The sequence below is a fragment of the Simochromis diagramma genome, unplaced genomic scaffold (genome assembly GCF_900408965.1).
Source record: "Simochromis diagramma unplaced genomic scaffold, fSimDia1.1 OVJJ01000683.1, whole genome shotgun sequence".
NCBI lineage: Eukaryota > Metazoa > Chordata > Actinopteri > Cichliformes > Cichlidae > Simochromis > Simochromis diagramma.
Genome location: NW_024387158.1, coordinates 2,081,808 through 2,198,799, shown reverse-complemented (window position 1 = coordinate 2,198,799; position 116,992 = coordinate 2,081,808). Strand labels below are relative to the sequence as shown.

Here is a 116,992-nt window from a genome sequence, read left to right as displayed (position 1 = left end):
GTAGGGGTGCTGTGGTGTCTGATTTCAGCTCATGACACACTGTAGCGTGCAAGTGTGCATGAAGGAAAAAGCATTTTTGATTATTTCTTATGTTCATGCAGATAACTGAAGAAACTTAGCAATGCAGTTAATGACACAATTGTAACTGTATATCTCTGTTTCCAAATATGCCAAATATGCTTCCAAACCAACTTCCTTCCAAGCCAAAGACTAGAAAATATGACGACGCATATCTTGCCTTTGGCTTCACCTGCACAATGGTGGTGTGAAGGTAGGTATCCCCGACAGCACGCGCTGGGCTGTCCAAATCATGGAAAAACAGTATCCCACATTATTGATTTTTAGTTCACAAACGCTTCTTATAATGAAATTTTAAACAAAGGGGGGCCAAGCAAAAAAAGTTTGGGAACCACTGCCCTAGGGAGACAGGTCTGGAGGCCCCCTTGCCCCTTGGCCGGATCAGGACGGGGCGTTGGTGCAGGGACCTCTGGCTGAAGCAGAGAGGAGACCACAAGGTCACAAACTTATCTCTGGGTAGGCCGCGGGCAGAGTCTCAGTCTCTGAGAGAATTTAGTTAGCAGCACAGCAAACAGTCTCAAAATACACAGTTTCAGGTTTAGAAAGCTTTGGAACACAGCAGTTTTTGAAAGCACAGGGACACAATTCTCAGTCTCAGGGAGAGTTGACAAGGCAGCATATCAGCTCAGAATGAGCAGGAGATACACAGAGATTGCAACATTAGAAATAGTCTCTGAATGAGTTAGATGGGGAACAGAAAGCACAGCTTCTCAGATCACAGTTCAGCTTTCTTGGGGGCCAGCTCACAAAACTCAAGTTCAAACCTGACAGTTGTGATGGCTAAATGAAGCTTTCTGAAGCATTGAAGCTTGCATTGAAAAACTGTTCATTACTCGAAGCTTTTCAACACAGTCATCTTTGATGACATCTGGTGGCCAGAAATATGAAGAGCAACTTAAAACTACAGCTTATAATGAACTGCTTCACTATGATTGCCCGCTTTGCAGAGCTGAATTAACAACTTCTGTTTGATATCATGTGACATTTCTGTCTGATATTGGTCTGACATGCTGCTTTGAACATGTGTCTTTTGGGAGGGGTTGAAAAAATTATGTTATGTCTATTTTAATAATAAATCACACAGCTGGAACCAATACAGACCAACAGGGCAGGGTCCAGAAACGCTAGGTCCAAGACCCAGAACCATGCTTTTTATGGCTGAGATGATTTTTTTAATGTTTCTTTAATTGTGAAATTGTAATAGTGGTAGAACATTTTCCCTGCAACATTTAGAGGACGAGTTGGGGACATTATTGGGGAAAACGCAATATAGAATGAACAGAGCACTTCTTAAAGAGGTGCAGTTAAAAGGTAACAGCAGAGTTATTTTTCTGTCTGGAATTGTTGAATATACAAAACAAGACTGATGATTTTGTCTTGACAATACCCCACACATTCTCCATTAGGTTCAGTCAGACAAGGTTGCTGGCCACTCAATCACAGTAAGAACATAATCAGCAAACTACTTGGCAATAGTTTTGGCACTGTGTGCAGTCCTCCTGGAAAAGCAAATCTGCATCTCCAAAAATCTTGTTAGCACACACAGTCGGAAAGGATGAAGTACTTTAAAATCTTCCAGTGAACAGCTGTGATAACTTTGTGCTTAAAACACAGTGGAAAAAACACTGGCATGGCAATATTCTCCCAGTCTGAGGACGTTTATTTGTAAATAAAATGAAAAATGTACTGACATACAAAAAGAGAACACTGGACCAATGAGCAACAGTAGGCCCCCAAGGGACTGTTATATGTTAAGGGATGTAGTAACCTGTAAGAGCTATTTGCACTATTAATGATTAGCATCCAGATTTCTAACTTCACTATTTCACAAAAGGTTAAAAAGTGAATGTCCACAATTCAGACTTTAATTGCAGGATATTAAAAAAAAAAAATCAATTTAGCCGGAGCAAAGCAAAAGCAAAATTAAATAGTAATAATCACAAAACGATAAACAATTCACCTGAATCATTTACTAATTAACTTACTCTGAGCTAATGCTTATTTTTCTTTCGAGGAGAGACGGGCACATACAGGCCTGAAGATGTGTTTCTCAGTGTTCTGTGTTAATGGAAACAATCCAACATGGCAATGATGGTGATGATGAGCAGAGAAAGAGCCAAATCCAAGTTTAATTTGTAAGTCCACCATCTGGACAGTGGTGGTTGATCCCTCTGGTGTCACTGCGGGAATTTTCAATGGCGAACTTCTGGGATCCAATCTTCTGAACTGCTCATCTCGCAGGACTGCCGGAAACAGACCCAAAACATCTCTGGGTGCTCCAATTTATGCCCTTTCAAGTGCTGACTCCATCTCTCCTCCCTAGACATCCAATCACTCTGTTTAAATAGGATCCACCAATATCTAAACTTAAACATAATTATGTTTACCTGATAATATTCTGGTATTCAGTATTAAACTTGGATTTGATTTATGTTTTGGAATAAGAATAAAGATAATCTATTATTAGCCTATATGGAAAATAATCAATGAAAATGGCTCGGTTGTAGCCCTCTGGTCATCTTTAACACATAAGCCTGGATGTTAAGCCCTTTACCCCCCCACCCCGCCCTAACTGTGATGACAGGGGTGGCCGGGGGGACTTCAGTCTCTCTTGATCTCATGTCACTCAACAACCTAGAGCTGCTAACAGTGAAGTTTTGTTTTTATGTTAATTAATATGGCTACACCTCTTTGTTTTGCATCGTAACAGACTGAGAATGTGTGAGGGAACTGTGGAGAAGTGAGTGTGTGTGCAGATGTTTTGGACATGTGAGTCTCCTGCAGAAAGACATGTCTTTCTTCAATGTCTGCCAAGTAAGTCATTAAACTAATTAGTAATATTAAGCCTCTTTTCCCTGGAACCAACTTCATGTATATTCCACGTAACAAACCTTAGTGTGGTCATGTGTAAACTAACTGTTGGAGTTGCTAAATGTTCACTAAAGGTGTGTGTGTGTGCCATTTTTAATCACACCACCAGATGGCAGCTCTTAGGTACCATTGTGAGTTCAGGGAATGTTGGGGAACAGTAGAGACAATGCATTAACTAATCATGATGTTTCAGAAAAATCTAATTGTTTTTCACCACTCGGCGACACACCCGCTAGGGTTTCTTCCATTCCAGCTTTTTCATTAACCAAACACCTAGACAGAGCTTCAGTTCGTTTGAAACCTGATGCTTAGCCTTGTCCACCCTAGTGGACAAAATCCTGTTTATTTGTGCTGTATGTTTGTTTTTTCTTACAGGAGCAGCAGTTGGGATTGCGCATTTCTATTTGCACTCTGTAATTTCAATATATTTCTACTTATCACAGTGCATTTAGATCACAATTCTGATTGCATAGGCTGCCAGACAGGAAAGGATTAAAGAAAACAAAAACAAAACAAAAAAACATTATACATGCTTATCGTAGGTACTCTTCTGTGGAACCAGCTTCCAGTTTGGAGACAGACACCCTCTCTATATTTAAAATTAGGCTCAAAACTTTCCTTTTTCATAAAGCATATAGTTAGGGTTGGATCAGATGACCCTCAATCCTCCCATAGTTACATGCAATAGCACTAGGCTGCTGGGGGATATCCACAGCATGTCTTTGTCCTGTCTTCATCCATTCACCCTCAACTGGTCCTAGCACATGGTTGCCCCTACCTTAGACTGGTTCGGCTGGAAGTTTTTTCCTGCTAAACGGGAGTTTTTCCTTCCGACTGTCACCAAAACACTTACTCATGGGGGGGGGGGGGGGGGGTGTCATATGATTGTTGGGGTTTTCTCCGTTTTCTTTATGTTATTGTACTTCAAACAAAAAGCTTGAAATAGCTTACTTTAAAACAATTGAGAAAAAAAAGAAAGATTTCAGCATTAAAGTCTCAAATCAAAAAAAGTGGCAGGTTTATGTAGAAAATTTGTTGTGAGAAAATAGCTTTTTTTCGGTCAAGGAAACTCATTACTGTGCATATTGAGATTGCCATGCACTATTCCAACAATGGAGGACCTAATTGAATCATACTTTTCAATTGGATTTAGCAACAAGGAAATACTTTTGATTTTGGCTCAGAATCACCACGTTATCATAAGCATCCGGACTTTGTCATGAACTGGATTTATTCAGAAGAAAAGAACACACTGATTTGGATGAGTTGATAGCCTTTGTGTATCAAGAACTACAGCACAATGGAGAGATGCAAGGATATCGCTGGTTACATATTTGAGTTATTCAAATGGGATTTGTGGTACAGCAGGACACAATCCCACAGATTATTGAAGTAATCGATCCTCATGGTTTGGAGCACAGCATCTTAGGCATCAGCAGTACTGCACTAAAGGGCCAAATGCTATTTGGCACATGAACTCTTATGATAAATCAGTGCCCTTTGGTATAGGAATTAATGGATGCACTAATTGTTTCAGTTGTTTTATTGTTTGGATGGAGGCATCCATGAGAAATAACGACTCAGAGGTCATGCTAACTATTATAATCAAAGAGTTACGCGGTTGGGTGGTTGTCCAGAGAGGATTTGTGCCGATAATGGCACAGAATACAGACAAGTCTCCAGCAGGCGAATGTTTCTTGGGAGAAACCACAAGGACACTTTTGCCAGAAATAGGAGTTTTATTTGTGGATGCAGTATGGGCAGTGCATTAAATCCTGGTGGGGAATACCAGGAAAACAGTTTTTGGATGAACACATTCAAAGCCCTCAAAGAGAATGAACACTTTTCTGGAGCTTTTCTGGATAAAAATCTAATCCAGTTCTGCTTTCTTGACCTCATTCAAGTGACAGAAAGACTAAGATGTGGATATATTAACATTGATACCAATTTTACACAAAAACAGGAAGTCAAACAAATGCTTCTAAACTGTACCACCTGCTCTCATTTTCTCTATCAGCAATGAACTCTCTCACTTAATAGTAAATATACAGTTGTCTCAAGCTGCTGGTGGTGTTGTGGTTAAAAATGCTTTATAAATGTTTTATCCATGGTTTCTAACCACACGCAAGTGACCAGCACTGCTTCCGAGCATAGGAGAATGGCACAGACGCCGGGGCAGGAGTGCTGGAGGTGTGGGCGGTGCTGGAAACAGGGTGGGTGGAGGTGAAGTGTGTGTATAGTGATATTCACTGAGACCACTTCTCTGGTGAGCCTGGTGAAGGAAAGAGATGAGTTTGGGCCGAAGGTGCCAACTTCCACCATTCCCGTCTCCCTCCAATTGATAACCATCTCACACAGGCTCAAAGAGTTGTCGCATTGCAACAGCATTTTGCATATGTGTTCTCTCCCCTGCCCAGCCGTACGACTCTCATTGAGCACCATTTTGAAACGCAGTTTGTCGACTATCGCAAGGTGAACGAAGTGTCATGGTTCGATGTCTACCCCGACAAGCTCCTGGACAGGTTAGGTACAACCCAATTTTTCACGACACTGGATTTAACCATGGGCTACTGGCAGATTCCCTTATCTACAGAGTCCAAGGAAAAAACAGCTTTCTCCACTCTGTACGGTTTGTACCAATTTGTCACACTTCCATTTGGCTTGTTTGGAGCCCCTGCCACCTTTCAGTGCATGGAGGGAAGTGCAGTTTTTGGTGTACTGTTTGGTGAGGGGGCAGGTGCGCCCACAGTGGAGGAGACAGCAGCGAACACATCCTGCCCGTGCCCTAAGACCAGTGTTGGGTAAGTTACTTTAAATTAGTAACTTAGTTACATTACTAGTTACTTCCATCAAAAGTAACTCAGTTACTTCAAGTTACTCGTTACTTTCAGAGTAACTAGTTACTAGGGAAAGTAACTTTGGTTTTACTCAGAATTCTCTTGTTAATGTGTTGCTTCTGTAACTGGATACCCAGCAAGATTGCCAGTCTTCTAGCTTGCTTACTTGCCACAAGTGCACTGTGCCACCTACCAATAGAAAGGAAAAAATAATGTGCACATTTCCACGAGAGAAATCCCACACCTGATTCTATCCTAGCCTGCTTTTTACATCCAACACAAAAACTGCAGTCGTGGTGCTTTCGATTGTACTCAGAACTCGGAAATTCTGCCTTCCGAATAGGAAGATGTAGTTAACACCAGACTGAAGATGAGCTGCATACAGGGCTGGACTGGGACAAAAAAAATCGTCCCGGGCATTTTGACTAGAGACCGGCCCACCATTATAGGAAAAATCATAAAGCCTTTGAATGAAAATAAACACTGTTGTGACAGTGATGTACACTGTTCTGATGGTATATATGTATCAATCTATCAATTGTTTGTTGCAAGACTCAGATAAATTTTTTTTTTAAAGTGAGACATTTTAAATGAGAATAAGAAAGTATTTCCTTGTGCCCCCCTTTCCCTTTTAATGCTCTACATGGACCCCTGGCAACACTTTGCTAGACCCGCCCCTGCACAGTTACCAGCTGTCAGCTACTTAGAAAAGGATCCTGGTGTTATTTTTCTCTCAGAAACAGTTCATAACTTCCCTTCAACTCATTCATGTCTCCTAAAAGGTAAACCCGTTTCTCCATCACAGCTCTGACGATTCAGTAAGGACATCTCCTGGTTTCATCTTCATGTTTCCCTCTCATCACATAACCAAACCGATATCATGACCAGCAGCTTTACAGCTGTGGCTCCAGCCAACATCAGCTGATACTAGAAATTAATATTAAATAAATTCTAACAACAGCTGATCAAGCTTAAAAGTGCTGCTCTTGTTTACATCCGCTGGTTTCCTCTTTCTGGCGCAAAGTGGGCGATAAATAAACAAGAGAGAAAAGCCGATCAGCTGATCATTGATCAGTTTCATGATTGAAGTAGAAACAGAAGAGGGAGGGTGAGAGGATGAGAGAAGAAGAGGTAGCTGTGCAGCGTAAACACAGAATAACTCCAGCTTTGTGTCTTTTTCATTGTAGCTGAAGTCCGGGACAAACTGTTCCTTTTCACCTCAATAAGAAACCCGTAATATTTTCTCTGAATACGAGACGATCCGTTTTTTACGGGACGGTTGGCAACTCTAATAATTAACCTTATGAACAAAATAAAGTTCAACATCAGTAACATAGCACCCACCCAGCTGTATAGAAACTCCGTCATGCTAGCTAGCACGCAGTACGAAAAAGTCAGCATAACGAAAATAAACTCCACCTAAACTTGGTTCATATCTGACCCAGATGGACTGCAGGTTATAACTTCTTACCTGAAGTTCAGTTCACCTGACACTCTCGGACCAGCGGCCGCTTCGGGTCTCTCCTCTTGCCTCCCTTTTCCTTCATCCACCTGCTGGCCTCCACCACTTGCTAATGTTATTGAATCTGTGGAAGCTCCGCGATAGCCACCACACGAAGTAACGAATAACGAGCCTATCTAAATCCCAGTAACGAGTAACGCGCTCCTGATTTTGGCATAATAACTAGTTACCATGCTCGTTACCACAATAATAACGTAGTTACTGTAACGCGTTACTTAATAACGCGCAAGTAACGCGTTACAGTTATGAACTGTTTCTGAGAGATAAATAACACCAGGATCCTTTTCTAAGTAGCTGACAGCTGGTAACTGTGCAGGGGCGGATCTAGCAAAGTGTTGCCAGGGGGCCAGGTAGGGCATTAATGGGGAAAGGGGGGCACAAAGAAATACTTTCTTATTCTCATTTAAAATGTCTAGCTTTTAATAAATAATTATCTGAGTCTTACAACAAACGATTGATTGATTGATACATATATACCATCAAGACAGTGTACATCACTGTCACAACAGTGTTTGTTTTCATTCAAAGGCTTTATGGCTTTTGCTATAATGGTGGGCCGGTCTCTAGTCAAAATGCCTGGGCTGATTTTTTTGTCCCAGTCCAGCCCTGTATGCAGCTCATCTGCAGTCTGGTGTTGCCTACATCTTCCTATTCAGAAGGCAGAATTTCCGAGTCCTGAGTACAATCGAAAGCACCACGACTGCAGTTTTTGTGTTGGATGTAAAAAGCGCACATGACGCTGTAACGTAGGCTAGAATCATGGCGGCGGTCAACGACGGTCCAGGCGTGGGATTTCTCTCGTGGAAATATGCACATTAGTTTTTCCTTTGGTAGGTGGCACAGTGCACTTGTGGCAAGTAAGCAAGCTAGAAGACTGGCACTCTTGCTGGGTATCCAGTTAGCAACACATTAACAAGAGAATTCTGAGTAAAACCAAAGTTACTTTCCCTAGTAACTAGTTAGTTTGAAAGTAACGAGTAACTTGAAGTAACTGAGTTACTTTTGATGGAAGTAACTAGTAATGTAACTAAGTTACTAATTTAAAGTAACTTACCCAACACTGGTCCCAACACTGCCTAAGACCAATAAGGAGGTGAGACGGTTCCTGGGTCTGGCTGGCTACTATCGCCTGTTCGTGTCCAGATTTGCGGACCTGACCAGCTCTTTGACCAATCTCACCCGTAAGGGTGCTCCAGATCTGGTCTGGTGGATGGGGCACTGCCAGGTGGCGTTTGTGCAAGTCAAATGTGCTCTCTGTGGGGAGCCACTGTTACCCACGCCTAACTTATTCCTCCCTTTTATCCTCCAGGTTAAATGGGAGGTTCGACTGGATGTGGCCCGGGCCTCAGTAGGGCTGTGGGTTTGTGTGGCAGGGGTGTGGTCTCTGGTCTGCTGCAGTGGAGGGGTGGTGCAATGAGCTCTCGGGGCGGTGTCGGCGCAGCAGAGGGAACAGGTGTGTGTGCTGTGACTAATGACTTTGTCCCTGTATATAGTGACGGTGGAGACTGACAGGGAGTGTGTGTGCAGTGGAGGAGCTGCGAAATGAGCTGACTCATGGCTCAAATTTGCCATACACTGAGCGAACCCCTAAGCAAAAAGAATAAAAGCAAACAAAAACACATCAAGTGCACTGTGTGGGTCCGATCTTTGTCACAGTGGCCTATCATCATAGGCCATGATAGGCCCATATCATCACCATCATCATCATATACCCCCCCCCCCCCCCCCCCCCCGCCACCACCACCATCACCAAACCCCAAAACATATATGTGCCTATTAGAACATATATAAAGAATCAATATATATTTATATTTACTAACTGGATAGTGTAGTGGTAACACTACTCGTCTTTGGAGTCAGGCATTCGATTCTGGATTAACAAGGTCCATGTCAGGTGTCTAGGAATCAGGATACACTGATGATACTACTGGAACAAGAAGGCATACATGGGGAAGGGATGAGTACAGGGCGCTGTTAGAATTCTACTATGCAAGTAACCCCAGCGGAAAGCATTACATGAAGAGAATGTGGGACCTATGGAATCTTTGATACCCAACATCCAGGCTGATGGCGAAACAACTAGTAAACAACTAGTACTCAGTGTTCCAATATTCGGAAGAAGCAACTGCTACCACAATTGAAGATCAATGAGGTACAAAACAAAAATGGCAAGGGGGGCGATAGCATCACCTTCACCCATGATTGGGTAGGAAGCCCCAAGTATGACTGAAGGTGCGATGAGTCTTAGACAGTGTTGGGGAGTAACGGAATACATGTACCGCCGTTACGTATTTAAAATACAAAATATGAGTAACTGTATTCCGTTACAGTTACCGTTTAAAAAGGTGGTATTTAGAATACAGTTACTTTGTTGAAATAAATAGATTTCACAGCGGTACTTTCCTGTTTCATATTGTCGCGGGTCAGGACTGTTTGGGTTTTGTTTGACAGCTACCTGTCGTTCCAGGCGGCAGCGTTGCGGTTGCCATGGTTACAGGGTGATGCTCTCGCTCTGCCTGTTTCCTGGGTGAGAGAGCGCCTTTTTGTTGTTGCTGTTGTGCTAAGCTAACAGGCAGAATGCAGAATGTAGCATCATGGGCAGTGTAGTCCGTGCTGCAGGGAGAATGGACTGCCATACTCGTTATGTGTCTGTGAGCGCGAGGAGGGAGAAAAAGGAGAGTTGAAAAGTACGAGTTGTCATCGAGCAGAAACGGGAGCTGGAAGCATGTAAATATAATAATAACCACTGCAGCCAAGAAGAGTGCCTGATGAGCCCAGTTGTAAGTAAGCTATTAAAACTCGACTGTACGCTTTGTTCATGTTTTCCTCCGAAACAATAAGTTCCGTTGGAGCAGCCTTTCAACCTCTCTCTGTCTCTCGCAAGCAGAGTTGACCCAGACAACAAAGTAAAGCTATTTTTCGGCTACGAGCCCGACACGAACCAACGTATTAGCCAGAGGTCCCTTTACTATGGTTCGGAGCCGCGGACCTTCAGTAATAGTAATAAATCACACAGCAATAGTACATTCATGTAGTTGTAAAATGCATGATAATATGTTAAGTAATCCAAAGTATTCAGAATACGTTACTCTCATTGAGTAATGTAACGGAATACGTTACAGAATACATTTTAGGGCATGTATTCTGTATTCTGTAATGGAATACATTTTAAAAGTAACCTTCCCAACACTGGTCTTAGAACAGCTGACCTGAGAGGTAGGATCATGGCTAAGCTGGAAACCTGGATCCTCTGTGGCTGATTACCAAGTCTATGTGAAGTATCCTCTGCAGGTCTACTAGAAGATGTGAATGCAGCATTACCGACAATCCCTACTGCGACGTTCACTGAAACCAACCAGTTGATGTACACCATGGCACAAGTGATACTTGAGGTGCATGGGTAGAAGGTGAACAGAGCAGTACCCTTCATGGAGAAGGGATGGAGACTAGAGGCCATGATCAAGGCAATGCGGAGAAAAGTTAGCCAACTACTGTATGAAAGCTGAAGAAAGGTGTGATGAAGAAAGGGATGCCTAACAAGTACAGCAATCTGTCTATACCTGAAGCCTTGGAAACTGCCAAGCAATGACTCACAGCATTGGTCAGCTGCTTGAAGGGATATACCAGAGAGATAGAATTCAGGGGAATAAATCAGCTCTACTCAGTGGCAAGGGAACAATATGAGAACAGCCTCACTAAGACTGGAGCTGGAGCAATACTGAAAGAGCATATGGGAGAAGGACACAACCCATAACAACAATGCTCAGCGGCAAGTAGATCTAACTGCAACTTTCCCAAACAGGTCCCAGTGACCGTCTCAGTGGCAGGCATCTAAGAAAGAGACTTTCGCATGATGAGCTGGACAGCACCAGGCCCTGACATGATTCATGCCTATTGGCTAAAGAAGCTCACTGCACTCCATTAGCGTGAGGTCAGCACAAAAGAACCAGTTGCTTAATAACAAGTATGATTCAATGCAGAGAGGTCTATTAACCCATAGTGAGTGAGAAAGGTGACTGAAAAAGAAATACTCAGTGCATCACGGGAATCCCCCAGCAGCCTACATCTATTGCAGCATAACTAAAGGAGGATCACCTGGTCACCTGATCCAGCCCTGACTATATGCTTTAGCAAAAAGTTTTAAGCCTAATTTTAAAAGTAGAGAGAGTGCCTGTCTCCCACATCCAAACTGGAAGCTGGTTCCATAGAAGAGGGGCCTGAAAACCGAAGGCTTTTCCTTCCATTCTACTTTTAAATACTCTAGGAAGAACAAGTAAGCCTGTAATACGAGAGTGGTAAATGGTAAATGGACTGGTTCTTATATAGCGCTTTTCTACTCATCTGAGCACTCAAAGCGCTTTACACAACTTGTGCATTCACCCATTCACACACATTCGCACAAGCACATCTTTCTAAGTGCTTCATAGCTAACATTCACACACATTCATACTCATTCATACACACATTAGCCAATGAAGAGAAGATATATATATAATATATATATACATTTTATGTGTGAACCTGCTTTCATCTGTAAAGAATATATAATTCCCCGCTCGCCCCTGCGGGCGGTCAGTCCTTCAAGAACGGGTCCTCTACCAGAGGCCTGGGAGCTTGAGGGTTGTGGTGGGGCGTGGTCTGCGGTGCCGTGCAGGGGGGGCGGACGCACCTGCACGGCATCCTTAATCACGCCCGCCTAGTTAAAAACACGGGGACTCAGGGGTTTGGGTTTGTTGTGGTGAGATGTAAATAAAGATGGCTCTGAACGTTGCTCCGTGGTCCCGCCGTGCCTTATTCTCGCCACATTGGTGCCGAAACCCAGGAGGCAGCACGGCGGGTCCGTATCGGAGCCAGGGAATGGAGGAGCTGGCCCAGAGGGTGGCCGAAATGGCAGCCGCCCAGCGGGAGCAGGCGGCGGAGGTGCGTCGCCGGCAGGAAGAGCTGCAGGACCAGTCCGAGCGCCACCTGGAAAGGATTAGGGAGCTGGCGGCGCTGCTCTGGGCCTGGGCGCCACCCCCACAGGTGTGTCCCGAGGACAGTGAAGCGGTGGAGGAGCCGCGTGAGGCACCTCAGCATCCAGAGGTGGCAGACGAGGCGCGCGGGGATCTGCGCCTGCCGGAGGAGGGGGAACAGCCAGGTGAAGGGCTGCTCCTGCCGGGAGCGGTGGATGAGCCTCTCCAACCGGAGGCAGCAGAAGAGGCGCGCGAGGGTCTGCGCCGGCTGGAGGAAGAGGAGCCGCGCGAGGGGCTGCTCGAGCCGCAAGCAGCAGCAGCAGCAGCAGCAGCAGCAGCAGCAGCAGCAGCAGCGGCGGAGGAGGAGAAGCTGGGCGAGGGGCTGCTCGAGCCGGGAGTGGCGGCGGAGGGAGTAGTAGTGACGGAGGAGTCGCGTTATGGGCTGCTCCAGCGGGGAGCGACGGCGGTGACGGAGGGGCCACGCAAGGAGCTGGAGGTCCCCGTGCCAGGGGAGCCTGCTCGAATGGAACTGGCGAGCGAGGCTTGCGCCACGCTTGAGATCGCCGTGCTCGCCAGACGGGCCTCACCACCACCAGAGGCCAGTACACTCCACACCTCTGCCCAGCCACCTGTGAGCTGGGGCTCACGCCTGTGCCGGCCGCGCCGGGTGCACCTGCCACGCGTCCGACTTCCGAACCAGATTGGCCTGCGCCGCTGGATTCGCGGGCGGCCACCTGAACTCGCACCTCCCCGTTGCTTGGCCGGGGCCTGGGGGCGCCAGCTGTCCGGGCTGATTCCCTCTCCCACTGGCGGTGGGGGAGTAGGTTCGGCCGGATGGCTCCCCGGCCTCAATCGGGCGATGGGGGTATGTGGTGGGGCGTGGTCTGCGGTGCCGTGCAGGGAGGGCGGACGCACCTGCACGGCATCCTTAATCACGCCCGCCTAGTTAAAAACACGGGGACTCAGGGGTTTGGGTTTGTTGTGGTGAGATGTAAATAAAGATGGCTCTGAACATTGCTCCGTGGTCCCGCCGTGCCTTATTCTCGCCACAAGGGTCCTTAGCTGTTCCTAGGACTGCGCTCTTCTGGACAGAGATCTCAGATGTTGTTCCTGGGATCTGCTTGAGACACCTGCCTAGTTTGGGAGTCACTGCACCTAGTGCTCCGATTATCACGGGGACCACCGTTACCTTCACCTTCCACATTTTCTCGAGCTCTTCTCTGAGCCCTTGGTATTTCTCGAGCTTCTCGTGTTCCTTCTTTCTGATGTTGCTGTCATTGGGAACCGCTACATCTATCACTGTGGCCGTCTTCTTCTGTTTGTCTACCACCACTAATTCCAGTTGGTTAGCCACCACCATTTTGTCCGTCTGTATCTGGAAGTCCCACAGGATCTTAGCTCGGTCATTCTCCACCACCCTAGGGGGCGTCTCCCATTTTGACCTTGGGACTTCCAGGCCGTATTTGGCACAGATGTTCCTGTATACTACTGGCCACTTGGTTATGGTGTTCCATGTATGCCCTGCCTGCTAGCATCTTACACCCTGCTGTTATGTGCTGGATTGTCTCAGGGGCATCTTTACACAGCCTGCACCTGGGGTCTTGTCTAGTGTGATAGACCCCAGCCTCTATTGATCTTGTGCTCAGAGCTTATTCCTGTGCTGCCACGATTAGTGCCTCTGTGCTGTCTTTCAGTCCGGCATTGTTCAGCCACTGGTAGGATTTCTGGATGTCAGCCACCTCTGCTATCTGCCGGTGGTACATACCGTGCAGGGGCCTGTCCTTCCATGATGGTGCCTCCTCTTCCTCCTCATTCTTGGGTTTCTGCTGCCTGAGGTATTCACTGAGCACACGGTCAGTTGGGGCAGTCTTACTGATGTATTCGTGGATGTTCGCTGCCTCATCCTGGACTGTGGTGCTGACACTCACCAGTCCCCGGCCTCCTTCCTTCCACTTAGCATACAGCCTCAGGGTGCTGGATTTGGAGCGAAACCCTCCATACATGGTCAGGAGCTTCCTGGTCTTGATGTCAGTGGCTTCTATCTCCTCCTTTGGCCAACTTATTATCCCAGCAGGGTACCTGATCACGGGCAGGGCGTAGGTGTTGATAGCCCGGATCTTGTTCTTACCGTTCAGCTGACTTCTCAGTACTTGCTTGACCCTCTGGAGGTACTTGGTGGTTGCAGCTTTTCTAGCAGCCTCTTCATGGTTCCCATATACCTGTGGGATCCCAAGGTACTTATAGCTGTCCTCTATGTCTACAACTACCTTCTGGTAGTTTGATCCCTTCAGTTCTGACTACCTTCCTTCTCTTTGTTATCATCCGACTACATTTCCCTTCCCTTCTGGGGGTCCTTGAGGATCAGGACTGTGCAGCGTTCGGTTAGCCATTCTGGGTGTCTCTCGTCAACTAGCAGCTGGTTCATTTGTGCTGCCAGGTGCTCGTGGAGTGCAGTCAGCTTCTTCAGCCAGTAGGCGTGAACCATGTCGGGGCCTGGTGCTGTCCAACTCTTCATACTGGAGACCCTTTCTTGGATGTCTGCCACTGTGATGGTTACTGGACCCTGTTCGGGGAGGTTGCTGTGGTCTGCCCTCAGATCCATTAGCTGCTGAGCATTGCCGTTATGGGTTGCATCCTTCTCCCATATGCTCTTCCAGTATTGCTCCGTCTCCAGCTTTGGTGGTGCTGTTCTAATATTGTTCCCCTGCCACTGAGAGTACACCTTGGCTGGTTCTGTGGAGAACAGCTGGTTTATTCTCCTGCCTTCGACCTTTCAATGTCAGAGGCTGAACTCAATGTTCTATCCATTTAGCATCACCTCCCTAATTGTCTGAACCTCTGGAGGGCAGCACGGTGGTTAGCACTGTTGCCTCACAGCAAGGAGGTCCTGAGTTTAATTTGACCATCAGACCAGGGTCCCTCTGTGTGGAGTTTGCATGTTCTCCCTGTCTTTGCGTTGGTTCTCCCTGGGTACTCCGGCTTCCTCCCACAGTCCAAAGACATGCAGTTGGTGGGGATAGGTTAATTGATCAATCTAAATTGCCCATAGGTATGAATGCGGGAGTGAGTGTGAATGCTGGTCCGTCTCTGTGTGTTAGCCCTGCGACAGACTGGCGACCTGTCCAGGGTATACCCCACCTCTCGCCCTATGACAGCTGGGATAGGCTCCAGCGCCCCCTGCGCCCCTGAAAAGGACAAGTGGAAGCAAATGGATCAGTGTATCCTATACTAAAGGAGGTTACAAACGAAGTACTTAAGGATTTATTTTTTTAAAATATTATTAAAAAAAACGTAACCAGCTGTCATTATGGCTACCATGCAGATAATTCCAAGTCACTTATCTCAGTTAGCAACCTTCCTAAGGATATTTAACTATTTTTCTGCACCTCTAGCCTTGCTGAGCACTCAGAGTGCTTTTACACTACTTTTATGACTTTGACAATATAGCTTAAAATGTGTTTAAATAAAAAGGGCATTAGTTGTTTCTCAAGGAATAAAAACATAAGTAGATAAGAATTCAAGGATATTAATTTTTTATTTTAAGTACCAACACTTAGTAAAGCAGCAAATTTAAAATGCATCCCTGATCATTTCTAGCTGACCCCACTGGAAAAAAATAAATAGCAAAGTCACACTAAACACAGAATATGAACAATGTATATAGTATGATAAATAGATTAAAACAGGATGATATTGTATTTTTTAAATAGAACCTTCTTTATTTATTGTATGTGCATACTGGTGAGAAATAAATAACTTAGTCCATTCTAACATGCAAAAATGCATGTTCTTCAAGAATAGTATATATAGATGGAATACTATATACCTTCAACAATGGGTATCAATCAGCTGGCTCATATAATACTTCACATAACAAAAATATGATATTTGCTTAACTTCTCCTTTAGAACAACTTACAGTATTATTCGGGTATCTTTACTGAGCAGCACATAGAGAAACACAAAGCTCTGTGCTTCTGAGACACTGTTTGAAGTACTTCAATAAATCTTTAAGTTGAACTAGTTCAGAACAGACAAACTGCAAAATGTTTACAATATTAGTACAGAGCATTATTATTCTTGTCCAATAAATATACACTGCTTAAAAAAATAATAAAGGAACGTGCTGAAAATATATTTTACCTCAATGGGGAAAAAATCATGTTGGGTATCCATAGTAATATGGACTATCAAGCTACAGAGGGCTGAAGTCAAAATCACTGTGAAAATTGTAGTTAACAAATGATGGCAGGCTAGTCCATTTTGTTGAAATTCCATTGCGATAACTGAGAATGATACTCATTAGTTTGTATGCCATGACAAAATCAGGGCATGCTTTTACAGTAAGTAATGAGATGATAAATCATGCCCAGTGGGATCTCCTCCCAGCTCTGAAACAGCACATCACTGAGTTCATGGACAGTCTGAGGTGCAACCTGTCAGTGTTAGATGGATAGAAACATAATATCCAAGAGGATGGATTTAAAAAGGTGAGTGTTGGGACCACCATAACAATTCCTTCATCCTCCAGGAACTGCCTGCATACTCTTGCCACATGAGGCCGAGCATTGTCACACACCAGGAGGAACCCAGGACCCATTGTACTAATGTAGGGGCTGACAGTGGGTCTTAGGATTTCATCCTGATAACTAATAGTGGCATTGCTTAGCCAATAGAGGTGTGATAACATGAATATGCCTTCCTGGACCATCACTGACCCACCAGTAAACTAGTCATTCTCAGCCAGTCATCTCATTTCAGCCAGCTAGTAAAATTACACATACACGGCTATGAACTAACACTTTCAATACTATTACATTTTGCTGTGAAACAGGGCTCAACAAGTTCTTATCCTAATTAACCGCCTGTCCACCAAAAGGAAAATAGCTTAAAAGGCAATCCCACTGCAACAAAACAACTTTTGTGAAACAAAGGAGTCCAGTATCTGCTTTAGGTGTGCCTTTCCTTGGATAGAGGTTAGTCTGGTGTATTTGGTTGGCCTTGGTCATATTTAGTTGCTTGCTGTTTTGTGTCTTATGGCCAAGTAGACTCTGTGCCTTTTGTCTGCACTATTGTGGGCTCACCGTCCACAGCCTGGTAGGAGGTATGGTGGGGCTGAGAAGGACTGAAACTGATGATGTGTCTTAAGAAGTATGAGCTTTGCATGGAGTAAAGACAGTCAATGGTGTTCCCCACCCTTTCATGTAAAGAGGCTTCATCTGGAGTGGCCATGAAGCAATCATTTAGACTTGTCAGAGAGGTCTCACTGTCAATGTCATGGATGAAGTCAATACCTGTCAAAATCAGAGAAGAAGAAGATATAAACAAGTTTAAAAAAGGACCGTGTAGAGAGAGTTTAATGATCTTTTATTACAAATTATACATAACCTGAGCCGCTGCTAACAAAGTTCTGTTATTATCAATGTTCTATGTAAAATATAGGTTGGAAAAAGTGCAGGGAATTATTTAACTTATTTAGAAAGACAGACAAAAGAAACCAGAAGTAAGAGATTAACTGAACATCTTATCAAACCTTTATCTTGTAAATGTCCATTTTATTTCTTTAAGTTACCAGTTGGTTATATTCACCTCCTACCTCCTTAGTTACTACTACTACCTCAGTTAACACCAAATTTTTTTTGCTGTTCTTTGACTACTTATTTAGACTTGTATTTATCTTCAGAAATTAGTATATCACTGTGTCAGCTCAGGTTGAGCAGTCTGGAGAGAAAGAGGCACAGCTGAGATGGTTTGGGTTTGTGAAAAGGATAGTGGATATATTGTGCAAAGGATGCTGAATATAGAAGTGCCAGACATATCGAAAAGACATGTAAATATTGTAAATCGTATAGAGGTAAATACAAAAATAAAATTGTCAGTTTAGATCTGACATTTTATCCCGATATTATACAACACAATGACAGTATTGTCTGTTTCATTCATTTTCCTTTTCTATTTTATTGACCTATTCTCCTGCAGGACTTAAGCAGCACACCAATGTTAAAATGTTCTTGTACAACAACGTGTCTTACATAGAAACAAATAAATCATCATTATCATTGGCTGTTTGATCTTAAAGATGTCTCACCTAACATTTCATTTGCTAATCTCACCTTCAAACAACCGGCTGCTTGCTGCTGGGTTGCTTAGTTCGTTTGGTTAACAGCAGCGGCTTCGACTCTAATAAACCCTGTTGCCATGCCAATATTGACATGCTGGAAGTCCCTGAACAGACAGAAGCAGTGCTTGCCAAACCAGTGAGACACTTATCTAAACTGTCTGTTCATATCCACTGTGAGACCACAGTGGCAATAAGCCCACTAGCCATGTGGAACTATATTGCAGAGAGAATCTCAGCTCCCGCTTTATAGCTCTGCTGTTGAAAAATCCATATTTACCAGCAGAGATGAAATTCTGGTTTCACAATATGGGGCGTGCTAAAAACTACAAAACTGGGAGTGTTTGCTGAGTGACTTTACTCTTTTTATTGTTCCAATAAAAAAATTAAATATTTCAAGCTGTCTCTCCAAATTATTGATAAATCACCTAGCTTTCTGGAATCGCTGTTATTAGAATTCTAAAGGACAGATTGTAATAACAGTTACATTTCTAATGTCCTTCTGCCCCACTGACGCAGAAGGACGTCAGTGGTGGTGCGTTTCATTTTGCTACATTAGAGAAAAGTAGCAAAAAAAAGGAACTGGAAATGCAAACAAAGATAAATCCTTACCTTGGCCTAGCCTTTGGCTGTTGTGTTGCTCCTGCTGTTGCTGTTGTCTGCGGGCTAACTTCTTCATCTGCAAATAAATAAATAGTAAACAGTTTGATACATGACTGACAGGCAAACAAGCAGACACACACACACACACAACCAAAAACACACATGCAATACTGTGCAAAGTCTTGTGCTGTTTCTTTATATTGTGGTTTTAAGGACCAGTAATTTTTCTAAGCAATGTTCTTAAGGTCTTTCAAAGATATTTTTTGGACATAGTTAGCACTTTAGGTACTTTGTTACTTGCAGCTCATAACTGGAACAAATAATTAGTTCCCACTTATCACAAGTGTTTTCAGGAAAAGGTTTGTATTGTATTGTATTGCCAAATGGATTGAGCAGTTGCCCGGGTATGAGTGTGGGGCAGCATTACAGCATACAGTAAAGAGGACTGTGTCATGTGAAGCAGGGCCACATAGGAGCTTGATTTCTGTTTTGAAGCTTTATTTTCATGTATGCACATGTTTCAATAAATCACGGCTCCTATTTATCATTTTCTAGCAAAATGTAAAGAAATCAGAGGTAGTTTAAGACTTTTACACAATATTGTACCAATGTATCGGTTAATATGTACAAATAGATTAAATACAAATAGGAATAAATAAGTGGAGACGGCAAAAAATTGAAGTGTTAAATAGATTTGTGTGCAAAAGAGCTATGAGCTCATGAGATGACCTGATGTGCAAAAATTATTATTACTAGTTAAAATAGGTCAGCTGTTCAAGAGTCTAATAGCAGTGGGGAAGAAGGAGTTGTTGAGCTGGGATCTTCTAGAGTTCACACTTCTAAACCTTTGTCCCGAGGGCAGAAGTGTGAACAGTCCGTGTTGGGGGTGTGTGGGGTCTTTGAGGATGGAGGCAGCTCTCTTCTGGACTCTACGATGGTAGATGCTCTGCAGAAAGGGCAGCGGAATCCTGGTGATCTTCTCTGCAGCTGCTATCACTCTCTGCAGGTCCATAGCAGTAGTGCTGCCGTACCATGCAGTGATGCAGCTGGTCAGGGTGCTCTCCACAATGCAGCTGTAGAACCTGCCAAGGATCTTGGCCAACATACCAAATTTCCTCAGCCTCCTCAGGAAATACAGCCACTGCTGAGCCTTCTTGACCAGCTTTGTGGTGTTCAGTGTCCAGGTGAGGTCCTCAGTGATGTAGACGCCCAGGTATCTAAAGCTGCTCACCCTCTCCACTTCCACACACAAAGTGAGTGACAGTGACAGTATTGAAGGCGGAGCTGTAATCAACAAAAAGTACCGTGATGTATGAGCCTTTGTTGCTGTAGGCTTTATCCAGTGTATTTTTCCACCTTGTTGCACAATCAAATACTGTTCAAACCTGAGGAAATCTGGCCAGGATTTCTGTTGACTGCTTACAGCTCATCCATGGTTGAGTTAGCATTAGCATCGGGTGGTACATACACGGCCATTACCATGATGACAGTAAACTCATAAGGTATGTAGATAGGTCTGCATTTAACAGTCAGATATTCCAAATCAGAACAGTGGCTGTCTACAGTCTTTTGTCTCTTTAGACCAGCTGTCATTGATCTAGATGCATAAACCCCCAATGTTGGTGAAGCAAATACTCGGGAGCAGTGGCTTAAATGTTTTTTTCTTTAACCATGCTACTGGGCCCACCCTGCAGCCTCGCTTTTGCCTCCTTTGTTTACACTTCCTTTTGGGCTTGCTGCAGGCCTGGAGTTCTTATTATGTTCTCCGGAATCCTGTGGAAGTGGTGATAGTCTGACATAGTGTTCCTTGCACAGTGTAATCCCAAACTCAGAAGGTCCTGAGTAGATACTACTCACCATACAGTAGTAAAAAACACATACATCCACACATATACATGTAGAAAATCTAGAAAAGCAAGCACCGAATGTGGAGAGCAGTAAGCCACTGTGTCTATGTGTGCATCGATGTCTTGTGGAAGGAGGGAACCTAACATGCATGTCTGTGGAAAGCCGGAGTACCTCGAGAGAACCCACAAGGGCACAAGGAGAAGATGCACACTAATTCATATGCTACAGAAGAAAGCTTTGAAAATTTTAAAAGCTTCTAGGTTATTGGGAACCAGATGACAGACTATTCATCATGCTAGAATTTTTAAAACACTATGTTGTTTTTTTTAATTTACAAAGAAGAAATTAGTAGACATGCAAGAGCAATGAATGGCTGTTAAATTAAACGGCATGATTATGATATATTTTAGACTTGAGCAAGTATTGCATCAGACCGATGATGGACAATAGTAAAATCCCTGTGGCTAGTGAGACTATGATGAGTTTATTCTCTCAAATGCCACCAAGCCAGACAAATTAGATTAGAAACTCTCAGTACACTGAAGCTTGACTGATGAAAAACTGATTACATAACTAAGGACTTTTGGGAATAAACAGTAAGGGCCCATTTTCAGAGGATGCAATGTGAGGGGCCATCAGTGACTAAGACTTCTGTGAAACACCTAAAGGCTCATTTTAACTATCTTTGCTTAGAAGAAGCAATTTAAAAATTGTAACTGTAGTCCAACAATGTGAATGCTTAGAAGTTACAACCATAAAATTATGAAACTAGGTTATAAATGTATAAATGCTTATAGCTTTGGGGATGTGTTCCTTACCTTTGCTCTCTGGTTCTGGAACCAGACTTGGACCACACGAACACTAAGTCCAGTCTCTGCAGCCAGGGTCTCTCTTACCTGTAAATCACAGCACAATTACATTTTATTATTATTGTTGTTGTTGTTGTTGTTGTTGTTGTTGTTGTTGTTGTTGTTGTCATTGTTATTATTTTATTATTATTAATAAAAAATTATATTAATAAAATAATTAACACTATTAGTATTCTTACTTTTTTATTATAACAAATACATAAAAAAACCCAACATGCTTCCATTAAACAAACTCTTCTGGCCTGTAACTGTGTAATGCATTAACCAGTTTTCTGGCAGTGCAGGCATTTGCTAGTTTTTATTAGCTTTAAATTCTACTACCCTCAGTGTGACCCTTGATAGAGGACAACTGTAGACACACCAGCTCAGAAGTATAAATACAACACACACATATATACAACAACATAATCTATTACAATGTAGGCTCTACAGGGTCTCAACCCTCAAGTGTCGATGCAGGATTGACAAAACCCTAATTTTTAAAAAAAAATTAAAAGAAAATGACAAAATGTTGCTTGGAAATAAGATAATTTTCATGGCAACATAAGTAAGGTTTTGTGCTTAAACATATTAATTTTCTTTGCATATATGTGTTAATAAGTTTAATGAAGTCTCAACTGTTAATTCATTCAACTCCTCATTTTAAATTTGGGTTGTTAAAGCTAGAGGAACTAATTTTTAAATTTCAGTGTTAAAATAATTTTAAATATTTGCTTGGCTGGTTGTCTTGGGGCCTTTTCCTTCATATTCAAACTACTACTTTTATTAAGAACATAATACTGTTTTTCTACTATGACTAAGAAATAGACTTGAGGTGACTGCTGTTAAGCATTGATGCTATATAAACGAAATGATACTGAATTCAAATGTAATGTAAGAAATGAAATGCAATGTAATTGTAGTACTTGATACGTACTTTTTCACTCAAATATACCAGTATACAATTATAATATACTCTATACCTCTACTCACCTTTCTGCAGGGTTTGGAAGAAACCTCAAAAGAGGCCTTAAAGGCTCTCTGCTGCGGGGTGGTCAGGATGGTGCGTGGGCGTTTGGGCCTTAGGGGTCCTTTGCTGTCACTGCTGCATTTCCTGATTGATAGGGTTTTTTCTGATTTCACATCCTCATCCTCATCCTCACTCTTATCTGTCACCAGACACAAATAATTCCATTAATCCCTTTGTTTAATTGTTGCTGCAGATTTGACTTGAGTTCAGTTTTTTGCATTGCATGGGAATTTTCCATTTCTAGATAAAGTCATCAATTAGGTACGTTCCTTTTGATTCAGTTCTTTTCTTTAATAATCTGTTATAAAATAGTACCTGAGTCTGTGATGTCTGGACTGAGTGTACTGAGCAGGGCCCTCTCTCTCTCATAGTCAGTCTTGCACAGCAGCTGACCTTCTTTCAGTACAAACTCATCTCCTTTACACAGCTGGCGCTGGCAGACACAGCAGCAGAAGCAGCTGAGATGGTAAACACTGTCCAGAGCTCGCATAACAAACTCTGTGGGCGCTATCTTTCCAAGACAGTTGCTACACTCCACAGCAAACAACCTGAGCACAAGGGGAAGGAAGAACAGTGTTATTGATGCAGCATTTTTAGGGAAAATTGTGTTTGACATATTTTTCCTTGCAATTGAATCATTTAGCAGTTATGTTTCTCCTCCAACAGAGTGCAGAGGAGGAGCAATGAGATTGCTGCTGTTAATCCACCTATCAGTCACATAACACAAAAGCTACCAAGCTAAATCTAATAAAAGTTGTTTTGCCTTCTGACCATAATTCAACACATTTTGCTGCTCAAATTGAAATTTGGGTGAAAAATTATTTGTCACGCTGAAAAACCTGCCAATTTCACCGATTATTTTCATTTGAATGGGTTTACAAACTGACGTACTCAAACAACAGTTTTCAACAGTATTTAAACACAAGAGGCTTCTCTTTAAAATGTCTTCTTTCTACAGTTTTCTCACCATCCCATTACCACTGAAGTGTAAAGTTATTTATCAATTTACAGGATCTCTGTGGCTTTTAAATCACAAAACACTAAGTTTGGTGGATAATTTTCCATAAATTGTTACTTTAATTAAGGTACCAAAGTAACACCTAGGTTAAAAAAACTGAATCTAGTTTTGGTGTTACTTTTCTGTTACTTTTAGCCACAGCTAACTTTTGTCACAGGAAGCGTTGCTTACCTTTGATTCCACTGAATCACAACCATGTCTAAATTTCATGGGTGTGTTCATGTCCTGTCCAACAATAACTGGAGCTTGCCAATCTTAGAGGCCAGTAGTTTTTTTTTCTTTTGGTTGTTTCTCTATGAGCCTCTGGTCTAATGGAAAACTGATTAGACCAGAGGAGACTAGTGTGCTATACAAGTTGCTGCTGGATCTGGTATCACTGCTCTGAGAGACGGTTTTTGTACAATGACAATAAAGGGCTAGTCTGTTCTAGTTACCATTGGTATCTTTGTGGTAACAGCACATGAGCTTCTGGACTGGTTCTTATACAACTTGCCTCATTCACCCGTGTCTGTGTGTGTGTGTCTGTGTGTGTGTGTGTGTGTGTGGGGGGGGGCATGCAAGAACTAAATCTTGGAAAAGAGTTGAAGAGTGGGAGAGGAGGAAAGAGGTAGCATTAGGCAGGTACACAAGAGTTTGGACAGCTGCACTGTTCCTTTCTAATGACACTATCCTTCTCTGTTCAATAGTTTCTTCTCCCATTCCCCATATCTCATTGATCTTCTCTTTCAACCTTTGTCTTACCATCTGTCAATTCAGAAAGTGAGAAGAACATTTGTCCCTCAAGGCTCTTTAAAAATAAAAAAAAGATGGACAGAGTATATAAAGTATAAGACATTGCCTAGTAAAATTAACAAATAAAAATACACCACAATCTGGTTCAAATCACTGTAATTGCAATGATATGCTCATAATAGAGTTGTGTAACAGAACCACGACAGGCCCGATGACGAGTTCATGGTTTTCAGCATTTCTTTATTTAACACTTTTATTCTCCTGGTCGCTGTACAACAACAGTCGGCTGCAGCTCCGCCTCTCACAGCCCGACACATATCAACAACAACAACATAACAGACAGCACAGCTTTTTATGCCGGCAGAGGCGTGATTGCAGATGCCATGCAATTGCATCCATCTCCCCTGCAACAACACCTCAGACCACGCACTGCCGAAGTTGATACACTCCTCATTAAATGGATATAAGCACTAACCCCATGGTGTGAAGGGATAACTAAGAGGGATAGAAAGAGTTGAGTGAAGGTAAATTGCTACATGCTTACAGAACACACTATCAGACAAGAAGGGCTGCTTGCCCTTGGGTGTATAATAACAGGGTGCTCATTTTCATGCATGAAAATAAAACATCCCTGGTAACACCTGTAAGGTAGGGAGGGTTTTTTTCATACAGGACAAGATCCCTGACTGGAGGTTAATGACTGCTGTCATGTGGAAGGACCCCGAGGAGAACAAATCAAGTCTAAACCATGGCACCTCCCCATCAATAGCCAATCAAAATTATTTCCGGTTGTCATGTGTCTAATACAGGGGTGGGCAATCTCAGTCCACGAAGGCAGGTGTCCCTGCAGGTTTTAGATCTCACCTGCAAGGTGACACCAGCCCTCGTGGACTGAGATTGCCCACCCCTGGTCTAATATATGCTTTGAATTATGAACTGTGCTTCACTTCTCCACGTGCAGACTGCCTGACATTGAGAAGTCCACAGCTGTGCAAGCCAAATCTTTAACTGCCTGATAATAGCTAGATTGTCTCCTGAACTACTCTCAGCAAAAAAACGAACACAACACCTTGATTCACTGAGTTATCAATAGTGTGTGCAGTTACACAACTCACCAAGAATGTTTGCAATGCTGTTAACAGATAAATTTGCATAAGTAAAGGAAATTAAAATTCAATTGAGTTCAATTTTATTTATATAGCGCCAAATCACAACAACAGTCGCCTCAAGGCGCTTTATATTATAAGGGAGACCCTACAATAATACATACAGAGAAAAAACACCAACAATCATATGACCCCCTATGAGCAAGCACTTTGTGACAGTGGGGAAATAAAAAATCCCCTTCAACAGGAAGAAACTTCTGGCAGAACCAGGCTCAGTTAGGGGCGGCCATCTGCTGCAACTGGTTGGGGTGAGAGACCACAGCTTCTCTGCAACTTTAAAAAAAACAAAACTTTTCAAGCTTGCATAGACTGCAACAGTTTAAATCCTTGTTTATACCTAAAAGTGTAATTTTCACAACCTTTTGTTTTTCAGTTGTTGTGGGCTTTCATATATGCTATAAACAAAGTGTACTAACGTAAAATAAAAGCCTGGAAAGAAATGTGTGGAAAATACAGTGTAAGAAGAGTTGGTTAGACTAGTCTACACCCCTAATAATTGTGAATGAAGGGGAAATATTATTTATTCTTTCCTCTGAAATACCCCAAAGATACTCATTACATTTAAAAAAAACTTACATTATATACTGTTTCGCCTTGCCAAGTATCATCAGGAATCAGTAAGTATGTTTAGGCACTCGAAAAATAAGTCCCATGCTGTATTAAACAGTGCAATGTGTCATCTTTGAAAGGGTTCATTTTTTTTTATTTCAAAACACTTTGAGTCTGTGTCATATATGGAATATAAAAATTATTTTTAAGATCCATATTGTGAGAATCACACATTTACTTTTGTTTAATATTATACAGAAATGACAAAAGGGTTTTTCCACTACTCCTATTCCCTTTTTTCACCGATAGCTCTACTGATAGCTGAGATCATTACCATGCTAAAAACATGTTGAAGTGAGTTTCTAGAGAATCTCTAGGCTTTACTATGAATTTTTGAGCTTTCGCTGAACAAACAGCAAATCCATTCTCTGAATACTGATTTTATTTTCCCTGCCTCCTTCATAGACATCTTTTGATTACTCTGGCTAATTAAAAGTCCATCAAGCTGCCACCCAAAGCCACCACCCACTCATCCACCCAACCTCCTCTTTTAGGTCACCCAGCTCCATGAAGAGGGAGAACAAACAAGACAATAGTGAAGGAACACACACAGTCTGTTTTTACTGCTTCATTCTTTTTCCTCTCCTCTTATCCTCTTTAATCCTGTACCTCTTTATGCTTATTAAGCTGCTGGAAGCATAGGGCACAGGTCCAATGGGTTAAAGCTCCACCAAAGAGTTGACTCTAGCACTGAAAGGCCAAAAAGAACTGAAGAGGACTTTGCGTGATTGCACTGTTGAAAAATCTAATGGTAGTTTTCTATGTTTATAATTCCATCTATCTATCTATCTATCTATCTATCTATCTATCTATCTATCTATCTATCAGGTTTGAATGTCCAGTCATCCTTTTTCTTTAAACCTGTCCAGCAGAATCGTAGTCTGAATGCCTTCTTGTGCGAAAGAAGAGAAGCGCTGTAGACTTTCTATAGGCTCCTCCTATTAGTCTTTTTACTTGTTTTTATTTCATTTTATTATTCACATTATTATCTGATTCAGTATTATGCCAGAGCTGACAGTGGGTTAGGGCCAGGTTGGTGAAAGATGGAAGGAAGAAGAATAGAAAAAGAAATGGAACAGAACCCTAAACTGACTCTGGTAGATGTCCCCACCCCAGACAGAGTGTAAAAAGCAGTGGTGTAAGACCCGCCTCATCCCTTCCGTACTTGACAGTGTTCAAGGTCAACTGTTTTGTGCATGTGTTGTATGTGAGTGTATGAGGTGTAAATGAGTATGACTGTGTGAAAACTAGAGTGGTAATAAAATTGAGGGGACAGATGCAACATGAGAATATGATTGCTGGCCTCTCCCTGAAAACCCTCAATGTCTAAGGTGCAGGTAAAATAGCAATGAAGAGGCGACTGGAACTACGTCATCAACCTCACCCACCAACCTCTGGATAACACAACTGCCCCCAAGCCCTAAAAAATAAAGTCATTATAGCTCATGTGTCATGTGCTGTAATTACTTTATTATTTATTATTTGTTTCATTAATATAAAAGTAACTAGAACTTAAAACAATCTCCAACCTGAAGTCACATCCCTTCCCAGGAAAACTAAAGGAAGAGGAGAAAGGGAAGTAAAATCTGAAATGAAACTGTAACGTCTACAACCGACTCCGTGATATAACACACTATTTAGACACCATCTCCAACGGAAGTAACACGATATCATCCTCTCAAATCCACACACGGTGTGCACACTGCTTTGAAAGGCCCAACAGCTTTGTTTGCTCTCCTCCTTTTCCCCTTTATACGCTGTGCCCACGACTATGAGGAGAAACACCTGCTGTCAGAGGGAGGACAAATCCAACAGAGAAAGGGGAGCGAGAGAAAACCACACACATACAGCACCATTGCTGTAACAGTTGTCAGAGGGATGCGGGGGGGAGGTAGACAACTGTACGCGGAAGGAGAGATTTCTTACACCCCACTGCAAGGTAAGGAAAAGCAAACCCGGAACCAACACCAGCAGCAACCGCCGTCCCCAGTCTGGCTCAACAAGTTCCAACAAGCCCCATCTAAATGTCTGGTCATCTTGATGTTACACTGTCACACAAAGATTTTTCTGCTTTAACAGCGTGGCTTGTCATTAATAAAACAGCTGTAGCAGTAAGAAGACAAAGAGGTAATTTCATGACACAAATCAGTACATATTTAAAACACACTTTACCTGAAACACTGCTTTTTGTGTTGTATGTCTGTCTTTTGTCTCTTTCTAATGTGACAGCGCTGACTGGGCTGTTACAGTTTTTCTCCATTGATTTGGCTCATTTCTTGAAACAGAAATTACATTCTCAAAATAACATGGACAAACCTCCAAACCTCTTGGCAAATGTTCACAACAGAATGGCATTTCTCATTCATTTTATCAAGTGGCAAATGCCTAAGTACATGTCTCAATTGTCTCAGTGCATCTTTGCAAATGATTAAGTACAAGTAGCCTACAGTTATACAGTTAGCCCACATTTAGCACATTTTCCAAATGAATAGATCTTGTAGATCTAAACTGATTAGTTGATTCTCAGTCTAATGATCATTCTCTCCAAAACATGTCAGCATGATTTCATTGTATAAGTACTCACATGCACAACTGTCTGTTCAATTGTCAAAATTGGTCAAGAACATAATACCACGAATACCATATATGAATTTCTTTGAATATTTGATAAATTGATGACAGTCATTGACAGTCAGGTGAAACTAGACTAACGAAGGGGGAGTGTGACACACAGGTGTGTTCCATGATTGTGTGCTGCCAAACACAGATATATAGAGCTTGACCAGAGCCAGTCCGATCTCTGAACATGGATTCATGCTTGAGTGTATGGAAGGGCCGAAGACGTGGCCGTAATGTTATTGGCCACCTGGCCACAGTGGATGTCCCAGGTCAGCGAGGGGGCAATATAACTATGTGTGCTGCCATTTCTGAGAATGGTGTGGCCACTCACATCCCCAGTCTTGGCCCATACAACACACACAAGCTCCTCGTCTTCTTGGATCGCCTTTATACCGATTTTATCCCTGAAAATGAGAGAGGTCTCATAGGGCCTCACCTACCCATTCATGTAATTGTGTGGGACAATGTCAATTTCCACCATAGCCCACTCATTAGGGGCTGGTTTGCAACGCATCCAAGGATGGTCATGGTCATTCCTACCACCTTACTCTCCTTTCCTCAATCCGATAGAGGAGTTTTTCTCTGCTTGGAGGTGGAGAGTGTATGAGAATCATGCTCAGGATCAGCCGTCCCTGCTCCATGCTATGGACGCAGCGTGTGACGACATTACAGGAGATCAATGCAGGGGACCAGACGGACAACAGCGTGTAAATAATCAGGAGGGTGAAGACAGTGGACAAGAGCGGGAGAATGAGTACAGCGACCACTGAATAAGTCCTTGTTTTTTGATTTTGTGTTCATACAATTTACTAGTGTAATGTACATTTTCTTTTTACATATGTATAAAACTTTCTTTGCGTGTGAATAACAAATGGTTATAATTTCCTTGGTAGTGTGAGTGCAATCTGTGATGTCAAACCTTGGAGGCTACTCTTTTCTGTTGTATATTGTTGGTCCTCTGCCATAGTGACAAAACATCTAAACATTTTGTATGGCAGTACTCACATAATGCCAAAGGGACGATGCATTTTGGGGGCACTGACTATTCAGATTAGAAAGAAATGTAGTTTTGACACATGACTGAACTGTTTTAGGGGAGATATGAGCTTTTGCAGGTGGACCATGTTGTTGTGATCAACCATCCAGGTTTATTTTGACAAAAGCACCAAGAATGTCCGATCTGTGTCGAGAAATGAGCCAAAGCTATTGAGAAGGATCTTTGCCATTTTGGAGACACTGACTGTTTAAATGAGAAAAGGATTTAGATTGAAGCCCGAGTGGACAGTTTTGGAAGAGATATGAGCTTTTGCAGGTGAACTATAGTGTTGTGCTAAACTGTAAGAGTGTTTTGCCAAATGATCTTAGAGTTTTGAGAATGTAATTTCTGTTTCAAGAAATGAGCCAAACCAATAGAGAAAAACTGTAAATGGGCACAAGCTGTATTAAAAACTAACTCATCTCTCTTGTGAGGAGTTTCTTGCTAAGTTCTGCAGTGTTTTTGACAAGGGTTCAAACCTCAATGCCTCTGCTTTTTCCCCTGAGGCCATTTGTCTATTGATCTTTGGATTCTGGCAGAAGACATGGGATTGGAGTAAAAGGCCCCTCATGGAGCTTTCCTATGCACTTTAAATGATGAACTAAAATCATATCCTCGCTTGAATCCCCGCCCTATAAGTGTTTCCAAGTCACTGCTCTCAATGGAAAAAGACTACTCAACATAACTCACAAAACCCAGCTGGCAACTCCCACTGTCTAAGGCAACCACACAGAACAAATATGCTTCTATCTATTTGTTGCACCACTCGCTCCTCTCGTCCTCGGTCATTCATGGCTAAGAGAGAATAATCTCAACACTAAATAGAGAAAAAAAACATTTATTTCTGGTTGGAGCACTCACTGTCATCAATTCTGTTTGAAAAATACTATCCATCATTCTGGTCAAAGGAGCTTGCAAAGAAAAGCGTCTGGACTTCTTTAAGTTGCTTGAAGACGTTTCACCTCTCATCCGAGAAGCTTCTTCAGTTCTAAGGTCAAATGGTGGAGAGTCCCAGATATAAACCTAGTGGGAGTATCCCCCCACAGAGGGACAAAAGGACCCCCTGATGATCCTCTAATCACCTGAGCCAAGGTGTGAAATTGGGTGTGGGACCCAATCAGCCAGAGTTTCGGGTGTGTTCATTGTGAAACCTGGCCCCACCTTGTCATGCGAATTCCTGAGGTCAGATGGCCCAGGATGTGAGTGGGCGTTAAGGCGTCTGGGAAGGGATCTCAAAACTGGATTATAGATGGCAGAGAGTTGGTGTCGTAAACCACCGCCTCTGTTCAAAGATGGTCGCTCACAGTGGACATAGATGGCTTCTTTCACTCCTCTTTCAAACCATCTGTCCTCTCTGTCCAAAATGTGAACATTGGCATCCTCGAAAGAGTGTCCTTTATCCTTAAGATGCATCTTAAGGATAAAGGACACTCTTTCGAGGATGCCAATGTTCACATTTTGGACAGAGAGGACAGATGGTTTGAAAGAGGAGTGAAAGAAGCCATCTATGTCCACTGTGAGCGACCATCTTTGAACAGAGGCGGGGGTTTTACGACACCAACTCTCTGCCATCTATAATCCAGTTTTGAGATCCCTTCCCAGACGCCTTAACGCCCACTCACATCCTGGGCCATCTGACCTCAGGAATTCGCATGACAAGGTGGGGCCAGGTTTCACAATGAACACACCCGAAACTCTGGCTGATTGGGTCCCACACCCAATTTCACACCTTGGCTCAGGTGATTAGAGGATCATCAGGGGGTCCTTTTGTCCCTCTGTGGGGGGATACTCCCACTAGGTTTATATCTGGGACTCTCCACCATTTGACCTTAGAACTGAAGAAGCTTCTCGGATGAGAGGTGAAACGTCTTCAAGCAACTTAAAGAAGTCCAGACGCTTTTCTTTGCAAGCTCCTTTGACTACGATGACCTGGATGACTGAGAACCTTCACAGACATATCCATCATTCTCCTCTTAGCCTCCCCCATCTCCACCTGATCTAAATGGTAAATAGCCTGCATTTATATAGCGCTTTACTAGTCCCGAAGGACCCCAAAGCGCTTTACACATCCAGTCATTCACCCATTCACACACACATTCACACACTGGTGATGGCAAGCTACGTTGTAGCCACAGCCACCCTGGGGCGCACTGACAGAGGCGAGGCCACCGGTCCCTCTGACCACCACCAGTAGGCAACGGGTGAAGTGTCTTGCCCGATCTAGCTTGAGTACCCCGTGTATCTTGTTTAGATGAAGTATTTTAAAAAAAGCAATGTCTCTCTTTCTCTTCCTCCTCACAGAATTTACTATCAAGTATCAATTTGCTATCAACCTTTATCCTAGTGGACCTTTGCCCACTAGCAGTTTATATAGTTTATCCAAACTGGAAAAAGAAGACATGGAGAAATACATAACAAACTCACTGACTAACATTCTTTCTGTCTTCCAGGCACTTGCCAATGACGCCATTCGGGATATCATCAATCACCTTGTTTTTGCCTACTTGAATTACATCACACAATTCCTTACATGACATTGTCGCTGTGGCTCAGGTGGTAGAGCAGATCAGCTACTGACTGGAAGGTTGGTGGTTTGATCCTTGGCTTCCCCCAGTCTGTATGCCAAATATCCTTGGGAAAGATACTAACCCCAAGTTAGCTCCATCGGAGCATGAATGAATGTGCGTGAATGCTGCTTAGACTGCACTTGTGTATAGAAGAAAGTGCTTGGGTGAATGAGGCATGTTGTATACAGTGCTTGGAGTACTCCAGGAGAGAAGAAAAGCGCTATCAGTCCATTTACCTTGTGTTCGTTTGTCTTATACTCAAGTATCTCAGTCATCACTGATGCCGAGTTGTAGATCACCTGCTTGGTTTCGGTGATGATCGCAGTAGAGATTGTTTATAGTGCTGTAGTCACATCTTGTAGAAGACCTTCAGATGATATGGTGACCTTCAGAGTGGACAATGGTGCTTTAAGAGGAGCAGACAGGCCCAAAGAAAATCCCATATAGAGATAATGTGACAGTAAGTCAGCCCGCTATCAGTGTGCTGCTCCTGTCTGGAAGACGCCTCAATACAACAGGCAAGACCACCAAGCTGCAGGATTCCCCCTCCAGCAACACAACAAATAGTGGGAGTAACACACACATTTAATGAAAGCTCTTAAAACATGTGGTTATCCCAATTGGGCTTTCATCAAATCAACAAAGATGAATAGAAAAGAAGGTCAGACACCAACTAGCGAGAAACAGAAAGCCAAACAGAACAACATTGCCATGCCTTGCTTAGCAGATAAACTCAGGAGAATTTTCTTAAAGCATGACATCCCTGTGCACTTCCCACCCAGTGACAGCCTCAGACAAAAACTGGTTCATCCCAAGGACAAAACTCCCAAACACAAGCTAAACAACATAGTGTCTGCGTTGAAGTGCAGCAAGTAGCGCTCAGACCTCTATATTGCAAAAACCAATGAGCCACACTATAAATACATGGCACAGCATAAAAGAGCCACCTCGACAGGACATGACTCAACTGTCCATCTGCATTTAAACAATAAAACTTAATTTTTCAAGGATGCCAATGTTCAGATTTTGGACAGAAAAGACAAATGGTTTGAAAGAGGAGTAAAGTAAGCCATTTATGTCCAGTGTGAATTCCCATTTTTGAACAGAGGGCTTACGACAACAACTGTCTGTCACTACAATGCGATTTTGAGATCTTTTCCCAGCCACCCTAATGTCCACTCACATCTTGCGTTAGGTGATCTCAAGGGCATATGATAGGGTGAGGCAAGGCAGTGGTTTCACCTGAAACCTCTGCTGATAATGACCCACACCCCTTTTCACACCTATCTGCATGTGATGAGGCACATGATCAATAGTGGGTCAACGATCCTCTCAAGGGACAGTCCCCACTTGGGTTTATTATAATGCTCTATTGAAACTCTTACAGTCAGTGCGATTACTGGCTCTTGTATGTTCAGTAAAAAAATCCTGAAAATAGTTTTGTGATACATGCCACCAACAGGTTTCCAACAACATTCAGCTCTTTTACCCATTTTGAGTGGCTTTAACAAAAATACATTATTTTCACTATGAAAACGAACAATGGTTGTGCAACTAATTATTAATTATTTATCAAATGTGTAGCCTATATGCTGTCCTTAAAGTATTAAAAAAAATAAAACAAAGGAAAAAATGGTATCAATTAAAATGTGTTTCATAGCCTGCATCTGTCAACTGATGCCTTATAGGCACCTGATTAAACTGTGTTATCTTCCTTTAAGGCAGCTCCATACAGATGTTTCAAGATGAAAGTTTCTAAATAATGAATCTTTTGATAACAAAGATTACAGACCCCTATGATAACACGCATCAGTTTCTTCTTCTATTTTCTATCTTCCAAATAACGTAATAACTAAACTTTAATTTCTAACTCCTTAAAAGAACGTTTACATCAATGCACCACAGTGAATACTTAGAACTGTATTAAAGAGATTTCTGCGATGCCAGTAGCTCCATTTAAAATAAAATTACTGGAAGCATTACAATGAATTATGGAATTGTTAAATTTTAATATTTATTATTTTATGAATCAAGAATAAACGCCTTTCAAAAACAAATAAATAAGACATCTTTTAGGAGTCAAGGTGCATATGGAAAAATGTAACCCGTAAAAAATAAACAGAAAGGCACTTCCTTCTTTTCACGCACTAACCAATGTGCTAGGACTAAACAACAACAAAAAAGCCAGATTATAAAACGTGCTCAAGGTTAAATTTGCATAAAAAGCGCCTTCAAATAAACAAAAACAACCCAGTTTATACTCTTTTCTTTTACTTTGAGCCACTGGCTGACTGGGCCCACAGAGGCCAAGTCCATGGATACAGAGAAGCGTTCTTACTGTTGGTAGTCGCTCTTGCAGTACGGCTTTGTGTCTCTGAAGTAGCAGGTGTCGGTGAGCGGTTGCTGGCACACAGCGCACTGAAGGCACTTCTGGTGCCAGGACGCGCCATTGACCCTCATCAGGAAACGGTCTGAAATGATCTGCGCGCAGCCCTCACACACGGCCTGCTGTCGAAAGTCAGCGCCTGATTGACAACAGAACAGACATGAGCCGCATGAACGAGAAGGCTACAGCTGATGTTAAAGGGGAGAATGCTCCCAAAACTGCGACTGTGATTTGCACATAGCCCTGTAACTCGGGAATATGAATTATTTGTTAACTGTCCAAGTCATCCAAATAAAGCGCTACCCAGACGAACCTGCATGTCACAAAGCTCTTGCTGGAATATAGAGGTCATCGTGTAAGCACACAAAAAATATATGTCCATTCTACTGGAAAAAATCTGCAAACCTGGTAACAAAAAAATAAATTCACTTTTTTTGCGAATACAGAAAAAAATGAATTTCTTCTCTTGTTTATTTATACGTTTTCCCTAGAATGGTTCATTTCAGGAAATCAAGAGAATCGCCTGAGTGAATAAAGAGGACAGAACCTGCTGGGGTTGTATATTCGTATTAAACACTACTTATATTTTTATAAAGACTAAAGAATTCTCTTAGAGGTTTATTGAGAAAACTAGTGGGAGAGTTTCAGTGTTGTAGGCTACGCCATAAATGAACACAAGGATTATTCATATCTCTTTAAACCGAAACATAATTTTAAAAACAACAACATAAAACATAACTAAATAAAATAAACAACAAGACTACACAAAACTGCCCCAGAAGCATGAAATATAACAACGTAATTTGAAAGAGTTTTTATGTTAGAAATTATGCGTCGTAGCAGCACACATATAAAACATGTTTCATAAAATCAAGTGGGGAACATGTAGCCATAATAATATCATAAAAATATAAAACTGAAAACACAGTCTCGGATCTGGACAGACCCAGAAACAAAGGCGTTGCAAAATTAGCTTACACTCTTCCAAACCTGTCAGGAGATGGGAAAGCCGACCATCCCGTTGTGAAAGCAAAAAAGAAACTCACCGATCTTACCATCCAAAGAACTGGTATCGCTCCGCAGTTGATCCTTCATTTTAAAGTCATTCAACATCTTTAAAAACGTAGTGGAGTTAGCCTTGCTGTTCGAGTCGCGCTTCTCCATATAATAGCTACACTTGTTGCAATTTCCATAAGCCGTGAGGTCCAGGCCTGTGGCTCGTTTTTCACATCTACAGTCTCTGCTGCCTGAGAGTAAAATATGGGCAAAATCAAGAGCACAATGGTCGCAAAGATGAAACCTTCAACAAGTTTCCACCTCTTGTAAGTCAAGAGGTCTGCACTGAAACTCTCAAGCACCCCTGAACTTGATATCTCAGCCGTGATCTCTCTATACAGGGCAACAGCAGAGATATGAAGCCTACCCTTGCTCTCGGGCACAGCATTTTCTTGGCACTGCTGTGGATAGATCCTCCTGCACACAATGGAAGGAAAGAACAATCCTTTCCAAACTGAGTTGTTTATATGCGACAACTGTATCAGTCGGCAGACACCCCACATATGGTGGTGGCCACAAAAAATGAATTAGTTTGCGTTAATTGTTTACAAACGAATTAAACTCAAAATACAAATAATAGACGGGGCATCGTGACACTCATTTACAATATGTGCAGTTTGACACAAGCATATATCTCTCTTTCTCTCGCTCTTGCTTACAATCAAGCTTTCAAAGTAAATACGAGTAACTACATACATGCAACAATAAATATAATAATATATTTATATTATAAATATAATATAAAAATAATATAAATAAAAATACTCCTAGCTGGTGTTATCAACTTGCAAAATAAAAACAGAAACAATATCAAAAATATTTTGCAATACTAAAATTGAATGAAAATGCTAATTTGACAAAATTGAGTCTACACCCCGAGTAACATAACGACTACAATTTCTATCTGAAACTATTTCTTATCCATATTATTAAATATGCAAAACTGGCGTTTAGTGCCCTGTCACGTGACAGCTCTAAACGTCTCCATGCCTAATGGTAATCTATTCACGTGAAAGACAGGTTTGGAGCAGATTGTCAGGATGAATTCTCATTAAATCTGTGTAGCCTGATGCCCCATAAACCCACAGCCTGCTCTCAAAAACACGCTCACATTCACTTTTGTTTGGCATATGAAATACATCTCACCAATCGTCATATAACGTCGCATATTGTCATACATTCAAACCATGTGAGGCGCAGTAAAGAACGATTTGTGTCAGCTGTGTGCGATTTTGTTCGCACAGCCCTCACTGTCACATGTGGAAAGCGTCAGGATATTTGAAGAGCAGGAGGAAGCTTTCACTATCGGGGAAAAATCATTTTGACAAATGAAGAATGTGAGCAGGTCAGGCTTGATACTGAGCCTCAGCACGGCGGAGGATTAATTAAAATAGACAATTTTAGTAAAATATTACTGAAATAAACAAGCACCGACCAAATAAAACTTTCCGAGGCAGAGGTGCCACCAGGAATTTGGGTCCCCGTGAAAAAAAATACAACACTGGGCTCCACCACTTAATATTGTCATGCCAATCTTAAAAATGTTGTTGTTCAGCTGTGCAGACATGGATCAACATTCTGTACAGATAAATAGATTTTTTTTAATTCATGCAAAATTCACGAGATATGTATGTGCAACTAATTTCTTACATTATCTATCTATCTATCTATCTATCTATATATATATATATATATATATATATATATATTCACAGGCTCACTGGAGCTTATCCTGGCTACCAAAGGGCGAGCGGCGGGGTACACAGGTCACCAGTCTGATGCAGGACTATCACATAGAGACAGCTATGGACAATTTAGAACAACCAAATAATCTAACCCCATTAATTAATTGTGGGATGAAGCTGAAGATGGTGAAGTCAGAATCTTCTTGCTGTGAGGCAACAGGGCTAACCGTGCCACCCTACTGCCTGCAAATAAAATATATATGTTTTTTTTTTTGGTTTAAAGAAAAGTTAAGATAAGTAAATAAGTATTTGTACTACTTAAACATTTTTGTTTATAATATTTGCGTATTGGCAAATATGACTTAAATGATCCTGGCTGTAGCTCAGGTAGTAGAGCAGGTCACCTACTAATTGGAAAGCTGGTGGTTTGATCCCTATCTACTCCAGTTTGCATGCCAAATATCCTTAGGCAAGATACTATGATACTATAGGAAATGCTATCTGATGCATCCATCGGAGTATGAATGTGTGTGAATGTTTGATAGAAACTACTAGGTAGAAAGAGCATGGAAAAAGTGCTGGGGTGAATGAGGCAAGTTATGTAAAGCGCTTTGAGTGCTCAGAGTAGAAAAGTGCTATATAAGAAGCAGTCCATTTACCATTCCTCAGGATAGCACTTTTCAAAGTATAGACAACTCTATCCTGAGACCTAGCGGAACTCAAATAGGTTTTAATCTCATTTAGCTTACTGAAAGCTTTCACCACCTGCACAGTATATATAGTGTGTAAAATATATCCAAAATAATACAGTTTTCCAAAAATGCTCTGTGTATGTGGGGTATAATGATAATGTATTATTTTACTAAATAAATAGTGCATAGAAAAATAAGTACATTTCCCAAGGGGCTTCATGGAACTACAGAAATTGTTTTGACAAAATAACCCACCTACTTTTTCAGATATCAGTGGGGATGGTTCAGTGTCAGGAGTGTATGTATGGAGAGATGAGAGTGGGACAGCTAGGCCTGAGCCAGGGGTTTGATCTGTTTGGCCTGCCAGCTGATTGGCAGCTGATTGGGAAATAAGTGATTTAGTATAGATATGTACATTGGATCTGCCAGTACCATTTACATGTTGACTAAAATAACACAAACACATTATTCTTTGTTAAAAATAAAGGAATAAGAGGAAAGTCTGTCAGTTTATTTCATATGAAATTCGCTATGAGTTTAATTTCCACCCCTGTCTCTCTTTTCTTTTGTTATTTAAAACCCTGACTTAATAGTGCCATCCTACGATCCTACCGCTCCAGCTCTGCGTCAGTTAGGAGTGCTGGCACCTGGACCAAACCAAATCCTGAAATAAGGTGGGTGAAGGCGGAGTCAGAGGCTGAGTGGAGATTATTGTTCAAACAGAATTTTAAGGTCTCCTGAAAGGCAAAATATATAGCCCCCCACCATTGAGTGATCAATCCTGACACCATGTGGTTAAAAATTGCATGTGGAAAAAAAGTGTGACAAAGAGTGACAAGTTATATGAAGTAAAGTTTAAAAAATATATTTCAAATGTTTTTATTGTACACTACATTTTTTGGACTTTGAGCCAACTTGTCAGGGAGGGAACACACGGGCAGACAGAGTAACAAGTTTTACAAATTACTCTAATTTGTTACAGCTAAATGAGTTTTACTCAGACAACAATTCTGATTTGATTGAAACTAAAATATGCACTTAAAATAAGCCAAAACTATTTCACAAATGTACATTGAAGCAAATAAAAAAGATAATTTATTCCAAAAACCTTAAAGCTCCCCCTCCCCCCCCCCCCCCCCCCCACTTTAGCACAACTCAGTTTTTCACTTAGTATTAGTAATCACCATCAAAACAAAAGCTTTTTAAAATATATGCAAAGTCTTGCCACTAAGTTTGAATTATTCTATTGAAAAAATGCATTGCAATTTTTGAGGTAAATTTATGGGTAGTTAACAGGGATGCACAGAACATGACAAGATGTTAAAGAACCACCTAGTTTTATTCAGGTGTGTTACAGAAGGGAAAAAATCTAATATCTGTTGGACAATGGAATCCAAGAACCAGAGGTGGTGATCTCTACCAAATTAAAATTCCCACACCCTCTCCATCAACAAACACACATCACATACTAAATAAATAACCTGACATATAAAGAAAAATGTTTAGCATCAAAATTGATAGTGCCTTTCCATTGATTTTTCATTTAATTGCTAACCTGGTAAGTAGCGATGGTGTGATGAAGCCCCATCTCGAATATTTCCGGCCAACTGCTTTGCCAAAAGGCAGGTCACACAACATCTGACACCAGCTGGTCGTTCGATGTACATCAGCCCGATTTACAGCACGGTATATTACCGCATATGGCAATTTAAGATTAATAACAATCTGAAATGCTGGAAAAATCTTCCCATCACATTATTAGGGTGAATAGCTACCATTAAAATTAAAGCCTTACCCCAAATTATTATTTTTCTCAATTATCCCATTCAAACCACATCCATATGGTTTTAGACTTAAACATTATTAAGTTTTACTGGAAAAACAAAAGAGCCCAAATCAGTCTTTTCACTCTTCATAAAAACAAATGTACAATACAGTAAAATATATTATAAGATAATTCGCTTGGATAGAATTAGATAGATTATAATAATATTAAACTTTCAGACCTCCCCTTTATTACCGTTTCAATTAAACGTCATAACTGTTTCCAAGCTGGTAAATCTCCACTACCAGGTGATCTCCTGGCAATAATGTCACTGGTCCCCCAAACTTGCTATCCCCTACTCCACCTGCTTTCCTTTTTAATGCAAATCACTAATCCTTCTTTTCACTGGCTTGGAGGTGTCATGGTGAAGGGGGGGGGTCCTTATATCTCACACTGTTCTGCTCTTCTCTCTCTCTCTTCAGCCCAGTTCACTTGGGGCCTGCTCCTGTGTGATTCTTGGGGGAGGGGACTGGCCTCTCCTGGTGGATCCATGGGGGATGGCATGTGCTGGATGGCTGCATGGCTGCATGGGGGCTAAAGGGCATTTCACAGGTGATCTCCTCATACTTTAAAGGGATAGATGAGGTGCAAGAGATTGGGGGTTGTGTGGCAGGAAAAAGGTGGGGGTTGGTAGATCCTGTCAACTCTCTTCTTCCCTGTACTGCTAATTACCTATGAAGTATGAGGTAATCTTTAATTAAGCCTTCAGGACTTATCTGTTGCCCCTCAAACACTTGTCTTCTGTGCTTTCAGAAAACATGGATGTGTTATTCTTTTTCAGATGAGAAGCTTCAGCATAGTGACAAAAATTCCAGACAAGAATTCCCCAAAAATTGAGAAAAAAAGATGAAAAGAAAAACAAGTTGAAAATGAAAATTTCCATAGTTTCAGTTTCAGAAAACTCAGATACATTTGAAAAGTCTTGAAATTAGTTTTACAAAAACATATACAATGGAGTTTGTGACTGACTGAGAAAAAATTTTATACATCTTAAACATATACACAATATTGCTAAAAATATTCACTTTTAGTGATATCCCATTCTTAATCTGCAGAGCTTAACATGACTTCTATCCACTCTCTACAAGTATAATAGCCCCAACTCTTCTGTGAAAACTTTCCACAAGGTTTAGGAATTTATGGGAATTTTTGACCATTCTTCCAGAACCGCATTGCTGAGGTCACCCACTGGTGTTAGATGAAAGGTCCCGGCTCACAGTCTCTGCTCTAATTAAACTCAAAAGTGTTCTGTTGGGTTGAGGTGAAGACTCTGTGCAGGCCAGTCAAGTTCTTCCACACCAGACTCACTCATCCATGTCTTTATGGACCTTGATTCATTTGTGCACTGGTGTGCAGTCATGTTGGAGCAAGAAGGGGCCATCACCAAACCCTTCCTACAAATTTAGTAGCATGAAATTGTGCTTTTCTCTGTAAATGATAAAGGTTGCACAGACAGAAATGTTGTAACTGAATAAAAACAGTGGTAAGCAGCAGTTATGTTATTATATTATGTTTTTCTACATTTTCTTTCTCTAAGCACTTGTCGTTTGATTCAGGTGTGCAGAGGTTTTCCTAAAATTAGCATGAAATTGTGCAAAATGTCTTCTATGAGTTCTAAGAGTTCCTTTCACTGTAACTAAAGGACTATGCCAAACTCCTGAAAAAAGCAACAAAAAAACTCCACACCATAACCCCTGACCACCACCCAACTTTACACTTGGCACAATGTAGTCAGACTGTTCTTGTATTTTTCTCGTACTACTAAGAGTACATCTTGGAGGGGTGAGTGGAGAACAGCTTGTTTATTCTCATTTATCAACGCACATCACCATTTTTCTGATCCTGCACTCTCAGTATAACCAGGGCCATGCAACTCCTGCCCCCAAAAGTTGATTCTGTTCATCTGGACGTAGCGTTTTCAGTGGGAGAAATGTTTCATCACTCATCTAAATGACTTTTTCATTCTCAGTGACTGAAACTAGCACTACTGAAGGAACAATGGGCTGGGAGGTCAGTTCCTTGATCATTAATATGCAAATTGTCATGACCATTGATCAACAATGACAGATCAAAGCTCATTGATCAAAGACCACTAATCAATGGCCATTCACAGAGAGTAGGGGAATGGCTGCAATCACAGCATTGTAAGATGGCGAAAGATGTACCCTTAGGCCCCCTCCACGATTCAGAGATGGTCTTTCCTTTTTCACGTAAATGGCCTCCTTGACTCCCTGCTCAAACCAGGCGATGAGCATGAATCAAGATGTCTTTGCATCCTGCTTACCACCTATTTCAGGTCAATCACGTCCCATACCTCCAGACTTACAACCGGCTTCCTCCTCTGGGCCATTTGGACTGTTAGTATCAGGTGTCCATTTCCTGACTGAGTTTAGTTGGAGGCTGCACACAGGATTTGTAACAAGTCTGCAAAAACCAAGATGTGGTCCAATCTACCATGTGTTGGTGAGGCAGTAGCTCTATAAGCTTCTTTGACAATGAAGATGAAGATCAAGGGCTTCATTTGATCTCGTAGGACAGTCAAGATGTGTGAATCCAGTCAGGTAGGACGAGAGAATTTTATGTCAATAGCACCTTTAGAATTATACTTGCGTATGCAGGAATGTATGTATGTGTGTGTATATATACACACACACACATACATACACACACACGTCAGAATCACTGTCCAGGATGAGGCAACGAACATCCACGAGTACATCAGGAAGATGGACACAACTTACCGCGTTCTTATGGAAGGACAGGCCCCCTGCACAGTGTGTAACACCAGCAGACAGAGGAAGTGGCTCACATCCACTAATCATGGCAGCATAGGAAGAAGCTTTTATATTTAGAGGTAGGGGTGTACCACAGCAGTTAAGACCCCAGGTGCAGGCTGCTCTAGCAGCAGGGTGCAAGATGGTAGCAGGAAGGGCATACATAGCACGCCATATCCAAGTGACTGACGTAGTATACAGAACCATCTGTGCCTGGAAATCAAAACTTCAAAATGGATGGTCGAGAATGACAGCTAGGATCCTGTGGGACTTCCAGATACAGACGTACAAACTGGTGATGGCTAACCAACCGGACATAGTAATGGCAGACAGGTAGAGGAAGACGGCCACAGTGATAGATGTAGCTATACCGAATGACGATGATAATCAGGAATAAGGAACACAAGAAGCTGATGAAGTACCAAGGCCTGAGAGCAGAACTTGAGAAGATGTGGAGGGTGAAGTTAAGGACCCCCCAAGGGTTAACAGTGGTGCCAGTGGTAATCACAGAACTCTTTGTAGTGACCCCCAAGCTAGGCGAGTGGCTCCAGTAGATTGCAGGAACAACATCCAAGATTTCTATCCAGAAGAACGCAGTCCTAGGAACAGCAAAGATGTAGAGCAGTGGTCCCTTTTTTGCGCCACGGACCGGTTTATGTCTGACAATATTTTCACGGACTGACCTTTAAGGTGTCGTGGATAAATACAACAAAATAAAACCAGTACCAGAAAACCCAAAATTTATTCACAACACACGGGAATAAAACCCAGGGAAAACGAGTTAACGATTAAAAAAACCCCAAAACAAAACAAACAAACAAACAAAAAAAAAAAACGATAAAAAGCAAGCACCCTGAAAACCATAAATATCACACCCGAGCCTCAAGTCTTGTGGCCCGGAACCAAACCCGGGGGTTGGGGACCGCTGCTGTAGAGGATACTGGTAGAGGACCTGACCTTGAAGGACAGATCACCCTGAGGGGTGAGGGGAATTTTTATAAGGACTTCAGTTCATCACACTTTATTAAAAGTTAATCAAACACAAATTAAGCTAATGTTGTTTTGTTCAAAGCTTACTAAATGAAACGATTTTGAGACAAATTGATCACTAAAAATATTAACATTAACTGCAATACTGAAACCACTGAACCCAACATGTCACCATGCATACTATTAATACATTAAAGAGATTATTTGTAGTTAATAGTTACATTACTTAGCAAATGAATACTGCAGCCCACCTGGCTGGAAGTAAACAAAGTTGAGAAATATACATGTGTAGCTTATCACACAGCAGGCAGTTACGCACAGCTGAAATACAGAGCTTCACATAGCCATTTGTCTAACCCTATTAATTTCAGCAGTATAATTAAGTTTTATAGGACACATTGGAAAAAAGAATTTACTTAAGACCAAGTAGGTGCTATACTGAAATACAGACAAAGTAAACAAACAGAGCAAAAGGAGTTACTCTATTTAATGACTTGATATATTGCAGAACATTTTTTCTTGTCACATATGACCTGTGGAAAAAAATAAAAATCAGCAAAACTAAAACTGATTTAATTTTCTTTACATAATCGGTGATGCTACAGCATGTGTTTTAAGAAGATGGTGGACAGACTGACCTTCACAGACACCTGTTCAGGCTGAACATAAGGTCAATAATAAGAGCCCAACTTATACTGGCCTATCACATGTTTCTATTAGTGTACATTTTGTTCGATATGAGGAAACATGAAACTTTTTCTATTACAGGACAGACATGGAGATAATTAAGCTTAATTAACATGAGATAAATTATCACACAATTAGTTTCAACTCCATTTTGTTCACATCAAAGTTGAGAATTAAGTGAACCACTTATTTTCCCTTTTAAAAAAAAAAAAAAAAAAAGCCTTTTTAGTGTATTACAGATTCAAAGTATCAAACAGCAATAGTCTACAAATAAAAGTTTCCAATATGACCTTTTTGTAGCAGTTCATAAGAATACAATACGCCAGAGAATACCTCCTCATCTACATGACACATATCCTATTTATTCTCCTGCTTTTCTCTAAACATCTCAAAGGCTCAATGTATAATGTAGGTAGTAAAGAAAAACAAACAAAGTAACTAACTGATACTTATTTTATCTGGTGGTTTTAATAATAGTGGTTAGTGCTATAGACAATTAAAAAATAAAAATAGTTATTTGCATATAACCAGTGGTGACTCTAATCAGGGTCAAAATTCCATAAAGTCACATGGTTCTGAGTTGGTCTTTATTGTCATCACATGTGAAATAGGTGATTTTAATATTAATGGTCCAAAGTTTTGGAACACCCCAATTATTTCAGTTATTTATTGGAATTCAAGTTGCTTAAGTCCAATGAATAACTTGAAATGGAACAAAGGTAAATGGTGAACCGCCAGAGGTTTACAAAAACAACACCAACACCACCCCTACCCCAAACTGAAAAATAATGTACATTTCAGAGTTATACAAGAGGCCTTTTTTCAGGAAAACAAAAATGTGTTAACAATTTAAAGCTGTTCTGCAGCAATGGTGGTTTATCAAGCCTTGAAAGCTGGTGCTACTAATTCCTACAGGTGTTCCAACTTTTCTGGATTACTTCCAACCCCCTCTGTCTGCATAAAAGCAGTGTTGGAACACATTGTGTTACCATATTCTCGTGAGCATCAGTTGAAAAAGGCATCGCAATGAAAGAGAGACTGACCATCAAAATGTACGTCTTCCTACAGAGAAACTGCAAAGAAAGGCGTCAATGAGTAGAGTTTTCTCCACCATCAAAAGTCACTCAGAAACTGGGGTAAACTCTGACATGAAGAGGTCTGGCAGACCCAAAGCCACAAATGAATCAGAGGACAAGTTTCTGAGAGTTAACAAGCTTGCATGATAGACGGCTCACAGTACAACCCAACCCTTTCAAGCACAGCTTAATAGTGATCGTAGCAGGCAAGTCTCAGTTTCAACTGAAGACTTCAGGCTGCAGGTTTGACAGGACGAGTTGCAGCAAGAAAGACATTGCTAAGACGTCAGAATAAGAGGCTTGCCTGGGCCGCGCTACACAGCATTCTGTAGTGTCATGCAATAGCCTCTGGTATGTGCCTAGTTGGTCAGGGGTTAGCACAATCTCCAGACGTAAACCCCATCGAGCTGGTTTGGGTACCACACATTTATGGGAACTTATTTAACAGATATGGGAAGAACTTTCTGAAGAATATTTGATTTCTAATGTAGAAAGAAAGCCATGGGTATGTTCAGCTGTTATATCTGCCAAAGGTTTCTACTTTGATGAGTGAAAAATTTAGAATACATTTTGGTCTATGAACTGATCCCACGATTATTTTTTTTAAAAGTCCTTAGTTGTACTAGGCTTTCATTTCAGAGTGCAATGAGACATTAAACTGCAAAATTTTCAACAAAAACTGGAAAAATTGGGGTGTTCTAAAACTTTTGACCAGGAGAGTAGAATTCTGTACACACGTTCCATAACCAATGTACTAAAATAAAACTCTTTGCAATATTATACTTTTACTGGAGCATCCATTTCTGATATAACACCAATGAAGATGAAGGAAACAATGAATATAGCTATGATACTGTTAAGATATAAGGACTAACTATCAGTGCTTTTTAGCTAAAATGTGTGAGGTTTGCTCAATGTTACTCATTCAGTGAAAAGATGTATCAATAAAACATCTATATGCATGCAAAGTAAGGTATTAGAGTATGGTATAAATAGAAAATCTTGATGTGAATACTCCACACAGTGAATATTAGCTGTAGTCATGGTTCTGTCGGGCAAGCTGCTACCTCACAGAAAGAGAAGAAGTGGTTTACAGAATATCTACAGCAATTAGGAAGCACAATAACAACCTCAAACACAAAAGTGCACTCACAGTCACACCAGTAAATGGCAATACATCTGGAAAACAATGAGAAGCATTTCCCCATCAAGAAGACAAGCTCAACAACAAAACTTAAAGTCACAGTTTTCTTTTAAATTTCTGACACACTAAGGTGCCTTTATGGTGCGCTTTGATTCAGAACAGTCCATGTCATAAACAAAAAAGGCAACATGACTGGTGTGAGATCCAACAGAAGTCCTCCACGAAAAAAGTACCGTGTGATCCTTTTATCTTATTTCTAACAAGATCTTTTGATGGGACAGGGTTATTTTTTTTCCACCACAATACGACACTTGACCATTTTTCACTTAACAAAAATGTATTTTTGAAGTCATTCGAGTGAGATACTGAAGTATCTCGATGAGCATAAAATGTGTTTTCTTGTCCCAGCTCTGCCGTGTAGTAGTTCGAGTCTGACTGAATTCCATTGTTTTCCATTTCAACAGCACACAGAGGGCCTACAACATGTCCCAGAAGTTAGAAAATCCACAATTTTAGTTGGGAATTTTTCTTTTCATTTACAGATTGAATATCCCCGTTGTAGGTATGTTCTCAGTAGTTGTGTGCACTTCTCTCCGGCTGCTGTCTATAGTGTGGAGATGACTGTTGTTCATATAAGAGATGCTTAGGCCTCAGAACTCAGAGAGGTCCGTGTTGGACTTGGAGGGAGGCGAGCCGCTGCACTATGCTCTGTGCGGAAACTGTAATCATACTTACATAGGGAGAGTTGCATATTATTATTAATTAGTATGGTCTAACAGAAATTTTCTTATTGTTCACTAAAATCATAATTTCATTTACCCATCTGCAAAATACAGTGTTGATTAACAATCATATACAGTAATTTATTAATCCTCTAGTGGACAATCTGTACTTAAGCAAATACTACTTCATTATTCATCTCTGGAGACCATAAATTATACTATGAGAAATGTAACAAAGTCTTATGTCTACTCACCTCCTTTTCAATCTCAGCCAGTGATTTAATTGTAATACCCATCAGATCCACCTGCTGCAGCTGTACATGGAGAACAGGAATGCTGAGATGTGTGAACAAGCTCAACTTCAAGCATGTTGCAATTGTGTGAGAGTAGTGTTGGGAGACTTGTATTACTACAACGTGACTTATTTGAAGGGTTAAGTCGAATAAAAGTTTGCCATTTTTCTAGGTGCAGTCTGAACATTGTGATAGAGGCTCAACAAATTTATCAGCTCATCACCCAATAAAAGGTTTATGCCACAGCTGCCTTCAATGAACAGAATTGGTAATTTAGAGCAATACTGGTAACACTGCTATTAGCAAAATCCGTTTTTATGTTTCTGTAATAATTGATCTACCAGTATGCCGAAGGTCTTTAAAATATTTTGAATGCTAAAATATATATTTATTGCTACTATCCAGTCATTTTCAAATTTACCATTTCATAAATAAGCATTAAATATATTAAAGCATGTTACATACTAAGAAAAATTAAATTACTTTTAATTTGAATACCATCTGCCATTATGGAAAATGTTACTTAATACTAATCTCTTCCAACAAGATGCAAGAGTTAATTTGTGCTAGCTAAGCAATAGTGGTATTGACAGTGTACCCTTTAGTGCTTCACTGAGATTTGGCTGAGTGAACTTTGAAGAGGCTCACTCATCACTCTGGATGGCTTGCAACGGCCACAGGATATCACCAGAGAGTGATGAATGAGAAAGGGAGGAGGAATAGCGATGTTTGTGAATGAGAAGTGAAATAACACTGGACAACACTTCCTGAGTGCTGATTGAATGAGGAAGAAACTACAAAAAAAAAAAAAAAGAAAAAAAGCTCAAGACCAGAAAAGCTCCCCACTGCTCAGGGACTGTGCAGACCAGCTCTGTGATCATGCGCATGTTTATCCGTGGGAGACATCCTGTGTTGTTCCAGTACTGTCTAACCATTTCACACTTGTAATCTTAACTTCCCATCTGATGAAGACAATTAGGGAGGATCGTCCTCAACCACCTCGAAACTCTAGTAAGCATGCTGCTGCCAGACCCCTGCAGTTCACTTTACGTCCTGGAATTGAGGTGGATGATGCAAGCATCTACCTCCATACATTACTGTCATGCGTAAGAATACTGGAAGCACTGTGAGGGTCATGTTTTTTGACTTCTCTAGCACTTTCAATACAATTCAACAGGCACTGCTAAGGTGAAAAGCTGAAAAGGAGCAGGAGTCGACCATAACCTTACTTTATGGCTATCGGGCAATTTTTTTAAAAGCGGTTGTCTGATGGGGAGGTGGCAGCACAGAGTGGGACGAGAAACAGATTAACAGTCTGAAAACGAGGGCCAGCTCTTGCCTGGCCAGTCCCCTTGACCGCATAGAAGAGGTGGGTGAGAAAAGGATCTAATGGGCATTATGAACAACATCTCTGACCCCCTAAATAAGATTATAGAGGTCCCTGAGCAGCTCCTTCAGCAGTAGAGCGTTTCAGCCACAATGTAGGGCGGAGCTCTATTGTAGGTCTTTCATCCTAACAACAGTCAGACTGTAACTACACAGGATAAATACAGCTTAAAAACAAATGTGTATTATTACCACTCTCACCGCACTTTAAGTACATATAAAAATCTTGATGTATTTTACTGTATATAGTAACCATCTATAAATAGTATGGTATTTTTGCTTTTTTGTACACTACTCTTATTTTTTCCATATTTTTATTTTTCTACCGTATCTCTAATTTTCTTTTTATTACTTGTGCTGCTGTAACAAGTTATTTCCCAAGAGTTTGGGATTAAATAAAGTTTATGCCTATTTTTACTGTTATTCAGTTGCATTCCTGAACAGAAAAAAAATTGTTTTTTTGGTTTGTTGTTATGCTTGATTAATTTCTGACTTCTCAGTGTCCTGGCTTAAGTTTGGGAATAAAAATATGAATTCATTTAAGTTTAATTCTGTACTTTTTAGTTTTAAACAAGCTTTTCACAGATTTCTAAATTGTGTGTGTTTTCTTGCTTTTATGACATGTGGGTCTAATAAATTTGTTAAGCACTGTATCCCTTTCTTGCAGGGTACAGCAATCTCAACTAAGAAATGTATGTAATCTGACATTCACGTACCAAATACACATCAGACAATGTAATGAAGCTTAGTGTATGAATGTAAGGCTACTCTCTTTTTACAGCTTTTGGGCATATACTGTGGTTGTCGTACTCTTTTTGAGCAGAGATGTTAAAGCACAACACTGGAAATTGATACAGGAGGACATGTTGGCAAATATCACTAGGATTAAAACTTAAGACTTACATCAGATGAGGCACAGGCAAACTTCTCAGAGATCATAAAAGGCACCCCGTCCATTGCTGAAACAGAAAGGTCAAAACAACGTTACATAATTTCATCTCGTAAGAGATCAAGTAGTAACCCATACAAACCATAAACTGAATAACAGCAACGACTCGAGACTGTTAAACAAATGACAGTGTTCACATATACAGAGATGTGGACACGGTCACCTTCAACACGCAGTCTATTATGAAGAGAGAGCTTAAAAGCACACAAAAGTGAAGCTGTTGATGTGTCATCCCTACCCTCATCTATGGCCACAAGCTCTGGGAAATGAACAAAAAAATGAGACTGAAGCTATAAGCAGTAAGAATTAGCTTTCTCTGCAGGGTGGATGGGCTCAGCTTTAGAGACAGGTTGCTTAGGCTGCTGCCCCCATGATCCAGCCCAAGATAAGTGGTAGAAGTTCAATTAACTGGTAAGCTACAGCTATTTTTTTCCCCTTCTGATTAGATGAAAGCTTATTATTATTGTTTTAATCCTACACATTTCTTTACACTATAATGACTTAACTATACTATATTATTTCAACACTTAGGCCATATATATGTGTATGTGTGTTCTTGTCTAGCTATCTTTGTGAGGACTGAAATCTGCATTCTACTATACTTGTGAGAACCAACAGTCACTTGTGAGGACACACTCGCCAGTCCTCACAAGTTTGAAGGCCTTTTTGAGGCTCAAAATGTGGTTTTAGTGTCAGGGTTACAATTAGGTTATGGTTAGGTTTAGGGTAAGGGTCAGGGTTAGGCATTCATTTTTAATGGTTAGAGTTAGGGTAAAGGGCTAGGGAAACCATTATGTCAATGAAGGTCCTCACTAAGATAGTTGAACGAGGTTGTGTGTGTATATGTGTGTGTGTGTGTATTCATCTTTAAATCAACAAGGGCAACTGAAACTGTAAAGACCTGACCTGTAATGGCATACAGGTTGGAGTTCTGGTGCTCATAGTCTGGTCTGGTAGTATTTTTTCCTCTGAAGCTGGCAGGGAGGGTCATGGAAATATGCCTTGAAACAAAAAAAAAAAAAAAAAAAAAAAAAAAAAAAAAAAACATTAAGCACCTCAGTAGTTCAATATATATGTGAAAGTGAGCCAAATAGCTCAAGATTTTAAAGAAACTATCACCATCCACTCCTGCTGTGTCAGCTAGAACTAATCCTGGACTGTCAAATTGCACAGCTAAGCAAAGGAAGTTGGGTTGTACATTAGAGCTGTATCCAAATTTTTGACTATGGCTTGTTGGGTAGTTTCTATTCATCCTAGAGTACTTAATCATACATTGTTATAATGTACTTAATTTGGAAATTATTTTTGCTACAGTAGCTGAAATATATATATTTTTGATGGTGGCTCCTCCTCTTTCACGGGTTTCTGCTGCGATCAATCAATCGATAGATGAAGTGGCTGACGTCCACAAATCCTACTAGTGGCTGGACAAAAACACACCACAGAGGCACTAATCATGGAAACACAGGAACAAGCTCTGAGGACAAGATCCATGGAGGCTGCGGTCTATCACATCAGGCAAGATCCCAGGTGCAGGCTGTGTAAAGATGCCTCGGAGAAATCCAGCATATAACAGCAGGGTGCAAGATGCTGGCAGGCAGGGTATAAATGGAACGCCATAACCAAGTGGCCGGCATTAGTATACAGAAACATCTGAGCCCGAGTACCTGGAAGTCTCGAGGTATAAATGGGAGACGCCCCCTAGGATGGTCAGGACTGACCGAGCTAAGATCCTGGAATTCCAGATACAGGCGAACAAAATAGTGGTGGGTAACCAATCAGACATAGTAGTGTTGGACAAGCAGAGGAAGACAGCCGTAGTGATAGATGTAGCGATACCAAATGACAGCTACATCAGGAAGAAGGAACACGAGAAGCTAGAGAAGTACCAAGGTCTCAGAGAAGCGCTTGAAAAGATTTGGAGGGCAAAGGTAACAGTGGTCCCAGTGGTAATCGAAGCACTCCGTGCAGTGACCCAAAACCTAGCCGAGTGGCTCCAGCAGATCCTGGGAACAACATCCAAGATCTCTGTCCAGAAGAGCACAGTCCTACGAACAGCAAAGATATTGCGCAGGACCCTCAAGCCTCTGGTAGAGGACCTGAGCTTAAAGGACAGACCGTCCGCAGGGGCGAGAGGGGATTTTTTTTTTTAATATATATAGTTGTGCAAGATCTGAGAGAGAAAACTTTAAAAAAAAAAACAAATCCTTTTTAAATCTGTAAAGTGCTCTGCTCAATTCTCAATTGTTCCATTAATATTAAAAGAAATTATGTTACTCATTATTTTATTATTTGAACTCTTAAGCACATTGAAGGAGTTTGAGACATAATAAAAGAGGCAAGGCTAAGTTGGTCTGGAGATGTGCAGATGAGGCATAGTGGAAAAAGGATGCTGAGTATGGAGCTGCCAGGGAGGAGAAAAAGAGAAAGACCACAGATGTTTACTGGATGTGGTAATATGGACATGGAGGCATACGATCTGGAACAATTGAAATAGGAAGATGACAAGAAAGTTAAGGAAGTTCCTCCACTGATTCATTCAAAGGTGTAAAAATAAATATCCACTGTTAATTTAAACATATCATCATAACAATTTTTGTGACATCTGAAGTTACATCTTCTCTGTGTTGGGGCACTCACAAGTGAATGAATCACTACTTGCATGTACATTCCATAACCTCTAGGCAATACCAAGATAAACTAAAGTGCTAATCTGTGCAACCTGTATTGTTACAGTGCACTTGCTTTGTTTTGTGTTGTATTTCTCTTTTAAGGTTACAAGAACTAATAAGAGATACAAGTGAAGACAATCACATACAAGTACTAGCACATCATTAGAGTGAATTTACTTAAGCATGGGAGCTGGTGGGGCTGATCCTGAGCTGGAGGAATTCACATTCTGGGTGTTGTTGATGGTTTGTGTGTGTGTGGAGTCCTGGGCCCGAGGCACATTTCCCATGCGATACCAGATTCCCATGTTGTTGAGCTCTCTGTCAAACAATGTTAGAAGCATTATTAAGCAGAAAGTGCTGACACTAGTTCCAAGGTTAATGTAAACCTGCTAGTCAAAACGTGTGTGTATTAAATCCATGCCCTCCTTTCCCCTTCATACATTCTCTAAGCAATTATCCTAGAAATGTTTTGGGGACAAAGGTTTTTTTTTAATAAACATTTTGCCAGAAATGCTTTGGATTCTTTAGCTCTCATGTGGAACATCTGACATACTGTAAGTGTCTTTTCATGTAGAAAACTTTCTGATAGAAATGCCCTGAACATTCCATCATACATTAAAAATATAAAAAAGATTAATGTGACTTGATTTCTGGAGTAAGTGGAAACTGTTATACCAAATGGAGTGATTCCATTACAGTACAAACAACTTTTTTTTTTTTTATTTATAAACTATTTTCTTCTGTTTAAAAAAAAAAAAATTAAATTTGACTGGAAGTTGCAATGCTCACCCTATAAAGGTATACTGAGGAGGTGCCTGCTTGGAGCGTCCCAGGATGCGGATATCACAGATGGCTGCCTCTGTGGAGTCCCGTGGAATAAATTTGATGCAGAGTCGCCTCTTCCTGAAGGCCTGCTCCTCTGTTACAGAAAAGACAAACTGACGGTCATTCCACAACAAGGTGGTTCATGAATAACAAACAATTCTTATTTCAGAGGTTAAAAAGATTAATTATTTTCACATATTCTTACCACACATTGAGGCTCTAAGTGTCTTTCCACTTGAGATAATAACTTACGAGTATCAACAGTTTCCTGGATTGGGATGAAACCCACAGGCAAAGTGTCCTTTATATCAATCAGCTTCATGTCCACAAGAACATTACCTAAATGGCTCTGCAGAGGAAAGAATAGAGTACAAGAATATGGTATTGAGAAAGGAGACGTTTATTGGAGAGGGGGTGGGAGATGTTTATTGGAGAGGGGGTGGGAGACTTATTTAACTGTTGAGGAGGTAAGTAAACTTACATTTTCTTTAGAGAAAACTCTGGTGAAGCAAAGGTATCGGGTCACCTTGGATTTGAAAAGTCCGTCTTTCCACAGGTCAGCATCCAGGCCATCTGTTGTTGTTGAGATCTATAAGCAGAGGGGGATAGATTTTCATTATTCTGAGACAAGAATAACAATATCTGTGGATGATCTCCTCAATCTGTACACTCCTTGCTGAGCTTTAAGACCATCAGGTCAATTACTCGTGGCCCAACCTAAGTTTAGGCTGAAGACCAGAGGTGATCGTGCCTTTGCTTCAGTTGTACCTAAACTTTGGAATAGCCTCCCTGCTTCTATTTGTGCCACAGACTCTATTCAATCCTTCAAATCAAGATTGAAAGCTTACTTATTTAACCTGGCTTTCCTGACCACTTAATACCCTTATTAAACTTATAAATAATTTTATTGCTGGTTTTTAACTTCTTAGTTGATATTTTCTATTCATGAACTGACCTCCCTCCTGAATTGAGGTTCGATACCCATTTTACTTAACACATAACTCACAGATTATTTTTGCGATTAGTCGACTAATCAGATCATGCATCCATTGGACGTAAAACGTACAGCTTATTGCACCAGCAGCATCTGCTCTTATATAACTATCATTAGCTTACAGCTTTAAGTGTTTAAGGTATATGTTTACTAAAAATAAAGACAAGATGATAGTTTATTAAATTTTAATGAAATTTGCAGATTGTTTCGGAGAAGTTTAATAAACTCAGCCGTCTGCTCCTTGCTATCTAAAATATAACAGGACACTGGAGTATATTCTCGAGCATCTCACACTTCTGATAATCAGTTGTCTGCTTGACGTTTATTCAGTTGTGTAAAAACTATAACTTTAATCTCAGCCAAACAGATTTACTCAGGAACAAATAAAATACTGAAAAAAGCCAAACTATAACATTTTTAAGTTATCCAAGTGACTTATATTACATGTTTAACCTGAGTAGCGAAAAATGGCGGTGGGTTTGAAAACAATTTGCTGGGAGTCCGGTGTTCTCACGGGCTCTAGTGAGCCTTGAACCCCGGTTAGCTATCGAGGTGGTGGGTAACAGACGTCTCCGAAAATGTCGGAGCGCTTTTGAAAATATGTGGTGTCTTGATAAACTGAGCAGATATTTGAGGTTTACACAGCTACATTCTTGCCTGAAAATATTTTAAACGTTTATTTTGTGGCCCAGATAGAATAATAAGAGTAATGTTAAAACTAACTAGCTACTGTCATTGTTGGAAACTGAGCAGGGCCGCGCTATGAATTCTCGACTATTAAATTAGTCGTCGACGATTTTGATAGTCGATGTAATCGTGACTAGTCGACTAATCGTGGCAGCCCTACTCTGAACCCCACACAAATAATTGAACTATTAATCTTATTCTAACGGAAAGCCCATCACGCTCATTTTCGTTACTCGTATCCTCAATCTTTTCCTTTCGCTTATAAAAGAACTAACAACAATAGATTAGTCCAAAATTAACAGATTAATGGAGTTTCTCAACAATGATGCGCCAAATGGCAGCACATGGCTGTATAACATTTAGCCACAACAATTTACCATCACTTCGCATCAATTAAAATGATAGCAATTAGGTTAAATGATTACTACGTCTTGTACTGACTAGTGACAATAGCAACGAATAGTTGCTTGGTTAACAAGTCATGCACATCCCTTATTTCATAGGAAAGAAGGATAGTGATTCTGCTCCTCTTTAATTGTAAACTACCAGGTGAAAAGTTGCTACAAATGCTAAAGCAGCTGCTACTGTTGGCAAACACACACTGTCATCCACCTGATACATGAAGACTAATTCACAGCAAAACACTCTTAAGTCTGGGCTATCATCAGATACACGGAGAATAATACTTGTGTTTTTCCATAGACATTTGGAATTGGGTGAACAGGAAAAAAACAACAACAAAAAAGCAAAAAACAGAATCACTATTGGCAAGTTTAAAAAACATAAAATAAAATCAGTCAAGAAAAAAAAAAAAAAAAAAGGAATTTGTGCATCACTGAAGTTCATTCACTGTTTATATTTTCCTAACAACCAGCTAACCATTTTGCTAACCAGAATGTGCACCAAATCAAAAACAGGTTTGTATGTCAGATGTTGGAGTTTATCCACGAGAGAAGCCCTCACTGGAAACACATGCGATTATTGCTCAATTAATTTTGTCACAATAGAATATTTAAGAAATTAAATTAATTTAAGAAAGCATGTAAGTGCCTCCTTTCATGCGCACACACAAGTACATAAATGCGCAAATTAGATATTTCTGTTACTGCAAAAAATAAAATCTAATAGTGTGGGAAAAATTCTAGTATTTGGCAATTCTGACCAATCATTCTTGAGTTATGTTATGTTGCTTACCACATCATATCCAGTGGGTGCTCTATTCCTAGAGGCTACTACTCCGACTCCAGTGATTGGGTCCATTGGCATCTCTGGCAAAGCTTCAGAAAGGTCCCGAACCTCAGGCATCTTTATAGAGATCTGCAATAAAAATCCCCACAGATGACATTATTGGAAAACAGAAAGTAGGACAATGGGGGAACAGGAATAAACATCAGGATTGATTGGTAAGATAAGACATGTACTTTTCTCTGCTGTTCATACAGGGCAAATTCTTTTACTCTACTTACTGAGCTCCGATCTAACTGTTTTGAACTTATAGTATGGAATTATTTTTTGTACCATAAGTCACAAAGGGAAAAAATATAATCCGAGCAAATAATTTAATTTCTTGGGCACAACTCCGATGTGAATCCTGCTTGCTTAAATCATTAGATTTTTGACTGTTTGGAGGGGGAGCCCAAAGAAAGCAGGTGTCCTAATGTGACTGGACACTTTCATGGACAGCTCAGGTTACTGCATTAAGTGGAGTTACATTGTTGCAGCATCCGCCCCCCAAAACCCCCACCGTTTTAAATCATATTTGCTTAGAAAATAAAGTTTTCCAATAAAGAAACAAAAAAAAGAAAAGAAAAAAAAAAAATCCAGATTCTTAAGTATCCATAGGATAGTGCCAAGAAATTATACTGAAAATGATAACATCAAGCGATAACAAAAGTCAATTTCAGTGAGAGATAAAAACACACATAGGATACAATAAGATGAGGCTAATAGAATATATTCACAGAAGTTTTTGTGATGGTGCAGTTTAACTGAACACTGCACTTTCACAAAAACCTAAACCCTTGTATTACTGTAGTATTGTATCTTCTGGATGAGGTAGATGTGTCTTCATGTGTACATTTTTCTGCATCTGTGTGTGTTAGTGAATGAATAAGCCTTTAAGAGTATGTGGGGGCTCCAATGAAGAATAGTGAGCATTTGGACATTTACCCTGAGCTTTGATGCAAAATTTGGTAGGCTGAAAACAGGATATTACAATGGTGTAGATTTCAAGTCAAGTTCAAGTTCAAAGTTTATTCGCCACATGCAGTGGCAGGTTGCCCTGCAGTGGAATGAACCCGCCCCGACCTTTTAATAATGAATGCTAATAATTCACAGTGTCTAATATATGTTTTTAATATAATTTTAATTTTTGTTTTATATTGGATATGTCACACACTTTTTTTTTTGTTTACCTGTGACTGTTCTTGGTTAGTTGTTTTTATAGTCACTACTTTTTTTTTTTTTTTTTTTAAATACATTATAAGCACAAAATAGCACCTTTAAATTTAAATTGTTTTATTTTGCCTCATGAATTCTTGCTTGATGCTATGATCTTTTGGTTGTCTAGTTTTTACCACAGAAAGACTTACTGGGACAGTATTGTCATTTCCGAACAACCTCTGTGTGCAGCTGATGGTTTAAAAATGGTTTAAATAAAACATTTAAATTCATTCAGATTTTTTGTATTCAAAGTAGAAAAAAAAAAAAATCCCATAACATAATCACACACAAAAAATAAAATCGCCCAGCCCTAGCTGCAACTTGCATAGTACTTGCATAGATTTTTTTAAATTGTTGCAAGTCAGATAATAAAATCTATGAATTTACTTTCAATGACAAATCTTGGATCAAATAACACATTCAGAAACTCGTAATTGAGACAGAAACCATTAAGTTATACATATCACACTTGGCCATAATTTGAAATGCACATAGTTAACACCATTATATAGTCTAGTTTTCAAAAAGCGCATTTTTATATTTTGATCATGGCATTATCCTCACATAATTTATTAGAAAAATACATTTTGTGATTATGTGAATTATTTATCATCAATACATTTAATTTTTTGTTCACCCTACTGCTCCCATTTCATTAGTTTGAAATACACTTAATTTTGAAACTGCTTGCATTATGTTCTATAAGAGTTTTGCAGGACATTTCTTTTTTTCAGATAAGTAGAGACTGTACTGGGGCTCATCTTAGATCATTTTAGTAATTGAGTATCTATTATTGCATCAAAAATCGAATAAGAAATACTTTTGTCTCATTAATGAGAAGTAATAAATATTCAAAAGACAAAAAACAGGTCTTTTAAAATGTTTAAATAGTTCACCTCCTTATAGGACCTTAAAAATCTCCAAAATATTGTATTTAACCAGATGCGTATCTTAATGATCTTAAAGTATGGTATCACTGTATTAGAGCACTAATTTACAAGAGCCAAGATATACCAAATCGAATCAAAAACTGTGACCCCAAAACTGTGCAATGAACAGAACCACAGATTTTGTAAACTGTTCCATCCCCAGTAGATGTCAATAATAATAATTATAAATAGTAATTCAGTGTCTCTAAAATTAGAAATATCCTGTCTCAGAGTGACGCTAAAAAACTAGTTCATGCATTTATTATTTCCAGGCTGGACTACTGCAATTCATTATTATCAGGACGTCCAAAAAACTTGCTGGAAAGCCTTCAGCTAATCCAAAATGCTGCAGCAAGAGTACTGACAGGGACTAGAAAGAGAGAGCATATTTCTCCTGTTTTGGCTTCCCTTCATTGGCTTTCTGTTAAATCCAGAATTGAATTCAAAATCCTGCTCCTCACATACAAGGTCTTAAATAATCAGGCCCCATCTTATCTTAATGACCTTGTAGTACCATATCACCTATTAAAGCACTTCACTCTCGCACTGCAGGCTTACTTGTTGTTCCTAGAGTATTTAAAAGTAGAATGGGAGGCAGAGCCTTCAGTTTTCAGGCCCCTCTTCTGTGGAACCAGCTTCCAGTTTGGATTCGGGAGACAGACGCTATCTCTACTTTTAAGATTAGGCTTAAAACTTTCCTTTTTGCTAAAGCATATAGTTAGGGCTGGACCAGGTGACCCTGAATCCTCCCTTAGTTATGCTGCGATAGACGTAGGCTGCCGGGGATTCCCATGATGCATTGAGTTTTTCCTTTCTTGTCACCTTTCTCACGCACTATGTGTTAATAGACCTCTCTGCATTGAATCATATCTGTTATTAACCTCTGTCTCTCTTCCACAGCATGTCTTTTATCCTGTCTTCCTTCTCTCACCCCAACCAGTTGCAGCAGATGGCCCCGCCCCTCCCTGAGCCTGGTTCTGCAGGAGGTTTCTTCCTGTTAAAAGGGAGTTTTCCCTTCCCACTGTTGCCAAAGTGCTTGCTCATAGGGGGTCATATGATTGTTGGGTTTTTCTCTGCATCTATGAAGCGCCTTGAGGCGACTTTTGTTGTGATTTGGCGCTATATAAATAAAATTGAATTGAATTGAACTGAATTGTGTCCAACCAAACAACCCTCAGGACAATGGCTCAGAGTTTTAATGGCCCATGTACATTTTTATTGGCTTGTGAGAAAAAAACTTCTATTGCCATATTTTTTAAATCTTGATGCAGCTTATTTTACATAAGTCACAAAAAAATCTGGGGTATAAACAAACAGCTTACGTTAAGGACATAAATTTGCTTTTTCTGGTCTCCAGCGAGCGCCTCTGCAAAGGACTGGATTTCTCTTCTACGTCCAAATACTCAAAATTCCAGTGGTGCAATGAGATAAAAAGATGTCACTCAAAAGTTGTCCCCATACAGGACAAGTTACGTATTGATTCGTAGGTTTAACACAAATTACTAACAACAGCCATAACTAAATTATTTATTGTGCGAGCATAACTCGCCTTCGTTTGTCAACTCTAACTGTGAAATAATAAATAAGCGATCAAGCTAACAAGCTAGTCGGGTAACATAGTGCATCTTCCACACGCCAGCTGCAACCGACCACAGACGTCAGCTATGGTTTTACTGGCCAGCCAACGGTCTGTTATCCCTTGGATCGTTTAAGCGCTTATATCACATACCTCAGTCAATTATACCACCAAAGGCAGCTTTACGTATCACATTCTTGAGAAGACACAGGATTTGCAATAAATGATAATGTTAGCAATCTAACTGGGTTGACCACTTACCGAAACAGGCTAACAGTTGGATGTGAGAGGTTTCCGAAATTTTTCCTCAGTGTTCTGTTTGGTTAGGTCGTTTCACAGCTTTGGAAAAGCTCGCATTGTTAGAAAATTGCCTTATTCATCAAACCAGTGCTAAACACAACCTATTCTGTGCATATCTGCATAACAGTTTTCCAGCTAGCGGTTTCAGGAAGATATCATTGTTCGAAAAGCGGAAAGAACTCGTTCGGATTCGGAGGAGTCGTCGCGGTCTTCTTCTTCTTCTTAATATTTATTGGTTGGCAAGTAGCGAAATTCTTCTTCTTCTTCCTCCCCTGTTGTTTTGGTGGTTGGCAAATAACTTCTAAGTGCAATACCGCCACCTTTTAGATTGGAGTATAGCACAGAATCTACAGTACCGCCAATATATTTCTTTTTAAAATTCCCGTCTCCTTCAAAAATGTAAAAATATCAGCAAAAACTATATGCCCTGAGTCTCTTTGAAAGAATTCCCTTATCCTTAAATTATTTTTGTCATTATTAAGATTACTCATTAATACTTCTCTCTCGGGAGTGTCTAAGGACACTGTTAGACCTCTGCCTTACCACCACATATTTTAATTACAGCAAGGGTTTTACAGAAAAAAAAACATGGATGTGCCATTGGCTCCTCGGTGTCACCTATTGTAGCCAACCTTTACATGGGGGAAGTGAAAAGGTTGTTTTTTTTCTTTTTTCTTTTCTTTTTTTAAAGTACACCAAACCCTGTCTAATGGTGTATTTTTACCCAGGGAATCACAGTATTTTCTCCAATAATCATGATCCTTCTAACCTGTGCTTGTTTCTTTTTGTAGTTTATTAGATTTTGGGAACATTTTTTTTTTAATCTTTTGAAAGCCTTATTCTGTTGTTTAATTGCTAATGTACATTTTTGTGTCCACCATGCAACAAATCCTAAAAGGTTGATTGTTTTCATCTGGGCATAGTGTTTTCAAACCAGAAACCTTGGAATGTTATAGGTGACCGAGTTGATCATACAGACAATTAGTACACCCTACACCCTGTTTATGCATCTTCAGTAAACCATACAGACTTGGTGTAGATTCCTCTGGTGTGAGATGTGGTATGAGATCCAGTCAATAGCAGTTTCTTGTTCTAACTGCTTGAGACAATCTATCACCCTCTTCCTGTAACCACTTCCTGGGTCTCGTTTCAGGGGCTCATAAGTATTTTTGTCACTGAGCAGTGACAACATTTTCTCATGATAGTCTTTCTGGTGCACAACCGTGCACCTACCCTTGTCTGCCAGATAATGTTATTGTCATTATAAGTGATGTGAGTGCCTTCCTCCCCTCCATGTTGATGTTGGATGCTGGGGGCTTAGCATTGCTGAAACAGGCTCAAACTTTTGTCTGTAGTCCAACTTACTTACCTGGATGATTGAGCATGTTATTATAGCTATTGTATTTTGATAACTGTTTAGGTATTCAGATAACTATTATTATTTTTTAGACACAGGAGAAGCTTCAATTAGTACACCCAGTTATGGAAAACAAATTGGGGTAATTGCTGCAGTTTAGAACAGGTTTTTGTGTCCCAAGGATCCCAGGGTCGATGTTGTCTGGGGCATAGAGCCATAGAAGGTCTTCAGGAGTGGGCCCCTCAATCCAAAAGACCTGAGCCCCTGCAGCAGGTACAGCCTGCTCTGTCCTTTCTTGAGGTAGTCCAGTATCCATGTTGTGAGATGATGGTCCACTTCTGAATTCTCCAGCTTGTCCTTAAGGACTGTGGGAATAATAGTGTTAAAGGCACTGGAGAAATAAAAGAACATGATTCTCACAGTGCTCCCAGCAGTCTCCAGGTGAGAGAGGGAACGATGTAGGAGGAGAGTGACAGCATCATCCACTCCAATGCCAAGTTGGCAGGCAAACTGAAGTTGGTTCAGTGATGAGCTCACCAGGGGCTGAAGCTGAGCCAGGACCAACTGATCCAGGGTCTTCATCAGGTAGGATGTCAGAGCTACTGGCCTGTAGCCTTTGAAGTTCTTGGGACGTGGAGTCTTTAGCACTGGTACAACACAAGAGGTTTTCCAGAGCTGTTGAACTCTCCCCAGCCTCAGGCTCAGTTTGAAGATGTGCTCCATCACCCCACACAGTTGATCTGCACAGGACCTGACAACCCCTAAGGTGATGCTATCTGATGCAACACCAAAACCTCCGCCCCAGAGGACGGACCCTGGGAGCACACCAACAGACACTCTCATGTAACGTGACAAATACACACATTATACAGCTTATACAGCATTCTCTTAAAATTATGCATGTATTAATAAATTAAGCACTTTATTTTCTTTAGCAGGCTTGACGAAATTGATAAATGTACTCACATCTCTTTAATGACTTTTTGGAAGAAATTAAACATACCTTCAATCATCCTTATACAAAGGAGGATGCAGCCAAATGCTTATTAAATTATTCCAGCAAGAACACTGCTGAGCTGATGTAGCTGGGAAGGGTCTGATTAACACAATGGAAAAGCGACAGATGCAAATAATGGCATGTTTATATCGTGGCTCGTTGGAGCATTTCCTTGCGGCTTGTCCATCTCCACTAAATGCTGCCTGCAATACTGTGCAGTTAACACTGTCCAATCGATTTCAGTGCAGAACAAAACGTAATGAACTCTTTCACCATAGGCTCCCCTAGCTTTTGAGCCAATTGTCCAATTACTTTTGGTGTCTTTAAAAAAAGGGTGGCACATTTTAAGGACCTGAATCTTCTGAGCTCTTCATTCCAGTTTAAAAGTGGATACCCTCAGATGAAAGGTGAGATTCTACATATTATGTCCATGTCAATTATATAACAATAATTGGAATATGTTTCAGTAAACAGGTAAATAAACACAGTTTCCAAATATATATGGACCTAATTTTAGGTCGAAGCACATAAAATGCCCTCCCTGACTGTCGGGTATATGTTTTACAATTATAATTATAACTAAATTATAATTAATTATAATTTAGTATAATGTTAGACTTAATCAAATTAAGTCACATGATATTTTCATAAACAGTTATATTTTAATAAAAGCGTAATAAGGATAAAAATGTTGCAAAATATGTCGATGACTGACGCTTTCTGTTAAAACGAAATCAGTCTTTTTTTTTCTTTTATCACGAAGTAACGGAACCGGAAGTATAGCCGGGTTGGTTGTTAGGCAGAGAATACCAGGTTGAGTTGGTTTGTGTTTGTATTATGACTTTAATGTGGAACATTAGTCGTGATGAACAGAGTTTCTGACTCTATTATGATTATGCTTGTATAATATGGAGAATGGTGGATGTTTCTTTCCCTTGGTGGATACATCTAAAGGTAAGACGTCGTCTTAAACAAGGGAGGTGCAACCAAATGCTGGTCGCGTTAGCTTAAATGAGCTTGCAAGCTACTAGATTGAACCGCTTCTGGTGAAATATTTTTCCAATCATGATACTAAAAATAAACCTTTTTGCCACTCTAAGCAGGCGGACTGTGATTTTAAAAAGTATTACTTTGAAGTCAGCCGGCTACGATGGTTAGCAAAAAAGACAATAGCTACATCACCTATCATTAAAAACAGCTACGATGAATCATTAAGTGAGGTGCTTGTTGCAGGTATCAAACAGTATCACTTGGCATTACACGCCATAACACATTTCGCTTTAGAGAAGAAGACCCTTAAGCTGTCAGCAAGGGCAAACCTGACAATACACTACAGCTTTTCATTAGTTGCAGTTAGCGTCGTCTAAAAGCTCTTTGCAATAACTGGAGCTTCTAATGTAAGATTAGGCCCGCCGCATACAATTTGAACTATTCAAAACCTAACAATATTTTATTAATAGTTTGACGTTTGTTTACTAAAGTTACAAAAAATCTTGGTGCTCTGGTCCTGATCCTTTATTGGACATGTTAACGTTGGTATCTCATTCAACCTAGTTTGAGTGTGGGGTTGTTTTGGCCTGGCTTACAGCTCTTATTTACATGTTGAAATTATCAACATCTTTATGTTCAGTGTTAATATCACGGACATTCAAACTTCAGTTTTTGATTGTTGGTATCAAAGTTCAAACCCATTTAAAGAGATTATTGGCAAAATGACAATCTTTGTTTTAACTGTTGAGACTTTTAAAGCCTCTTCAGCCAAGCTGAAGCCTATACTGTGAAGTAGGAGTTGGGTAAACTATGTGTGTTCAGTATATTTAGGGTATCTCTCCATTGCCTGGATTCACTTATCCTAAAATTGACAATCAGGATAACCGATCACACAAAGCTGGTTATCAAGTCACTGTGTTAACGAAGGGTCTCCCCTGTGCATTCACACGAAATGTGTGGCACTGGCAGACATCTGACCAATCACAAAATAGGCGTTTCAGGAATCATGTGACTCTTCTTCCATAGAAAATTATCCCTGTGAGTGCTACCTATACTTTAGAGATGTTATCAAATTGCAATAAAAATCTTTATCATAAAAATATACCAGTAAAATGCATCACTGTTTTTAAAAATGACGAGAAAATTCTTTACTTAATCTGGTGATTTGGCGCAAACAATAATAATTTTAATTCTACTTAACAGTTTTATCACTGAGTGGGATTTTGCTGCCATTGATGATTTTTAAGGCAGCAGCTGCACATTAGAGCTCTACATCTTTAAAATAGATCCATTTAAACATTAAAGTTTACCGTCCCACATCAAACAGCTAGCTGTCTCCTCAACTTTTGATTGGGTATAAAACAGCCTGTTTCAGTTTAAGTGTTGTTTTCAATAAAATGCATGCTCAAAAGAAATGTTTTGTCTCTCTCCCATCCCTTCTTGTTGCATGTTGAAGCTCTACTTGGAACCCTGTTAAGATCCAACCATGCAAAATATGAAAAAAAAACCCCAACTTTTTTTTTGCCCATTTTTTTCAAGTGGTCTTAAACTTTTGATCTGGACTGCATAAAGAACAAAAACAAAATATTGTATAAAATACAATATTAGTCCCTTAAAAGCAAATACTGCCCAGAGAGTGAGCTGCCTTGGCAGAGGTTTGCTTCTTGTTTTAGTTTATTGTATTTATTTATTTAAACTGTGAAAGTTGGAAGTTAAAGTGGGCTTTGGGATGTGTGAATTGAGCTTATAGTTTTTAAATATATCAGTTTTAAAAGATTGAGCTGAAATCCTACTTCTAGACTGCAACATGTAATAACAATTTCTTTGCTCTCCTTAGGGACTACTTTGCCTACCTTGGACCTGAAAAAATAGTCATCAAAAGATGGAAAAGGTGACACCTCTCTTGTCATCAGTCAGAGCTGTAACACTCTCAAACAGAGACTGATAAGAAAAGAAAAGGAACCCTTTGGCATACAGGCAAGAGGGTGAGAAAATTTCCAAAGCGAAAAGACACACTTAGCCAAACAGAGGAAATGGCATTCTTGGACAATCCGGCCATTATCCTGGCTCACATCAGACAATCTCATGTGACCAGTGATGATACTGGAATGTGTGAAATGGTGCTAATAGATCAGGATGTTGATCTTGAGAAGTGCCAGCTTTCTCTGGTGCCTGGTAGCAGCTTTGGGTCAACTGGGTCAGGCCTCCTGAATGAGGGGGGCAGTAGTGTGACAGACAGTCATCCCTGTGACCTCTCTCAGTCTATGGACATCACCTCCAGCTGGGACTTTGGCATTCGTCGGCGCTCCAACACAGGTAAACTCATCTTCAGACTTTAGCTTGTTAGTTGGGCCAGCTTTCTGTCAGACCTCCCTCCTGTCATTGTTGGTGGGAGGCAGCCAGAAAGCCTGTTCTGCTGCTGTTTGAAGGGGTTTTGTGTGGCTAATCAGGGTCAGTGGTTTCACTGAGTTAAATTGTGTGCAGCGCATGTGAAAAGCTTGGGATTACACTGTGGTTCATTGTGCATTTAAGTAATTTATATGATGTGACATATTGCATTAAATATGGTTATGGAGATGACAAATGACACAGCAAAATGAATAATCATTGACTATGTGTCACCCAGCTTCCGGGAGCTCCAAAATCAAGTGCCTACTCTATATAAAACCAAATTTCTGCAAACATTTGATGACAAAACCATGATGACAAAAAGTGAGGGGAAACCCACTACTTCAGCAAATGTGGAATTTATTTTTACATTTTCCGTTTTCATATTGTTGTTGTTCTTTGTTGGTGTTATTACCATTACTACTGTGGCTCCAGTGGATCATGGGCATGAATGTAATAGTAATTTGGCACTTTTAATAATGTCTTTAAACTTCATTTTTCAGGATGGAATGGTGATTCAGCATACGTTTTTAATGACTTACCTAAAGACTTGTAGCGAGTTTTACATTGTCATGGACTGAGAGGATGTTGACCAATAAAGAAGCTCAACTGAAATTTATAGCTGCCCACATGCCCAGGCCAAATGTGGAAAATATCGCTATGGTCAGACAAGACAAAGCTTGAACTACAGTGGGGCAAAAAAGTATTTAGTCAGCCACCGATTGTGCAAGTTCCCCCACCTAAAATGATGACAGAGGTCAGTAATTTGCACCAGAGGTACACTTCAACTGTGAGAGACAGAATGTGGAAAAAAAAATCCATGAATTCACATGGTAGGATTTGTAAAGAATTTATTCGTAAATCAGGGTGGAAAATAAGTATTTGGTCAATAACAAAAATACAACTCAATACTTTGTAACATAACCTTTGTTGGCAATAACAGAGGTCAAACGTTTACTATAGGTCTTTACCAGGTTTGCACACACAGTAGCTGGTATTTTGGCCCATTCCTCCATGCAGATCTTCTCGAGAGCAGTGATGTTTTGGGGCTGTCGCCGAGCAACACGGACTTTCAACTCCCGCCACAGATTTTCTATGGGGTTGAGGTCTGGAGACTGGCTAGGCCACTCCAGGACTTTCAAATGCTTCTTACGGAGCCACTCCTTTGTTGCCCGGGCGGTGTGTTTTGGATCATTGTCATGTTGGAAGACCCAGCCTCGTTTCATCTTCAAAGTTCTCACTGATGGAAGGAGGTTTTGGCTCAAAATCTCACGATACATGGCCCCATTCATTCTGTCCTTATCACGGATCAGTCGTCCTGTCCCCTTGGCAGAAAAACAGCCCCATAGCATGATGTTTCCACCCCCATGCTTCACAGTAGGTATGGTGTTCTTGGGATGCAACTCAGTATTCTTCTTCCTCCAAACACGACGAGTTGAGTTTATACCAAAAAGTTCTACTTTGGTTTCATCTGACCACATGACATTCTCCCAATCCTCTGCTGTATCATCCATGTGCTCTCTGGCAAACTTCAGACGAGCCTGGACATGCACTGGCTTCAGCAGCGGAACACGTCTGGCACTGCGGGATTTGATTCCCTGCCGTTGTAGTGTGTTACTGATGGTGACCTTTGTTACTTTGGTCCCAGCTCTCTGCAGGTCATTCACCAGGTCCCCCCGTGTGGTTCTGGGATCTTTGCTCACCGTTGTCATGATCATTTTGACCCCACGGGATGAGATCTTGCGTGGAGCCCCAGATCGAGGGAGATTATCAGTGGTCTTGTATGTCTTCCATTTTCTGATGATTGCTCCCACAGTTGATTTTTTTCACACCAAGCTGCTTGCCTATTGTAGATTCACTCTTCCCAGTCTGGTGCAGGTCTACAATACTTTTCCTGGTGTCCTTCGAAAGCTCTTTGGTCTTGGCCATGGCGGAGTTTGGAGTCTGACTGTTTGAGGCTGTGGACAGGTGTCTTTTATACAGATGATGAGTTCAAACAGGTGCCATTCATACAGGTAACGAGTGGGGGACAGAAAAGCGTCTTACAGAAGATGTTAGAGGTCTGTGAGAGCCAGAGATTTTCCATGTTTGAGGTGACCAAATACTTATTTTCCACCCTGATTTACGAATAAATTCTTTACAAATCCTACCATGTGGATTCATGGATTTTTTTTTTTCACATTCTGTCTCTCACAATTGAAGTGTACCTCTGGTGCAAATTACTGACCTCTGTCATCATTTTAGGTGGGGGAACTTGCACAATCGGTGGCTGACTAAATACTTTTTTGCCCCACTGTATTTGGCTTGCAAGCAATTCAGCTCAATTTTATTTATGTAGCACCACATCACAACAACAGTTGCCTCAAGGTGCTTAATATTGTAAGGTAAAGACCATCCCAATAATAACTTCTAAGAGTTTTAGGTCAGACTACAGTAACCTCAGTTTTTATGTGAATTTGGAAGCAGAAAATCAGGTCATCCAGGTCTTTATGTCTGTAAGAAATTCCTGCAGTTTAAATAATTTATGTATATTATCTGGCTTCATGGATAAATAAAGTTGGGTATCCCTGTGGAACTCCATAGTTAACTTTAGTGTGTGAAGAAGACTCCATTTACATTAACAAATTGGAGTCTGTTAGCTATGATTTAAGCCTCTGCACTGCAGTGCCTTTAATTCCTACAGCACGCTCGAATTTCTGTAATATTATATTATGGTCAACAGTATGGAACGCTGCACTGAGGCCTAGGAGGACAAGCACAGAGATGAGTCCACTGTTTGTCCACATTTGTAACCTTCACTGAAGCTGTTTCTGGGCTATTATAAGCTCTTAAACTTGACTAAAGTAATTCAAATAAACCATTCCTCTGCAGAGGATCAGTTAGCTGTTTTACAACTACTATGATTTTTTTGAAATGAAAGGAAGATTGGAGATTGGCCCATAAAATTAGCTAAGACAGCTGGGTCAGGTTATGGCTTTTGAAAGTAACTGTTTAGCTACTGACAGCTTAAAGACCTGTCTTACGTACTCAAATCATAGAGATAGGTTGATTATGTGTAAGCTTAAAGCATTAATTAATGGTAAATAGTGCTTCTTTGAGTAGTCTTGTAGGAATGGGGTCTAAAAAGCACAATTTTGGCTGCAGTGCTGAAGAGAAACCTAGCGTGGTTCTTCTTCACTCAGTATTGAATAGTAAGGTCTTCCAGCTTTACAGAGGGCTTTTTATAGAGCAAAAAACGAATCTTCCAGGCTAAAGTATGATCTTCTAAATGAGTGAGTTGCCATTTCCTCTCCAGCTTATGAGTTATGCTTTAAGGTGTGTATTTGAAAGTGTGTTTTGAGGAGAAAAGATGAGGCTTTTAGACCCAAGAGCACTGTTCCAACAATACTTGTTTTTTTTTTAAAGTCCTTAAAAATATAAACTGTACAATCAGTCCACAGTGGAAAAAGAACAGTCCATCCATTTGGATTGATCTATTTTCTGCTAGGTCTAGGCTACCCCTGCAACCAAGGCCTCCCTTTACCTGACCACCTCCTCTAACTCTTCTGGAAGGAGTATACCAAGACGTTGCCAAGCCAGCTAATCTCTGGGGCATACGTCTCCCTTGGGGCCAGACATGCTTTGGACATCTCCTCTCAGAGCCTTCCAAGAGACCTGAATGTCTGAACAAACTCAAGTGTCACCTTTCAATCTGGAAGAGCAGCAGCTCCACTGCAAGCCCCTCTCAAGTGGCCGAGCTCTTCAGTCTATATGCAAGGCTGAAGCTCTGCTCTGCCATGATTCATGAACAAGATTGTGAGATATTTGAAGCCCTCCACTTGGGGTGGTAATTTATTCCTGTGCAAGAGTGGGCTGAGCAGGGAAAACATTACATAGGCTGCTTTTGTGCTTATGTTTGACTAATGGTGTATCATCGTATTGCTGTAATGCAAGAATATTCCACTACAATACTGCTACTCCTGGCATCTTGTGGCAGTATATTCACACTGCGAATTACATGGTTGCCATCAATGACAATAGCTCATTGGAATAAAATGACTAAGCTATCCTTAACTTTGTTTCCAGTAATAAATACTGCTGCCTTGAAACTGCTCTCACAGATGAAGTTCTTTTTTTTTTTTTGTTGCTGTTGTTTTTTTTTTTTTTTTCTGTTTTTTTTTTTTTTTTTTGTTTTGTTTGTTTGTTTTTTTGACTCGATAGTCTCAGAAACACAATTGCAGTAAATTTCATTGAAATAGTGTGATATAATTTCGAGGCTATATTGCCTACCTGTAGTTTCACAAATTGTGTGTTTGGATATTTTGCCCTGTGTATGAAGTTTGTTGTGTTGTCCTTATGTGGTTAGAATCATAGTAAAAATTATGCTAATTTAATACAGGTCCTGTCTAAATGTGCTCTTTAGTGCTCCTGGTAGCCAGTATAAAAGTAGTGTATTATATAATTTGAAAAGCCACAGCTAGTGTTGTGGTATAAGCTGAATAAAAAAATAAATAAATAAATGAATAGATAAATTTCATATCATGTGTGAAATTTAGTGTGCTACCGAGCACTGAGAAACTGATGGGACAACAATTCTTCCGGAACCATGCTTAAGTTCATTTGTCCTTTTTATATTTTGTTAATTATTCAAATGGATGAGTAACACAAAAAAAACCAACCCCCTAAAAAAAAGTTTTCATTCTCAGTTTCAAAATTGCTGTATTTCTACTGTTGGAAATTACATTCAGAACTATAAACAAGACCAGAATTTAATAGAATAATTCACCATTTAGATTTGATTATCTTAAAGCACATGCTCTGTTTTTGCTTACCATTTAATTACTGTTAAGCAATTAAATGGCAAGCACCCATCAGTATTTTACACTCTTAATGGAAAATGATGATGGTGCCCTCCTTAATGTATAGAAAGCATCTCTACTTGTGCTTCCAAAACAACTTTGACCCAATAGAAAAAAGGGACCTCAGGGCTGGGGCTGTTCTGCTGAGTCCAGTAATGGGGTGCAGGCAGTAGATCTTCTGCATCCCATGGGTGAATGGTTGGGCTTGTTGCTGAATGTCTTAGTTAATCTTAATGGGATATGGGATGAGGACCTCAGGAGTTTTGGAGGGTAGAATGACTCGAAATAATGCTGCGAAGGGTGCTTGGTCTCCAGTGTTGTCTATGCGGGGACATCAGAATCCAAAATTGTTAAAATAATCTATGCAATTAACTTCATTTGACAGTGGTATTCATTTTGTTGCTGATTGGCTCATCAGGGATATCCTCAGCTGAGACTATATGCCATGGAAAAAGACTATCTGGCTTAACAGACCTCTCTAACCCACGAGTCTTGCCACCCACCAGAATACAGACTTGGTTGTGTCATGTTCTTCTATTATCCCTATAATCCTAAAGTTTGGTGTTATAATCTAATCTAATCAGTCATCAATTGAGGGTGTTGGTGTACTATATTGTTTGTTTTGTAAAAATTGTCTATAGTGAGGTTAAAGTGAGTTTGCAACTACTTTCAGAAATTTTATTTGGAAGGAAAAGTTGGTTTTGGTGAAAGAGGGAGTCCAAAGGTAGACATTGTCTCCTTTTGGCTCCCTTGACTTTTGTATTAGGTTTTGTAGAGTGACGGGGATGGTTTTGGGTTGTGGGTAGAAAGCTGCAATCCTCTGAGACTTTCAGACTTGACACTGGATACTGACCTCTTGTGGCTCTCATCAGGACTTCACCAAGATAGCTGTGACAAACCAGTGGCTGCTGGTAAGACATGGATTAACAACCATGCAAGTTTTATTTTATGCTAGCCCTTTTTGAACTGCTATACATATTTGTGTACACGACTGTATTTAAAGGGTTGGTCATATTATTAAAAAAATTTACATGCCAGATAGTCAGTGTAGCTTCATGAAAACTGGTCTTTTTCTTTAAAGGCTCAATTAGTGGTACTCTATATGGACAAAAGCAGTGAGTCACATCTCTTAATTTTTTAATTCAGGGGTATAAAATTAAGCACCTAGTCATTCTGAAAGTCTTTAAACATTTTTGAGAGAAATGGGTCATTCTAAAGAGCTCACTTAATTGGTCCTCAGCATGGTACTGATATACCACCCTTCCAACATTTATTACCACTATTATTGTGGACTGTTGAGCTGCCTTGGCTTAACTTGGACATAAATTGATCTCTACTGTACTAACAACAAAGGAGCTTACCCTGCGCTCATGTTAGACTACCACTCCTTGTTCTTACTACTCAGAAACAGACCACTTACAGAAAGGGACAAACTGTAACTAAGATGGTTACAGTCTGGCCAAAAGTGGCTGAGTCTACCCTTAAGTGCTGTTTTGCCAGTACTGATTAGAATCCGTATCATCACAAAGCTACCCAGGGTTCCCACACAGAAATGGAAGTATATCCCTCCTCAGTATAAAAAGTTGCATAGTCTGTGACAATATAGAACTCAATAGACGTATACCCAAATCAGAAAACTTTGAATAAAGTTTGGATAAAGGATGACGTTTGTCTCTTGCTGATAGACATACCTTGCATTTAGATTTGGCGGCACTCTAGCCCACAGATGCAGGTACAAAAGAGCACTGCAAAGCAAAACTATACATGACAGATTGATAATGCCCTCCTATAACACAATCACCTATGGAGCCCGTGGCAAAGAATACGTGCAATAACTGATCACATGAGCACAGACAGTTCCCCTATTGTCCTTAATGCTTCACTCCCTGATGTATTAAACCATTTCTATGCCAATTGACTTGATACAGAGACTCCCATCAAAACCCTGCCACCACCAGATGGCCATGTACCTCTGCCCTCTGAGGTCAGGTCCTCCCTAAACAGAGTGAATTAACACAAAGCTGCTGACCCTGACGGTATACCAGAACCCGTGATCAGAGCATGTGGCAGTAAGCTGGCTGAGGTGTTTATTAACATCTTTAACTTGTCCTCAAATGCTTACAAGTCGACGACCCTTATCCTATGCCTAAACAACTACCACTAACTTGCCTGAACGACTACCTCTCTATAGCCCTTACTCCTACTGTAATGAAGTACTCTGAGAGACTTGTGTTTACCCATATTAAAGCCACCACTACCACCACCATTCTCGACCATCATCTCTTTGCCTATCATTCCAGCAGGTTGATGGAGAGTACTGTCTTCCGATGCAGTCATCAGAGTGCGACTGTTAGAAAGTTAAACATTCGTAGATATAAAGGTGTTTTTTTTTTTTTGTTTGTTTGTTTTTTTTGTTTTTTAATTTAACCTCTGTTTAACTAGGAAAATCCCATTTTGATTAAAAACCCTTGAAACCTTTCAAGGGAGACCTGGCCAAGATGGGCAGCAGCAAGTATCACGCAGTTACAAAAATGACACAATTAAACACACGCAACAACAACAAAACACACATACACAAAAATGCAAATAAAATTTAATTAAAATGACAAGGAATCTAATTGAAACAGTTGCATGTTATGGATTAAAAGCACTTAATGAAAATAATTTTGTCATTTTCCAGTCATTCTGCAGCTCGTTCCAAGCCAAGGGTGCTAAATGGACAAAAGCTCTTTTGCCAAGTTCAGTTTGTGCAAATGGAACAGAAAGCAACAAGTAATCTTATGGACGAAGAGAATAACGACCTGCATGTTTCATTGCAAGGAGGGAATATATATATATATATATATATATATATATATATGCAGCAATCCAGTTATTGCTTTACATATAAGGCTATATCAATAAGAGTTAAAGGTTCTATCAATGTGTGAGAGACTTGTGGTAAAAAGCTCAGAGTAAAAACGTGCTATAGAAGTAGAAGTAAATTTACTTCACTTTGCCCTTAAACACTACTTAATGATTATAGCTCCGTACCATTACTACCTCTTTCCTTTCTAAGCTGGTCATGAAATTATTTCACCTTGTCCAGCAAATGCAGAGAAAACCCGGTTTCCATCAACTGCAGAAACTGAACAGGCAACAAGCTTTAAATTCCTTAATCTATGTCATTTTCTATAGATACACCTTCTGTCTGATACAAAAATGTCAATAATCCCTACACTTTCTGAGGAGGTTGAAAAATACCTTGGTAGCATCTCCTACTGCACTGTACAAAGCATTATAACATCTTGTATAACAGTGTTGTATGGTAACTAGGCGACCGTTGGTCAAAGGGCCCTGCAGTGGGTAGTAAAAGCAGCTGAGCACACTGTTAATAGTGTAACTGTCAGCAACTTGTCATCAAAGACATCTAAAAGTGTTGCATCCGACATGAGTGTAACTCTATCTCTGACCATATTTCGTAAGTATTTTATCAAATGGACTCTATTAAACACACATTCATGCACTATATTATACACAATGACTGAATCTGAAACTGTGATATACCGCCACTTCAGCAATAACAGACTAGCAATAAGTTACTAATCCTATATTTTATATACATCTTATTCTATATTTTATTGTATGATAATTGTAATGCATTTGAATTTCCCTTCTTTTTAAATCTTTTATCTTATTCTGTGTTTTATGTTACTTTGCTTTCTGCACAATAACATACAACAACATATTGAAAATTTCATTATACCGGCTATGCTTGTTACATGTGTAATAAAATGGTAAAGTCAACTGAATCAAACTTTTGGAGAGCAATGACATCCTCTGTGGTTGGAAATAATGACTGTTCAATGATCTACATTCTATAGAATCAGTTGTTTACAGGAATTTACAATAATTTTCATGATGTGTCGTAAATGATGATCTGTTGTCTGTTTAACTAAGTTTTAGTGACTCTGTTTTTGTATGCAAAGAAGTTAATGACCAGCTGTCCTTTCTTTGTAGCCCAAAGACTTGAAAGACTAAGAAAAGAACGACAGAACCAAATCAAATGCAAAAACATTCAGTGGAAAGAGAGGGCGTCCTCCCAGTCAGGTACTGTTCCTAGTCATTTCTAAATACCTTTACTTTTTTAAATTGCACATTTTACAAACTTTGTAACACCGTGTTTTACAAAAGTTGTTTTTGCTTGTCATTTATATCCCTTAATGTCATTCTGATTACGTAGTTTTCTGAGGATCTGCATGTTCAAATGATTTTGTCTAAAATATGACATCAAATATTCTGTTGCCACAGGGCACAGACCACTTCATTAGTAATATATACTGAAGCATTTATAGAAGAGTATGTTAACATTTTAAGTAATCAAAGACAAAAATCTGTCTTTATTGAACCTGAATCAGTAACTGAACCAGTGAAGTGAATGGCTCTTCTATACAGTGGTGTGAAAAAGTGTTTACCTCTTTCCCGATTTCCTTTTTTTTTTTTTTTTTTTTTTTGTATGTCACACTTAAATGTTTCAGATCATCAAACAAATAACACAACATAGATAACACAAGTAAACAAAATACAGTTTCTAAATGAATGTGTTTATGGCAGAGTTTTAAGACGAAAACCACTGCTGAGCAAAAGGAACATAAAGACTCGTTTCAGTTTTGCCAGAAAACATCGTGACAATCCCCAAGACCTTTGGCTAAGTGCTCTGTGGACTGACTAGACAAAAGTTGAACTTTTTGGAAGGTATGTGTCCTATTACAGGGTGGTGGATCAAAAAGTCATACAGAATTTCAGAAAAGGAACATCATACCAACAGTAAAATATCATGGTGATGTGATGGTCTTGGACTGTCTTGCTGCTTCAGGACCCATAAAACTTGCTGCGGTAAATGAACCATGAATTGTGCTCTCTACCAAAACATCCTGAAGGAGAATGTCTGGCTAATTGTTCCTGAACTCAGGCTGAAGCACAATTAGGTTCTGCAGCAGGACTATGATCTAAAACACAACAGTAAGTCCACCTTGCTGTTGTGAGACTTTGGAGTGGCCTGATTCCAACTGAGATTCGGTGGCCATAAAAAGACCCTCCAGTGTGGCTTAATTACAACCATTCTGCAAAAATGAGTAAGCCAAAATTCCTCCACATTGCTGGAAAAAAAATCATTGTCAGTTATTGCAAACATTTGATTGCAGTTGTTGCTGCAAATGCTGTTGTTGTGTGGCCCAACCACTTATTAGGTTTAGGGTGCAATAACTTTTTCACACAGGGCCATGTAGGTTTGGAATTGTTCCCCGCTTAATACCGTAATAAAAACCTTCATCTAAAAACTGCATTTTGTGTTTACTTTGGTTATCTTTGTCTAAGATTGAAATTTGTTTGCTGAGCTGAAACATTTAGGTGTGACAAACATACAAAAAATAGGAAATCGGGAAATGGTCAGATGTTTTTTCACACTGTATCAACACAAGCTGTTTGATAAAATCTCCTGAAATTCTCAGCAAAACCTCTAAGATAATGTGTTTAGATTCAGACACAAAAGCTCTTTAGTTGACAAAACTCCATCAGTATATGTTAACTCTTTTTTTTTTTTTTTTTTTTTTTCCCTCTGTTTCTGTGTGTTCTGTCCAGTGGAAGATCTGGGGTCTCTGTTTGAAAAGCGCAACTTTAAAGACAGGCCGCAGACAACTGGAACAAAATCCACTTTGTCACTGAGGCTTGAGCAGTGTCCCCAGCAGCTCAATAATCCCTTCAATGAATACTCTAAATTTGATGGCAAGGTGAATTATTCAACATTTTATTTAGGTTTATTTGGACATTAAATAATAGGATTTGAATCTGAATTTGATTTGAGTTTTGTAGAGTGGGAAAACCTTTGTCTTCAATTTGATTTTCTTCAAGAATCGATAAGTTTTTCTTTGTATAGGTTTTTCCATATATCATGATAGTCAGGACAGTACTCAATTTTCACTCAATTCAGGTTGAAAATTTTGTTTCTAACTAAATAAGCAGTTATAAATTTTATTGAAGTTATTACCCAAATAATCACAACACAGTTTCAATCTAATTGTGTATTTATTTCTCCTTTGGCATTTGATGGTAGAATACCACAGTAGAAATAAATAATTTCATTTGTCTGGTAGGACTTATAGGATCAGCTTTGTGTTTTGAAGTCTGCCTCAAAGGCATATGGTGCTATCAAGCATTCTCAGCAGGTGAATCTGCGCAGCCACAAAATTGACAGACATACAAACGTGCTTGTGCTAATGATCTAATCTGATGACAAAATTTACATCACTTTGACCCATGCTGACTCTAGCAGCCTTGTGGATGTGGAAACTATAACTTGCCTGTTAGTGTTTATTTGAAAAACAATAAGTTAATATTTGTCTACGTTTTGTCTGTTTATTCGATGTAATGTTTTTTTACTGCACAATCCTCTCTTCACCTTTAGGGCCACATCGGCACCACAGCTACAAAAAAGATAGACGTCTACCTATCAATGCAAATGACTCAGGAGAAAGTACATCCAATGACAGTGGTGACCATCGCCAATGCCCGTGTCCATGACCTCATTGGACTTATCTGTTGGCAATACACAAGCGAGGGACGAGAACCCAAACTCAAGTGAGCACAAAATGGCTAAAAAAAATAAAACTGCTACATTTCACAGGATGTCTTTTTCTTTGTAACACACTTTTTCTGTCTCTCTATATCCAAATCCTTCCACCACACATCCAACAGTGAAAATGTGAATGCTTATTGCCTTCACATTGCTGAAGATGATGGCGAGGTAGACACTGACTTCCCTCCGCTAGACTCCAATGAGCCAATACACAAGTTTGGTTTCAGCACTCTGGCCTTGGTGGAGAAATACTCCTCCCCTGGCATCGCTTCCAGGCAGTCACTGTTTGTTAGAATGTAAGTATGAAATGAGTGATATATCACTTATAACAACAAATGGTGGAAAGCTGATAGAGTTGTCTAATTATAGATACTTACACAAGTCTTGCTAGGACTAACATAATGATTTCCATCTATGAATAAAACTACAAAACGCACAAAAAAAAGCACAAAAATACATAAACAACCAGTTTGGCTCTGTAGGTTCACAGTCATCCAGGTCATGGTAGCCTTAAGAGCTAAACAGGAAGGCAACTCGACTTTAAGTTTGTTTTTTGTTTTTTTTGTTTGTTTTGTTTTGTTTTGGTTTTTGTGAAGACGATTCACCTCTCAAACAAGAGGCTTCTTCAGTTTTAAAAGTTGACAGCCAATGTATTTAAACAGTAGTTGGGTTGTCCCATAGGAGGTGATTATTGACCCACTATTAATCATGTGCATAATCACATAAGTTGTGAAAAAAGGCATGGGTCATTGGCATCAGGATTTTGGGTAAAACCACTGTGAGACCTTGCCTTGTCCTGTCATGTGACCTATCAAGGTCACCTAACGCAACTTGAGTTTAGAACAACGGTTAGCATCCCCTGTTTAGCTGGTGGCATGGTGATGTTTTGTTCTTTAGTTAGAGATTTAATGACCTTTTCTTCAATTGTGATGTTGGATGGAGATGGTCTTGCACTGGAGAGGAAAGCTGAAAGCTTCATCCTGATTTCCTCTGGTTGTTAGCAACAGAAACAACAATACGTATTATTAAACTATGAGGAGATTCACTATGGGCAGCTGCTGTGGAGTTATGGTAGAAATGAGACCTTTAGCTAGCACATCCTTTTCAGGGTTCACAGTAAAAAGAACCCACTCCTTATCATACAAAATGACTACACTCCTCAGTGACAGCAATATTTATGAAGTCTTAAGATGAGACACCACAAGCAACTTAAAAAAAAGAAAATAATCAGTTGGCTACAACAGCCTGAAAGGGAAAAAGCCATTGTCTACATTTGCCCCATCAATGCTATGCCCTGTACATATGGACTTCCGAAGATCCACAAAGGAGTCCCACATCTTGCGTTAGGTGATTTCAGTAGGTCAGAAGATGGGGTGAGGCAAGGTCTCACAATGGTTTCATGAAAAACCTCTGGTGATAAGGGGTGATAGGAGGTAGTTAAACCGTTGCCTAAAAAGCCATCAACTGACCCTACTGTCTTTGGAAATTTGCCTATAATTAGCTATCTTCTTTCTGTCTAAAAAAAAATTTCTTGAAAGAGTAGTTGTAAAACAGCTAAGTGATCATCTACAAAAAAATGGTTTATTTGAAGAGATTCAGTCAGTCAGTCAGATGAGCTCAGAGCTCATCATAATACAGAAACAGCTTTGGTGAAGGTTACAAATGATCTTTTTATGGCCTCTGACAGTGGACTCATCTGTGTTTGTTCTGCTAGACCTCGGTGCAGCATTCAATACTGTTGACCATAATAATGTATCACAGCAATTAGAGCATGCTGTAGGTATTAAAGGTACTTCAGCAGTTTGAATCATATCATATCTAATAGACTAATTTGTTTATGTAAACAGGAAGTCCTCTTCACACACTAAAGTTAATTATGGAGTCCCACAGGGTTCTGTGCTAGGACTAATTCCGTTTACATTATACATGCTTCCCTTTTGGCAGTATCATTAAAAGATATATATTGATATCCAACTTGAAGGAATGGCTTAAAGATATGAAGACCTGGATAACCACTAATTTTCTGTTCACAAATTTATATAAGACTGAGGTTATTGTACTTGGCCCTAAAAGTCTTTGAAATATGGTATCTAACCAGATGCCGACTCTGGATGGCATTACCTCGGCCTCGAGTAACACTGTGAGGAATCTTAGACCTTTTCTTTTTTTTTCTTTTCTTTTTTTAATATGAGCATGTCATTCAATGCTTATATTAATCATGTCTCAGAGTGATGCTGACTTCTCTGAATTCTAAGCTGGACTACTGTAATTTCTTATTATCAGGATGTCCTATAAACTGATGTAAAAATCAGCTAATCCAAAATGCTGCAGTAGGAATACTGACGGGGACTAAAAAGAGAGAACATATTTTTTCCTATGTGGGCTTCCCTTCATTGGCTCCCTGTTAAATCCAAAATCCTTCACCTCATACAAGGTCCTGAGTAAACAGGCCCCATCTTAACCTAATAATCTAATCACACCAATTAAGCCCTTTGCTCTCAGACTGCAAACTTACTTGTTGTTCCTAGAGTATTTAAAAGAAGAATGGGACGTAGAGTATTAACTTCCAGGCCCCTTTTCTGTGGAATCAGCTTCAAGTTTGTATTTGGGAGATGGACACCCTGCCCGATTTGGCGCTATATAAATAAAAAGTCATTTAAATATTTCCAGTATTAAACGATGTTAGGGTGTGCACAAGTAAATTTTTACAGGCTGATTATTTTGTGCTGCATTAAAATAAATATTTGAATATTTGGCAACAGGAAAACATTTGTATACAACAATAATACTGTTTAATTGCTAAAAGTAAGGTCTATGATAATAATTTCTCCAAAAACTATTTAAAGTAAAATGTTCCAAATAAGGTAGTTGAGATTAAAAATACATTAGGTGGCTATTCAAAACAAACAACATATTGAAACTTCCTGCTGTTTGCAGTTGAAAGCAGAACACAGTAGATTATTTATTCAGATTACAATCTTGTCTTCGTGTCTTCATCTTAGCAGTTTGTGCTAGCACAAAAAGCAGTACTCTGATACTCGCATCTTATTGCCATGAAACAATCAGAACCATTAAATGTTGCTTAATGCATTCTTAATTATTTTCTATTTTTCTATTTTAGAAATGCTGCTCATGGTTTTTCTCTAATTCCGGTGGACAATTTGAAGGTGACTATGAAGGAAATTCTCCAGAAAGCTCTCAAGAAGAGGAAAGGTTCACAGAAAGGCTCGGGTAATGATGTTTGCACCATTTATTCCCTTCTCTCTTTAATGCAAGGAAGACAGTGTGCTGTCTATTTATGATCTGTTAATCATAAAAAGACAGTGTGCTGTCTTCCTTGAATTATCCATAAATATAATCCATAAATATAATCTTTATCCATAAATATAATCTCTTTTGGATACATTGGGCATAATTCTACATCTTTGTATTTTGTGTCTGAAAATAGTTTTTGGCATGTTTTACTATATACCTCACATTGCTAGATAAGGAGTGATTAACCTACAGACTGCCTAGATTGTAACTTGACTTTCCACCCCGAGTGCCTTGTACAGATACAGGCCCTTAGCAAGCTATGGGTGGCAGTTATGAGAGCTGAGTGTCAGCCATTTTCCAGTCACTTCCCAGATGCTGGGAGTCCTCCCTCCTTCTCCTGGGACATCTCTGCTTTCTACTATGAACACACTTTTCATTAAGTTGCAGAATGTTACCAAGTGTGTATATGTGAGGATAGCATGTCAGTGATGGAAATAACGATCTCTTTTCATCAGCAAGAGTTTTGTTTCTGAGAGACAGTAATTTTATTAACTGTGTTTGATCTAAAGAAGTCAAACCAAAGAAGGTTCACATTACAGGAATTCGGAGGAGACAAAGGGAATGGCTAGAAATTTAATAATACATAGAATATCTTGGATCTTAAGAGGGAAGTTTGGTGGAGTAGAGCTGCAGTGACCCTAATGACACTGGTCTCTAATTAGTGACAGCAACCAGTGGTTGTAGAGCCTAAAACGTTTCACTTTTGACACATGAATGAATATGCATTTGACAATTTGATACATGAGACACGCAGGCTTCAGGAGGAGTTACAGTATCTGATTAGTCTGAAAGTCACGGGCAAAGGAGGTTCCCAGATTATTTTGGATATGCTTCTTTTTTTAAAAAATATATATTTATATATCTACAGTTCCAGTTGTTACCAGTAGCTTTCCTATTAGTTAACATTTCATTCTACTTGAACAACTGCAGCACAGTCAAACAATTAGTCTGGCACTAGTTTGAAAGTAACAACTAAAAACAAGACCCAAGTTGTTGAAAAATAACTTTCTCATAAGAGTTTTGCAATATCAATAAAAGTTGTCAGTGCTGTGTTGATGTAAATACTCTTATTCTCAAACAGGGCCCTTGTATCGTCTCGAGAAGCAGACCGAGCCAAATGTAGCAGTAGACCTGGACTCCTCACTGGAGAGCCAGAGTACCCTGGAATTTTGCCTGGTCAGAGAAAACAGTAAGTGATCTTACAATGACTGTTGTCATGAGACCTCTAGGCAGCAAACCTCTTGCATGGACTAAGTAAGGTACATAAAAAAGTTATTATGTTTGGAAAGATAAGTGTCTGGACTTCTTTAAGTTTCTTGACGACATTTCACCTCTCATCTGAGAAGCTTCTTCAGCTGGCTTCTACACACCTTGGCTTGTGTGATTAGGCAGAGGACCCCAAGAGGGTCCATAACCCTTTTAGGGACATTCCCAAATAGGGCTTAAAATCTGGGACTCTCCACCAATTGCTCTTAGAACTGAAGAAGCTTCTCGAATGAGACGACCTCTTCAAGAAACTTAAAGAAGTCCTGACGCATATTCTTGATGCCAGAATATGTCAGGTGTTTTTGTACAGCTTGCTTTATGTCCTTTCATATGATATAGTACTCGATATGGTTTCTTTAAAAAGAATTTCACAGCCAACTTTGACCTTGGGCACTAACAGGAAGGTCGAGGTTAGACACTTAGCCAACCTAGGTACTCATTATCCCCAAGTCATACTATACTGTGAATTTTAAAGTCAATTCATTAAAAAAAAAAAAATGGGTGTAATACAAAATGTAAACTGATTTTCTGATTTGGTGTGATCTTGATGTTGACCCAATTTTCACCTAAATTAAAATACCTGTAGTTGGTGTGACCTTGACCCAGTTATTACCAAAATGAAATCAGCTGGAGCTATTATTGGTATCTACTGTCCCACAGAATAAAAAAATGATATTTTGAAAAATGTGGACGCTAGACAGCAAACAAACAAACAAACAAACCGATTACATATTTCCTTCCTTCTGGAAGAGCAACATCAAAGTTTTAGTATAGCCCTTGCCCTTCAGGGGCAGTTGCACTCTCTGAGTGCTCTTGTTTTCTTTCTGTCTTCAGGCTCCAGAGGTGAGGAGAGTTCAGAGGAAGACCCTCCTATTGACATCACCACAGTCCAAGACATGTTGAGCAGTCATCACTACAAGTCCTTCAAGATCAGCATGATCCACAAACTGCGTTTCACCACAGATGTCCAGCTAGGTACAAACTGCTTGATGCACTTTATCTGCTTACAATTTGTAGTCAGTATTTTTTAATTCAATTCATTGTGTGCAGCTTACAAAGATTTTTTTTAATGGATGTTTTATGATTATTAATAATTGAAATACAATGGGTCCCTATTTCTCGACAAAGAATGATGCATCTCATTTTTAGTGATTTTTGAATAGCAGCTGTATTTTTTTTAAACAATGAATTAAAAAAAAGCTTTTTTTTTTTTTAATTCATTGTTTAAACTTGTAATAAAACAGTTTTTAAAGAACAGTTGAAACAACTAGAAGTAACAAATAAAAAAACAAACAAATGGATTGAAAGAATTTATTGCAATTATGCAAGTATGCATGATGGAAAATATTAGCAGATCATCAATGTGAAGATGAAGATGCTCAGGTGGATGGTGGGCTTAACCTGTCTGGATTGTGTGACGAATGAAGGTGTTCGAAAATGACTCTGAGTTGCCCCAATCGAGAAAAAGATGAGGGAAGCGTGCCTACGGTGGTATGGACATGTAATGCGCACTGAGGAGAATTTGGTGTCAAGAACAGCCCTCTGACTCGACCCTGGAAGCCGACGACCGCGAGGAAGACTGAAAAACTAAAATTAAAAAATGCGTGGCTACCACAGCATTCTGCAGCGCCAACAGTGAATGTGTATCATGTATGAAATACATTGACCATCATGTTTTACATATGGGTATCTCATCAGGGATTTCAGGAGAAAAACTGGAGATTGATCCTGTCACCAATCAGAAAGCCAGTACTAAGTTCTGGATTCGGCAGAAACCCATTTCCATTGACTCGGACCACCTTTGTGCTTGTGACCTTGTGGAGGAAAGAAGCCCTAGTGAGTGGAGCACAGAAACATTAGGTCACCCTGCACATGTCAACACAATATTCATGTACTTAAACTTTCGTTACCTTTTAAGGTTTATTTTGCTTTTACCCATTTATCTACATCTACACTACTCAAAAATTAAAGGAACACTGAGTTCCTTATCCCAGAAGTCAGTTCAACTTCTGGTATATTGATCTGGTCAATTTAAGTAGCTTACGGGGTTATTGATGCATTTCAGCTGTTTTGGTGTTAATGAAATTAATGAAAGGTGCACTAGAAGGCGCACACGCCAAATCATACTGACATTCTTGTTGACATTCAAATAGTTTCATCTCCTGCTCCTATCCTGCAGTCAGCCCAGAATGGTTGTTGGACAAGTTTGTTGTATCATTTTTGTCTAATGAAACATGTTTTTCCTTTTTGTTTTTGCAGGTCATGCAATATTTAAACTCACTTATCTCAGCAATCATGACTACAAGCCTCTCTACTTTGAGTCTGATGCTGCTACTGTCAATGAAATAGTGCTGAAGGTGAGTTTGAGCTGAATGTCTGTGCTGGAACACATTTCTGTGAGGACAAAGATTTAACAGTTTTGATTTAGTTAGTTATTCTAATACCTGCTAAATATGGCAAAGCAGGAGTGGCAAAAGAGACTAAGCAGATCAGAACAATCTCTGCTATGTTAAAAGAACGAGTGTTTACGCAAGTACAGTTTAATGTACGTATTTCCCTTGATGATTTTCCTTTTGTTGGTCAGCTTTGATTAGATTGCAGTACCCTTCAACTCGTTAAAACAACTGCATCGTTTTTATTTTTAGATCAGAACGATGGAAAGTAGCTCTGTTCCAATGTGTCACCATCAAATGTGAATGTACACCATGAGTACAAAGAGACTCGCATGTCTGTAGTTGCTGATGTGTGACACTCTTTGCAGAGATGCTGCACACAGGCAGTGCTTCGGAATATCATGTTTCATGATTCAACAGGACAAAACCAAAACTTATATCCTCGTGCAGTCGGTGAAATGGCTCAATGAGGTCCTGGCAGTGCGCTCAAATGGAACATCCATTAATAGGAAAGGCTAGTTGGTGCTATTTAGCATTCTGAGCAGGATGCACACAAGCAGTGCACATCTCTTCAGATACCCAGCCACTAGAATTGGGTCATAATTTGGTCCAAAGTTTTAGCATACCACAATTATTTCCCACCAAAAACTGTTCCTCTTCAGTGCGAGTGTCAGGACTCAGTTGATAAAGTCTGTCCCTTATCTCTCCTGTATCTTTTGTGCTATGGACACTACATATTCATAGCTCTTGTTAGTACACCTCCAAACATTGCTCTACCAACCTATTAAACCTGGGTCAGCCAACTAGGAGCTATTTCTGTTAATTTTGCCCGTGTTTCATGTCCACTAATCACCATGGGATATTTGTAAACGTCACCATGTACGCTTCAACCCACTCTGCTTCCGCCAAAGCCCCAGGGCAAACCAGGTTCTGTTAAATCAGCGTCTGTGTACAGCTCGAGTCAATCAATGCCGGTTGTGTTATACGGCTGACCACATGGATCACCCAACCTCCTCAGGTGGCTGTCTGCATTTCCAACACTCCTGGACTGATGTGTGCGTGGCTTCCTAAGAGCTGGAAGAAGTGCTTGTAACCTGTAGGTTCTGAGGAGTGAAATGCATGAAGGGTTAACGAGAGTGCCGTTTGGTAGCTTTGGTTGGGTTGATGGGGCAGCAGGTAGTTTTCTCTTTGGTGCTGGCGCTGATTCCTGCAACCTTCAGCCTTTTAGCATAGGCAAAGGGTCAGTCCTCTGCTTCCAGCCTAGAGCTGCTGAAGCAAGGGGGAAATAGCTGAACCAGTCCAGCAGATCTGTCCTTGAAAGTAAATGTTTACTATGACTGCCTGTATCCTTTCCATCTTGTTCGTGCAGTTTGTGACTATCAAACTGTGTGATTGTTGGGATTTGAAGAAATGAGAGCAAATTATGCGCTTTTGTTTTATGCCGCTAGAAACAAAGTGCGTTAAGATACAATTTTTAAATTGATTCTTTGCTAAGTTGTTATGTGACACTGTTTAATCCCCTGAGTTTGAAACACCTTCAGCTAATACTGAAGACCAGTTATTAAAGAAAGAAAGAAAGAAACAGCAGAAAGTCTGGATCCTTGGAAGGAAGATGTAAAGAAAAAAGGGGTGGCTCAATAATTTTTCACAGTACTGTAGTGCAGTGTTTGAAATGCAAATGAATGCATCACACAAATCTTTTAAGTCAATTCATAATTAACGCCAGTTTTTCCCAATTTTTTTCAGGTAAACTACATCTTGGAGTCCCGGGCCAGCACCTCCCGTGCTGATTACTTTGCCCAGAAACAACGAAAACTGAGCCGCCGGACCAGCTTCAGTTTCCAGAAGGAGAAGAAGACTGGGCAATAGACGGGCTCCTCTGCCACCTGTCAGTTCATTTTCTCTATATAGCCTTGTATATGGAGAGCATCAACCTAAATCTACAATCCCTATAAAGAAGACTGGCAGAAATGTGACAAAGGTGAAAATGAGAGGAAGAGAGCAATGGTTAGAAAATGGTCCTGTAGGATGTGTGTCTGCTTCAGCAGAGCAAGGTGGAAGTTTCTGAAACTTCACCAGTGTCAAGTCATTCTTTTTCTAACACTGAAAAAAAGACTTGTTTTGGCTGTTGTGTTTTTGTCAGGTGTTTTTTTTTTTTTAAACTTTTTATTCATTCATTGCCTCTAAATCTAAGCTCTGTCCTCCAGGATGGATATGTAGAGCTTCAACAAGTTGACAATGTGCACCAAAAAAATCAAAGCTACAGACTGTATTATAGCTTTTGCCCTCCTCGTCTAACAGATTTAACATAATGTGAAAATAAAGGTTTCACATTTTTAATGTATCGTACAGAGATATTTTTTATTTAGGAAATAAAAAGGTGTCTCTGGACTGTGTTGTTGGGTTTATCAGTCTAACATTTCAGGCATATATTAAAAAAAAAAAGTTTTAATAGCAAATATTCTTCATGCTTAGCGTTAGTATTTTGCCCAAGGCTACTTGGCATGCAGGCTGGAGCAGACGAGAATCAAACCACCAACCTTCCGTTTAGTGGATCGCCCGTTCTACCTCCTAAGCTACAGCCACCTCCATATATAAAGATATGACATTTGAATGTCAAACTTTTGATTGCTGGGTTAGCTCTTTATCTCCGCTCAATTAACACTGACTATAAAACAAACTAAGCAACAACTTGCCAGGATAAAAAAATGAAATTCCTTATCGATTCTCTTATCAATTCTCATTGCTCCACTTTGAGAACCACCACCATCTCTATGCAGGATATCAAAGACATTACATTCTCGCTGAATTCAAGTGTTTATGTTGGAGGTATTTCCCCTCTTTGTTGTGATCAGTGTTCATTACTAAAGTAAAAAAGTTGTTACACATATACAAAGAACATTTCTCTTAAAAGTAATGCAGCACGTTGATTAATTACTCCCAGGAGAAAGACATTCGTTAAACTACCTTTATAACTACTTGTTACATTACTTCAATCTTACTCTGTATAATGATCTTAAACACACTGTCTCATAATTACCAATTAAGAATATAAACCTACAGACTACATCCCCACACACCAACACAAATCCCTAGTACAGCTGGTACAGCGTCCACATCACTACAGCCGCAGCACCAACCCGTCAGTTGATCCCCTCTCCCATTAACTCATGAACAAGACCCCGAGATTCTCCTGCACTGGGGGCAGGAACTCATCCCAAACCTGGAGCGGGAAGTCCACCCTTTTCCAGTGAAGGACCATGGCCTCAGATTTGGAGGCGCTGATTCTTATTCCCACCACTTCACATTTGGCCGTGAACCGTTTTAGTGCGAGCTAGAGGCGATCACCCGATGAAGGCAACAGAGCTGTGTCATCTGCGAAAAGCAGAGATGACCACCCAAATGAGAGCCTTCCAGCACTTGACTATGCCTAGAAATTCTCTCCATAAAAATTCCGGCCATGCAGCCCAATTTCAACACTGTTAACAGGAAAAGGCAGAACCAGGCTTGGGGTGGGGCAGCCATCTGCTGCAAATGGTTGAGGGTGAGGGGAGGGAGACGAAGCAAAAGTCACATTGAAGCGATCCAGAGATTAATAATGATTAATCATTAAATGTGTGGTGTATAAACGCATTGTGGAAAAAAAGGTGAGTGAAGTAAAAAGATGAATCATGGGAAACGGCCAGTAGCCTAGCAGCACAACTAAGAGATGATTCCCGCTTACATAATCCAGCCCTAAATATGTGGTTTATCAGAAAGAACATTTTTAAGCTTAATCTTAAAAGTATAGAAGTCGTCTGTCACCTGAATCCAAACTTGGAAGCTGGTCTTACAGAAGAGAGCCCTCAAGTATGAGGGCTCAGCCTTCCAGTATCCTAGGAATCAAAAAATTCTGTACTGTGAGGTTTTAAGATGGAGCCTGGTTACTCAGGACCGATTTTAAATTTGATTCTGGATTTAACAGGGAGCCACTGAAGAGAAGTCGATATGGGAGAAACATGCTCCTTTTAGTCCCTTTCAGTGTTTTTACTGTAGTATTTTGGATCAACTGAAGGCTTTTCAGGGAGTTTTTAGGACATCCTGATAATAACAAATTACAATAGTCCAGGATAGATGTAATAAATGCAGGAATGTTTTTTCAGAATCACTTAAGACTCAATGTTTCTAATTTTAGAGATACTGTGAACGTACAAAACAAGCAGTGTTACATACAGTAAAAGGAGTATTGAACACGTCACCAATTTTCATTATGACAGTTCTCACCAACAAAGGCTCTTTATCAAGTATTAATTACATTTCAGTAACCGTGTTCAATACTTTTCCCTGTGTAATTTGTCATTTTTAGACATAATTTATGGACATTTTTGGTGTGATTACTTTGCATGTGTAGACATGTGTTTTGATGCGTTCAATACTTCTTTTACCTGTTGTATTTGTATTTGTAATATGTGTATCAAAGGACACATCCTGTTCAAAACTGACTTCCAGGACTCCTCACAGTGCTACTGAAGGCCATCCAGGGTAAGTATCTAGTTAGACACCATGTTTCTAGGATTTTTAGGACCAGGTACCATCTGAAATTAGAAGCAGAAAATTAGAAGTCATTATTAGTGGTATGACTACAAAGCTGAAGGGATTAGGAACAACAGAAATCAGCCACAAAGTGGTAGGCCCTTTAAAAATGGGGTCAGCAGATGCTGAAGTGCATAGTGTGCAGAGGTAACCAACTTTCCGTAGTCACTACAGATGAACTCGAGAACAGTTCATAAAGTGCTTCATTAAATGGTTTCCATGAACAAGTAGCTGAATCCAAGCCATACGTCACCAAACATAATGCAAACAAGTGTCGGATGCAGTAAATGGACTGATTCTTATATATTGCTATTCCCGGCGTACTCAAAGCACTCTATACGACATGCCACATACACCAGCACTGTCTTCTGTGCTGTTAAGTGCTTACTGACTATCATTCACACTCTGATAGATTCATCGGAGAGCAACTTGGGGTTAATATCTTGCCCAAGGATATTTGGCATGCAAAATAGGGGGAGACAGGGATCGAACAACCAATCAGTTGATGACCTGCTCTATCTCCTGAGCTACAGCCACCCCAAAGTGTAAAGCATACCACGACTGGACTCTAGATCAGTAGAGACATTATCCCTGGAGTGAAAAATCATGCTTCTAAGTCTGTCAATCTGATCTGAGTCTGGGTTTGGCGGTCGCCAGGAGAACAGTACTTGTCTGCTGCATAGTGCCAAATGTAAAGTTTGGTGGAGGGGGGGATTATGTAGTGGTTTTTTTTCCTTTCCTTTTCAGTGGTTCCACTGAAAGGAACTCTTAATGCTTCAACATGCTAAGACACTTTGTTAGAACTTTGTGAGAACCGTTTGGAAATGGCCACTTCCTGTTCCAACATGACTGCGCACCAGTGCACAAAGCAACGCCCATAAGACATGGTTCAACAAGTTAGGTGTGGAAGGACTTTTGACTGACCTCAACCCAACAGAACACCTTTGGGATGAGTTAAAGTGGAGACTGTAAGCCAGATCTTCATTGGTGTCTGACATCACAAATATACTTCAGGAAAAACTGTCAACAGTTCCCATAAATACATGGTTGAAACTTTTGGAAAGTCTTCCCAGAAGAGTTGAACCTGCAACACCTACATACGCATTCCAACCAAGTTACCATATTCCCTGCAAATATTAGCAACAGTGCGGTAAAATATAATGCAGATGGCACTGTATGTGTACAAGGTGAGCTGGAAAATGGTAAGCTTAATCATTTTTTGTAATTGTTTGTTTGATTTTTTTTTTTTTTCTTCAAATCAATCTTGGATTCCATTTTGCCAAGTCAAGTTGATAACCTGTTAAAGGCAGTTTGGTGTCTGCGCCTCTTGCAGCTTAAGCTTTAAATTCTCTTTTTCGTTTATTGTGGCTGAAATATCTGGATTTGTCGATTAGGTGATAAATTGTAATCTTTGGCTCTCTTCCACAGCATGTCTTTTGTCCTGTCTTCCTTCCCTCACCCCAGCTGGTTGCAGCAGCTGGCTGTCCCTCCCTGAGCCTGGTTCTGCTGGAGGTTTCTTCCTGTTAAAAGGGAGTTTTTTTTTTCCCCACTGTCACAAAGTGCTTGCTCATATGGGGTCATATGAATGTTGGGTTTTTCCAACATTTGTATTATTGTAAGGTCTACCTTACAAAAAGTGGCAGTTAATTCTTCCTTAACTAGGTTCGTTAACAAAAACAGGATAACTGATAACAGAATAGCTGATCAGTATATATAGTAGTTATATAATGTGTTACAATCGGCCCAGAGGCTGGCACAAAACGGGAGGTCCTAGAAGCAGACAGAGTGAACTCAGCAATGATTACACAAGTGATTTATTTATTGATGGCAGTGAATAACGACACCTAAACCCTCAACCTAATCTGGTGACAACTAGTTACAAGAATCTATGTTCAAAGGGGAATGTGCAGGGCTCCAGGAAGTTTCTCTGGAAACACTGGGGATGTGGGGAAAGCATAAAGGACAGGTTTTTCCAGGGCGGGGAGCACAGAGTCTCTAGGATACAGGGAGAGCAGAGTAAGTGAAGGAAACAAAGGCAGGGAGACCGAAGAGTTAATCAGTAGGTGTTGCTGCTTACTCGTGCTGATCCGAGTGAGTGGTTTTGTGACAGGGAAAGAAATCCGACCTGTGAGTCCAGTACATTGAAGCAGACGGCAGGCAGAGAGAGTGAAGGTAATCAGTCAAGACTGAGCGGGATCGGTGGCAAATGATGAGGGTTCCCAGCTGCAGGCTGCCAATGGAGAGAGTATTGAAGCAAGCTGTGAGCACAAGGAGAACACAGGTAAGGCCAACGTTGAGACACAGCGATAAGCAGCCTGTTATCACCATGAGTAGCTGACGGATTGGTGAAAGAGAGTAGACCAGGCCGGGTTTAAATGCAGCCTCCACATTGCAGCTGATTAGTCCCAGGTGCGGGAGATTGCCTGACTCCGCCTCAGGGAGGACCCCGGAAGACAGCTGCCAGCCCCGTTGCCACAACCACTGCAGCACTTAATGCCAGAGCAATTTCCTAAAATTTTGATATTTAATACTGAAGGATGAAGGGAAACCAATTTAGTAACAGTGGTACTTAGCTGATGGTGAGAGTCAAGTGCAAGAAGAATGTTCTTCACAATTGAGTTTGAGTTTTTGACAGCAGTGTATGTGACCTGTAGTAAAATGATCATTTAATTAATTGTTCAAAATGGAAATATGAACATGAGTAAAATTCCACATCAGGACAGCAGTATCAGCAGAAAAATGGAGATACCTGGAATAGCTGTAGTTTAGCTGAATTTGTGAGCCTTTGAGTAGAGACGTCCAGTTTAAACACTTTGAAGTTCTGGTAGGTTGTCATCTTCACAGCTGAACTCACTTCCTAAATGATAGAGTTGATTAGCTCAATTTAATTCACTTTTATTTATACAGCGCCAAATCACAACAACAGTTGCTTTATATTGTAAGGTAGATCCTATAATAAAATTCAGCTGTGCTCTCCGGAGTATGTGATTGAGGTAAATGGTAAATGAGCGAAACGAGCGTTTCTTTGTGTGCAGACCCTCTGGACTGTTTTCCCTGGTGTTCCCTGAGTGACAAGTGTTCGAGTGGATTCGTGTTTGGAGAGAGATGAGAGTGTTCACCTGGATTTCCCCTGGAGCCCTGCCCCTCTCACCTTTTGTAGATAGCACTGCCCCGCACCTTTTGTATATACATTCATTGGACATTGTTCATTAATAAATTCTCTTGTGTGCATCAATCCCCGGAGTCCAGCGCGTGAGTCCACCTTGTACACCGTGACATTGACATTCTGCTGGTACATACCGAGGGAACAAGCTACTGTATATGATCAGAAAGTTACTGGAATTAACCCAAAGATAATCTGGTTCAAAATTGATCAGTATCCCCTTCAAGACTGTCACCTTTGCTTTCCAGCATGGTTACATTTTGGGGTGTTTTGTTTTCTTTCTTTCTTTTTTTGCCTCTGCAATGATCTCAGCAACCTTTAAATTTGATTTTCAATTTGGAGAAATTAACAAATTTGCAGGGAGACAAATTTTCAGAAGTAGGGCAGGTGGTGAAGAAGATTGAGTTGGTGTAGTCAAAAACCCATCTTTTCAATTTCCTGTATAGTGGTAGACAATGGCTTGCCGTTATTCTCAGATTATAAAGACACCAGTACATTAAAACTCCAGTTTTCCCTGGAACCTGCTGATAGATGAGATCTTGAATTTAAGTATATTTTTATTTATCTTTTGCAGTTGTCAAATCTTTGATTATAACTCATATTCTCTACCATTATGCACAGAGTTCACATTCAATCATGTTTAATTAAGGTGTGTAGCCATGTAATGTCATTTTTTAAAGAAATAGGTATATAAAAATAACTTCTCAGTAAAAACTAAAATTACGATATACACCATTTTAAGTGATTACAATTGACAATATTAGATATTACTTAATATTATCATTATTCTTTATAATTTTGTAGTGCGTCATTATATCACAGATAATTTTGGTATGGTGTAATACAATATGTGGCTTTAAACCAGGGGTGTCAAACTGATTTTACATCGTGCGCCACATACAGCCCACTTTGATCTTAAGCGGACCGGACCAAGGACACTCGGGATCCCGTTTCTGTCAGTGTAAAGAAGTTGCATATTTAACTGTTTTTCTGTATGAAAAAAGCTGCTGTCAGCACAACTATTTGGACTTAAAACTTTTTTTCAAGATTAACTTTAGATTTTTATAGTAGAAAGTAAAAAAAATAAACTTTTCTGTTTTTCACAAAGTTACAGAGGTTTTATTAGAGACATAGCTAAGCGTTTTACAATTTGTCAGGTTTTGTGAAAGTTGAAAAAGCAGCGGTCGACAACACTACACAACGGTGCGTGACAAGCAAGCGAAAGAAAGCAGAGATTTTTGATGGGAAGGCGGTCCCGAAGCACACTGAGAGATAGAGCTGTCCAGGAAGTTTCGATTAAAAGTAAGAAGGAATTCATCACGTTTTTTTCAAAAGTGAAGTGTAGTTTAGGTCTTCTTTTGCTGCTGGTTCACAGAATTTTGGTCAGAGTGACGGAATCTGCATTTTCGGTGAGATGTCGACTTTAACACGTGACGGCATGTCCGGACCCGCGTTTTCTGTTTACATCCCTTTGCGGTATCTGTTTGCCCACTCTTTTAGTTTGCATTTAAATCCATCGCTCCTCCGTTTACGTGGCGTGACGTCTGCCCCCTTCCTTTTTTCACATAATGGTAGAGTCTGTCTTTGCATGTGATTGGCTGCATGGCGTGCCCATCAAAATAAAGCCAAACTCCTGCCTGCATACATTCTCAGCAGGGCCAACTGCCTTCTGCTGCCCAGCACACCACACACAGCTCTCCTTCCTTCTCCTCTGGGACTCAAGGTGCTGCTTAAATAGGGAAGACATGATTCGAGTGTTGACTGCCAGCTGTGTCGGGCAGCCTTCCCCTGAACCCACTGCCCTGACCCTCCTCCTCCGCAGAGCTAAAAACCACACACTGACATAGAAATGTTTATTAACATTTACATTTTATCAGCGATTAACAACAATAGTAAGAATGCAGCAGTTACTGTAAAGCTGGCAGCAGCTCACTAAAAATGTGTTGCACATCAGGAGATTTTATCCTGCTAGAATTTCTGGAACAGCTGTGAATTACTGTGAATAAGTCGGCCATCTACTAAACATAAGGTCAGCGGTTTGATCCTCTGCTTCTCCAGTATATATTGAAGTGTTCATGGGGAAAGAACACAGAACACCAATTTACCCCCGTGTATACCTCAGAGTTCGAAGCTGCAGGTGATGAATTTAAAAAAAAAAAAGCCTTAAAGTGTAAAGACTAAAATACCGTATGAATTTGTGTGTGAATGGATGACTTTATCTTTATCTCAGTTCAGTAAAACTTCAAAAGACTACTCGTCCATTTATTTAAAATAGATTTCAAGAGTACTGTGTCTCTTATAGTATGTTTAAATTATTTAATAACAACACTAACTGGCAAATCAGGAAGGTGTATTGTTGGGGTGGCTGTAGCTCAGGAGGTAGCGCAGCTTATCTGGCTAATCAAAAGGGTAGTAGTTCAATTCCTGGCTGCTCCATTCTGCATGCCAAATATCCTTGGGCAAGATACTAACCCCGATGCATTCACTGGAGTGTAAATATTCAGTAGAAATGAATGCTCGGGTAAACACGTTATATAGGAACCAGTCTATTTACCATTTACGTATGCAAACAGAAAATAGGTTGTGGAGGTTGACTAGGTCAATGGCCATGAATTTCCAGTCCAGGGTTTGTGTTGTAATGTTTAGTATTGGAAAATTGCTTGATTTTATTATCATTTTAGTAATCTTAAGCTTTAGCTCTAACAAGGGTTTTGGTTTTGTGCTGGTTCCTATTGGGACATTTTTGTTATTCCAGTTATGAGTTTTAGTCCATGTCATATTATTTAATACCTCCTTTTATTTGAATTATTTTATCCCATCTTGTGTTTCATCAGATTCCCTGTTTTGCTAATTTATACCACTTGATTATTTTGATATGGAATAATGCAATGCTACTTTAGTAGTGTCCAAGAATAAAAAATATTAAGCTGAAATGAGGAAAACCTGAAAGTGTGACCATTTTTGTCACATTTGTGTGAAACTTACAACTTGAACACAGCTGGGACTTGCTTGTTGTTGCCATGGTGACTCATGTTGCTGATGAAGTCAAGAGAGGTTTGGTAAAATGAGCTGAAATGAAATTTGTTTTGTTTAATGGTTTTGGTCACATGGTTTATATGACTATTTTAGATATCTGCTGATAAACACCAGCAGTGGATGAAAATGTTTAAACTTTGCAACGTTTTACTTGATTCCTGTTTTCTTAAAGCACAGCATGATGTGCTCTCTGAGTCAGTGCTCTTATGCCCTTGTTATTCATTCTCTAACACTTGGCCTAAATTCAGTGTGGACTCATTCACAGTCTCTGGTGGGTTTTCTAGAGTACTTGCATTGACTGTGCCCACAGTGCACTGGTGTGTGGCACTAATCTGAAGCTCTGCAGACTTGTCAGACTGCCACTAGTCACAGAAGGTGCTGTGCCTAGCAGCTTAATGCACAGCCAAAAGAAGAAAGCCTAAACAATTTTACACCACTGCATTACAATCTTACAATGGCATTGGACAGTTTAAACACATGCACAGGAGACACACAAGTCCACATGTAAAGATATTTAACAATTTATTGATTGTTGGGCATGCATGGACTGATGAAGGTCATCTTTTCTTTATCATCTGAGGTTTCATCAGAGAGAGGTTCCGAAAGACAATACAAAACAAAGAAAAGAAATCAGAAAGAGGAGGGGAAAGCACTAAGCTAACAAGTTAAGTAACGCAATGTATTGCTTCGTTTTTTGTTGTGGAGATTTCAGAAATTCTCTTTCTCCATTTTCATTTTTAAGTAAAAAGCTTCAGAAGTCTATTCATCCATCCATTTTCTGCCACTTATCCAGTGGCAGCAGTTTAAGCAGCGATATCCAGAGCTCCCTCTCCCCACCTGTGATATTCACCAAATGGCTTCAGCTGTGCCATCAATGCATTTCCAAGCCAGTCGAGATCTCTTTTATACTCTCATTATTTTGGGCACAAAAGAAGTGGCAGGCCTATGATCTACAGTAGATGAACAGAGTATGAAAATCCTCTCCTTAAGAAAGAGAAAATAACCCAATAAAGACCTGAGATGGGGCTAGTTGATGCATCTACTGCTTGATAAAACTTGAAGTCGTCTCAGTGAAGGAGTAGCTGTCCAGAAGGGAAATGGGGAGAGAAAAGGCTGTGTTATGCCAAATTACACAAGAAATAGACTGAAGACCAGTGGCAACAGATTGTATGGAGTTATGATTTCACATTTGATCTTTTGTTCCAAATCATTGTTGGTATGTATGACAATAATGAGGATACACAATGATCTGTAGAACACAGTAGATGGAAGCTCTGTCATAGTTGGTCTGCATTTTTAGCCAGTGGTGTTGGGGGTCTTATCAAAGGTAATCAATTATGAACATAGAAAGGTCCTGTTAGAGTTTGATCCACCATGCAATATGATCTGGAAAGTATTTGACATTTTTCAGCATGACAGTGATCCCAACCACAGTGTGAATGCACTAGAAGCATACCTGGGTAGAGAAATAGACCATATTGAAACTAGAGCTATCAAGGTTAACGCGCTAATGCGTCATCACGATTAAGTCAATTAAAATTTTTAACGTATTTAACCAATCTGCAGCGCAGAATGGACAAACTTTGGACAAACTGCCCGTTGACAGAGACATTTCAGAGATTTTGAGTCATTCTGCACTCCAGATGGGTTAATTTAGTTAAAAATTTTAACTGTGTCAATGGTGATGACGGATTAATCAGCGTTAATGCGTTAAGGTTAACATAACGTTGAAACATAACAACGAAAAAGTGTGTGCATTTGTATTTGTTTCTGTATTCTGATTGCAAAAGCTGTCAGACAGGACAGGATATTATTAAAAATAAATAATAATAAAAAAAAAAAACCGCAACAGAGAACAGATCAAAAGAGAGCCAGAAGCCAAAGAAGCGCTTTGGAGTGCCTTCAAGAAGTCTGGAGAAAGAATCCTGAAAAAAATGAAAGACATTACAAGAGCTCACCTAAGACACTCAGGCTTTGTTGAAGAATAAAGAGTTTGGCTTTTATATTGTATTTACATGTATGTTTGCCGGTTTCAAAAAATCACTGCACCCATTTCCTATTTTCCCAGCTAAATATAAAAAATGAGGCTTGGTTTCAGAATTTTGCACTGCTGTATTGTAGGGAGGAACGTAGATTAACTCTTTAAAAAAAGAAAGCTAATTGCTAATTAGACATCCTGTTTTTTTCTGAGTTTTGTATGATTTGACAAGGTGGAGTTGCTGGGATGTCCACTCTGAGGATGATTGGAGCAAAAGATATCAAATTTGGATGCATCACTCTAATCAGACCTGTTGCCTCTGATTTTCAGTTCAGTTCTTACACCAGGAATTTCTCCCTGTTTCCCTTCTTTAAGAATGGCTTCTTGGCAGCCACCTTTCCCACTGAGACCATTCAGATTGATCAACTAGTAGATTTTTTTTGATGGCTTCTTGGAAGAAAAATATGAAGTGACAAGGGGTCAAGACTTTTGCACAGTATTGTGTATGTATATGTATCCCTCTTTTGAAGAAAAATTAAGAACTTGACAGTCTGACCTTGCTAAACATAGTAGGTAAGTAAGTGAAATTTATTTATATAGCACTTTTTAAGACACAAATCTGTTACAAAGTGCTTTACTGGGAATCTAAAACAATATTATAATAATCACATGAACAGCTAGACAGCAGTTCCCATTCCATTTATTATATATGATTTATAAATTGACACACTCAGACACTCACATTGAAAGTATAAAAAATACAAGACTACAGAGTTTTCTAGACTTTTTAGTGAGGTCTCTTCTTCATTGCTTTAATATATTATTTTAACTTAAATGACAAAAATGGGAAATTCCTATTTTTCTCAGGATAGTTTTGACAAATCCATTCATCAAGCAAGTTACTATCATTTATGTCATTTTAAAATGATACCAGGGCATAGAAAACAGAATCACATGCAGCCAGCAACTTTTTACTGAATCTATACAGCACATCCTATAAATAAAATTGACTTTCGAATATATGTGCTTCAAGTTTCATTGTACTTTGTATTACAAAATGTAAGGAAAGGTGATATCACAAGGGAAAAACTGAAATGTCAAGGAATGATTAAAGGCTGGGCTGACTTTTGAGCACTAGCTAACTGACAGAGTCATGACTTTTGCAAATACACAGGTCAAAAAAGGGCTTGGCTGAACAATTTTCAAATTGCTGCAACATATGACTGATTCTTTAAAACTCATTTAAAAAATGTAATCACTGTGCTGGCAGGCATTTGAGATTTAGGATACTACAAAAGCAAAGTCGAGAAATGTTCTACGCTTACAAATAATGAACCAACATAGTTGAAGTGTCTTTCACATACCAGGTGACAGTAGCACCTTTGCGCTCTGGAACGCATTCTTTTCTATAGCTTGCATCGTGCAAGAACAGATTACCATTGCGTCAAGCAAAATGCAGTGCAAGCGTGGCAGCTGTGGAGCACTTCTGCATGCGGTGTAATGGAAATTTGTACAACCAAAAGAAAACACAGAATGATGGGGAAAGGTTACACATTACACATAAAGATCACAAGTGGTTGCAAAATAATAATTTTGTAGTACAGACCCAAGCACAGCACAGCACAAATTTTGAGCCATTCGCTCAACCTAGCAATCAGTGCACAAGCCACTTTCTATGTGAAATGGTTTCATTAAGAAATATTTCTAAAACTTCTGAAAACAATGAGTAATATGTAATGATTCCAGTTTGCTAAAACCAAAATAAGAGGGTGTAAGACACAGATGAATTAAAACTAGTGCAGCACGAATACACAGCTAATGTCTCCTTTAAACATGTATGTACCATATAGCTACTACTCTGGCTCACCTTGCTCTAAGAACAATAACCTGCTCCTGCTGTTTACTCATATAGTTTCATTTATTAATATATCTAAAAAATACATAATTTATCGATATCAGACCATTTTGTATGTGCATGGTTTTGTTTGCTTATTTTTGTTGTAGTAGATAACACTCACTATTCACAGTGCTTAAAACTAAACAGTACAGGCCAACACACACAGTGTGGCTGATAGCTGGCACCATTCCAATATCCATTAAAATGTAACTCAAGCCCAATACTGCTCAGCTGATTTTGCAAAGCAGCCATGAACAACTACTGAATTGAGCCACTCTCCAAAGTACTGTCTCGGGAAAGAGGAAAATAGTGTTTTTGTAAGTGTAGTATTCCTACCAAAGCAGCATACATGCATCAGTTTTTGTTTTAAATCTCACTTCAGAGTTGTCTTATTATGAGTATTTATACTTCCATCAAAATTTTTAATATTTTAGCTCAGTTGCAGCTATTTTTTTTTACATATAATATAATATAATATAATATAATATAATAAGAGAAACTACAATTTCTGTAGTTAATTCGTGAAATAACCTTGCATAGGAAAGTTATATAGTTACGAAAATTATAAATAAATTTCATTTTTTCAGCATGGTATACCATTTAAGTGACATAGTCATAAGGTATTCACTCACAGAAACGGACAATCATTTAAAGAGGCTATAATTCAAAGAATATACAGAACTTGTTAATTTAAATAAAATGAAAACACCAGAATTTTCCTTTGTGCACACCTTAGCAAAAGAAAATGTATCATAAATGATCAGCATACGAATAATTAAATTTTATTTAAATTAAGTGTGGCTGATAAAAGGTATGTTAAAAAAATGTAAAAAATGTATTTTACTCATTCTGCACCTGACAGGAAGTATTCTGATAAAGATTAATACTGACGAAGTAAACATGAATATATATATTATTTTGATAACAAAATAGTTATCTACAAATGTTTTGTTATTGAGTGGATATATAAATATGTATAACAATATATATGTATTTCTATACATATATATTTACAACTAAAGGTGCACTTAAATAATGTCATCAAGGAGATGTGGGGTGCCTATCCAATCCAACGTCCTGGGCTCTGAAGCAGCCATAATCATGCACATAAACTGTTTACCGGTCCTCTTATCAATAGGATAGATTGTTGTAGGAGTGAATCTTCTGTTACTTTCCACAAACTCACAGAGCTGCTGATACACTTGTGGGTATTCGTGGCGTAAGAAAACCCCTCGAATCCTTAACTCTCGTTGTATATTAATGAAACAAATTTCTCTGGCCTTCCGGCCTTCTTCTCCCTCTTTGTCGAGATCTGCTGTTCCTGGGGGTGGAGTAAGGATCAGTGTTTCCATGTCACTCTCTTGCTTGTGAACCTTTCTCTCTGGGCTAAACGAAGCCAATGCTACTTTTGCATATTTTCTGACAGTTGGAGCTTGGTTCCTTGGTGATGGCCCTTCAGGCAACTGCTCACCTACAGCAATGGATACATTTAAGATGAAACATTCGTTTGGGTCATACTCTTTACCAGCTTCCTGCAGTTCTTTACAGTACTCCCCTAGGTTGTCTTTGAAGCTTTCAAGCTCTCGAAGGGACAAATATGTAGGAGACATAAGTAAACTATCCAGACCATACTGCAAGAAGTTACTAGATGACAAAGGGTTAGGAAAACCAAGGAAGAGAACTCCTCTACCTCGAGAAAGGTAGCCAACTTTGGCAATACGGGAGAAGGCTTTGTGGACTTCAACAGTCTCCCGACAGTGTTTGATGATATGACGGCAAGTGCTACCAATTCTTCCATACAGGCAGCTTTCTTTATGAATATCCCAGTCCTCCCTGCGACAATTTCGAGAGCAGTAATAGGTGTAACAGCTATGGCAGGATTTAAAATAAAGGCAGGCATTGAATAGGGTTTCTGTCCTCCGGCATTTGTTGTTAGAGCACATCATTGTGTCATCCTCATCTGGGCTCTGATCAGGGGAACACTCGTCTGCACTCTTCATTACATCACTTGCCCCATCTATATCTCGAAAAGCATCAGGATTCATTCGGATCGAGGTGGGCTGTTTGTCCAGAGGAGCTGCTTCTTCTGTGCCTGTCTTTGAACTCTTTCTGGACAAAGACACTGCTTCTTCCTCATCAATTAACTTCTTTAGTTGGTCCAGAATGTCTTCACTTGCCCTTCTGCTGGGTGGCTTATAGTCAGTCACAAGATCAGCCAGAAGTTCATCAAGTTGTTCAAGACTTTGCTGAAGTGAAGCATTGTCATGTGTCTTCTCTTTGGCTGAGCTTTCAAAGTCCCGATGAATCATTTCTGGACTCTCTGTGCTTCTGGTATCAAGAATGTCCCAACTGGCAGATCGTCCTTCAGCCTTATTAAGGCTACTTGATCGAATGTCATTATCTGTGATTGTTATTTCAGGGGTGACAAACCAGAGTTTACTGGTGCTGCTCTTTGATATCTCTGTTGGGCTTTTGTCAATCAGTGAGTTGTCAGACATTGACAAGGCTGCATAGCGTCTTGGTGAACTAGAGAGATTAACAACCACTGGTTGTGGTTTTTCACCAGCAGATCTCTCGGGCTTTCTGGAGTCAAGAAGATCATCATAACTCTGACCTCGCTGTACAGGAAGAGGCTGTTCTCTTTCCACACGTGAGTTCAGAATATTGTCCCAAGACCTTGAGTAAGATTTGGAATCTGTACCAAATCTTTGAGGTTCAACGCATGGGTTGGTATACCACGGAGTCAGTGCAGGCTCTTGTTGTACTCTTGTTGGAGTGACTTGAGATGCATGAGAGGGAGGATTGGTGGTGTAACCAGATGCATCTGAGCCATACCAGTCATCTGTTTGTGAATGCATTACTCTAGCATGTCTTCTGCCTTCAGTGTAATATGCCCTAGCTGGGACATGGTGCTCTGGTGGCATTGCATACATCTCACTGGAATAATAAAACCTAGGTGGAGCAGTCTGAATTTGATAAGACCTTGGATCATCCCCATAAAATATTCTTGTTGGAGGTGTCTGTATGATATATGGCCATGGTTCATTTGCTGCATAGGGTTTGGGATACCCTGTCTTCACAGAGTATGAATAGGGCTCCATTTCAGAATAATATGGTCTTGTAGCTACAGCATGCACTATTCGAGTTCTTGGATCTTGCACAAATTGGACTTTTGGAGTATATGCTTGTCCAGGTGTGTAACGTTCATCATGAAAGTAAGAACTTGGTTGAGGAGGAGCAGTAGTAACATATCCCCCTGGGTCATCTGCATAAAAGAACTTAGTTGGCACATTAGGACTAGAGTGAGCTCTGCGTTCTCTGCCATAGAAATCACCTGATGAAGGCATCCTCTGCAAGGAAATCTCCATAGGTTGTACATAACTACTTGGCATGCTACGGGAATATTGATAACTTTGTCTACTTTCTGTAACAAATGAGTCAGTGGGAGTAGGCGTTCTAGAATATGAGAAATGGCGTGGCACAGTCAGGCTCCTAGTCCCTGCACTGTGGTGTCTCTGCCAGGGTATGTCCATTTGAGGTGTGGCATTTTTCCGTCCTGAATGATGTAATGTTGCATCATCAGGCTTGATGTCAACCCGACACCTGACATGAGGGCTAGTTGCTGGTTTATCCAGACCTTCATCCTCAAAATTATCAGCAGTGTAGTGAGGAGAATATCGACTACTGTCACCCATTTGTGGCTGCAACTTAATGGGATGTACTTCTTGCATATGAGCCCTGGTTGCTGCATAGGAGGGTTCCCTATGTGGTGATACTTCTGGTCTCCGACGGGAGTCTCTGTAATCCCTTTGGAACTCTCTGCCCTTCCTTCCTGAAGATGATGATCCTTCAAGAGACACGGCAGTGAAAGTTGTCTGGACTCGAGGTGCACTTTTTGACCTGGTCCTTCGTTTTTGTTCAGGGACAATTACCTCACTGGCCATATCTGTTGTCACTGGCTGAGGAGTCAACCTGTGACTAAAAATGTCAGGAGCAGAAAAACGGTACCTCTGCCGGTGGCCCAACACATTCCAGGCAACATCTTGGTTGGATGCCTGCCTATCTCCTTTCCTGTATGGAGAATCCATAGGATATTTGTGTGATTTGGGGTACTCCAGTGACTTGTAGTCAAAGGTACGGCAGTGTCTCTTATTGTCTTTGCTTTTACCGTCCTCCAGTGTGTTGGAATTTATACTATCACATTGTTTGGAAGATTGTAAGGACTTATAGAGTGAAGAAATGGGGATCACTTTTATGTCTTGATGCACCGTTGATACCAGTATGTCAGGTGGGTCTGTGCGTGTCATCTTAAAGGGATTCCTCTAGTTTTCTCCATCAAGTTGCTTTAATGTTGATGTTGCCTGGAGAAAAACAAAGAATTTCAGTCACATTTTGTACAAACATTAATAACGAAAATTTATATTAAATTCTGCAAACTATTCAGCCTTCTAGGACTGTTGTAGATCAAAACAAGATCAGTACTACAAATTTAGTCGAGCGAAATTGTACCGCTCTAAAACCGGTCTAAATCATGGAATTGAAAAAGGTCATCAAAATTTTTTCTCCATTTCAAGATGAACTTCCCTTGTGAACAACTTGGAATAGAGTTGCTGCTGACACTGATGCAGCTAGTGAGATGCCACTTAGGCAACTACTTAACTAATAAGATATTGAGGGTGGCAACAATCAGTTGGGGGCAGCAGGGAGGGGGGCCCCCGTTATCTTCAATCGAATTTCCCACATTGACTAAAACTTAGCAATCCCCAGACCCATGCCTAGCTGTACACACACACACAATGCACAAAGACACATATCTATCCACATCGACCCAACCCTCCAAAATGCATATGAACACATGCCCTCCCAGAGCCAACACTGGAATGCAGCCAGGTCTAAATAGTGAGTATGACTGTATGAGAACTAGAGTGCTATTAAAACTGAGGGGACAGATGCGAGATAAGCAGGTCACTCACTGCCCATAACACGAAGAACCCGGGACCCATGCAAACAGCTTGTATGGGTCCTGGGCCCACTTTTCTTATTCTCTCTTCTTCTGTACACCAGAGCACCGCTGCATGCAAGGCCACCACCCCTTGCTCCAACAGCAGTAACCTAGCTGATCAACAATGTAGTTGACAAAGGTCAATATTCTCCCAAAGGGCCTGAAAGAACTCAACAGCCACTAAGGCACAGACCGGGTATGTTTAAGTGGGCCTCTTGTTAGAGCGGCCAAGAGGGTGCAGACCACCCCCATGGAACCAGGGGCCTAACCAGAAAATCTGCGACCCCCGCATCAGAGCCCCAGGTTGAGCTCCTGGACCTGCAAAGAAGAGGCAAGCCACCCGGCCTGGGGCCAGCACCCATCTCCAGGCCCCTCCAAGCCCCAGGAATCCGCTAGACACCCATAGCCCTAGAGACCACCCCCAGCCACCTGCAATGCAGACAGGGAGAGGGCACTACAGTCGACAACTATCACCAACTAAGTAATGTACTTGATCAGTGGGGACCAGAGAGAAATAAAAGAAACAAGATGATAACAGTAGATCTATACGTAAAATTCTATATTGAGTTATACAGAATCTGTTTTTTTAAATTTTCCTTTCATGATTATAGTTTTAATTAGTGATGTGTAAGGAAGTAAGATGTATATGTGACGTATTTAATTCCTAGCAAATTCACTTACGTCACCTAAGATACACAACTACGTGGGGTTGGGATATAGCAACTAATTCATATGAATAGGTCCTCATATGGATGGGTCCTGTTCAGCAGTTCTCTGCCAGAACCTATATGACCAGGAACACAAGATCATATAGCATGCATATAGTTATCTGTTGTGTGCATATAGTTATCTGTTGTGTTCACTGTTCAGTGTGTGCATAGTCTGTAAGGCACAGTTGGAGCATCCTTTGTCCTGTGTAGTGTGTTCTATGTATACTTTTGTATTGTATAAGTTGTAAATTGGTGCTTTTAGTCATTTTGAAGGTGTGTAAGCATATTTGTGTCTTGAAGTTTTGGTCTGGATTGATGGAAAGACTTCGCTCCCACTTTGTGGTTGGAAAGGAAATTGAATCATCATTTTAATAATAATATTTTTGATAACAATTTGGGGGTACAGGTAGGGCTGGGCGATATGGCCTAAAATTCATATCTCGATATTCTTTAGCTGGATGGCGATATACGATATATATCTCGAAAGTTTTTAAAGCCATAAAGTAAGAACAAAAAGAGAGTTCTTAGTCAAAGCTGTGTCCCAGATGTTGTTTTTGTGCATAACAAAACGCTCACAATTGTGCAGTCAAAATGTAAACTAACAGACGCTGAGCATAATAAGTAAGCCAGACAGATTTCCCAGCCTCTCTGTTCCCAAGTTCTACTGCGTGACTGACAGCCTTGAGTTTTAAATCTGCTTCGTAACCGTGTCTCTTACAGGTGCCATTTGTGGTCCTTATACGCACACAATACGGTAATATCACGTTGAAGCACAGTATGCATGACTCTGCGAGGCTCCAGACTACGGTAGCCATAATGCTCCAACAATCCATCAAGCGGTGCGGCTTCGTATCTTACCAAAGTCGTACTAAAGCATTTTTGACAGATTGCTGAGCGCTGTGTACTAGAGCAGGGCGATATGGCCAAAAATATTTATCACGATATATATTTGAAAATTTGCGATAACGATATAACCGACGATATAATTGATGCGAGACAAAATACAACTCCACAACATTACTAGCGCAAAAAGACAACCTTCCATTTATTTTCACTTAAACAAGAAGCTGGTTTTTATGTACATTAAAGCTTTATAAAAATGTAACAGTGCAAATGCAAATTCCTTGCTGAAAGTTTAACCAAAAGGCATTTCCAGTAGAAATGGGCTGACATATCCTGAGCATAACCATGTATAATATCCACTGAAGTTAAAAAGAGGTGCTTTGCAACATTAAACTGCAGTGTGCAGTACGTATTTTTCGGACCATAAGGTGCACGGGATTATAAGGCACATTAAGCGAAACAAAGCAGTCAGATAAATCAAACTTTATTAAACTCATTCTTCTTCTTGCTTCCTCCACTTCTGTACCATTGATTTATTAATGAATGAATTCTGCTCTATTCCCATGTTGTTGCAGTATATTAATGACTAACCTTGTATTGTGGATGGATTATCTCAGTTGTTCTCCTGACTGAAGTTTGGTCCGTTTACAGCACCCTGCCATGCGATTGCATTTGTCTCTAACTATCAGGAACTTTAACGTTAACTTTTATAAGTGGAAAAGTGTTAGTGTTCGTCCTCCAGCTTCACTGTTTATGTTATGCTAACATAGCTGTGTCGCTAGCGATCAGGTAGCACATCATTATATACCAGCTAGCCCAACTTCAGTAACCCTACAAACGTCACTGCTGTTTAGTTTCCTGTCTTCATTTATGTTGGACGTGATAGCAGAGCTGTACGTTTGAATTTTTCCAGAAATCTCTGTCAGAACATGCTATATCATGCTTAGGTAACTAGCGAGCTAACTTCCGCTAGCTTCCTGCTAACTTCTAACTCCGTTAAATGTAATAAATTTTGTTTTCATGGATGCCTGGAAGTTAAACTTCATAGTTTCACCTGGTTAAGCAGCAATGCTGATCGTTTTATTAAAGATGAAAGAATTGAGACAGTTTTTAACTCAGTGATGCTGCAGTGTTCCTTTGACCTGAAGTATACGGAGTTTAGGACCCAGATTTAAGAGCATCTTAGTCCGACAAATACGACAATAACGACGGCCGCTTGCATGTTCTGCAAAAAAAATGTGCTTTGTCGTGTATCTGACGGACAAACACCAAACCAGTTCCACATCACTGAAGTTGCACCATTTTTACAAACCAATTCTGGTTCATCTGTTTCACTCAACAATCGGCCATGTGCGTATGAAAACAAAGGCACTGCGCATGCGCGTTTTACTCATATTCTATCGCGATAATTCATTTTCCTATCGTTGCCTAACATTATACCGGTATTACCGTCAACGGTATAATATGGCCCAGCCCTACTGTGTACCACATAAAATCGGTTTGCAGTCAGTAAGCACAACCAGAATTCATACATAAGGCAAACTGTCGATTTTTGAGAAAATGAAAGGATTTTAGTGTAAGGTTATAGTCCAAAATATACGGTACACGAGTTTTGTAAGGTAGTTTGTTTCGGGGCAGGAGGCTGGGAGACTTCACGGTCTGGGATACAGGACTCTTCACACACTCTTCATTTTGCACTTTATGGCGCTGTTGTAAATAGTGAAAATACTAGTAGTGCTAGCTGCACGGTGTCAACATGTTAATGAGGTAACCACTAACCGCAACGCTAACGCATTGACACTGTGCGGCCCCATGCACGGGGCGATCCACGGTAACTCATTAACGGAGATTTGCCGCGTTAATACAGTTATGGAGTTAGTCATTTTAACGAGAGTAACGCTGCAGCACTAAAATAGTAATCGCCAAATGTTTTCTTTTTACCGACCAGCTGCTCTTTGATAGCTGCTGCGTCCATCTTGTTGTTACCTGCAGGTGAAGCGATGGGGGAAGGGGAGTTGTGTTCAGTAAAGGAGAGAGGCGAGGCCGAGTAACGCAGCGTAGAGACAAAAGTGGACGAAAGAGAGGCAAACTTGCGGTTCCACTATATCGATATAAATGATATTGTCACATCTCTTATCTCATATAAAAATATATTGATATATTTAAAAACTTGATATATCGCCCCGTCCTAGGTACAGGAATGTAATAATTCATAATCAAGTTCAGTTCATTGGGATTAAATCTTTCCTGTTTGATGGATTTCAATTCCTGATATTCAAGAAACTTACTTTTGCTGATGAATTTCTGAAATGAAACAGAGTTTCTATCTTGAATAACATGCAACGGAAATTTGGTATTTCTACACCACCATTGTGTTTTGGCTTTTGTAGAGTTTTAAGACTTATTTGTGGAAATTCTTCCCATGAGAAATATAGGTAAAGTTTTCCAACATGTAAGACCATTTATAGTAGAGGAATATGGTTCAACTATACCATGTCTGAGACCCTGGGAGAAAAATAATTATACCTAAATATCTAAATGTTACCTGACTATAGTGACACATTGGAGGTGTTCTAAAAATTTAAAATTCAGAGGCAACTGTTGATTTGCTCCATTTGATGGAGTAGTTTGATATAGATTAATACTTTTCTATTAAGTGTGATTGTCCTCAGAAGATAGGTTTGTGTGTTACCAAGGACAAATAATACATCATCAGCATATAAGCTTATCTTACGGTTTGTATTTTCTTTTAATATTTACATTTGTGTCGGACTGCTGCTGATAATGACTCAATGAAAATGACAAAAAAGGAAGTGGCAGAGTGGATAGCCCTGTCTGGTGCCCATTTGTAGATTGATCTTACTTTCCAAAGCTCCAAAGTAAGCAATAATCTATTACATTTATTAGATTGCATGTGTTAGGATAAGAAGCCAGGATAAATTTTAAAATCTTACTTCTTGCATACAAGTGTATCCATAAATCTGCTCCTTCATATTTGTGTGACCTGCTCCATATCACCACTGTTTCCCGCACTCTCAGATCATCATCTGCTATTCATCTTACTGTTCCGTCCTCACACCTTATCACTATGGGGAACAGAGCTTTCAGTCGCTCTGCTCCTCGGCTCTGGAACTCTCTTCCTCCTGCACTAAGAAATATTGACTCCCTCTCCGTATTTAAGACACAGCTCAAAACACATCTGTTTAAACTGGCTTATTCGCTTTAATGCTGATTTTATCTGTTGTCACGCTCTGTTTTGTAATTTTAACTTATTTTATGTATTTTATGACTATTGTTCCTTTTATTAATTGTGTTTTTGTAAGGTGACCTTGGGTTTCTGAAAGGCGCCCTCAAATAAAATGTATTATTATTATTATTATTATTAGTGGCTGAGTGTCTGCTCCTGATAAAACCTGTTTAGTCAGGGTGTATTATAAATGGAGTGATTTTTTTCTTAATCTTCTTGCAAGGGCTTTGCAAAGTATTCTGTGGTCTAGATTTATGTGTGACATTGGGCAGTAGCTGGATGGTAGTCATTAGTCATCTATCTTTGCATGGTTTAAGAAGTAGACTAATGATGGTAGGGTTCTTAAACTTAAGCTGGTTAAACTTAGAGTTGAGGTGGAGGTGACTTGTAGCTCGGCTGCAGAAGAGGATGGGGCAGCATCCTCACCTGGGACAGTGCTAGGGGAGCGGATAGCCATCATTTAATCATCATTTAATTGGAGCTGCTGTAGCTCAGTAGGTAGAACAGGTCACCTAGTAATCAGGAGGTTTTCCAGGAACACCCAGCCAAGTCGTAAGCAGAAAGAATAAACAACTGTTGAAACAGACAGGCATATCATTACATGGTTTTGAACTACTAATGCTGCTGAGACCAGTCGGGAACAAGTACAACTTATTGCCAGCAATGTGGACCAAGCTCTCACGACAGTTGCACAGTGGCTGAATGGCTTGTAGTAAATACTCTGTACCCTGAAGGATGTGTTTTATGCCTTCAGGTTCACAAAGCACATGTAGACTGGTTGGGAGAACTGTCTGCAGACTCAAATATCCTCAAGAGGAAAAAGAGCTGGTCCAGTGTTCTACTACCAGGAAAAAGACCACTGAAGCTGATGTTCCAATAGGACAAAGTCTCCTTTCTAGTACCTTGGCACTGACCTTCTTAGGGAGGCTGAGTAGTGTGATGCCCCTATAGTTGGAACACTGTTGGTGATCCCCCTTCTTAAAGACAGGAATCACCACTCTGGTTTCCCAAACAAAAGGTTCTGCTCCAGATTTCCACGTGATATCAACCAAGACAGCCCTACAACAAGTAGGGCCTTAAGGAGGTAGATGGCTCCATTCACCTCTGGTTTGTTGGTTACCACCTCAACAGGCACTGTCACAGAGAGCCTGTGAACTTTCAGCACACTGCAGTGTCTTTAATCTATCTGTTGTGTATATTGCTACCACATTACTTAAAAAAAAAAAATCATCAATAGAGTTGCTAAAAGCTCCATCTGGAAAAACCTCAGCAACTGCCACACCAGTCTGGGTCATTTTGGACTCCTTTTATAGTAAAGTTCCTTGGTGGTTCGATTCCTTGTTCCTCCATGCCAAAAATCCTTGGGCAAGACACTAACCCCCACCTGCTCTCCAATGCATCCATTGGAGTATGAATTCGTATGAATGTATGTTAGTTAGAAAGCACTGACAAAGCATAAACAACAGTGCTTGTGTGAACGGGTGTGTACGATGAATGCGGCGTGTTGTATAGAGTGCTTTGAGTACTCCAGGAGATTAGAAAAGCGCTATATAAGAATCAGAATCAGTCAACAAACTGCTCAAAATGCGTTGACAGAAACAGTTCAGGTATTTTGAGTACCGGTAATTCTGCACTCTAGATGCGTCAATTGTGTTAACATTTTTAATCGCGTTTACCGTGATGGCAGATTAATTTGCGTTAACGCATTAATTTTGACAGCACTAGTACAACTACATACTCACCCAACATTGAGACACACAGAACGCAGTATACACACTCCCAATACATACTCTATGCTACCAGGTCCAGGGACCAACATGCCCAGAGGGGCAATCTGACCCCAGACCAAGGATATGGTTCCCTTTACTCTGGGGTGGAGACTAGCAGACTGCCCCAGTCCCGCAGCAGCAGGGAAGTCCACCAGCCCAGACACCAACCAGACCTCCTCCTGGCCCCCTGCCCCAGAGAGCAAACAGCGAATGGGGGTGTGAGAAGAAATTAGCGATGAGGAGGCAAGGAAAGGGGTGGGGGGCAAAGTACCCCCGCCCTGCAGCCAGCCTTCTTGTTGACCCCCATGGGCACCCCCGTTCTCCCAAATCCACCAAGGGCAGAGGGCTCAGGCCCATCGAGACCGGGGCTCACAGCAACAGCACTACCATGGCCCACAGAGCCCACATAGCCCATTCGACCCTACTGCAGAGGAAAACTACACCCACCCCAACATTCAGTCAACTCACAGACTACACCTGCAAAAGATGGTAACAACCTCCCCGCCATCTAAAGAGGCCCTAGCTCTACCAATGCACCAAAGGCCCCGCGTCAGTGCCAGGCCCCATGCATGCACCCACACACAACTCCGGTGATACACCAACCAGGAACCAAGCCCCCCAGGCTAGCCAGAACACCAGCTTGGAAGCAAAGCACCCACAGAACCCCAAGTCCCCAAGCCTGGCCCGGACCTGCACTGCGATGTCTGCCAGCATAGATCTCCCCAAGCCCTGCTGCATGCAGCCACCATAAAAACACCACCCAAGAGCCACCAGAGCCCCATCCCAGCCAGCACTACAGCCCCCAGGTCAAGACCCCCAAAAAACCCACCCCTAGAGAACCCCCAGACACCCCTAGCCCATTAGTTTTATTTTTTCCAGTTCATGAGGACAATCTGCTTAGCAATGCAGAAGGCAGTGAGAGCCATGTGGACTGTATTCATCTCTGTAGTGAAATCATTTAAGTCACTCAGCAAGCAAAGGGGAGGCTGAAATGTTACATTTCAGACACTGATAGTCTTCACATATCCTGCGCTAAAATGTCTGAAAAAGTGGACAGAAGCAGAGAGCGGGGATATAATTGTCAGGTGTATTGTCTTGACAGTGTGCGCAGTTGTTAGAAGATGTAAAACCCATCCTGAACATCCGCTGACCTGTATAGTGCACCCTGTGTAGTATTTTATATTGTAGACTGTGATTTCTAATCAAATTAAATGTTTTTAAACATGTCTGAAGAAAAACATGTCAGAAGTTGTTGTCCAAGCTGACTGATAGATCCGCCTCCTATTTCGCAATAGGAAGTGATATTGATTCATTTATTTAGGAGTGTCCTGTATATTTTAGACAGTAATTTGAGGGGTTTTGAGATTAAGGAATTATACCACACTTGGTGGTGTTTATAATTTGACTTGATTAGGCTTAAATTTATTTTTTACTATAGATTTAATTTGTTAATATTCTAAAAATCTATTCTTGATAATTCCATATTGTTTAGCTAACCTGTCAAACGGTATAAAGTCTGTTTTTTCGATTATTCATAACTGTTCAAAGTATTTAATTCGTTTACAACTCAAATCTGCAAAGTTTATCATATCATTGTTCTGTAGTATGTCAGAGTTGTTCCAAATGGGTGTTCGAAGACCATGGGATCAATGAAGACTCAGTCATTTTTAGAAACTCCCACTAGGGCTGGGCCATATCATACCTTTCACGGTAATACCGGTATAATGTTGGGCAACAATAAGAAAATGAAATATCGCCATAGAATATGGGTAAAACGCGCATGCGCAGTGCCTTTGTTTTCATACGCACATGGCGGAAAAAGCATGGTGGCGACGGAGAATGAGAAGGGTGAAAGCAGAGAACTTGAATGAAAAGGATGAATCAGAATTGGTTTGTAAAAATGCTGCAACTTCAGTGGTGTGGAACTGGTTTGGCTTTCGTCCGTCAGATACACAACAAAGCACTATTTTTGGTAGAGCATGCTAGCGGGCCGTCGTTATTACCGTGTTTTTGGAAAATACGGCACACTTAAAATCAATCCTTTGATTTTTCTGAAAATCGACAGTGCCCCTTATAATCCCGTGTGCCTTATGTATGAACTCTGGTTGTGTTTACTGACCTCGAAACGATTTTATCTCGAAAATCTGTCAAATGTTTCAGTACGACTTTGCTAAGCTACGAAGCCGCACCGCTTGATGGATTGTCGGTGCATTATGGCTATCGTAGGCAGGAGCCTCGCGGAGTGATACGTACTGTGCTTCAACATAATATTACTGTATTGTGTTTGTATAACCTCTTTTTAAGTTTTGTGGATATTATACATGGTTATGCTGAGGATATGTCGGCCAATTTCCACTGGAAATGCCTTTTGGTTAAACTGTCAGCAAGGATTTTGCATTTGCACTGTTACGTTTTTATATAACTTTAATGCACATATAAAACAGCTGCTTGTTTAAATGAAAATACATTGATGGTGGCTCAGTTATATCGTTATCGCAAATTTTCAAATGTATATCGTGATAAATATTTTTGGTCATATCGCCCTGCTCTAACTCCCACCATGCTGTTAGAGAGGAGCTGATATTGATGCTTTTAAAGCAATGAGCTATCATCATTGAACTACCGTTCATTAGCTCAATGATGATTGAGCTAATGAACGGTAGGACTTAAATCTCTATATTTTCCATAGTTCCAGTTCTACATCCACTACTCACTCCACCACACCAATCTTAGAACTGAAGAAGCTTCTCAGATGAGAGGTGAAACATCTTCAAGAAACTAAAAGAAGTCCAGATGTTTTTCTTTCCAAGCTACTTAGACTACCTAGACATTTTTTGTTCTGTACTGTCAAATGTTTGAGGCATGGAAGCCTTGAAAATCTAAATTATAATACAGTATTAAAAACTGAAGTTGTTATACATGTGTACTTTATTTTTTTTATTGTGGTATTACAAAATATACCACATATACCAAAATACTTATAACTACAGAAGAAGGTAAGAAGACTTTTAAAGTGATGCAGGAATTCTGTTCAGGAGCAGTATATGGGAGGCTGTGTGTGAAACTCCTTCATCAAAGCTTTTCAGTTGTGCCAACACGCCTAACGCAGTTTTTGGTTCAGTAAAAACTACTACTTTCATATTAAATATTCAAATGGACAGATCTGACCAAAAGATGACATTGGGAATAGATGAAATATTTCATGGTAAAAAATAAGATGGAAACATAACAGTGAGAATATGGCATATACTTTATACAGTAGTAAGAAATTACAGCAACAGCAAAAAATTATATACTGTAACAGGCTTCAAAATATAAGCCCATTGTTCCTGGGAAAATTTGATCTTTTGAAAACATCTCCCAGTGATCTTTTTAAAATAACACACTTATCATGATAATTTAATGCTTGCTAAAGAACCAATACCAAGGAAAAGCAACAAGCAGAAGGGATTTGTTTGGGCCAAGAAACACAAGGAATGGACATTAGACCAGTGAAAATCTGTGCTTTGGTCTGATGAGTCCAAATTTGTCCAAATCTTTGGTTCTACCCGCAGTGTCTTTGTGTCTTTGGTCTCTACATGCATAGTTTCTATCATTAAGTATGGAGGATGAGGTGTGATGGTGTAGGGGTGCTTTGGTGGTGACACTGTTGGGAAATGTATTCAACACCGAAGGCACACTGAACCAGCATGGCTACCACAGCATCCTGCAGCAGCGTGCCATCCCATCCCAAACACACCTCCAGCCTGTGTAAGGGCTATTTGACCATGAAGGAGAGTGATGGAATGCTGCATCAGATGGCCTGACCTCCACAGTCATCTGACCTAAACCTAATCGAGAAGGTTTGGGAGGTGATGGACCACAGAAAACAGCCAACAAGATCCTGGAAAACCATTTCATGAAGGACATTGAGAGAATGTTAGAGTGTGCAAAGCAGTAATCAAAGCAAAGAGTGGCTGTTTTGAATAATATAAAATACAAAACATGTTTTAAGTTTTTTTCACACTTTTTTGTTTACTACATAATTCCATATGTGCTTCTTCACAGTTTTGATGCCTTCAGTGAGAATCTAAAATGTAAATAGTCATTTAATTAAAGAAAAAACATTAAATGAGAAGGTGTGTCCAAATTTTTGACTGTTAGTGTATGCTTGTATCCAGACAACATCTTTTGCAGGGAAGGAATTGTGTATTTCAGCAAGATAATGCTAAACCAAGTACTATATCAATTACACGTAAAATTCATAGTAGAAGATTTCAGGGCTTTCACCATATGCATGTTCAGTTATGATTCTCTTTTAGATACTAAATCATCACACAAAAAGACATATCTCAGCTTGTCTTGTTGTTGCATGTACGAGGGAAAGGCAAGGCAATAGCAATGACATCCTAATATAACATTTTTATATCAAGTAAAATTTTAGTCCACGGACAACATGATATGGCATAGCCCTAATGAAAAGCAAAAATCTAACTTCATCCCCTCCCAAACTGAAACAAAATAAAAGTAACTAGGACAAACTTATATGACAGCTGGATGTGTGGTTCATTCATTCTCTGTTTGGATTGTGTATAAAGTGTTTTGTTTTGACGAACATATGAAATTTCAAGACCAAAGTTCAACCCAAGACACACTGTGCAGCAGACTTGAAGGCTCCATCTCTTTACTTGTTCTCAACCCAGGTGGAGCAGTCTCTGGTATCTTGTGTGTCAACCCCATAACTGAACTATTACAAGCAAGCTGATTCCTCACCTCTACAAATGCCCTTTTCTTCTCACTTTCCTGCATCCATTGGCAGACAAATGATGTGTGTAGATGATTGACAGTGTGCTGGATCAATGTTTGTTGCTGCAGTTTCCTCACAATATGTCTATTGTTCTTCTTAGACACCTCTGTATGTGGCCTCTCTGTGGCCACATGCCGACCCTATTGCATTACAGCAGAAATCTGACTTTACTGGTCTAAAGTGGTAAAATTATTAGTTTGTATTGACCATTTGATAATGGACCAATTAATATGGGAGGCAATAAAGCAATGATGGGTATTGATGGGTGCAAAGATAGGCATTTGCCAGTATTTTTGACATCTGTGTATGAGGGCATACATAGTGCTGAGGGCTAGCACTAGCATTTTTTTTTTTTTTTAAATAAAATGAACTCTCGTCTCAGAGCCGTGAATCAAGCGTGAATAAATGTCGCATGGGATCGCTGGGGTAGCTAATACTGCGCAGGCTACTATCCTGATTGCTGCAGCACATCCTGCAGCTCCTGCTGCTGCCTGGAGCCTGAATCCTTAAGAGGATGATGTCAGTGTTCGATGATGGGAACACATTAGCCTATCGTCAGCCAGCAGAAAGCACAAAAAAAGTAGCCAAATGAATAATACAAAGAACCAATACCCCATCTATGCTCAGAACATGCAATGCTCTGCGAGCTTCGAGTGATTACAAGCAGTTTAATTATTAGACCATAGATCCGAGAACAAGGTGTACGGTCTGCATGTTGTTCGGCCCGTATTACCGTCGCAGTGTTGTGAAATTAAGCAGAGATTTGCGAGGGGGAGACGATCCAAACGTGCCTGCGTGCATAATAGTGGACAGCGCGATACCGTAAATCAAAAGCTGCATCTTACCGCATCAGTTCGGATTCCCAGCTTGTGCTTATCCATTTTCTGTTAGGGACGTGACACGAGGGAGTGTGATAGTGGTTTCTCAGTGACGACATCGAACATGTGCAAAAGGCAAAGCTGCTCCTTATTGGTCAGAATCTTTAGATCTTTTTCCTCCTCCTCCCTACTCGGTAGATTGCTGCGTTACCCTACTGCAACATCCACACGTATGTCGCCGCAACCCGTGCTCCGTCCCCCCTCCCGCTTTCTCTCTCGCGCTCTCTCTCCCTCCATTGCGCCTGCACCACAGACAGCAACACGCCTGAAACCACCCCTTCCAACGAGGCTGAGTGCCTCAGCCTTTCGCCTGACTGCAATGACCATGTACAAAAGAAGCAAAGCTCTGGCGCACATTTACACCGCGGTTCCAAATTATTATGCAAATGACATTTTTCTCTGATTTTCCTA

General features: G+C 40.2%; 4 protein-coding genes and 1 long non-coding RNA gene across 5 annotated transcripts; 2 read left to right on the top strand and 3 right to left on the bottom strand.

Moving 5' to 3' along the window:
* Positions 1-15,813: 15,813 nt before the first annotated feature.
* On the bottom strand, positions 15,814-36,601 carry LOC120744372 (LIM/homeobox protein LMX-1.2-like). Its single transcript, XM_040048716.1, has 7 exons — positions 35,886-36,601; positions 34,792-34,978; positions 23,022-23,254; positions 22,670-22,845; positions 21,647-21,724; positions 18,990-19,056; positions 15,814-17,553 (listed from the first exon to the last, which is right to left on the bottom strand). The coding sequence occupies exons 1-7, from the start codon at positions 36,001-36,003 to the stop codon at positions 17,294-17,296; spliced, it is 1,119 nt and encodes a 372-aa protein (XP_039904650.1). The 5' UTR covers positions 36,004-36,601; the 3' UTR covers positions 15,814-17,293.
* A 4,827-nt stretch (positions 36,602-41,428) lies between these two features.
* LOC120744353 lies at positions 41,429-52,022 on the top strand. The gene is made up of 3 exons (XR_005698345.1): positions 41,429-41,540; positions 47,508-47,512; positions 52,012-52,022. It is a non-coding gene; the product is annotated as an uncharacterized LOC120744353 (long non-coding RNA).
* On the bottom strand, positions 44,331-60,768 carry mvb12ba (multivesicular body subunit 12Ba). The gene is made up of 10 exons (XM_040048678.1): positions 60,505-60,768; positions 56,491-56,613; positions 54,097-54,204; positions 53,868-53,964; positions 53,580-53,709; positions 52,968-53,108; positions 51,025-51,119; positions 50,073-50,128; positions 47,745-47,804; positions 44,331-47,498 (listed from the first exon to the last, which is right to left on the bottom strand). Exons 2-10 carry the CDS (start codon positions 56,599-56,601, stop codon positions 47,412-47,414), a joined length of 885 nt encoding a protein of 294 aa, XP_039904612.1. The 5' UTR covers positions 56,602-56,613; positions 60,505-60,768; the 3' UTR covers positions 44,331-47,411.
* A 2,902-nt stretch (positions 60,769-63,670) lies between these two features.
* On the top strand, positions 63,671-87,159 carry mapkap1 (MAPK associated protein 1). The gene is made up of 12 exons (XM_040048636.1): positions 63,671-63,851; positions 65,725-66,203; positions 75,113-75,202; positions 76,733-76,881; positions 77,556-77,728; positions 77,846-78,022; positions 80,848-80,957; positions 82,123-82,230; positions 83,142-83,282; positions 84,006-84,143; positions 84,567-84,664; positions 86,447-87,159. Exons 2-12 carry the CDS (start codon positions 65,921-65,923, stop codon positions 86,567-86,569), a joined length of 1,590 nt encoding a protein of 529 aa, XP_039904570.1. The 5' UTR covers positions 63,671-63,851; positions 65,725-65,920; the 3' UTR covers positions 86,570-87,159.
* An 8,878-nt stretch (positions 87,160-96,037) lies between these two features.
* On the bottom strand, positions 96,038-116,747 carry ajm1 (apical junction component 1 homolog). The gene is made up of 2 exons (XM_040048635.1): positions 116,549-116,747; positions 96,038-103,707 (listed from the first exon to the last, which is right to left on the bottom strand). Exon 2 carries the CDS (start codon positions 103,651-103,653, stop codon positions 100,375-100,377), a length of 3,279 nt encoding a protein of 1,092 aa, XP_039904569.1. The 5' UTR covers positions 103,654-103,707; positions 116,549-116,747; the 3' UTR covers positions 96,038-100,374.
* Positions 116,748-116,992: the final 245 nt, after the last annotated feature.

What these genes read in the sequence shown, in the direction of transcription:
- LOC120744372 (XM_040048716.1), bottom strand. Translation starts at nt 36,003, where the DNA reads ATGGAGAAGCGCGACTCGAACAGCAAGGCTAACTCCACTACGTTTTTA. An exon ending in TCCAGACATCACAGACTCAG is followed by an intron (nt 22,846 to 23,021) that starts GTACTATTTTAT and finishes GTCTGGTGACAG; the next exon opens with ATAAGAGTGAGGATGAGGAT. An exon ending in CAGCCAAAGGCTAGGCCAAG is followed by an intron (nt 17,554 to 18,989) that starts GTAAGGATTTAT and finishes TGATTTTGACAG; the next exon opens with GTATTGACTTCATCCATGAC.
- mvb12ba (XM_040048678.1), bottom strand. Translation starts at nt 56,601, where the DNA reads ATGCCTGAGGTTCGGGACCTTTCTGAAGCTTTGCCAGAGATGCCAATG. An exon ending in GAGTTTTCTCTAAAGAAAAT is followed by an intron (nt 53,965 to 54,096) that starts GTAAGTTTACTT and finishes TTTCCTCTGCAG; the next exon opens with AGCCATTTAGGTAATGTTCT. An exon ending in CCAGGAAACTGTTGATACTC is followed by an intron (nt 53,710 to 53,867) that starts GTAAGTTATTAT and finishes TTTCTGTAACAG; the next exon opens with AGGAGCAGGCCTTCAGGAAG.
- ajm1 (XM_040048635.1), bottom strand. Translation starts at nt 103,653, where the DNA reads ATGACACGCACAGACCCACCTGACATACTGGTATCAACGGTGCATCAA.
- mapkap1 (XM_040048636.1), top strand. Translation starts at nt 65,921, where the DNA reads ATGGCATTCTTGGACAATCCGGCCATTATCCTGGCTCACATCAGACAA. An exon ending in CAGTCACTGTTTGTTAGAAT is followed by an intron (nt 78,023 to 80,847) that starts GTAAGTATGAAA and finishes TTTCTATTTTAG; the next exon opens with AAATGCTGCTCATGGTTTTT. An exon ending in CACCACAGATGTCCAGCTAG is followed by an intron (nt 83,283 to 84,005) that starts GTACAAACTGCT and finishes GTATCTCATCAG; the next exon opens with GGATTTCAGGAGAAAAACTG.